Source organism: Oryctolagus cuniculus, chromosome 4 (genome assembly GCF_051225735.1).
Source record: "Oryctolagus cuniculus isolate XC-2025 breed Fujian yellow rabbit chromosome 4, ASM5122573v1, whole genome shotgun sequence".
Lineage (NCBI taxonomy): Eukaryota > Metazoa > Chordata > Mammalia > Lagomorpha > Leporidae > Oryctolagus > Oryctolagus cuniculus.
This window is the reverse complement of record NC_142870.1, coordinates 115,722,421-115,847,595: the sequence shown is the minus strand read 5'-3', so window position 1 is coordinate 115,847,595 and position 125,175 is coordinate 115,722,421. Positions and strand designations below refer to the sequence as shown.

General features: G+C 38.1%; 2 pseudogenes; both read right to left on the bottom strand.

Annotated features, from left to right (window-relative positions):
- Window positions 1-16,475: 16,475 nt before the first annotated feature.
- LOC138849528 (actin, cytoplasmic 2 pseudogene) lies at window positions 16,476-88,405 on the bottom strand (annotated as a pseudogene).
- A 29,703-nt stretch (window positions 88,406-118,108) lies between these two features.
- Window positions 118,109-118,806, bottom strand: LOC138849527 (high mobility group protein B2 pseudogene; annotated as a pseudogene).
- Between the last annotated feature and the right edge of the window lie 6,369 nt (window positions 118,807-125,175).

The following is a 125,175-nucleotide window of genomic DNA, read 5'->3' as shown; positions in this document are numbered from 1 at the left end:
TAGGGTACCCTTTTCTCTCTATCTTCACCAGCATTTGTTGTTTGTTGATTTCTGTGGTTTTGATTTAAATTTCCCTGAGGGAGACCAATCCTGAGCATTTTTCATGTGTCTGTTGGCCATTTGAATATCCTCTCTTGAAAAATGTCTGTCCAGGCCTTTGCCCGTTTCATAGCAGCTTTGTTTGTTGTGTTGCTGTTGTACTTCTTTTTTCTTTTTTTAAGTTGTTTTTTATTTATTTGAAAGAGTTACAGAGAGAGGTAGAAACACCTAAATTGTGCATGGTAGCTATCTTCTGGTTAACATGATGGAGGAGAATGGCCGCTTCTGTTGGTGCGATCAACCCCTCACCTCCTCTCCTCCAAGCTGATCTATGCCTGGGTGTTAGTTCAACACTCATCCTCATGCCATTTGAACCTTACAAATGATCTGTGCAGTTCCCACTGTTAGCATGTATTGGCTGCAATGAGTTGCACTGTGCAACCAATGAGCCCTGAGAGTGTTCAGTAGCATCCAGTGATTGCCCAGAAACCCAGCTACACCCTGCTATCTCTCACACAGTCGCAGTGTTTTCTCAGTCTCAGCACCCAGTGTTCCCATGGTCAAAGACAGCAAGAGTAATCAGGCCACTGTGCTAGCCTGTCCTGTCCACAGAGAGAATGAGGGGTTCCCATAGTTGTTGCCCATGTGATTTCTGCCCTGACAGATCAAGCCCAGTCTTCCCAAACAGACTCAAAATCAGAGGAGAACACGGGTTTTTCCCTCTGGTAAAATCCCTGGATCACACACACACACATTATATCCACTGGCCTCAGCCCCACTCTCTTTACAATTGTGCTGGGTACATACAAGAGTTCCAGCCAGTTGCTCTTGAACAGCTGTGGTTGCCCTTGCCAACCAGGTGGAGAGTGTTCTAGATGGTTGCTGAGTGTATGAACAAGAGCTGGAGCAGATGTTGCCTGCTTATGTCCAAAATGAGGCCAGCCACTCACTGTTGTGAGCCCTGGGTGGGGGGGGAGATGGAAAGAGGGATACACTGCTTTTATTTTTCTTCCATATTTTATTAAAGATTTAATTCTTTTATTTGAGTTACAGAGAGGTAGAGCTACAGAGTTAAAGAGAGGCAGAGGCAGAGAGAGAGAGGTCTTCCATCCACTAGTTCACTTCTTGATGGCCGCAATAGTGGAGGAGCTTTGAAACGAAGCCAGGAGCCAGGAGCTTCTTCTGGGTCTCACACATGGACGCAGGGGCCCAAGGACTTGGGCCATCTTCTACTGCTTTCCCAGGCCATAGCACAGAGCTGGATCAGAAGTGGAAAATCTGGGACTTGAACCGTCATACATATGAATTGGGAAGACCTTTCTCTCTGTCTCTCTCTCACTGTCCACTCTGCCTGTCAAAAAAAAGACAGTTTAGTCCAATAGGTTCTCCCTCCAGAAGCATCAGCTATGGCCTTGGCCCGTGCATTCACCTTGCCTTGCTTTCCAGAGCAGGCACTTTTCGGGATCCAAGCTGCTGGATCCTTTGTTGTATCCTTGCTCATTGTTGCATGTCTGCACCTTCCACACAGGTCCGGGTCATTTCCACTGCTTTGCAGAACCTCCCACTGAAATTTCCCATGCAAATTTATCTGATTTACCCTGAGAGTGAAATTTGTCCATTTTTTTTCCTATTAATTTCGCTTAGCCTGGATTAGACTACCCTGTCTGTATTCTGCCATCTTGGAACAAGCTTGATTCAACAATTTTGAAATCCATGCATAGTTTTTTTCAGAATATATATTTTCCATGAATCTTTTGAAGAGGTATTGCAAGAATCAATTTCAATAATTCCTGCATAAAAATTTTGTCTTTGAATTTAATTTACCACAACTTTATATTTTATCTTTTATCTTCATTTTATTTGAAAAGCAGACAAAAAGCAGCAGGTAGACAAACTGACAGTTTTATCTTCTGGTTGACTCAAAAGAGCCCACAAGACTGGAACAAGCCGAAACCAGGAGCTGGGAACTCAATTCAAATCTCCCACCTGGGTGAGAAGAAACCAAGTACCTGAGACATCACCTACTGCTTGGGGGATGCACGTTAGCAGATCATAAGAATGCTTATAAGCGGCCAGCACCATGGCTCAACAGGCTAATCCTCCGCCTAGCGGCGCCGGCACACCGGGTTCTAGTCCCGGTCGGGGCGCCGGATTCTGTCCCGGTTGCCCCTCTTCCAGGCCAGCTCTCTGCTGTGGCCAGGGAGTGCAGTGGAGGTTGGCCCAAGTGCTTGGGCCTTGCACCCCATGGGAGACCAGGAGAAGCACCTGGCTCCTGCCTTCAGATCAGCTCAGTGCGCCGGCCTCGGTGGCCATTGGAGGTTGAATCAACGGCAAAGGAAGACCTTTCTCTCTGTCTCTCTCTCTCTCACTATCCACTCTGCTGTCAAAAAAAAAAATGCTTATAAGCTAGAGCAGAAGCAGAGGAGCTGGGATTCAAACGAGGCACTCTAATATGGAAAGAAGGCAGCCTAAGCCATGACTTAACTACTAGATCACAAACACCTGCTTCTTTCGTCACCTCTTTGAAGTGCCCTCATATACAATGTTGGTTTATTTAAAGAATCTATTTCTATTCTGGCTTACAAATATTCCATCAGATTGTCAAGTCAATCTGATTTTAAATTTGCCAAAGGACTCATTTAGCTATTATCTTGTAGAATTTACTGCAAAATATTTGATTTTGGAAAATGAAATACTTTTAAAAATTTTTCTTCTGATAGTTATAGTCACTTTCATCCAGCTATTCATTTATTCCTTCAATCAAGAAAGATTTATTAAATGCCTACTGTGTACTAAAATCTCTTTCTAGCATAGAAATGTAGTTGAAAACATGAAAGATACTTTCCCAGTTTCCTGGAACCTAAACCCTAATGGAAAATCTGAGGAATCAGATGAGTAAACAAGAGAATGAATGAATGAATGAACAGTAGAGTGATATGATTAAAAATCATGGTAAATAAAATTTAAGATGCCTGAAAAGAGGTGTGAGATTTTGCCTCCTCCACCACAGATCAAAAGCGCAACAAAGAATAGCTACATCTTGAAGTAAGTTCCCAATGAAGAATACCAGAAATCAAACTGATATGGGCATAATAGGAACTTAGCAAGGATGCCAGAATAGAGTGACAAAGAATGCCAACTGACAACTGAGATCCCAGTGCCCTAGTTGGGATGGCAATCACTGTTACAGTGTAAAGGGGTAAAGGATAATGATGACAGCCTCAGCAGAGCCCATCTACATTGACATTTTATGTGAGAAATCCTTGCTATGAGAAGACTCCTAAGATGATGAATCTAGTAAGAGCTACTTGTATAACTCATAGTCACTTTGCTGCAGGCAAACAGCACACATTTTCTACCCCGACACACACATTGCCAAGTTTGCTGCAATATGACACCATTGTGAGAAAGGGCAGAATCCACACTATCCCACAAAACAGAAGTCCTTACGTTATCTGCATACTACCCCAACCCCGATATTTCACCACATGAACAAGGCAGTTTATAGCCTCAAGAGTTCAACCAGACCCAGCAGAGCGTGTGTGACTCTGCACCCAAGCCCACACAGCAATCTGCACTAAGGGGAGAGGGGCAATGAAGGCAAACTGGGTTCTTTACTCACACAGAGAAGAATTTCCAGCTCCTTACTGATGCAAACTGTGAGAGGCAGCCAGCAAGTGATGGCTCAAGTATCTGGGTCCCTGCCACCCACAAGGAAGACCCAAATTCAGTTCTGGAATTCTGACTTCTACCTGTCTCCGCCCTGCTTGATGGAGTCATTTAAAGAAGTGAACTATCAGCCGGCACCGCCGATTGCTTAGCACCAGTACGCTGGGTTCTAGTCCCTGTCAGGGCGCCGGATTCTGTCCTGGTTGCCCCTCTTCCAGTCCAGCTCTCTCCTGTGGCCTGGGAGTGCAGTGGAGGATGGCCCAAGTGCTTGGGCCATGCACCCGCATGGGAGACCAGGAGGAAGCACCTGGCTCCTGGCTTTGGATCCTCACAGCGCGCCAGCCATAGCGGCCATTTGGGGGGTAAATCAACAGAAAAGGAAGACCTTTCTCTCTGTCTCTCTCTCTCTCTCACTGTCTAACTCTGCCTGTCAAAAAAAAAAAAAAAAAAGTGAACTATCATATGAAAGAGTTTTCTCTCCTCTCTCTCACTCACACACACACTCACACACACACACACATACTCTTCTCTCTCTCTCTCTCTCTCTCTCTCTCTGCATGTTTGCATGTTTATTTGTGTGCATCAGACTACAAAGAAAGGGAGATTGATGAAGTACCTGACAAAGAATTGAAAATAATGATTATAAGGATACTGAAAGAGATACAAGAGAATACTGACAGACATTAAATGAAATTAGGAGATCATGAGCAAAGAGAAAGATCTTGAAAAAGAACAAAACAGAAATATTACAATGAAAAACTCAGTAAGTCAAATTAAAAAAATACAATGTAAAGTCTCAACAACAGAATAGGCCAAACTGAAGAGAAAGTATCTGAATTTTAAGCTATATATATTTTTTAATATTTATTTATTTTATTTGAAAGTCAAAGTTACACAGAGAGAGGAGAGGCAGATAGAGGGAGAGGTTCTTCATCTGATGGTTCACTCCCCAATTGGCCGCAACAGCCGGAGCTGCACCGATCCGAAGCCAGGATTACTATAAACTAATATACTGAGGATGAAAATGCAAATTAGTAATAAAAAACAATAGGAAATTTCCTACAAAAAACAAAAATAGATCTACCATATGACCCAGTTATCTGACTTTGGGCATGGATCCGAAGGACATATAATGAGGATATCAGAGATAAGCACACTCCCATGATCAGTAAAGCATTATTTAGGGACTGGCAATTGGGAAGGGCCACCATCTGCATTGTCAGCATCCCGTATGGGTGCCGGTTGTAGTCCCAGCTGCTCCACTTCTGATACAACTCCCTACAGTGCTTGGGCCCCTGCACCCACATGGGAGACCTAGAAAAAGTTTGACTCCTGGCTTTGACCCAGCCCAGTCCAGGCTATTTTGACCATTTGAGAAGTGAACGAGCAAATGGAAGATTCTCTCTGTCTCCCTCTCTCTCTCTCTGTTACTCTGCCTTTCAAATAAATACTTGAATAAATATTTCAATTAAATATTTATATATATTTAAATATATATTTATATAATAAATTATACACATTATATATAACATATTATATATAAATATATATTTCAAATAAATATACATATCTGAAAAAATAAAAATAAAACAGTATTCACTATAACTGTGGCATGACATAAACTCCATTACTATCAATTGATGAATAAAGAAAATGTGCTACATAGGGAATATTGTTCAGTCTCAAAAAATGAAGTCCAGATATTTGCACCGAAATAGATGGAAATAGCAGTCATTACATAAAATGAAATAGAAAAGACAAAGAAAGACAAATACCGCATATCATCTCTCATATGGGGAAGTCAAAAATATTCATGATATGAACTTAAAATAGTGATTAGGATGTTGTCACAACAGGTAAAGATAGGTTTAGAAAAGTTTGCTTAATGAGTATCAATACACAGTCAAAAAATGTTCAGTATCAATACACAGTCAGAATAAAGTAATGCATTCTGGTGTTTCACAAAAATGTAGAGTAACTTTAGTTCAGGATAAAAGAATTGGAAAGGCTAATTGTATTGTATGATTGGTTTATGCTGTGTATATGTGTTAAAATATTGCATTGCATTAAATACATAGAAAATTTTAATCCAATATTTACAAATAAAATAAGTTAAGGTGAATTCATTCTGGATGGGCAATGAAGATTCTCTGAGAAAATAACATTTACTGAGACCTTAATTATGAATAGATTATATTCATGTTAAGATATGAGAAAAAGATAGAGTACTAGGCCTGAAGCTTCACATGTCCAGTGTCCATAAATTTTAAACAAGAATGGGAGTTCTCAGAAACAAACACACACAAATAGATATAGGGTAGCTATATGAAAGAGGGAGGGCCAGTGTTGTAAAAAATGAGATTTGGAAAGGAGGTAAAGCAATTGATGTGGTTTTTAAAATCAAGGTAAAGAGTTTGACAAACTATTTAAGTGCAAACAAAAGTTAACTGAGGAATTACATTTGGGAGTGGCATTACTTGGTTAGAGGTTTTAAAAGACCATTCTTGCTGCTGGGGAATGGGTAACCTAGGACAAAAGACCAGAATCAAGAAGACTGATGAAAGGAGCCAGGGAAGACAAACAGGACTTCAGCTCAACCGTCTGGGTACATTTTTTGAGACAAACAGTGTTAAATGGCTGCCTTGATTGAGTGTGAATGCTAGCATTACTAAAATTTTGAGTAATTACTTTTAAAAATAGTATAAACCGAAGGCCGAAAAAAGACAGTTCTATACCAATAAAAGCTTAAAATTATAGAATGTCAATTACTTCCTAAATTTTCTAAGCATAAAATCTTTCAGATATGAGAAGAGGTTACACATATGTTTTCCAAATTCTTATGTTTAAAGATTAATGTGTTGCAACTCTCAAAACCAAATTCACAACCTCTTAGTGGAATATCACTTTAACTGCTCCAATGGAGGTTACTTGGGAATAAAGCTCAGCTTCAAATATTCCATAAAGAAGTAATGGTTCCCAATATCTAATGATATATCACATAATTCTCTGAGGATTTCACACTGCTAAAAGTTTTATAGGAAAATTACCAGCTGGGAACTAATGTCCTTCAAAGGACACATTCTTATCATCTGAGGGCACTCAAATTTTGTAGCTATGTTTAACCAGGGCTGTGTAAAATATTATCTTCCCAGTAGATGCCTCAAATAGCTTTGGAAATAAAAAGTGCAATAATTAAGTTACTTAGCAAACAATGAAAACTCTCAACCTCAGACAAATGTGTTTGGTGTTAGTCAAATGTCAGAAAATGATTACTTAATTATTTGTACAGACATTTTTATCAGCTTTGTTCATACTACAAAGAACATACTGGAGAGTGGGGTGAGGACTGAAGGAGATTAGTCAAATACTGAATATAGAAAGTTATATTATTGTCTGTCCAAGAAATTTCTATGAAACATACAGATATTTAGGTGTCCAATTTGCGTGTATCTTTATAATACAATGCTTTCCATTCCCCTTTTATATTAAATGGTCCACAATTCGTAAAAATTAAAAGATCATAATTTTAATATTTGTCTTTTAACACTGTAAATTTTTTCTAGTTTCACCCCAAACTTTTGAAAAATAAACCTAGCAATTCTTAATATATACATTTCAGACTAAAGGATAGCTTTTATTCCACTTCAATTCAAACTAAAAGTAGAGGCTGGCGCCACGGCTCACTAGGCTAATCCTCCACCTACAGCGCTGGCACTCCAGGTTCTAGTCCCGGTTGGGGTGCCGGATTCTATCCCAGTTGCTCCTTTTCCAGTCCAGCTCTCTGCTGTGGACTGGGAGTGCAGGGGAGGATGGCCCAGGTCCTTGGGCCCTGCACCCGCATGGGAGACCAGGAGGAAGCACCTAGCTCCTGGCTTCAGATTGGCTCAGTGCGCTGACTGCAATGCACCGGCTGTAGCAGCCATTGGGGGGTGAACCAACGGAAAAGGAAGACCTTTCTCTCTGTCTCTCTCTCTCTCTCACTGTCTAACTCTGCCTGTCAAAAATATAAAAAAATAAAAAAAAACTAAAAGTAGAAATTACTCTTGTTATAGTTATTGAAGTTTCTGAAGTCCAGTAATATGTTCAAAATCACTCTATTATTGTTATCTTAAAATCATAAATATTTCACTACTGTCATTTATTTAAAGAGACTATCTTTAACCCACACCAAATATCTTAGGGCTGAATCACTGAAAATCAGCCGTAAGTCAAAATCAAAATTTACCTGCAGACTGTGCAGAGTATATTCTTAGTGAGATGCTAAGCTCCATGCCTGGGCTCATCCTTTCCTCTGCTGTGCCCACAGGCTAGCTGGCTAGAGGTATGTAGAAATCATGAATACACGATTGTATGAGGTATAGTAATAACTGTGGGAATCTAAGAAAAAAGTAGCATTATCTCCTGGTGGAAGTAAGATATGAAAAAGAAGGATGTGAAAGGAAGGAAGGAAGGGGGGAAGAGAGGGAGGGAGGGAGGGAGCAGGGAAGTGGGGGAGGAGGGAAGGGATGAAGGGAGGAAGGAAGAAAGGGGGGGGAGGGAGGAAGGGAAGAAGAGAGGAAAGAGAGGGAGGGAGGGATGGAGGGAGGGAAGGAAGAAGGGAGGAAAGAAAGGGAGGGAGGAAGGGAAGAAGGGAGGAAAGAGAGGGAGGAAGGGAGGGAGGGAGGGAGGAAGGACTGAGGAGAGAAGAGGGAAAGAAGGAAGGAAGGAAGGAAGGAAGGAAGGAAGGAAGGAAGGAAGGAAGGAAGGAAGGAAGGAAGGAAAGTCTAAAGAGGGAAGAAGGAATGAAATGAGGGAAGAGGGGAGAGAGAAAGAACATTAATTAAAGTGAACTTCATCAGATGTAAGTGTTCACATCTTGGATTCGTTTGGGATAATACTTGAATGGTACACTTGCTGGCACCTTCTACTGCCCAAATGGATTTTGTATTCTTGTATTCCCAAACCTTTTTTAAACCTAGAAACGTTTTATTTAAGGTATATAAACTTCAAGAATTTCATATGCACAAATTTAGGAACATAGTGATTCTTCCCACCTTACCCTCCCTCCTCCTTCCTGCAGAAACTCCCACTCTTCTTCCTCTTTGCTCTCTTATTCCACTTCTTATTTTCTACAAAGATCTATTTTCAATTAACTTTATACTCTTAATATACTCAAAGATTAAACCTGCACTAAGAGTTCAAAAATAGTATAAAAAAAAAAAAAACTTTTCCTCACGTTGAGACAAGGGCTGTTCAAAATCATTATATCTTAAAGTGTCAATTTCACTTCTATAGATTACCTTTTAGGTACTCTATTAGTTACTACAGATCAGGGAGAATATATGGTATTTGTCATTTTGGGAACTGGCTTATTTCAAATCATTATGCTTTTTTAAAATGAGAAGACCACAGAGAAGGATAATATATTAGACAATGATAATGATTTTTTGTCCAAAGAATTTGTTAAGCTGGTGCTTGAATAAGTAATTATATTTTTTAATAAGAGATAGTGGCATAAAATTTTTTTCTCTGCTTTCCATCTTACTAAACGTACATCCTTTGTAGGCCTTTATTTTTCTGAGAATAAATTTCATGTCATATAATAGAAATACAATTTTCCACTAACAGGATGAATGAGACCACCAAATGAAATCATAAAAAGAACCAGAAGAACTTGTTTAGTGCAGTAGATAGTTGAAATACATTAGGTGACTCTATTAGACAGTTATCAGAGAGTGAACATTATATGTTGATGATGTTCAGAACATGAAGCATGACTCTGGAAAGAATTTGGAAGGGCTTATGGAAGAAGAGTGATGAAATCATATGGTTTGTGGATCATGTAAAGAAAGAATTCTTTTGCATGTTAAATATTATACAAAAGGGGTTGAAAAATTATTGAAAAAGCCCAATTTACAGTTGTCATAGGGTGGTAGAAATCATAGTGACTACAATAGACTAGATTACAAACTCAGACACAGAATAGATTCTATTTCCTTATTTTCTTGGCATTCAAAGTCAGTTTCTACCTGGTATCTAGAAAATTAAATTGCAGAACTTACTGGGGCCTCTCCTAATTATTGGCTTTGCACAAGAATTTTGTAGGCTTAAGTCACTCTCTCCAATATGGTAGCCTCCAGTTCCCAGTCTACTGCAATAACTAATGATATTTTATTTTGTCCAAGGACCCTCAGTGTCTGGAGCAATGGACAATGTCCTTTGCAGCACAGAGTATTAGTTTTTTGTTGTCCTATAATGAACTGCTAAAGACTTAAAACATCACATATGAATTATATAGTATTTCTGAAGTTCAGAAGTCCAGGTTGGTTTGACTGGTTTCTCTGCTCCAGGTTTCAAGACTAAAATGATGAAGTCAGCTACCAGGATTCTTGACAGGGTGCTCAATAACAATACACTTGTAAACACCTTCAGATTACTGGCAGAATCCAAAACTTGTGCTTGTAAGACTCAGGTCAAGTTTCCTAGCAGAATTTGATCTTATGGCTGCCCTTGGTTGCTGGGAGCATCTGTCTTCCAAGATCTTGTGCATATGCAGCTCATCTTAGAGCCAGCAAGGATATGCCAAATCTTTCAAATACTTGGATTTTTTCTTCCACCTTTTACCTCTTGAATGCCAGAATTCTTTATTCTGCTTTCACGGTCTGAACTAAATGGAATCCACTCAGATAAATCAGAGTAATCTCCATATTTTAAGATGGTAACTTAAATAGCATCAGCAGTTATTTCACAGCAGTACCTATATTTGTGTTTGATTAAGTATCTAAGGAATAGGAAACTTTTGGTATATCGTTACACATCCACCAGTCACAATAAATGCTTTGAGTGTGGTCAATAAATTATGTCTAAAATTTACTTCAGTCATATATCTGCTCAATTATTCTATCATGAGGTTTTATACACCTGATGGATTTTTCAAAGAGATGAGAATTCCTACTAATCTGCAAAACATAGGCATCTTCAATATCCTTAGTTTTCAGGAAACCAACTCCATCTACTTTTTCATCCTTCTTCAAACATAATATCTTCAATGAGATGAAGCAGCCCAAATGGCAGTTGGAGAAGCGTCTTTAGTAGATGATGCTACATAAGATCTAAAATCCTAAGTCATCCATTCCCTTGAGACAAAGAAATACATTAAAATAACTATATTTGCATAATGCCAAATTATAAGGAAATAAACCAAATTTTTTCCAAAAATTCTCTTCTCAAATTGAAAAACTAGCTTTGTTGCAATTTTAATTTTTACTGAAATTGATCTGAAATTAATATTCTATAGACAAGTATTACAACTAAAATAATTGAATAGCTAGAATCAACAAATATATAAAAATTTTTAAAAATTCTCAATAAGATTAAGAAATTATTAGATGACTCAGTTAGTTTGCATAGTTGTCATAACAAAATTTCATACCACCACTGACTTAAACCACAGAAATTTATCATCACACAATTCATGAACTTAGAAGTCTATAATCAAGATGTTTACTATGCAATGGTTTCCCTCAAGGCATTAGGAGAAAAATTGTGCTAATCCTCTCTCCTAGGTTGTGAAGATTCTTGAATTATGCCAACATAATCCCAATCTTCATATGGTGTTCTACCTGAAGGAGTTTCAATTTCTGTGACTAAATTTTCCTTGTCATAAAGACATAAATTGAACTGAATTAAAGTCCACTTTAGCAATCTCATTTAACTTGATTACTTCTAGAATTACATTATCTCCAAATAAAGTCACATTCTAAAGTTTGCAGGGCTAATGATTCCAACATCACTTGTTTTAAGGTGGGCACAATTTACCCCGTAACATTGTCTTTTTCCTCACTTAACAAAACATGCTACACTTGCATATTTACTCTTGTGTCACCCTATGTATATATAAGCGAATGTAAGAATTGCATTTGGAGTTGAATAGAGGGGGTTTGATTTTAAATTCTAATACTTATCTCATTTTTGGGAGTAATGTGTGAATGAAGAGACAGCCTAAAGAACACTGAGCATAGAGTAGCCCGTTTGCAAGCTCTTAGCTTGCTCTTGCCTCAAACATGTTTCTTGGGTGATAACATAACTAAATAACATTGTCCCATTATTGGGGTCTAGAGTGGGGATTAAATAGGTCTGGGAATCAAAATGAAACTTCAAGCACAAGTTTCCTAGAAGAAGGTATAGTAATGATTTCTCGTGTGTGTGTGTGTGTGTGTGTTTGTATACATGCGTGTGGGAAGTGGTGAGGGTGGGATTAGATAAAGTAAAATCTTCATCGATTAGGATATTAATTCCCTTAGGAAAATGAATTTAACTCATAAAAAAACTAAGCTGTGGGTTTTTTTGAGGAATGATGAGCTTAGTGAAATAACTGGAACAAACCCACTAGCACTGGAAAAGTGACTCCTCAAGCTATAGAACACTCTCAAAACTGGTTGGAGAAATTGCTACATAACCCCCAAAACTGGGTTCACTTGCCTGACATACAGAAAGTCAATCACTGTTATGGGGAAAGTAGAAAAAAGGCAATGTTTATTGCAAAGCTCAGAGCAAGGACTTGGGTACCCTGAGACGTTAGAGGTAAATGTTCTTACAGATAAGGTTGGGGCTGAGAGGTGAATGTTAAGCTCATGTCCAAGTTCCTGGCTGATCTATCTTCAATGCTACTGGCCATTCTTTAACTGGTCAGTGATATCATATAATCTAAGAAATTTTCATGATGACAAAGTGGCCTCCAGTCAGTTTGGGGGCCATGAGCAAGCCACATTTACTTTTTGTTCAGAGACCTGGGTTAATAAAAAGGAAACCAATCAACATCAGACTCAATATCAAGTTGCTGTCTAGATAGGAAATAAATGACCCCATGTGTTGAGTGTTTAAAACCATTTAAGTCCATTGTACTACTCTCTCAATTCAGTGAGTTAATTTTAGTATGTTTTTGGTTTGCAATCATAGAAACAGAGTGAGGAAGTTTTAAGCTAATGGAGGGAGGCTAGAAGACTCAGACCAGATGGTATCCTGCACCTGAATTCAAGGCACTGTGTAAGGGTGCTGTTTCAATCCCCCCTATTTCTTGTTACTCCTCACTCCTTTAGGAGTAGGCATGATGCCCATCCTGGCTACTTCCTGCTATTAACTTTAAAGTGTATTTTTTCAGATTGGAGGAAAGGAAGCTGTAGTTGTACTCTATAGGAAAATTCCTTGACCTCAAATTATAGGGAGAGATTTTCTGCATCGTGATAGAGTTTGACCCAGTTATTCTCCACCTAGCTTTGTCTTGCAGGTGCATCACCATTGTACACCAATAATAAAAGCAATTACACCCTAGTATTTCTATATGTAATCTAAGGCATAAGGCATGAATGGAGGCTATGAATTCATCCCTGTGTACCAAGTTATCTGGCAGCAGTGCTTCTACTTCCAAAGTCTCCTGGAGTCTTACTGCAGAACACCCAACCTTCTTATTATTTTCTGTTCCACTAAGCTGTTTCCATCCATGCAAATTTCCTGATCTGCAATACCTAAGGGGCTAGGTATAGCTTTCTAAGACATAATCATTCATTAACCTGTAAGCATGTAGGTATAGATTCACAGGAGGTGTTTCAGCAAGCCAGTAACTTTTCTTTTATTACAGAAATGGTAGTACATAGTGAACACTACACAATCAAATAGGCTAACCAAAAGTTAAAAACTCAGTCTCCTGCAGTACATCACAACAGGGTGTTATTACTCTCAGACACATCAGGTAGTCTTGGGTGACAATGTCCAGATTTTTGAAACATATGCGTTTGGTCACTTTAATTTTTCAATGTTGAGTCAATACTCCCAGTCCTAATCCTTGCTTCTCAGATATTGAGAGACTGAAGAGATTCCTCAGTATCTCAGTGTGGCTGCTGTCTATATGTTCTGGCTTTAAGTGTGAGAATACCAAATATCATATCTAGTTAGCATTTGTCTTTTGAAATAATGATTCTCTATGGAAGTTGTAGCTCTGACAGAGTTTTGTGTGTGTGTGTGTGTGTGTGTGACAGTTACTCTAAGACAATCATTCATAAAAACCTCTTGGCTTTATCTAATTTTATTTGAGGTTGACATCACTGACTTCACCTTGATATTTATTCCCTTCTTGTGATCAAGATCTTTTTCTGAAAACACTACTGATCAATCATCCTGAGCTAGGCTCTGTTTGTGCCTTATTGCCAGGCTGCATTTGTCCCGGTTGTTGATCTGATCTAGTCCCACATCGAGAGGGAAATGATTGATCACCAGGAGTCAGTATCAAAAATACTTTTACCACATACAAGAAACAAAGAAGTTTTAGAAGTACTCCTTAGGATAAATTTACCTGTAGTTCATTGTCAAACAATTTTATCTGCTCTTAGGTACAAGTTATCATCTCAAAGGGCCAGACCAGCATTATTTTGCTAGGAGGTATATTTCTGTAGAATTCAGGCAGGCTATAGGTACAAAAACTGAAAAAGGAAAATGTAACAAAAACAAAAAGAACAAGACAAATTCAATTTGTATCTTAAAAACAATAAACAATTACAATTTAAAAACAAGGTGTATTCTAGTTTGGTCATTGACTACTTGCAATAACTACTGTAAGAAAAGCTTAATTACCATATAGTAATCTCAGATATTGAAAACTCTCTAAGAAGTCAATTCAGGGCTGACTTAGGTTGTTTCTTTTCTTTTCTTTTTAAAGATTTATTTATTATTTGAAAGTCAGAGTTACACAGAGAGAGGAGAAGCCGAGAGAGAGAAAGAGGCAGAGGTCTTCTATCCGCTGTTTCACTCCCCAATTGGCCGCAACGGCTGGAGCTGCGCCGATCCGAAGCCAGGAGCCAGGTGCTTCTTCTTGGTCACCCAAGTGGGTTCAGGGACCCAAGGACTTGGACAATTTTCTGCTTTCCCAGGCCATAGCAGAGAGCGGAATCGGAAGAGGGGCAGCTGGGACTAGAACCAGTGCCCATTTGGGATGCCAATGCCACAGGCACCTACTGCACCACGGCGCCAGCCCCTCTTTTCTTTTTTTTAACTATAGTGTTTAATCTTTTCAAGTAGTGATAACTTCATTTACTCACTGTAATCTTGGAAATATGTGAAGCCAAGTGTTGTGTGCATATTTTAAGAATATGCCAATGTTTCCCGATATGTACTATTAAGAAGAGAACAGATCCTTACTGAATTCATGGGATCACATTGCCATGAAAACAAACAAACAAAAAAAAAGATTCTTAATTTTGAAGGAATTAAGTAGGAGGAAAAGGGTAAGTATTTTCATCTTTGCTTGCATAATTGTTCTTTAACAAAGAATTGTAAACCACTGAAATCTCAAAGAGTACTTCTGAGCCATAAGACGCAGTATTTAAATACAGAAACAATGATATTTTAAATAAAAGACATAGAAATATGAAAATTTCATTAATTCACTCTCATGGGGCTAATTCTGTTTAATCTCTGCTAGCAGTTTATTTTTTCTTTTCAGGGATTATTGTAAGTTCTGGAAATTCATATCTAGCATATTGATCTTAAAGCTATCACAAATCATTATTCAGGCGTGTTTCTTAGAGTCTTCTCCAAGACTGATTGCAAATACTTCTTAGGAAAAATTCAGAACTGTGGATGACAAAAGACTTGAAACAACCATGGTTAAAATTATAAATCTCAGCATTTGACAAGGAAAGCCAAGTATTAGATACAGAATTTTGGAAAGCATCTGTCAAGTTTTGTAAAACTTCTGTCCCTTTTGACCTCTAGGCCTGTGATCAGAAGGGCAGACTCAAAGGTCTTCTGGGGCTGACGCTGCGGCTCAACAGGATAATCCTCCACCTATCGGCGCCGACACACCGGGTTCTAGACCCGGTCGGGGCGCCAGATTCTTTCCCGGTTGCACCTCTTCCAGGCCAGCTCTCTGCTGTGGCCTGAGAGTGCAGTGGAGGATGGCCCAAGTGCTTGGGCCCTGCACCCCATGGGAGACCAGGAGAAGCACCTTGCTCCTGCCATCGGATCAGTGTGGTGGGCCGGCCACAGCGCGTGCCAGCTGTGGCGGCCATTGGGGGGTGAACCAATGGCAAAAAGGAAGACCTTTCTCTCTGTCTCTCTCTCAAACTATCCACTCTGCGTGTCAAAAAAAAAAAAAAAAAAAAGTCTTCTGGGTCCTCTTTCTTTTAATTAAGATGCTATGATTGATTATATAACACCTAGACCACCAACCTTTGATAAATTTTATATAATCTCTAGAACATTTTGATGAATAATATGCCTATGAAATTAAGATAAAGCTTAGCATCATTTTACAACTCTAGACTACATTCCATACAACCCAAATAAGCTGAATTAGTGATTATCGCTACAAAATGAGAAACTCATCCTTTAATTATCTCCAGGAGACTAACTGAAACACTCAAGATCAAAAGAATTTAAAACCTCCATCTTGACAAAGATGTCCAATGGGCTTAAGACATTTGATCAAAATGCAATCAGATCGCTGATAACTGTGACGTGCTAGTCATTCATTTAATCAGTTAATCAGTGTTATTTAACTATAGATAAGATTTAATCATAGCTATAAAGTGATGACTTCAATATTTCCAAATAAAAATCTCTTTTAAAGTTTCAGTGTCCCCAATCAAAACCTAACAAATACTGATGAAAATACAAGTGATTACCTAGGCAAAATAAAAAATTTTAATTTACTTTACAAGTTTCCAAAATGTAAAGTCACTGGTATAGAATGAAGTTACTCTACGAGCCAGGCTATTAAGATACACAGTATCAGATCATACTAGACTCAGGAATGCAGTGATCTCTTTCTGCATCCTGTCAGTGATGGCCAGGTGCATGGGGGCGCCCCCAGACAGCACAGTACTGGTGTAGAGGTCCTTGTGTATGTTGATATCACATTTTATGACAGAGTTGAAGATGGTCAAATGGATGCCATAGGACTCCATGTCCAGGAAGAAGGTTTGGAAGAGTGACTTGGAACACTGGAACACCTCTTTCACGATCATGATCACCTGGCTGTCGGGCAGCCAGTGGCTCTTCCCTGGGGAGGAGGAGGACATGGTGATGGCTGGATCATGCTGGAAGTCCAAGGCGACATAGCACATATCACACACAACTTTCCTCTCGACCACGGTGGTGAAGCTGTAGCTGTGATTCCTGAGGATCTTCATGAGGTAGTTAGGTGCAGACCAGTCAGGTCCAGATGCAGGATGGTGTGGGTGAGAGCGTGCCTCTTGTAAACAGGCACCATGTTGGTGACTCCATTGCCAGAGTCCATCACGCTGCTGGTGGCATGGGCAGTTTACAGGGTCAGCAATGCCTGGATGACCGGGTACATGGCTGGGGTGTTGAAAGTGTTGAACAGGACATGGATCGTCTTCTCTCTGTTGCCATTGGGGTTCAGGTTAGCAGCCTAGGGCACTCCTATGCAGCTTGCTATAAAAGGCGTCAGATCTCCATGTCATCCTGGTTGGTAACAATGTTCTGCTCAATGGGGTACTCAGAGTCAGGATGCTGCACTTGCTCTGGGCCTCCTTGCCCACATGCAGTTCTTCTGGACCATGCCCACCATTATGTCTAATGCCTGGCATGTGTCACATAGAAGGGAACTTGGCCTGGAGGTAGCATCCTCAGCAAAGCCAGCTTTACACACAGCAGAAACGTTGTGAGCCGAGCGATTTCCTGTCCATTGTAATTGGTGGCAGAGTGAGCCAGGACCCAGCACTTTAGGGGATTTTGGTGATGGCAAAGAGGATTGAGTCAGCCTGGGGATAAGTGCAGGTGGTAGCTGCTTCTCTGTTCAAGGCCTGTGGTGGGGAGGTGGGGGTAAAGGAACGACCTTCCAGGGAAGACCAAACTTCAAAATGAGTCCAGTTGATTAGGCACCTTGTAGGAACAGCTCAATTGACCAATTCAATGAGTTACTGTTTGGTAAATTATTGATTACATCCAATAACTCCACAATCTGTGCTGATGCTACCATCCATCATCATTCATCTTTTCCTACACACAGAACTAAGAACATTTCTTTATTTTCCCTCTTAGTTCCAGTCTTACTCTTCCTGAAATGATTACACAGTGAGGACCGAAAGAGATGACCAAAGTATAGGACTGAGCACTTCTCAACTAGTAAGAATTTTCTCTAAGTAGTCATTGACCTACCCATTTTGGGACCTCATTCAGCTCATCTCTTGTAGTTCATCTCTTTTCATCACTTCTATAACAATATTAAGCTTCAACTTAAACTAAGCTCTTTTCTTTAAAGCTTTTTTTGAATTCTCTAGGGAATTTGAAGAGTTCATTTCTTCAACGTTGCCACAAAATACCTAATTGTAATAATTTGGTAAAGGTAGACAGGAACCTGGATTAGAGAGATTTAAGGACTTGACCAGAGACTAGGAACCATTTGAATACTGAATTAGACCTAACCCATAGTTATATTTAGAAAAGAGCAGATCTGCGTAATTTACTTGATGAAACCAACACATGACGGTGACTACGTTTTATTTTTTCTGTCCATATTGTGTAGAGCATACTGCTGTAAGCAGAAGCTTTGCTCTGTAAGGTAGCACAGAACCTCATTAAGCAGTTATACTGCTTTAATTTATGCACTGGTGTTTATGATTGCCTGTATTTGATTGTCTGGCAAAGCTTTGTCTCCAGAATACTTGTTAAATTACATACAAATTATTTGAGAAATTCTACATTTCTAATTTTTTTATTCTTGCCACACTTTCCATCCTTCTTGCAAGTATCCATGATCAGCCTTTAATCATAACCTACTGATGGTCTCTAGTCTCTTTACCATGTTGACTAAATGTGGAGGATAGCACAAGGATTATTTTTTATGAGCATTTTTCCTATAAGTAAGACAGCACATATTTCCCAGTTGACTAGTGGGTAAAACCTATGACCATTTTGATTTCATAGTCCCATGGTCTACATATAAGTTTGTTATTTATTTTTAAGTTGGCCTCTTCAAAGATATTTCAGAATCTTCTGGTAGACATGTTAAACACAGATTGCTAGTACCCACTCCCAGAGTTTCTCATTCAGTGTGTCTGGACTGAGTCCAAAAATTTGCATTGCCAACAAGGTCTTTTGTAATGTTAATGCCATGGATTCTGAGCACACAACTTGAGACAGTTTTTTCTGACATTTAAATTTTGATTCCTTTTTCCATGCTGTTTTCTTTGCCTAGCATTGCTTTTCCATCTTTTCACTTTAAAAATAACTAACAACATGGCACCTTCCAAAAAGATATTACTGTTTGCAAGGAATACATTTTATCTCCTTCATTTGTTCTTATAACAGATATACCTTTTCTAAAATTATTTGATGCATTTGCTTATCATAATAACCATTATGTCATGTTCTTTTTTTGTTTTTTGTTTGTTTGTTTGTTTTTCATGTAACAGTCACATCTTGCTACATCTCTTCTAGAAAACTGAATTCTTGCACACCCTCTCTGGCATCTAGAAAAGCAGATACACTATGTAAGTTAATAAAATACATGAATAAATGCTTGCATGGGAAAATAAGTTTAGAAATAGTGTCATTTAGGATGGGTTAATTCATCACGTTTGCTAGTAGACAAAAATATTGAAAGAAAAATTCTTCCAATTTTGGCATAATATGAAGGAGTAATTTTGAAGAGAGAAGGATTGGTTGAGCAGACATGCTTGACTGTAACCCTTAGGACATGGAAGTCAGAATGATAGTGGTAGTGTCAGAGGCAGTTGCCAGCTTGCCTTGGTTCCTTTTCATTAAAGGAGTAATGGAGTGTAGTTTAGAGAGATGAAAGTAAGGATAGTAAAACAAAATTTATTGAAATATGTTCCAAGGGACAAATAGACCTGTGAAAAGAGCGTGTGATCCCATTCCGATGTGGGGATGGGCCTATGGAGCACATACAGCAATGTTTTTTCTGGTTTGGGGTTTTCATACCTAAAGTAAGATGAGCATTGACTGGTGATTGGTGATGCTCATGATTGGCGTTTGTGATTGACATATGGGAAATTAAATTACAAAGTCAGTGGTCTTGGATGGATCCTGACAGAGGGCGGAGTCCTTGGTCCCTCCCCTGGATGAGAGTTTTTATGACCCCTCCCCAGTCACTGATGCCTGTCTGCCCGACAGTAAAATCTGACTGTCCTGGAAACTGGCAATTTAAAAAGAGGGAAAGAAGGGCCGGGCTAGCTCAGTCGGTAGAGCATGAGACTCTTAAAAAGACAGAAAGAATATGCAAAGATGTACCTTGCATGCTTTTCAATCATGTGCAGTATAATATTTCAGGCAACCAGTTACAATATGTAAATATTTAAAAATCTGCTAAATAGGGGCTGCAAGGTGTCTGGCGCATAACAAATCTTCCCAGGCAGACAAATCAATTAATTCACAAGCTTTTATTGGGATTCCACGCCCGGGCGTGGTTCCCCCTTCCCAGCAGAGCAGGACCCAGGGAAGTCACCCATCAGAGATTGGGAGGGTTCCTTTTAAAGATTCAGGGCATGGAGGTCAAAGGTTGATGTGGGTCTGATCCTCATTGGTTGACCTTTAGGCACCCACGGGGAACCTTGACAGGGACTCTCCATTCCCGGAAGTATAGGCCTTCCCTCCTTGTGCATCCCAAAGCTACCAGGGGCCTTCTCAGATCTGCTCTCATCTGAGTTGGGATACCTCTCCTATATTTGAACATTAAGCATCCATCTTTCAACATCTTACACATTGTCCCTGATTCAACTTGAGTCTTCAAATAGACTATAACTTGAATGACTCATACCTGAAAATAGAAAACATCCCTACTCAAAATATATTCTAGGCTCATTATTTATAGTGCATAAGCAAAATGTTCATTTAGGGGAAATTTCTCTAGTGGATCAAAATAAGATTTTATTTACTTTGAAATTAGAAAAGTGATTGCATATGTTTTATATTCAAAATAGCTATCAATAAATCATAGAGAAATGTTGTCATTGCAATGTATCTTTCTGCTGCATTCAAATGATTTGGTACATAACCATCATAACATTTTCTTTAGTCATTGTGCCGATTATTCTGATCTTTTTCTTCATTCTCATGTTTTTGTGAGGTTAATGAAACAATATCATCAAGAATAATTTATTCCACATCCAACATCATCTGCTGCTCTCATTGCTGGACTTTGAGTATCTTTTTAAAAATTATGGATTTCTTTTTTTTTTATTTTGTTTAGTAAATATAAATTTCCAAAGTACAGTATGGATTACATTGGCTCTCCCCCCCCATAATTTCCCTCCCACTCCCACCCCTCCCATCTCCTGCTCCCTCTCCCATTCCATTCACATCAAGATTCATTTTCAATTATCTTTATATACAGAAGATTGATTCATTATGTATTAAGTAAAGATTTCATCAGTTTGCACCCACACAGAAACACAAAGTCTAAAATTACTGTTTCAGTACTAGTTATAGCATTACTTCACATTGGACAACATATTAAGGACAGATCCCACATGAGAGTTAAGTACACAGTGACTCCTGTTGTTGACTTAACAATTTGACACTCTTGTTTATGGCGTCAGCAATCTCCCTAGGCTCTAGTCATGAGTTTCCAAGGCTATGGAAGCCTTTTGGGTTTGTCTACTTCAATCTTATTCTGACAAGGTCATAGTCAAAGTGGAAGTTCTCTCCTGCCTTCAGAGAAAGGTACCTCCTTCGTTGATGGCCCCGTTCTTTCCACTGGGATCTCACTCGCTGAGATCTTTCACTTAGCTCTTCGTTGTTGTTTTTTTTTTTTTTTTTTTTTTTTTTTAGGGTGTCTTGGCTTTCCATGCCTAAAATACTCTCATGGGCTCTTCAGCCAGATCCAAATGCCTTAAGGGCTGATTCTGAGGCCAGAGTGCTATTTAGGACATCTGCCATTCTATAAGTCTACTGTGTATCCTGGTTCCCAAGTTGGATCGTTCTCTCCCTTTTTTATTCTATCAGTCAGTATTAGCAGACACTAGTCTTGTTTGTATTATCCCGTTGACTCTTAGACCTATCATTGTGATCAATTGTGAACTGACGTTGATCACTTGGACTAGTGAGATGGCATTGGTACATGCCACCTTGATGGGATTGTATTGGAATCCCCTGGCACGTTTCTAACTCCACCATTTGGGGCAAGTCCGATTGAGCATGTCCCAAATTGTACATCTCCTCCCTCTCTTATTCTCACTCTTATATTTAACAGGGATCACTTTTCAGTTAAAATTTAAACACCTAAGAATAATTGTGTGTTAATTACAGAGTTAAACCAATAGTACTAGAATAAAAAAATACTAAAATGGATAAAGTATTACATTGTACATCAACCGTCAGGACAAGAGCTGATCAAGTCACTATTTCTCATAGTGTCCATTTCACTTCAACAGGTTTCCCCTTTGGTGCTCAGTTAGTTGTCGCCAATCAGGGAGAACATATGATATTTGTCCCTTCAGGACTGGCTTAATTCACTCAGCATGATGTTTTCCAGATTCCTCCATCTTGTTGCAAATGGCCGGATTTCATTGTTTTTGACTGCTGTATAGTGTTCTATAGAGTACATGTCCCATCATTTCTTTATCCAGTCTACTGCTGATGGGCATTTGGGTTGGTTCCAGGTCTTAGCTATTATGAATTGAGCTGCAATAAACATTAATGTGCTTGCTTGTTTGCGAATTTAAATTCCTTTGGGTAAATTCCAAGGAGTGGGATGGCTGGGTTGAATGGTAGGGTTATATTCAGGTTTCTGAGGAATGTCCAGACTGACTTCCATAGTGGCTTGACCAGTTTGCATTCCCACCAACAGTGGGTTAGTGTCCCTTTTTCCCCACATCCTCGCCAGCATCTATTGTAGGCAGATTTCTGAATGTGAGCCATTCTAACCGGGGTGAGGTGAAACCTCATTGTGGTTTTGATTTGTATTTCCCTGATGGCTAGTGATCTTGAACATTTTTTCATGTGCCTGTTGGCCATTTGGATTTCCTCTTTTGAAAAATGTCTATTGAAGTCCTTGGCCCATCTCTTAAGTGGGTTGTTTGTTTTGATGTTGTGGAGTTTCTTGATCTCTTTGTAGATTCTGGTTATCAACCCTTTATCTGTTGCATAGTTTGTAAATATTTCTTCCCATTCTGTCGGTTGTCTCTTCACTTTCCTGACTGCTTCTTTTGAAGTACAGAAACTTCCCAATTTGATGCAATCCCAAATGTTAATTTTGGTTTTGACTGCCTGTTCTTCTGGGGTCTTTTCCAAGAAGTCTTTGCCAGTACCTTTATCTTGCAGGGTTTTTCCAATGCTCTCTAATAATTTGATGGTGTAGGGTCATAGGTTTAAGTCTTTAATCCATGTTGAGTGGATTTTTGTGTAAGGTGTAAGGTAGGGGTCTTTCTTCATGCTTCTGCATGTAGAAATCCAATTTTCCCAGCACTGTTTATTGAATAAACTGTCCTTACTCCAGGGATTGGTTTTGGATCCTTGCTCAAATATAAGTTGGCTGTAGATGTTTGAATTGATTTCTGGTGTTTCAATTCTGTTCCATTGGTCTATCCATCTGTTTCTGTACCAGTACCATGCTCTTTTGATAACAACTGCCCTATAGTATGTCCTGAAATCTGGTATTGTAATGCCTCCGGCTTTGTTTTTGTTGTACAAGATTGCTTTAGCTATTCGAGTTCTCCTGTGTCTCCATATGAATTTCAGTACCATTTTTTCCAGATCTGAGAAGAAGGTCTTCGGTATCTTGATTGGTATCACATTGAATCTATGAATTGCTTTTGGGAGAATGGACATTTTGATGATATTGATTCTTCCAATCCAAAGCATGGAAGATTTTTCCATTTTTTGGTATCCTCTTCTATTACTTTCTTTAAGGTTTTGTAATTTTCACTGTAGAGATCTTGAACGTCCTTGGTTAAGTTTATTCCAAGGTATTTGATTGTTTTTGTAGCTATTGTTAATGGGATTGATCTTAGAAGTTCTTCCTCAGCTGTGGCATTGCCTGTGTATACAAAGGCTGTTGATTTTTGTGCATTGATTTTATATCCTGCTACTTTGCCAAACTCTTTTTTTAACTTTTATTTAATGAATATAAATTTCCAAAGTACAGATTATGGATTACAATGGCTTCCCCCCCATAACGTCCCTCCTACCCGCAACCCTCCCCTTTCCCACTCCATCTCCACTTCCATTCACATCATGATTCATTTTCGATTCTCTTTATCTACAGAAGATCAGTTTAGCATACATTAAGTAAAGATTTCAACAGTTTGCTCCCACACAGAAACATAAAGTGAAAAATACTGTTTGAGTACTAGTTATAGCATTAAATCTCAATGTACAGCACACTAAGGACAAAGATCCTACATGAGGAGTAAGTGCACAGTGACTCCTGTTGTTGACTTAACAAATTGACACTCTTGTTTATGGCATCAGTAATCACCCTAGGCTCTAGTCATGAGCTGCCAAAGTTATGGAAGCCCCCTGAGTTCACCGACTCTGATCATATTTAGACAAGGCCATGGTCAAAGTGGAAGTTCTCTCCTCCCTTCAGAGAAAGGTACCTCCTTCTTTGATGACCTGTTCTTTCCACTGGGATCTCACTCACAGAGATCTTTCATTTAGGTTTTTTTTTCCCCCAGAGTGTCTTGGCTTTCCATGCCTGGAATACTCTCATGGGCTCTTCAGCCATATCCGAGTGCCTTAAGTGCTGATTCTGAGGCCAGAGTGCTGTTTAGGACATCTGCCATTCTATGGGTCTGCTGTGTATCTCACTTCACATGTTGGATCGTTCTCTCCCTTTTTTATTCTGTCTGCTACTATTTGCAGACACTATTCTTGTTTATGAGAGTTCCAATAGTCTCTTAGTAGAGTTCTTTGGGTCCCCTAAATAAAGATGCATATCATCTGCAAAGAGGGATAATTTGAATATTCCTTCCCAATTTGTATCCATTTAATTTCTTTTTCTTGCCTAATAGCTCTGGCTAAAACTTCCAGAACTATATTGAAGGGCCAGCACCTTGGCTCACTAGGCTAATCCTCCACCTTGCAGCGCTGGCACACCAGACTCTAGTCCAGGTCGGGGCACCGTTTTCTGTCCCGGTTGTCCCTCTTCCAGGCCAGCTCTCTGCTGTGGCCAGGGAGTGCAGTGGAGGATTGCCCAATTGCTTGGGCCCTGCACCCCATGGGAGACAAGGATAATTACCTGGCTCCTGCCATCGGATCAGCGTGGTGCACCCGCCGCAGTGCACTGGCCGCGGTGGCCATTGGAGGGTGAACCAACAGCAAAGGAAGACCTTTCTCTTTGTCTCTCTCTCTCACTGTCCACTCTCCCTGTCAAAAAAAAAAAAAAAAAAAAAAAAAGAACTGTATTGAGCAGCAGTGGTGAGAGTGGGCAACCCTGTCAGGTACCAGATCTCAGTGGAAATGCTTCCAACTTTTCCCCATTCAATAGGATGTTGGCCATGGATTTTTCAGAAATTGCTTTGATTGTATTGAGGAATGTTTCTTCTATACCCAGTTTGCTTAGAGTTTTCTTCATGAAAGGGTGTTGTATTTTATCAAATGCTTTCTCTGCATCTATTGAGATAATCATATGATTCTTCTTCTGCAGTCTGTTAATGTGGTGTATCACATTGATTTTTTTGCGAACATTGAACCATCCCTGCATACCAGGGGGATAAATCCCACTTGGTCTGGGTGGATGATCTTTCTGATGTGTTGTTGCATTCTATTGGCCAGAATTTTATTGAGGATTTTTGCATCTATGTTCATCAGGGATATTGGTCTGTAATTTTCTTTCAGTGCTGCATCTTTCTCTGGCTTAGGAATTAAGGTGATGCTGGCTTCATAGAAAGAATTTGGGAGGACTCCCTCTTTTCGATTGTTCTGAATAGTTTGATAAGAATTGGAGATAGTTCTTCTTTAAATGTCTGGTAGAATTCAGCAGTGAATCCATCTGGTCCTGGGCTTTTCTTTGTTGGGAGGGCCTTTTTTACTGTTTCATTTTCTGTCTCAGTTATGGGTTTGTTTAGGTTTTCTATGTCTTCTTGGTTCAATTTAGGTAGGTTGCATGTGTCCAGGAATCTATCCATTTCTGATAAATTTCCCTGTTTGCTGGCATACAAGTCCTTGTAGTAATTTCTGATGATTCTTTTTATTTTTGTGGTGTCTGTTGTTACGTTTCCTTTTTCATCTCTGAGTTTATTGATTTGGGTCTTTTCTTTTTTTAGTTAGTTGGGCCAATGGGGTGTCAATTTTGTTAATTTTTTCAAAAAACCAGCTCCTCATTTGGCTGATATTTGTAATTTTTTTTTGGATTCAATCCTGTTGATTTCTTCTCTGATTTTATTTATTTCTCTTCTCCTACTAGATTTGGGTCTGGTTTGCTGTAGGTTTTCTAGATCCTTGAGATGCATTGCAAGCTCATCTATTTGGTGCCTTTCCATTTTCTTGATGTAGGCACCTATTGATATAAATTTTCCTCTTAACACTGCTTTTGCTGATTTCTTTCATGTATAATGATTCCACACTAGGTCAGCTAAGAACTGGCTAGTCACTTTATATATCCTGAGAAATCACACTGAACATCTAGGTCACTTTCTGAGAATGGATTTTTGAAATAAAGAAGGGTAAAAAAATACCAGAATTAGAACAAAATTCTGGCCTAAAATATCCGTTTACACATGCACACACATACATACACATATGAATTTCTTTAATTTAAACCCAAATGCTTTGTTAATTTATTACTCTTTTTCTTAATACATTACATTTACATAGGCACATACATAAAATTATTGCGTTTTCTTCTTTTGATTAATATTTTGGTGTTAATGTTCAAATATAGTTTGCTTAGTATTATTTTACTGAAAAAATAACTAAAAGATTATATTGTAGAGAGTTTGGGCATGTCTGTGTATGTGTGTTAACACAAAACAACAATAATTTAAGAACTCCTACACATGAGATCAGTTAAGCAGTTTTTTTCTCTTAAAACAGTTTCTTGTATTCCCTCTCAGAGTAAGTACTAAAAAGCAACAAAAACTAATCTGTCTTTATAAAATATGTTTTAAAAAAAACTTAGCTACCTTTGGTAGAATTCTCCTTCTGTTTATATAGACCATGGTGTATGCTTTCTTGGGACTTTGTATGTTTTTTGATAAGAGTTATTTTTGGGGTATTTAGTGAATAGAGGGACATCTGTGTGATTATTGAAATAATGGCTATTTTTGAGAACTATTGTTACAGAAATTCAGAAACAACTATTTTAGCCATCTCAAAGTACATAGAATGTTTATTTCTGAGATATTAAAAGCTCCAGCAATATTGAAAAAAAAAATAACACCTGTAGAAGTTTCAAGACAACGGTTGTAGCAAAACAGTGAGCTTGAAATGTATCTTCTGTACGCACTCCTTATGACAACTTTCTGTATATCTATTTCTTCATCTGTGAGACAGGGATTATAAAACCTACTATGCATGTTTCCTTAGAGGAAGCAAGATAAGTAATATGCCTTGTAGCAGTTACTGAGCAGAAACTTTTTATTAGTCATTATCTTTTTAATATTATCATTACACATCTTACTTTTGCAAACCTTCCTATAATTCCCCTAAGCCTGATGCTGATAAGGTTAATCAAGTTAATTAAGTTCATATTCAAACTTTCCTATGAGCATTAGGGATTTGAGAGAAAGAATTACAATAAAGAAAATGAGAAGTCTTAAATATCAGCTACTTTAAAAGTAGCTGAATCTCCTTGGATGGTAATGTGTTGAGAGTTGGCTGGAAAATAATAAAATAATCTGAGATCAGAGCTTTCCCTAGATGGGTCTGTTTAGGACATGTTCATAGAGATACCAGTTTAAGGAGTTCTATTTTATTAGATCAACAAGTGAACAAATTAAGAATGAGATTCACAAATCTACAAACTCATCACATATTTTACTATATTCACAGAAATTACATTATCTTGGCTTAGGTTTTTTCTTTTCCTTTTGAATACAGACTTCATATTTATTCAAATCCAAATATTACTTTCATAAAATTAGGAAGAAAGCACATCTTAACTTACCGTGAGGCACAAATCCACAGAAATTTTTCTTGTTTTATATTTTCTAGTTCCATTCTCAGAAATACCTGCTACAGTAGCTTCAAAGATAAAATGGCCTACAATGAATAACTCTGTATGTCTTCATATTTTTCAACAGACATCAATACCTTTACCTCCACAGTAATGTTAGTAGACACAGTGAATCAAAGATTAGCTTCTTTATTCCCCAGAGAACTCCAAGAAAGAAATAAAGAAATGATTACAGTATTGTAAGTACAAAGTTAATATTAGTTCCTGGCAACAGCAAATTAAACCAGGAATTGGCTACCATCCCATTAGGAAATTGGAGGATGATAAACTATTGAATGAAAATGACTCAAGGTTCTCTTATTGAACATGCAATTGTTCTTTTCTTTATTAAGCATTCACGTGATTTATATTCTAGAGATTCAAACAAGTTGCTTCTATTAGTACTTGCCTTCTTATGGTTCTTTTTGTGGAGAGTGATTCTTTGAAAGAAGGGTGTATTGGGGGGGGGGGAGACAGAGAAAGAGAGATCAATATTCCATCCACTGGTTCATTCTCTAAATATTGGCAACAGCAAAGGCAGGACCAGAATGAATACAAGAGCCTGAAACTTAATCCAGGTAACTCATGTAGGTGGCAGGAATCCAAGTACTTGAGCCATTCCTTGATACCTTCCTGTATGTAGGTAAGCAGGAAGCTGGAACTTGAATCAGAGCTAAAACTTTGGCATGCTGATGTGGGATACATGTGTCCTAGGCAATATCTTAGCAGCTATGTCAAACTCCCACCCCAATGTTTTAATCTGATGGTTTGGTGAATATATGTCTTAGGTTGACATATTATAACAAAATACCATAAACTAAGTGGTTTATAAATACAGTCCAAATCCGTACTCTGATATGGGTGGATAACCCAAGCCATGGCTTAATCCACTATGCCATAATGCCCAACCCTCTTATCCCATTATTATTTGCATTTGAATTTGCTAATGACTAGTGGTGCTGAAAATTCTCTGATGTGTTTATTTGCAATTTGCTAACTTTCTTTGATGAAATATTCATTGAAATCCTTAGCTGTTAAGAAATCAGGATGTTAATATCTTTGCTATTGAATTATGATGGTTCTTTACGTATTATGATACAAAGTTTTAACAGATATGTTTTAGTGAATATTTTCTGTGAGTCTATGATTTGCATTTTCATTGTCATGCCAGTGTATTATGAAGGAGAAGCTTTTTAAAGTCTTTAAAAGTTTAATTTACTGTTGATCTCTCACATGCGAGACCCAGATGGAGCTCCTAGCTCCTTAGTTTGGCCTAGCCCAGCCTTGGCTGTTGTAGTCATCTGGGAACCAACCAGCAGATGGTAGATCTGAGTGTCTCCTCCCCCACTTCTCCATAACTCTGACTTTGAAATAAATAAATAATTTTTTTTTTGACAGGCAGAGTGGACAGTGAGAGAGAGAGACAGAGAGAAAGGTCTTCCTTTGCCGTTGGTTCACCCTCCAATGGCCACCGTGGCCGGCGCACCATGCTGATCCGATGGCAGGAACCAGGTACTTCTGGTCTCCCATGTGGGTGCAGAGCCCAAGTACTTGGGCCATCCTCCACTGCACTCCTTGGCCACAGCAGAGAGCTGGCCTGGGAGAGGGGCAACCGGGACAGAATCCGGCGCCCCGACTGGGACTAGAACCCGGTGTGCCAGCGCCGCAAAGAGTAGCATTAGTCTAGTGAGCCGCGGCACCGGCCTTAAATAAAGAAATCTTAAAAAAAAAAAAAAAGTAGTAGTATTTGGTGGCCAGAGAATTTGGTCAAATAATTATTTAAATCATTTCACATTTATACATATAACTGTATTTTTAAATTTTCATGTGGCACATTTTCCATGAATTTTTTTTTTTCAAAATCCCCTCAAATGCAAACTTTCAAAAGTTTTTGGTACAAAAATAAACTGATATTTTAATTCCTGTTTTCCATAAAGACTGTAGTCCCCGCGTGTGGGTAGGTATATATGATAGCAATGGTAGCATCTTCTTTCAAATGTCTAATTGAAATAATGAAACAAAATAAAAAATAATCAAATAAATAACTAAAATTCCTGAGAATTAATTGAAGTGAAGGATAAGAGGTCTTATTATCATTGAACACTCTTCGAGTGGTCTAGAAAAAAGAAAATAAATGGTCACTTCCCATAACCAATTTCCTGGGATTCTGTCTATAAAAGTGATCTTTCTCTCTCTTATCCTCCTTCCCTCTCTCTCTCTTTCACTCTCTTTCTCCCCGTCACCTTGTTATTTGCCTTCAGCTCCACATCTCTCAACATTTTATTGAATAGTGTAGGCTCTGTTCATCACCTTTACACCTGTGAGTAAGCAAGCGCCTATTGTTTAAAAACTTAAACACGTGCATGCTGCAGCCTGCAGAACCCTTAGTTTTTGTTGCATCATCGGCAGAGAGTTTCTCCACAGGGACTGCTGTACCCCTGCCAGTCCCAAGCCTCTGGTATTCACTTCAACTGATTTTACTGCCAGGTTCAGCACTCGAGAAGAGAATAACCAGCTCTGAGCAACATGCTCTTTTTCTGCAGACTGACAAAGCTCTGCTTTAACCTCCTCCTGTGTCTCATAACAGAAGCTCTTATAACAGCTTTTGCTGTCAGACGACTCCAAGCCACTCTTCACAATCCAATGAGGGGAAATAAGAATTTAGAATTATTTACATCTAGTTGACATAAGGATGTTTAAAATGAAATGTACATATGGTAAGATGGTAGAGTATGTTTTAGAAGGCATATTTTGAATAGAATTTTCCTTTAAAATTGGACATTATAGAAGGGTTTTTTTCAGTATTTAAAGAACACAAACTTAAGTATGACATACATCATGAAGTGGAATTGTTTTAAATGAATCCTAGATATTTTTAAGCAATTCTTATTTATAAGTTCATTTAAATAAATTATCCATCTATACTAGGTTTAACTCCAGCATTTCACCATCTTCACTCTTCTTACTATAGAATAAACTAAAAAAACATCTTCTTAAGAATGTAGAACTGGGGGCCGATGTTGCAGCATAGTAGGTTAAACAGCCATCTGCAATTCTGGCATCCCATTTGACTGCCAGTTCAACTCATGGCTGCTTCACTTTGATCCAGCTCCCCGCTAATAGCCTGAGAAAGCAGCAAAGCAGCAGCAGATGACCCAAATGCTTGGGCCACCCCGTACCCCTGTGGGAAATCCAGAAGACGCTCCTGGCTCCTGGCTTCAGACTTGCCCAAATCTAGCCAGTGCAGCCATTTGGGGAGTGAACCAGCAGATGGAAAATCAATCTCTCTCTCTCTCTCTCTCTCTCTCTCTCTTTCATCAACTCTGCCTTTCAAATAAATAAATCTTAAAGATAAAAAGAATGTAGAATTTGGGGATTCACTGTGGCATAGCAGAATATACTGCTGCCTGCAATTCTGGTATCCCATGTGGGTGCCATTTCAACTCCTGGCTGCTCCAGGTCTTATCCATCTCCCTGCTGGTGCACTTGCAAAAAAAGCATAAGGTGGTCCAAGTACTTGGACCACTGCACACACATTGGGGACCCAGATGAACTGACTCCTGGCTTTGGCTTGGCCCAGTCCTGGCTCTTGAGAACATTGGAAGAGTGAGCAGTGCATGAGAGATTTCTGTCTCTCCTCTCTCTCTCTCTCTGTAACTTTGCCTTGCAAATAAATAGATAAATATTTGTAAAAAAATAACAAATGCAGAATTTGAAGACTATTGAAGCAAGCTTAGCGTGGTATATACTGTAGTATACAAGGATTGTTTGTTTACTTAATTTCTAACTTCAGCAGTTTCACAAAGGCCCTCTCTGAATGTTCTGAGAATCATGTATATGATATATCTGACATGGTAGTAGTTGCCTGGGACTAGTGATGTGGTCAGGCTCTCCCTCTCACACTAATTTTGAACTCTTACCACTTGGCCTTTTTGACATCAGTTTCCTCAGTAATATGTGGAGTTTAACTAAGTTAGAAGTTACACATTTTATATCCACTCTCAGCTTCAATGTCGTCAAAATAGTTTATTTTTTTTAAACTGAGGTCACATATCTACATCTAAGTAATGCTTTAATTGTCATTTTTACATAATAAGCCACTCCAAAATTTAGTGTACTATAACAGAAATTTATTACTTCTTATGATTCTGTAGTAGAACAGGTTATTATTCTCTGCAGATGGCATAGAACAATAGGCCGGCAGAGCTGGAATAGTATAGAGGTAGAAGTGGGATTTCAAATGGGGATAATGACAGGTTGTCTTAGTGTTTTCTTCATGTGGATATCTCCTTTGAGCTGTTTAGGCTACTTCATATCATAGCAGTGGACAGAGACTTGGATTGACTTCCTGGCTCCTGGCTTTTATCTCAGCTGGGTATCTGGATAGTGAACGAATGGATGGGAGATCCCTCTCTTTCTCTCTCTCAAAATAAATAAATAAATAAGCAAACAAACAAGTAAATAAAAGTCTAGCATTATCCATTGTCTTCATTCAGCACAGATAATATTTCTTTGTTAGATCCTGGGTTTACATTAGATTTTGATAAGGTCTGGAATATATGCTGTTAAAATTACTTTTTAACAAATTTGACATGATATATGTCAAAGTCTCTCAATGCTTTCCTTAATCAAAACATTTGTTAACACTAATATGAGGTAATTATAGTCATACAAAAGCCCAATTGCTTTGAGTGTTTGCCAGTGAGTTACTTGTAAATGTCATAAAAACAACCTTTTTTTTTAGCTTCAGTTTCTAGTGATTTATTTCTCTAAATCTAACATACTTATCTGTGTATACTGATGGGACAAAATCAAAATGTAAAGCTCTATTGAATATGTGTTTTTCTAATGTATAGAATTTCTAAGTATTTTTCTGATATTCATTTCGTCATTGTTTATTCTTTGGATATAGTCAATTATACACACTGGATGGGAAACAGTGAAATGCATTGTTAAAATTCAAATAATAATATTAATTAATTTAAACTTAAAGTAAACTAAACTATAAATAAAGTTGGTTTGAAAATTAAACACTTGACCAGACGTCCAGAGGTATGGCAATGATCCAAAGGATAACTCAGAGATGGCTTTTAAAGGTATACATTCCATTTGCATATGCTGCTCTCTTTATTGTTGGGCTTTGTTCCTTATGCTTTTTTTTTTTTTTTTTTTTTTTGACAGGCAGAGTGGACAGTGAGAGAGAGAGACAGAGAGAAAGGTCTTCCTTTGCCGTTGGTTCACACTCCAATGGCCGCCGCGGCCAGCGCGCTGCAGCCGGCGCACTGTGCTGATCCGATGGCAGGGGCCAGGTACTTATCCTGGTCTCCCATGGGGTGCAGGGCCCAAGCACCTGGGCCATCCTCCACTGCACTCCTTGGTCACAGCAGAGAGCTGGCCTGGAAGAGGAGCAACCGGGACAGAATCCGGCGCCCCGACTGGGACTCAAACCCCGTGTGCCGGTGCCGCAAGGCGGAGGATTAGCCTAGTGACCTGCTTAATCACTTTAAACTTATTGATTAGATGTAGTCATCATATGTAGTATCATTTCCAAGTGGAAAAAGAGCATGGCAAGGATTATTTTTCTTGCATCTCTTTTGGAGCACAGAAAGCTTTCTCAGATGATAAACATTATATTTCATTTCTATTTTGATTGGCAAAATGGTAAACATTGTTATTCCTCAGCAAGGCTTTACCAAAAATATAGAGAAAGAAATTACCATGAAGGTATTATTCATATAAAATGGAATAGGTATTGGAGAATCAGCCATCATGGATATTCTATAGAAAAGTCAGTTTTTCAGTTATCCATGTATGATTTTGATTGGATGCATTTTTGGATAGGAGGTAGCCTTGAGTAATAGAAAGGCTACAAAACCTAAAAGTAGGAAATAGTGGGTTCTAGTCAGCCCTCTCCTCTGTTTCAAAATGTTTACAAACCATTATTGACAATATTTTGGATATATTCTGTTTTTAGCTCACTTTTTAAAAAACATTAGATAAATGCATATACCATGTAACAAGCCTTCAAAATGTTCATGTTAAGAAAAAAAAAACTGAACGAATTGCAAAAGTTTGGGAACCAAAATAAATTTTTTTAAAGACTTATTTTATTTATTTGAAAGACAGAGCTATAAGAGAGAGGTAGAGGCAGAGAGAGAGAGAGAGGTCTTCCATCTGCTGGTTCACTCTCCAGATGGCCACAATGGCTGGAGCTGAGCCGATATGAAGCCAGGAGGCAGGAACTTCTTCTGGGTCTGCTACATGGGTATAGGGCCCAAGAACTTGGGCCATCTTCCACTGTTTTCCCAGGCCATAGCAGAGAGCTGAATTGAAAGAAGAGCAGCCGGGACTAGAACCGGCACCCATATGGGATGCCGACACTGCAGGCCAGAGCTTTTACCCGCTGCGCCACAGCACCGGCCCTAAACTTATCTTTTAATTTCATTTTCCACAAATGTTTTGTAGTACCCCCAATATTACTTTTTTTTTTTTTTGACAGGCAGAGTTAGTGAGAGAGAGAGACAGAGAGAAAGGTCTTCCTTTTTCCATTGGTTCACTCCCCAAATGGCGGCCACGACCTGCGTGCTGTGTGGATCCGAAGCCAGGAGCCAGGTGTTTCCTCTTGGTCTCCCATGCGGGTGCAGCACCCAAGGACCTGGGCCATCCTCTACTGCACTTCTTGGGCCACAGCAGGGAGCTGGACTGGAAGAAGAGCAACCGGGACAAAATCCGGAGCCCCGACTGGGACTGGAACCCAGGGTGCTGGCACCACAGGCAGAGGATTAGCCTAGTGAGCTGCGGTGCCGGCCCCCCCAATATTACTTAACATTACCATTATATATGGAGAAGCTCTCCATAATCAAATATGTTAATATTTTAGCAGCAAAATATATTAGGAGTTATATTAACTGGAATTAAATGAAAGTTAAAAATTGCCTGTGGCATTTTAGTATAAATTATCACCTTATAGATTTTTAAAGATATTTTAAAAATTTAAAATAAATAATAATAAAAATAAAATTTATTTTAAAATAAATTTTAAAATTTATTTAATTTTTGAAAGGCAGAGCTGCAGAGAGGCTGATGCAGAGTTGAGAGAGAGAGAGAGAGGTCTTCCATCCACTTGTTCACTCCCCAAATGGCCGACAAGGGCAGGAGCTGAGCTAATGCAAAGCCAGGAGCACGGAGCCTCTCCTTGGTCTTCCACATAGCAGCAGGAACCCAAGGATCCTGGCCATCTTCCACTGGTTTCCCAGGCCATAGCAGAGAGCTGGATCAGAAGTGGAGCAGCTGGGACTCAAACTGGTGTTCATATGGGATGACAGCGCTGCAGAGTGCCATCTCTGTGATAGGTTGTTAAAAACTCATTTCACAGCATATTTTATTTTAGCTTTGGAATAACAGATAATACACCTTGGTGTCACCCAGGTTTCTTCCAGAAAAAAAAAAATTGTTTGTATGAATTTATATGCTTTTTGAAACTTTTTCTAACATGGATGGATTCTCTGAATCCATAGCTACCTTTTCTTTTCAACTTGCTTTACAATAGATATAAAACACAGTAGTGGAATTTCCAGAAATAGATTACACAAGAGTCTTACCTGGAAGACAATTCCGGAGGCCTAACTCACTTCTTCCTCTTCATGTCACCCTGGTAGTCTATGCATAACTCAGCATAAGAGGTTGCACAATGAATAACTTAGCTTTCCCTTTCAGAAAGGATCAACACTATATAGTTAGAATTAACACAAAAGATCAGAAAATATATTTAGATGCTTTTGAAAATTACTGAGTGTGGTACCCAAAAGCTTGCATAGTGGTTCTGAGTTGCTGAAACAAGGAGAATTTGTGACCCCGTCCCTTCTCTTTTATGAATGTTTAGACTCTTTTCTTTCTTTCTTTCTTTTTAGATACATTTATTTATTTGAAAGACAGAGTTACAGAGAGAAGGGGGGGTAGGGTGGGAGAGAGAGAGAGAGAGAGAGAGAGAGAGAGATCTTCCTTTCATTGAATTACTCCCCAAATGACCACAATGGCTGGAGTTGCACTGATCTGCAGCCAGGAGCCAGGAGCTTCTCAAAATTTCCCATGTAGGTGCAGGGGCCTGGGCATATTTTCATTCTGCGTCCATTATGAACTTTGGAAGTGAAACACAAAATCCAGATTACAGATTGTCCTTTATTCTCAATGAAGGAACATAAGAAGAACAGAAGATATGAGTGGGTAGAGGAAAATTGTCATTATCAAATGTGAATGTCCTTCTCAATTTCACAAAGCCTTCAATATCAAAGCTTTGAAAATCTGAAGCAGTAGAGGAAGCTTAGATCTTTTTCATTTGTATTTTGCTGAATTAAGGGGGCAACTGGTTTCAGAAATAGGGCACCACGGTTTATTTTATCAGGACTCAACAATTCTAGTGAGTAGTCCACCCTCAGTCCTGCAAGCTTAGAAATATGATGCTTTAGAACAAAGGAAATGCCTCGCTATAGTTACCTCAACCTAACCACCCACAATATCAAAAAAGTATTGGTATTTGTAAGCACATATAATTTATAAGCCAGAATGACAATTAGTTAATTTAATTTTTCAGCAGAAAGTAAAATTATAACCAAAATATGAAATCCACAACCTAGTGAAGGTAATTATCAACAAAGAAGTTTATGTGTCATTTTGTCAAGAGCATTCTCTTTCCGTGAAGACAAATTGTGCAAGAACTTAAATTCTCAAAAAGATGTATTATTTTTAAGTGAGAAAGGAATCAGAACATAAGGATCAAGATGGCATTCAGATTTGTGTCCCCAGTGTGATGGTTTAAATCACTTTCAATCACCAAGGAAATTGTGATATTCAGCCAAGACTTCTTCTATCCTAATCAGGACTCAAAGTTAGCATCAACATTGACCTCAGAAAATCACTTGTTTTATGCTTGCATGACTGAACAATCATCCTTTTATCTTTATATAAGTCCATTGAATGAACTTAAATTAAATTATTTCTGTACTGAGAAGAAGCCTGTCTCTGAGGAGACTGCTTTTTCTCTGCTCTAATTCACACATTAATTTTCATGTTATGCAATGAGGATAACATTTATTAACTGAGAGTTCTCAGATTCTCACCTCCTACTATCTGTGAGACATTATACAAAAACACAAATCTTCCCCCTTAGTTGGAAGGTTAAGTGAAGTTAAATTCTATCCATTTTCATTTTTACATATAGATAAGAACTACTGGTTACTACATTAACCCAGATATCTCCTGTTCTTTCCCTTCTTAAAAGCACGTGAAGCATTTTAAATCCAGAGAGATGTCAGAAAGCCTTCCCAAGATCACTTTGTTCTCCATACTATATTGTCTAACCATCATTTTTATGACAGCCCTAACAATAAACTAAACAGGAATCCCAACTTCATGTCACATTGTCTTCCAAAAATGAAGAAAATTAAAATTAAAGATGATAAAGGTAGGAAGGGCCAAGCTTAATGTGACCACAATATAGAATGAATTCATTTCGGTATCAAAATTTGTAAACATCTGGCTGGCGGCGCGTCTCACTAGGCTAATCCTCCGCCTTGTGGCGCCAGCACCCTGGGTTCTAGTCCCAGTCAGGGCGCCAGATTTTGTCCCGGTTGCCCCTCTTCCAGGCCAGCTCTCTGCTGTGGCCTGGGAGTGCAGTGGAGGATGGCCGAAGTACTTGGGCCCTGCACCCCATGGGAGACCAGGATAAGTACCTGGCTCCTGCCATCGGATCATCGCGGTGTGCCAGCCACAGCGCGCTGGCCGCAGTGGCGATTGGAGGGTGAACCAATGGCAAAGGAAGACCTTTCTCTCTGTCTCTCTCTCTTACTGTCCACTCTGCCTGTCAAAAAAAAATTTGTAAACATCTTTTCAATCATCCTCATTATTTTGTTATGTGCATGGCATTTTTATTAAAGTAATATGTGCTCCTCATTTTGTTTATTGATAGAATTGATGTGCAAAGAAAAATAATAATCCCCCATACCGATTCTCCCCAATACTGACAACTATTCTCCGAAGAAAAATACTTTTTAAAAAATATTTATTCATTTATTTTAAAGTCAGAGTTACACAGAGAGAGAAGGAGAGGCAGAGAGATAGAGAGGTTCTCCATCCTCTGGTTCACTCCCCAATTAGCCACAATGGCCGGAGCTGCACCGATCCATAGGAGCCAGGCACTTCCTCCTGGTCTTCCCATGCAGTTTGAGGGACCCAAGGAGCTGGGCCATCTTCTACTGCTTTCCCGGGCCATAACAGAGAGCTGCATTGGCAGTGGAGCAGCTGGGACTAAAACCAGTGTTCGTACGGGATGTCAGTCTTACCCGCTGTACCACAGCTCCGGCGAAAAAAAAACACTTTTAATTCTTAGCTATTTTCTGCAGCATTTGTCTCCACATTTTAAGTAATTTGTTTTTGTGTCTCTTCCATAATCTTTTCAGTTTTAAAACTACTCTTTAGATACGAAAGTTACTATGAAGGTAAGGTTTTATACTTATTCCAATTATTCTAAAACACACACACACACACACAGAGAGAGAGAGAGAGAGAGAGAGAGAGAGAGAAAACTCCTGAGGCTCATCCCAACCTTCTAGATTGTTCATGTATTCCTTTCCTGAAGTAGCCATGACTTTGTGAGAATACTGAATCTTATTCTTAAATATTGGCCCTACTGCCATGTTATTTGAACAGCCTCTTCTACCTTCTATTCTCACGACTTATCATAAAATTATTGCTTCATTTCATGAAAATGAGTTTAGTGATATCATATATTGTCTTTTTTTCTCTTTGACTTATACTTTTAGAAATAGACTTTATATAGTCTGTTTAATCTAAATTGCCTGTGATGTACAATGCTTCATTATATGGTTTACCACTAAAGAAAAACGATGACAATTATAACTTTCAGACTTTAAACTGTGAAACACATCTTAATTTTAACATAGGAAAATCATTGGCATCAATGAAATATTTTAGATGGTTTATCCCATATAGTTTTAAAAAATCTGCAGAACTATTCTGCTACTGGTTATAAGATTTGCATGGCAAAAGTCTAAAGAGTAATAAATTATCTGACACTAACTTTAGTTTATTCTTAGAATTTACTGATGTCTTTCAGCTAGAATACAAAGCAAAGTATTAAAATTCTTTATCCGGGGGCTGCTGAAGTGTTGTAATGAATAAAGTTGCCACCATCCCTTATGGGGCCCTGGTGCATGCCCTGGATGCTCCACTTCAGATCCAATTCCTTCCTAAAGTGACTGGGAAAGCAGTGGAGGATGGCCCAAATGCTCTACACCCATGTGGGAGATCCGGAAGAAGCTACTGGATTCTGACTTGGGACCAGGCCAGCACTGGTTGGTGGGGCCATCTGGATAGTGAACCATTGGATGGAAAATGTCTCTTTCCATCTCTCAATCTGTTTCTATGTAACTCTGCTTCCCAAGTAAACAAATAAATCTTAAAAACAAACAAACAAGAATCCCTACCCCACAGAAACAGATAATTTGAATTAAGCTTCATTTTTAGATGATTAAGAATGTGGTATTTAGTTGCACTTTCAAATTTTCATACTTAAAAAGCCTGTTAATTTATCTCTGCTATTATCTATTGAATTTAGTGGGTTAATAATTTAACTCTAAAGCATAAAAGGAGCAATATTTTCCTTCCATATTAATCATATATATTCATTCATATTTTTACATCTTCATATATAATGATATATCATTGTTTACAGAAAACTATTTGAATAATGAAAAATTCTATCTGTCATTATTAGAAGTGTATGGGACATTTAATATACTAATAGATATTTAATTGAATTTAAGCTTTATATAAATGCTAACATTATTGCTGAATTTAAAAAATATTTCTCAGCAGAATTACTTATCATCATATTTTTAACCTAGAAAATGGAAGAAAGGTAAAATTTGGGGGTTTCTTGACATGCTTAAGTGCCACTGCTCTAGGCAAGTTATAAATGAGAAAGAAATGCAATAATAAAATCACCTTGTCTTGTCATTTAGAATTACATAATTTGAATTTTCTGTTCTTGTCATGTTCTCATCTACTCATAGACATTTTTATGGTGGAAATACAGTCTTATGCATAAATGCAATGTATTTATGAGTATGTAAATGATATATTTAATATAAATGGATAAATTCTTTAGCAATTGAATTCTCATACCAAGCTTAAATCAATAGATGATATAACCAATGGACAATCAGCATGTTAAATCTAGAGCAGTTAACATCTAGTTTGTGGTCAAGGAAAAAAGTAATTTTTATTTCCTTATTTGAGATGCAGTGACAGAGTAAGTGAGAATTTCCATTTGCTGAGTCATCCCCCAAGTGCCCACAATGGCTGAGGATTGGCTGGGGTTGAAACTAAGAGACAGGAAGTCAATCAAGTTCTTTCATGTGGGTGACAAGAATCCAATCCCTTGAGCCATAATTGCTGCCTGCAGGGTTTGCATTAGCAGGAATTAGGAAGCTGGAACCAGGAGTCAAAGCCAGGAATCAAACACAGGTACTCTGTCTTTTACTTGCTCAGGAAACAGTAATATCTACCTATATATTGCGTAAACCATACTTGTAACTAAGTCATATTGTATAGCATTTATTTTTATGTTGTTTATAAAACTTTCATTAATAAATAGCTTTCAGTATCTTGCACAACATATTCTGGAGATGAAATATTTATAAAATAATCCTTTTAATCCCTAATAAGAGTCATCTGGAAAGGCATTGATCCTGTTAACACACTGGTTTCTGTTGAAGTACAGAAGAAAGGCTTCCGTTAAGATAATGGGAGGAAGCTGGTGAACCTTTCCATATACACAGAGTATAAAAGGGGATAAAATTGTAAAAAGCAAAAAACAACAACAACAAAAAAACAAAAACAAAAAAACAAAACAAAAAAAAAACCATTCTTTTTGGCTTTGCAAGTTGCCAAAGGCAGATGGAAATTGGAAATAGTTTGTTCTTGGGAAACTCTTGAGAATTTTGGGTAAGAACAGCTCTCTGTTGCTAACTTGCCTTGGGCTACCGCCACCAACAGCCCTTGTTTGAGAGACAAAATAATATCAGCTTTACAATGGAAAAGGATGAAGGGATAAGGGATCATTAGTACCTTTGCTTCCAAAGGGCTGGAATTAATTCACGTTGAGGCACAAAATCCTGCAGTGTTGTCACTTGAAAGTGAACACTTGATAGACTGTAAGAAAGGGAAGAAAGGAAAGCTTTGCAAATGTGTAGCTTTCCTGGTTAGAGTAAGAAGCAGACTCTAGAAAATTAGGAAAAAGATAATAGAAATGAGAGCCACAGAAGAGAATAATTTGTTGAATACAAGTTCCGTCCAAAATACTGAATAACCATTGAGGTAGACGACCAATAAGCTAAGTAATCAGTGTTAAGCCAAGGACATGTAGGAGAAGGAAAGGAGGGCAGGAAGGAGGAGGGAATGAGAATAGGAGAGAGAATTGAGCAGAGATGTCAAGAACTATAATAAAAAGGGAAAGTTTCTAAAATTGGAGACCATAAAACATTTAAAATTAAAGCAAATAAAATTCAGATATGTTTTCTGGAATAGATATTATCTAAAATGTCTAGTTGTAATAAAATAGGCAAGAAAGAAGGAAAATGTGGGGGCCTGCACTACGGCGTAACAGATTCAAGTCCTGGCTGCTCCACTTCCTATCCAGGTCTCTGCTGTGGACTGGGAAAGCAGTGGAAGATGGCCCAAGTCCTTGTGCCCCTGCCCCTATAAGGGAGACCTGGAGGAGTCTCCTGGGTCTTGGCCTTGTATTGGCGCAGCTCCAGCAGTTGTGGCTACTTGGGGAGTGAACCTGCAGATGGAGGATCTCTCTCTTTATCTCTTCCTCTCTCTCTCTCTCTCTCTCTCTGTGTGTGTGTGTGTGCCTCTGCCTCTCTGTAGCTCTGCCTTTCAAATAAATAAATGTCTTTAAAAGAAAAGTAGGCAAATGTGACCTATTCTCAAGAATAAATGCAATTGGCCGGCGCCAAGGCTCAATAGGCTAATCCTCCACCTGCAGTGCTGGCACACCAGGTTCTAGTCCAAGTCAGGGCGCCGGATTCTGTCCCAGTTGTTCCTTTTCCAGTCCAGCTCTCTGCTGTGGCCTAGGAGTGCAGTGGAGGATGGCCCAGGTCCTTGGGCCCTGCACCTGCATGGGAGACCAGGAGAACCCGGCTCCTGCCTTCGGATCAGCACGGTGCGCTGGCTACAGTGCGCTGGCGGCAGCAGCCATTGGGGGGTGAACCAACGGAAAAGGCAGACCTTTCTCTCTGTCTCTCTCTCTCTCACTGTCCACTCTGCCTGTTAAAAAAAAAGAATAAATACAATCATTAGAATCTCATTGAGTAGGCACAGATATTAGTCTTCATATCCCCAAACTTCAGACAGTGTTACAAATGTGTTCAAAGATTTAAAGCAAACTATAATGATAAATCAATCAACACATAGTGATTTCTAAAGAGAAACAAAAACTATAAAAAAATCAAGTGGAAATTGTAGAGCTGAAAGGAACTAAAGCAGAAATGAAAAATTCATTAGATGACTCATCGGTAGATATGTTATAGAGGAAGAAAAATAAATGTACCTTAAGATAATTGATAGAAATTACTCAGTAAATAGCAAGAAGTTTAAAAAATCTGAAATAGAATAAAAATATCTTCAATGACTTGTATAATAGTTTTCAACCTTACAACATATATGTAAAGGGCACTTAGATGGATAAGAGAGACAGAAAGGCAGAAATTTTATTCAAATGATTAATGACTAAAACATTCAACATTGTATTTTAAAAATATATTATTTTCAATAATTTATGTAATTCTCCAGCTCTTGAGGAGTAGAACACAACTTCTTATACCTTAAGTGTAAGTTACATTAATGACTTTCTTCTGGAGAGTACAGATGCTGAGGGAGGGGGAAAGTAACTTTGAAGTAGAGAAACTTCATGAATAGTTCCTAAAGCCACATCCATCTAGATTAACATTGACAACGATAAGTCATATTGGTAGTCTATGCCCTTAATGTGATAAAAATTATAATTAATATGATTTTTCTCTCAGAGACATGTTATTTCAGTGTAATCATGAGAAAAAAACTAATCAAAATTGAGAGACATTTTACAAAATAATAATCAAACCTGTTGAGGTCATCAGAAACAAAAAGTCTATGAAAATATATTTTTTTAAAAATTTATTTATCATTTTATTTGAAAAGCAGAGACAGGGAGAGAGAGAAGTCTTCCATCCATCTGTTTACTTCCCAGATGGCCACAATGGCTGGAGCTGTGCCTATCCGAAGCCAGGAGCCAGGAGCTTCTTCTGGGTCTCTCACATGAGTGCAGGGGCCCAAGGACTTCAGCTGTCCTCTACTGCTTTCCGAGGCCCTAGCAGGCAGATAGATTGGAAATGAAGCAGTTGAGACTCATCCACATGGGATGCCAGCACCACAGGCAGCTCTGGCCATTGTGGCCATCTGGGAAGTGAACCAGCGGATGGAAGACCTCTCTCTCTCTCTCTGCCTTTGCCTCTCTGTAACTCTGTCTTTTAAATAAATAAATAAATAAATATTTAAAAAATAGTGAATGATAAGATAAAAATGTAGTAGAGTAACATTAATTTCATGGTCCCCATGCATGAGATAAATTGTTTATGGGAGCAATAATCACGTAATAGACAACTATTGAGAAGTGATTTGCAACAACACCAGCATGAGCTGAATAAGCAGGAAGAATTTGAAGGAATAAGTGTCTGAGTGGATGCAAAAAATGGGGTGCAGGATGCTTAGAACAAATAAATGAGAAAATGGGTCATAGGAAAATTGAGAAACTGCATAGAAATCACTATGCAAAATTCTCTATTATCTCATACCAAGTAACCTGTCTTGCTTGTCCTTTTCTGCCTTTACTCTAGTTCAGAAGTTCTACCAAAGAGAGCAATATGCTGTTTTCTAGTTATGTCATGAATTTTTCATCTCTAAGGACATTGACTTTAGATGCTTTTATACTTTGAATTGCACAGATTCTAATTCCAACGGGTTATTCATTCTTTGAGTAGCATCCACCAGGTATTCTGAAGTCACTTGCTGAGATTTCCTAGGTTCAATGGAGACCATTAAGTGAAGGAAGCAAACTATTAAAAATTATTCTAGTAGAGTGAGATAAGTGATCTCATAAAAGCATATAAAAGCTTCTTGGAAGAGCACTTTCTATGCTTAAGTGCATGACAATCCATAAGGCAGGACTCAAAGAAAAAGACAGCAAGATCTTTTTGCTCAGAAATCTGGTTAGATTTTATCCTCAAGATCTATTATTTACAAATTGGATAACAAACAGTTGTTAAGGCTACTTAAGTTTCCATGACAGAAAATGATTTTGGCAGACAGAGAGAAGAACATTGAGGGCATTAACTTTATCAGCAAATTAAATAGTTGGGAACAATGATTCAGGCATCCACGGTTGTTTGAAGACAAAGGAGGAAAATTTAGAAAATTTGGGTAGTTCTACAAATAACACCCCCTCATTGAGATTTTCATTGATAATTTTAGGAAGACGGTATCTCACTGCATCTTGCTCAAGTAACTCAAAGCATGTAACTATGAATAAAAAGTATTTATATTTGGTATCACCACCTTCCAGATACAAAAACTTCTGTGTGCATATGTGTGTGTTGCTTGTAAGTTCTTTGACGAGGAAAGATAAGTTTATCTTGGAATGAAATGTTGTATGGAGTTGTTGCTCAACTACCACTTACTAAATAGCTAATTAAGCAAGACCTACATTAGTATTATAAAGGTAACTAATAAAATAAAACTTTAATTGAGGAGAGATCTGTGTAACTGGATAGAATTGAGGCTCAGAGTTCCGGGTGAGTCACTAACTGTTCTTTTTCATCATTTTACTATTTTTTCCCCACTTGTAAAATGGGAATAATAGTGCTTACCTGCCTCAAAGAGGTGTTGTGAGAACTGGCTAGTTGACAGCTTAAACTATTTTGAAAATGGAATGAATGCACTATAAATGTTCCAAGGAAACTTTTAAAATCACAATGGGATAAAACTCTTTTAGGTTAGCAAATTCTACCAATAAAGAATTCAAAGGAGAACTAATTTCACAACATACTTTTCTTTCATCTTTTCTACTTTCTTCTAACTAATATCTACCAGGTGACTTAATTCAACAGAAAAGTTGTAATTCCTTTATATGCTGAAATAGATGTTTCTCATAAGGAAAGATTCAGTGAAAATTATAAACAGTCATTGATCATCTGCATAATTTGGTCTGTTCAAAGACAGAACTATATTAAGAAATTATTAGAATGATTTTAAATTCACCTTATCGTTGGAAATTCAACAGCATATAGCTATAGTTACCAGAATTAAATGTTCACTTTGTGTAGAAATATCAAATAATTTTCCTAGAATAAATATTAGAACTTCATCAGAACTTTATTATTTCAAAATAATTGTTTATTGCTTACTTCCAAAATTACTTAAAATTAAATTATATTGTACAACTAATCTTCCTGGGAATTTTTACACATTTTATGCATTACATACTCCATTTTGAAAACCAAAATAAGTATATATATATATATATATATATATGTTAAAACATAACAATTGCATAGCAGAAAATATTTGTGAGAAGTAGATTCCCATAGATGGAAAGTAATAACCAATTTTGCAGGTACATGAATAAAGATGGGATACAGCTTCACCAGTTTATGTTCTTAATTTAGAACATTGACCTATGAATCTGACTTTCTGATCATTATAACAAATAAACAAAAACAAAAGTTGGTGAAAAAAATCAAAATTCTAGGTAGGTAGAAATATACACTGCATGTGATTAGTTCATTAGTGTCTCCACAAAGAAAATGTCAGACATTAACTTTGGGTTTTCAACTTGAATGCTAAATTCAAAAATTAAAAATATATATTCTTTATTTATTTATTTATTTATTTGAGAAGTGGAATTACATACAGAGAGAGGGAAAGACAGAGAGATCTTCCATCTGCTGGTTCACTCCCCAAATGGCTGCAATGGCAGGAGCAGAGTTGATCCAAAGCCAGGAGCCAGGAGCTTCCTCTGGGCCTCCCACATGGATGCAGGGACCTAAGCATTTGGGCCATCTTCCACTGCCTTCCCAGGCCATAGCAGAGAACTAGATCAGAAGAGGATCAGCCAAGATTTGAACTGGCTCCTTTATGGTATACCGGCGCCACAGGCAGCACCTTTACCCACTACACAACAGTGCCAACCCCTTTTATAAAAAGTATTTTTATTTCTTAATTATATATTCCACTTTATTAAAATATCAGAACAAATATATTAACTCATTTTTAACATTCAATATTATGGTTTGGGGACCACTATTGTGGCATACTAGGTTAAACCGCTGCCCGCAATGCCAGAATCCCTTATGGGAATTGTTCCAGTCCCAGCCGCACCTCTTCTAATCCAGATCTCTGCTAGTCTGCCTAGGAAGGCTGCAGAGAATGGCCCAAATGCTTGGAGTCTCTCTCTCTCTCTCTCTCTCTCTCTCTCTCTCTAACTCTGCCTTTCAAATAAATTAATCTTTAAAAAAATTATAATATTTTTTTACTCTCATATCTATTAATATCATTCATCAAAAGCATCTTCTGTTTTTAAAGGTCAATGAGATGTTCATTAGATACTGAATAAACATCTAGAAATTAGGTAGACATTTAAATGAATTCATTACAACAATGTGAATGTATTCCTGGAAGTCAGTGACTGGTTAGGAAAATAACAGATATGGATACATTAAATAATTGAGTTAAACTGAATACTGGTAATTGTAACATAACTGTATAATGCAGTAAAGCTAGAAATCAGATTTTTAAATGAAATAGAATTTAGAACAATTGCAATAATTTAGATGGGCTAAGGAAAGAGGAATGGCCATTCAGGTAATGATTAAGAATTAGACGAAGGGTGAAGGATTTTAAAATCAGTGATTTATAAGTAGAGGACTGTTAGGATATACAAGAAAGCAAATGTAATTTCCATATTAGATGGGTTGTGTATTCCAAATATAAATTCTGGAGAATTTGATAAATCAAATGTAGAGGTATAAAGCACTTATCTATATTCATTACCACTGTATTTCCATTCCCTAGAAGGGTTTCTTTCCTAGGGTAGGAGTTCAATAAATATTTGTTGATTCAATAAATAAGTGAAAGATGAATTTGTAACTTGAAGTAGTAGGCAGCATGGATCAATTTTAGCTCCTTGAGCAGCAGAGTGGCAGCATGAAATGTTTTTAGAAAGCTTATTTTGGCAGTGGATATGTGAGATGACACCAGAGAATAATGACACGACACTGTTGATGGAACTATTTTTATTGGAGATTGTTTCTTTACTCAGCCATGTTTTGAACATCTCATCATCTGTGCTTTCAAATGCAAAAAATCCAACATTACAAATACTATCAATTGAATCAATCTGACATTTATGCTTTATGATATCTTGCTGAGCTATCACAGCATTTGCATTATACATAAGCAATGAACCAAGTAGGAAAGGCTTAGTATCCACTACGTTTGGCAGATAAGTTATATAAAGCAAATCTGTTCTACACTGATATTAAAGATGACATCAGTGTGTCTGTGCCTCCAGAAAACAGAAGCCCAAAGAGAAAAAGTTTTCCTGAGTTTTAGTCTTAAAATAAAACAATCAGAAATAAAACTAAGATAGGCCAAAATAAATTCTTTTAAAAAGCCACAAGTATCCTGATCTTGTTAATATAGAATTTAATTTTTAAAGAATCAAAAAATAAGGGACTTTCCACTTTTTTTGTCTTATGATGATTGAAAAGTAAGATAATAAATAATTTCTTTTTCAATTTCATATCTCTTTCTTGGCACCAATAGGTTCAGAGTTGTTATAATCTACAGGTGCTGATTTTATTATCATTGGTATTAGTGAATATTATGAATACAATTATAAGTACATTAGCAATGTTTTTACTACTAATAAAACTCTTAATTAACCATTGTATAAGGCTCTGTTTTTACATGCATTATTCCTGTTTGCTTCAATAAACAAGTTGTTAAAATGAGGCATGTGATGTTTTTAATTTTCTAGATAAGGAATCTCTTAATCAGAGATACTGGACAATTCCATGTCACCCAATCACTATACATCTGGTCTTTTAACTACTAATTTATTTTACTTCACCACCTTGCTATTCATCCCATTGTGTTGCTTTCTCTAGGGACTTCATTTCTCCCTCAGTCACAAGCTGGAATTAAAATTTAAGAAAGAATACCTCACTTCTCCAAATTCATTATTGATCTAATTGAGAATGAAAATTTTTTTCTAAGTGTAAATGACAAAATTATTCTTGATGTACAAACTCTATTAGATAATTTAATTGTTACCCTTCAAAAACATAAACATTACTCCACAATCTGATCTTTTTCCTACTGTTGTGAGGGAAAGGAATTTAGAAGCTTGGAGGATACACTGGAAAATTTTAAAAGTCTTTCAGTGAACCATATTTTAATTTACCTTTATCTCTAAACCTTGGAATAAACAGTTCTGTATTAACTTTAATAAAAGCAAATTCAGATAAGTAACATTGAGTAGCTAACTACTGTGTGTAGAAAAGTTCTTTCTTCCCTCTATTTGATTAACCAATCTTAAGTTATCCTGCCCACCAATACAGGGTGAAATCTAAAATATACTCTACTGTATATCATATTATGCTGTACAAAAGTTGTGTTTGGAAAAGTATAAATTACTACACAGGCAGTAAAGATGTCAATTAGCTCCTACAGCCTAGAAATGTCTCCTTCCATCATATTAAAAACTTGAGCTAAATTATTATTATCATATATTAAATCATGTCAAAGATAAAACACTTTAAAAACAATTATTATTTTTGAAATGACCAAAATGTCATTAAATATTTAACATAATTAAGAAAAAAACATACTTTTTTGAAGATGAGTCCTTAACTTTGAAACCATTGAGAATCCAAATTTTTCACATATTCATTCACATACCAGGATATTTGTCTGGTCTCTTTTATGCAGAAAAATCTGTGTCTTAGGTATAAATTAATCTGGTTGTCTTGGAGTGATACTTTCTCATGCATTCAAATCACACGCTACTTTCGGTTTTTTGATTCTATGCTTACCAAACACATTTCTGATTGTAATTTGACTGTTAGTCTAGCATATATACAGATAGCATCTTAGTCATATTTGAGGCTTTAGTGTGGCTTGTCAAAGAAGAGAAAATGTGCTGATCTACCTTTGAGTTCAGGCATTAAACATCTGTTCTCTGGGGGCTTGGTTAATGTGAGCCTGCTCCCATGAGACAAATCTATTCTTAGTATGTTGATACATCCAGTCTTGTGCTTGCCAAGGCTAAAGAACTGACTGCAGGCAGCTGTACTGAACAGTCAAAAATAATGAGGACAGATGAGGCATCCTAGAGAAAGCCAACATCTTTCTTGAAATTCATGAGTCCAAACTTTTATTTCAAATTCAGTATTGAATATTTACTATGTAATCAGAGCCACACTCTTCATTCCTGAGAATTCAGAGTCACAGTTTGAAAATCAGGTATTTTTCCAAAGAACTTAAAACTCTTTCATGAAATAATTACATTCTTATACTATGAAAGGCAGTGATTGAGAAGTTGAAAAATGGAAGGCAGCATAGTGTTAAGACTAAAATATCATCATAAAAAGAAATGTATGACTTTATTTTACATTAACATGTAGAATGTTTCCTTTCTATTTCTAAACAGTGATCAGAATGATTATCTTAAATTATCGTTGATAAACCCTCTGTCAAAAACTCTTGATTTTTTAAAGTTATTTATTTATTTATTTGAAAGAGAGAGGGTGAAAGAAAGACCTTCCGGGGCTGATGCTTTGGTGTAGCAGGTTAATCCTCCACCTGAGGCACCGGCATCCAATATGGGCACCGGTTCTAGTCCTGGCTGCTCCTCTTCCAGTCCAGCTCTCTACTGTGGCCAGGAAAAGCAGTACAAGATAGCCCAAGTCCTTGGGCCCTTGCAGCCATGTGGGAGATCTGGAAGAGGCTCCTGGCTCCTGGCTTCGGATGGGTGCAGCTCTGGCCATTGCAGCCATCTGAGGAGTGAACCAGTGGATGGAAGACCTCTCTCTCTCTCTCTCTCTCCTCTCTGTGTGTAACTCTGACTTTCAAAAAAAAATCTTTGAGAGAGAAAGAGAGAGACCTTCCATCTGCTGGTTCACTCCCCAAAGGCTGCAATGGCTGGGGCTGGGCCAGGGCAAAGGCAGAAGCCTGGAGATTATTCCAGGTCTCCCACATGAGTGCAGGGGCCCAAGCACTTGGCCATTTCCTCTGCTTTCCCAGACACATTAACAGGGAGCTGGATTGGAAGTAGAGCAGCTGGGTCTTGAACTCATGCCCATATGAGATGCTGGTGTTGCAAGCAGAGATGTAACCTGTTATGCCATAACATCAACCCCCAAAAATCCTTTAATGACTTCTGTTGTGCTTAGAATATAGTGTATCATCTTTAACCTGAGATGTTCTTACGTCCGTATGCGTACAATAATTTCATACTGCTTTACCTTTTCCAACTATGTGCTGGTTCAATGGCCTTTTTTCTGTCTGATTCCTTGTAAATGAAATCTAAGACAGGGACCTGGAGTTCTGCTGTGTGGGGAGCAACTGGGAGCAACTCATACTAGACTAAGTTACTGGAATTAAGACTTATTCTATGCATCTGCTCTCCCACAATATGGTGCTGAGAAGGGAGAAGCAGCTTCTACGCAGCTGCCTCCAGTTCAACCAATAAACTGTAGGACCTGCTCCTGATTGGAGGAGAGCAGCGTACTCGGCGTGTGGGCAGCAGAGTTGGGATTGGTGGAAGAGGACTATAAAGGAGGAGAGAGACAACACGCACCAGGAACATCTATCTGAAGGAACACCTGTGCAGCCCCCAAGAGAGCCGGCCGGCGGTGTGCAGCTCCCCCGCGGAAGTGGGGAAAGTGGCCAGGGGGAACCGCCCTTCCACGGAGGTGGAAGGGACGGTAGCCAACCCGGGAAGAACCAGCAGCAAACCCGGGGAGGGCCAAGCAGACAAAAGAACAATGCAGGGTCCTGTGTCGTTCCTCCACGAAGACGGGGAGCGACATAATGGTGCCGTGACTCGGATAGGAAGCCTAGGCAGGGTCTAGTGTCGTTCCTCCATGAAGAGGGGGAGCGACATGCTGGAGCTGCAAGGAAGGAAAGGAGGAAGGAAAATTAGGCACAAAGAAGCTGAATGGAGATGCATTTCATTAAAGCCTCAGCTGACCCCACAGGGTCCTCTAGGGCTTGGATTATCCATCGGAGTTGTCTGTGAGACAAGGGACATAGGCATAGACCTGCATCCCGAAAGTGGAATCTAGACAGTTCTTCATAGCACCCACTATATTTGATTTACCTGAACAGCTCCACTCCCAACACACAGCTTTTGCACATCATTTTCTGTTCTTTTTGCCTCCTCTCCCACTGCCTACACATTTTGGTTCATTTTTTTTTTTTTTAAGGCCAACTGGAAAGTATAGATTTTTCAGAAAGCTTTTCTCTAAATCCCCAGTCTAAATTACGTCTTCTTAAACTGTTTCATATAACCTTGCATTTACTTTTATACAAAATTGCTGAAATATGTAACAGTATTCCTTTATCGTATTTATGCTTAGTACTGCTCTTCTCCATGTGTATTATACTGCAGTGTCCAAGAGTGCAGCTTTGTCATGTCTATAGTGAGCCCATAGTCTCACCGATGCCTAATAAATGTCTTTAAATGAATGAATGTACCATTCTTCTTCTCTCTCTTAGTCCCTAGTAGTAGCAAACATTTTTCATATACTGGAAAGAGTACAACATAATTCTTTGTCTAGTTTTATTATGAATTTATAATATTTATATTTATTGTATTCTATTTATTTTAGGGTTGTTTCTTATATTATAATGCAAAAATTCTTACTTTGGTTTGCAATAGAATCACCTGAGGGATTTATAATACCCCAAATACAGACTCCCAATCCTAACATTTCTGGTTCCACGGTTCCGTTAGGGCCATGCATTTACATTAATGCTGAGTTCCAGGGATGGCACTTTGATATCTGAGAAAACAGACCCAGAGGCATTCATTTCCAGTATTCGGTTCATTATAAAATGGAAAATCAAGGTAATTTAGGATACCCTTTCTCTGTCTATAGACACTCAGGTAAACTTTATTGAAATAGTCTATAATAATTTATAATAAATATGTAGATAACAATAAAGGTTTTATGAATATATGCCATACAGCGATAAACATTATTTACTGAATACAGCAAAATCATCTGTATCTGCTATGTATGCCTTTGCTTGAATATTTAGAAAGAGAAAATATGTAGATGCCTTATAATGTAATAGCTCTGTATTTACTCTTTAACTGGTTGTTCTGGGAAATTGCTATTTTATATGCAATGAAATACTTTTAATTAACTTTAAAAATAATATTTACAAAATTTAAGAAATGAATAAAATTATCTTTAAAATGCCATATCATTCACAAAACATTTGAAAACATAATATCTTTCCCAGATATTAAAATATTTTAAAAAATAACTGGGGCCAGTGCGGAGGCACAGCAGGTTAATCTTCCACCTGTGGCGTCAGCATCCCTTAAGGGCGCTGGTTTTAGTTCCGGCTGCTCCTCTTTAGATCCAGCTCTCTGCTATGGCCTGGGAAAGCAGTGGGACATGGCCCAAGTCCTTGAGCCCCTTGCACCCATGTGGGAGACACAGAAGAAGCTCCTGGTTCCTGGCTTCAGATCAGCGCAACTCTGGCTGTTATGGCCATCTGGGGAGTGAATCAGCAGATGGAAGACCTTTCTCTCTGTCTCTCTCTCTCTCTCTCTCTCTCTGTAACTCTAACTCTCAAGGAAATAAATAAAATCTTAAAAAAAAGATCACTGAAATGGACTCAATCTATATTAAGTAGAGGAAATAGTGTATGTGTTTTATTTATTCATGTTTTGTTTGTATGCACAGGGTATAATTTACAGGATTTTACCTGCAAAAGTACCAACTAACATTTGCAAAATCTGATTTTAACTTATTAACTCAATATTATTATTAACATCTGTATTTCAAGAGTTTCGATATATGTTGGATGCTGAGTCTTGCATCCAAAATATCGATTCCATTTCTCACACAATACATTTATTGAAAACAGAAATCAACATTAGAGACAAAAGCAGAGACTGAAAACTCATTAGAAGTTTATGTCACCTCCTTATCAGGTATCCTGTGTGTTTACCTTTTGAAATGTCTGATTGTGAACCCATCAGATCACAGTTCTGTATAACTAGCCTAAAATATATTGTGTAAAATTAGCCTAGTATTATCTGAAATACATGTTGTTATGGAATTACTTGAAACTATGTGTGAATCTAATTTTATCAGATAAATTTTATCTCTGATAAAGATACTTATAAAGTATCTTTGTGTAATGATAGTTTTAGAATTTGCTTGGAATTGTACATCAACAGTCAGGACAAGGGCTGATCAAGTCACTGTTTCTCATAGTGTCCATTTCACTTCAACAGGTTTTCTTTTTGATTATGTACAATTTAATACTTTATCCCTTTAATTTTTTTTTGTTCTAGTTAGTAGTATTGGTTGAACTCTGTAATTAACAAACAATTATTCTTAGGTGTTGAAATTTAACTGAAAAGTGATCCCTGTTAAATATAAGAGTGGGAATAAGAGGGAGGAGATGTACAATTTGGGACATGCTCAAGCTGACTTGCCCCAAATGGTGGAGTTAGAAACGTGCCAGGGAATTCCAATACAATCCCATCAAGGTGGCATGTACCAATGCCATCTCACTATTCCAAGTGATGAATTTCAGTTCACAACTGATCACACTGATAGGTCTAAGAGTCAAAGGGATCACACAAACAAGACTAGTGTCTGCTAATACTAACTGACAGAATAAAAAGGAGAGAACGATCCAACATGGGAAGCGGGATACACAGCAGACTCCTAGAATGGCAGATGTTCTAAACAGCACTCTGGCCTCAGAATCAACCCTTGAGGCATTCGGATCTGGCTAAAGAGCCCATGAGAGTATTTTAGGCATGGAAAGCCAAGATGCCCTGGCAAAAAAAAAAAAAAAAAAAAAAACAAACCTAAATGAAAGATCTCTACCAGTGAGATCGCAGTAGAAAGAACGGGCCATCAAAGAAGGAGGTACCTTCTCTGAAGGGAGCAGAGAACTTCCACTTTGACTATGACCTTGTATGAATATGATCAGAGTCGGCAAACTCAAAGGCTTCATAGCCTTGGAAACTCATGACTAGAGCCTAGGGAGATTACTGATGCCATAAACAAGAGTGTCAAATTGTTAAGTCAACAACAGGAGTCACTGTGTACTTTCTCCTCATGTGGGATCTCTGTCCTTAATGTGTTGTCCAATGTGAATTAATGCTATAACTAGCGCTCAAACAGTATTTTACACTTTGTGCTTCTGTGTGGGTGCAAACTGATGAAATCTTTACTTAATACATAATGAATCAATCTTCTGTATATAAAGATAATTGAAAATGAAAAAAAAAGAATTTGCTTGGAATTGATGTCATGATCATTAGTACATACTTCAAAAGGTCAACCTACTTCCCATCTTAAAAAATTTACTAATGCAATTTTCTATTTCTTCTCATTAAAATATTTTCAGTGATAAACAATAAACTCCTACCATGTAAGAAATTTTTCTCAATCCTCTGAATTCATTTACAAATGGAAGCAGAAATGTCCAATATTTTTCACTCATTAGGAGTCTCTTAAAATATCTTCACATATGCAATACTTCCATAGCATCTTATTCTTATTTGTTCCATAATTTCAAGAATGAAAAGCAGTTGTGGGCATTGGCAACCAGTTAACCTGCCGGTTGAGGTGCCTGCATCTCATATCCCAGTACATTGTGTCGTCTTGCCTCTACTTCCTTCTAATGATCCAGGGACACAGCAGTTGATGCTCAAGTACTTAAGTACCTGCCACCCATGTAGGAGACCTGGACAGAGTTCCTGGCTCCTGACTTCAGCTGGGCCTGGCTTTGGGTGTTTGAGGCATTTGGAGAGTTATCTAGTAGATGAAAAACTCTCTCTCTCTCTCTCTCTCTCTCTCTCTCTCTGTGTGTGTGTGTGTGTGTGTGTGTCACTCTGCATTTTATTTTATCTTGTTTACAGAGAGAAGGAGATACACACATACACAGAGAGCGCACGTGCAAGAGAGAGAGAGAGAGACAGAGAGAGATGGAGAGAGAAAGAGAGAGAGATTGCATCTTTTGTTTCATTCTCCAAATAATCAGAAGGGCCATGTCTGGCCCAGGTGGAAGCCAAGAGCCAGGAGGTTTTTTAAGGTATCTCACATGGGTGCAGGGGCCTAAGGACTTGGGACATCTGCTGCTGCTTTCCCAGGTGCATTAGCATGGAGGTAGATAGGAAGTGGAACCACCTGTAATTGAACCCATAAGGGATTCTGGCACACCAGGCAGCAGCCTAACCCTCTGTGACACAATGCTGGAGCCTCTGTCTGCCTTTTAAATAAATTAAAGCAGGTATGCATTTGTTTAAAAAAGGAATGAAAAGAATTTCTCCTAACAGTACATTTTAAAATATTGTGTAGTCATTCTGCTTTCCTTAATTTAATAATTACCATTTTTAAATTCAACAATATCCCATTCATTTAATCCTTAACCTTGGGTTCCCTCTTTCATACTTATGTCCTTGAAAGTTTATCCAAGACTCAGTTAATTATGAGCTTTAGCTTCTCTAACACAGATTATTTTTAAAGGCAGGATGACAGAGTGATGGGTGTGGGGAGAATCTTCCATTCTCTGATTCACTCCTCAAATGCCTGTAAAAGTTGGAGATGGACCAGGTTCAAGCCGAGAGGGAAGAACTCCATCCAGCACTTCTTCATGTCAGATAGGAACCCAAATACTTAGGCAATCATCTGTTCCCTCCCTGGAGCATTGGCAAGAAGCCAGCCCTCCCCTTACACTATTATAGGAGTTACCAGTCCTATTTAGATAGGCATTGGTTATGTGCCCTGTTCCACAGTTTCACTTTTTTTAAAGATTCATTTTATTTATTGGAAAGAGTTACAGAGAGAGGCGGGGGGGGGGGGGTCTTCTATCTGATGGTTCACTCCCCAGATGGCTGCAACAGCCGGAGCTATACTGATCTGAAGCCAGGAGCTAGGAGCTTCTTCTGCGTCTCCAATATGGGTGCATGGGCCCAAGGACTTGGGCCATCTTCCTCTGCTGTCCCAGGCCACAGCAGAGAGTTGGATCTGAAGAGAAGCAGCTAGGACTAGAACCGGCACCCACATGGGATGCCGGCGCTTCAGGCCAGGGCTTTAACCCACTGTGCCACGGCAGCCGCCCCTCCACAGTTTCTTTTCAAAATCTGAGTTCATATGGACATGCCCTGCCTAACAACCTAGACCAACATATTTCTTTAAATCTTCCTTGTTTTATCTTATGTGATTAAACAGTCAAAAGCTAAGTCACTCCAAATCTTTTACCATTTTTTCATTTTAAAAGAGGGATATTTTCCTTTAGAATTTTGAAGTTTCTTTTTTTCATGAACATATTAATTACTGTCAACTCATCTGTTTTCTTGACCCTACATTTCTTTTATTTTTTAACTTTTATTTAATGAATATAAATTTCCAAAGTGCGGCTTATGGATTACAATGGCTTCCCCCCCGCCCATAACGTCCCTCCCACCAGCAACCCTCCCCTCTCCCACTCCCTCTCTCCTTCCATTCACATGAGGATTCATTTTCGATTCTCTTTATATACAGAAGATCAGTATAGCATACATTAAGTAAAGATTTCAACAGTTTGCTCCCACACAGAAACATAAAGTGAAAAATAATAGATGATTTTTTAAATGATGATGAAATCAGATCAGACCTATTGTCATGTTTAATGCCAGTGAGAGTCAAGTTGGGAATTGATAATTTCTTCTTCTTCTTTTATTTTGTTTTACAGAAGATCAGTTTAGTATACATTAAGTAAAGATTTCAACAGTTTGCACCCCCATAGAAACACAAAGTGAAATATACTGTTTGAGTACTCGTTATAGCATTAAGTCTCAATGTACAGCACATTAAGGACAGAGATCCTACATGAGGAGTAAGTGCACAGTGACTCCTGTTGTTGACTTTACCAATTGACACTCCTGTTTAAGGCATCAGTAATCTCCCTATGCTCCAGTCATGAGTTTCCAAGACTATGGAAGCCCCTTAAGTTCTCCCACTCTTATCTTGTTTAGACAAGGTCATAGTCAAAGTGGAGGTTCTCTCCTCCCTTCAGAGAAAGGTACCTCCTTCCTTGAAGACCTGTTCTTTCCACTGGGATCTCACTCACAGAGATCTTTAATTTAGGTGGTTTTTTTTTTTTTTTTTTTTTTTTTTTTTGTTCCACCCCCCCCCCCAGAGTGTCTTGGCTTTCCATGCCTGAAATACTCTCATGGGCTTTTCAGCCAGATCCGAATGCCTTTAGGGCTGATTCTGAGGCCAGAGTGCTATTTAGGACATCCGCCATTCTATGAGTCTGCTGAGCATCTCACTTCCCATGTTGGATCACTCTCCCCTTTATTTATTCTATTGGTTAGTATCAGCAGGTACTAGACTTGTTTATGTGCTCCCTTTGACTCTCAGTCCTTTCATTATGATCAATTGTGAACTGAAATTGATCACTTGGACTGGTGAGATGGCATTGGTACATGCCACCTTGATGGGATTGAATTGGAGTCCCCTGGAATGTTTCTAACTCTACCATTTGGGGCAAGTCAGCCTTAGCATGTCCCAAATTGTACATCTCTTCCCTCTCTTATTCCCACTCTTATGTTTAACAGGGATCACATTTCAGTTAAATTTCAACACTTAAGAATAACTGTGTGATAATTACAGAATTTAACCAGTCATATTAAGTAGAGCAGACAAAAAAAAAAACTACTAAGAGGGATAATGCATTAAGTTGTTCATTAACAGTCAGGGCTATGCTGATCAAGTCACCGTTTCTCATAGTGTCCATTTCACTTCAACAGGTTTCCTTTTTGGTGTTCAGTCAGTTGTCACCGATTAGGGAGAACATATGGTATTTGTCCCTTTGGGCCTGGCTTATTTCACTCAGCATGATGTGTTCCAGATTCCTCCAATTTGTTGCAAATGACTGGATTTCGTTGTTTCTTACTGCGGTATAGTATTCTAAAGAGTACATATCCCATAGTTTCTTTATCCAGTCTACCGTTGATGGGCATTTAGGTTGGTTCCAGGTCTTGGCTATTGTGAATTGAGCTGCAATAAACATTAGGGTGCAGACTGCTTTTTTGTTTGCCAATTTAAATTCCTTTGGGTAAGTTCCATGGAGCGGGATGGCTGGGTCGAACGGTAGGGTTATCTTCAGGTTTCTGAGGAATCTCCAGACTGACTTCCATAGTGGCTTGACCAGTTTGCATTCCCACCAACAGTGGGTTACTGTCCATTTTTCCCCACATCCTCGCCAGCATCTGTTGTTGGTAGATTTCTGTATGTGAGCCATTCTAACTGGGGTGAGGTGAAACCTCATTGTGGTTTTGATTTGCATTTCCCTGACTGCTAGTGACCTTGAACATTTTTTCATGTGCATGTTGGCCATTTGGATTTCCTCTTTTGAAAAATGTCTATTGAAGTCCTTGGCCCATCTCTCAAGTGGGTTGTTGGTTTTGTTTTTGTGGAGTTTCTTGATCTCTTTGTAGAGTCTGGTTATTAACCCTTTATCTGTTGCATAGTTTGCAAATATTTTTTCCCATTCTGTCGGTTGTCTCTTCACTCTCCTGACTGTTTCTTTTGCAGTACAGAAACTTCTCAATTTGATGCAATCCCAATAGTTGATTTTAACTTTGACTGCCTGTGCCTCCCGGGTCTTTTCCAGAAATTCTTTGCCCGTGCCAATATCTTGAAGGGTTTCTCCAATGTTCTCTAATAACTTGATGGTGTCAGAACATAGATTTAGGTCTTTAATGCACGTTGAGTGGATTTTTGTGTAAAGTGTAAGCTAGGGGTCTTGCTTCATGATTCTGCACGTGGAAATCCAGTTTTCCCAGCACCATTTATTGAATAGACTGTCCTTGCTCCAGGAATAGGTTTTAGATCCTTGATCAAATATAAGTTGGCTGTAGATGTTTGGGTTGATTTCTGGTGCTTCAATTCTGTTCCATTGGTCTATCCATCTGTTTCTGAACCAGTACCATGCTGTTTTGATTACAACTGCCTTGTAGTATTTTCTGAAATCTGGTATTGTGGTGCCTCCGGCTTTGTTTTTGTTGTACAAGATTGCTTTAGCTATTCGAGGTCTCTTGTGCCTACATATGAATTGCAGCATCATTTTTTCTAGATCTGAGAAGAATGTCTTTGGTATCTTGATTGGGATTGCATTGAATCTATAAATTGCTTTTGGGAGAATGGACATTTTGATGATGTTGATTCTTCCAATCCATGAGCATGGAAGATTTTTCCATTTTTTGGTATCCTCTTCTATTTATTTCTTTAAGATTTTGTAATTCTCATCGTAGAGATCTTTAACGTCCTTGGTTAAGTTTATTCCAAGGTATTTGATTGTTTTTGTAGCTATTGTGAATGGGATTGATCTTAGCAGTTCTTTCTCAGCCATGGCATTGCTTGTGTATACAAAGGCTGTTGATTTTTGTGCATTGATTTTATATTCTGCCACTTTGCGAAACTCCTCTATGAGTTCCAATAGTCTCTTAGTAGAGTTCTTTGGATCCCCTAAGTAAAGAATCATATCGTCTGCAAAGAGGGATAGTTTGACTTCTTCCTTCTCAATTTGTATCCCTTTAATTTCTTTTTCTTGTCTGATGGCTCTGGCTAAAACTTCCAGAACTATGTTAAATAGCAGTGGTGAGAGTGGGCATCCCTGTCTGGTGCCAGATCTCAGTGGAAATGCTTCCAACTTTTCCCCATTCAATAGGATGCTGGCTGTGGGCTTTTCATAAATTGCTTTGATTATATTGAGGAATGTTCCTTCTATACCCAATTTGCTTAGGGTTTTCATCATGAAAGGGTGTTGAATCTTATCGAATGCTTTCTCTGCATCTATTGAGATAATCATACGGTTTTTCTTCTGCAGTCTGTTAATGTGGTGAATCACATTGATTGATTTGTGAATGTTGAACCATCCCTGCATACCAGGGATAAATCCCACTTGGTCTGGGTGGATGATTTTCCTGATGTGTTGTTGCATTCTATTGGCCAGAATTTTATTGAGGATTTTTGCATCTATGTTCATCAGGGATATTGGTCTATAATTTTCTTTCAGTGCTGCATCTTTCTCTGACTTAGGGATTAAGGTGATGCTGGCTTCATAGAAAGAATTTGGGAGGATTCCATCTTTTTCAATTGTTCTGAATAGTTTGAGAAGAATTGGAGTTAGTTCTTTAAATGTCTGGTAGAATTCAGCAGTGAATCCATCTGGTCCTGGGCTTTTCTTTGTTGGGAGGGCCTTTATTACTGTTTTAATTTCTGTTTCAGTAATGGGTCTATTTATGTTTTCTATGTCTTCATGGTTCAATTTTGGTAGATTGCATGTGTCCAGGAATCTATCCATTTCTGATATATCTCCCTGTTTGCTGGCATACAAGTCCTTGTAGTAATTTCTGATGATTCTTTTTATTTCTGTGGTGTCTGTTTTTATGTTTTTTTTTTCATCTCTGATTTTATTGATTTGGGTCTTTTCTCTTCTTTTTTTAGTTAGTTGGGCCAATGGGGTGTCAATTTTGTTTATTTTTTCAAAAAACCAGCTCTTCACTTGGCTGATTTTTTGTAATGTTTTTTTTTTTTGGATTCAATCCTATTAATTTCTTCTCTGATTTTAATTATTTCTCTTCTCCTACTAGATTTGTGTCTGGTTTGCTGCAGTTTTTCTAGGTCCTTGAGATGTGCTGAAAGCTCATTTATTTGGTGTCTTTCCAATTTCTTGGTATAGGCCCCTATTGCTATAAACTTTTCTCTCAATACTGCTTTTCCTGTATCCCATAAGTTTTGATATGTTGTGTTGTTATCCTCATTTACTTCCAGAAAGTTTCTGATTTCTCTTTTGATTTCTTGAATGACCCAGTGTTCATTCAGGAGCATGTTGTTCAGTCTCCATGTGTTTGCATACTTTCTGGGGTTTCCTGAGTTGCTAATTTCCAGCTTCATTCCACTGTGGTCTGAGAAGCTGCATGGTATGATTCTAATTCTTTTAAATTTGCTGAGACTTGCTTTATGACATAGTATGTAATCAATCCTAGAGAAGGTTCCATGCACTGCTGAGAAGAATGTAAAGTCTTTAGATGTAGGATTGAAAGTTCTTTAGATATCTGTTAGATCCATTTGGGCAATAGTGTCGATTAAATCTGCTGTTTCCTTGTTGATCTTCTGTCCGGATGATCTATCTATTTCTGAGAGTGGAGTATTGAAGTCCCCCAGTACTATTGTATTGGGGTCTAAGTCTCCCTTTAAGTCCCTTAACATATCTTTTAAATAGACCAGTGCCCTGTAATTAGGTGCATATGCATTGATAATTGTTATATCTTCCTGTTGAATTGAACCCTTAATCATTATATAGTGTCCCTCTTTGTCTCTCTTAACAGTTTTTGTGTTTAAGTTTATTTTGTCTGATATTAATATGGCTACACCTGCTTTTTTTTGGTTTCTGTTGCCATGGAATATCTTTTTCCAACCTTTCACTCACAGACTGCATGCATCTTTGTTAGAGAGATGTGTTTCTTGTAGGCAACAAATAGTTGGGTGTTGTTCCTTAAGCCAGTCAGCCAGTCTGTGTCTTTTAACTGGACAGTTCAGGCCATTCACGTTTAATGTGACTATTGATACGTAGTGACTTTGCCCTGCCATTTTCTCGGAGATATTTTCTAGTATATGCTTTGAGCTTCCCATGCTCTTTTACTGGTAGGTGTTCTTTCTTTCCCTTCTTTCATATTGATGGCCGTGTTTCTGTGTTTCTGAGTGTAGCATATCTTTAAGTATCTTTTGCAGGGCTGGATGAGTGGCCACAAAGTCTTTCAATTTCTGTTTGCTATGAAAGGTCTTTATTTCACCTTCATTCACAAATGAGAGCTTAGCAGGATATAATATTCTGGGCTGGTAGTTTTTCTCTCTTAGCACCTGTGCTATGTCTCGCCATTCCCTCCTAGCCTGTAGTGTTTCTGATGAGAAGTCTGCTGTGAGTCTGATTGGAGATCCTCTGAGAGTAATCTGACATTTCTCTCTTGCACATTTTAGGATCTTTTCTTTATGTTTCACTGTGGTGAGTTTAATTACCACGTGTCGTGGTGAGGATCTCTTTTGTTCATGTTTACTGGGGGTTCTATGGGCTTCCTGTATTAGGATGTCTCTGTCCTTCTCCAAACCTGGAAAGTTCTCTGCTAGTATCTCACTAAAAAGGCCTTCTAATCCTTTCTCTCTCTCCATGCCTTCAGGAACTCCTAGAACCCGAATGTTGGTTTTTTTAATAGTATCCTGTAGATTCCCAACAATATTTTTAGATTTCTAATTTCCTCTTCTTTTCTTTGGTTTCCTGATCTCTGTCTTCTAAGTCCGATATTCTCTCTTCTGCTTCACCCATTCTGTTTTTAAGGCTCTCTAACGTGTTTGTCATTTGATCTATTGAGCTCTTCATTTCATTTTGATTTCTCTTCACTATCACACTTTCCTGTTCTACTAGCTTCTGCGTTTCATTTTGATTCTTCCTTAAAATTTCATTTTCACGAGAGAGATTTTCAATCCTGTCCAATAAGGATTTCTGTAGTTCAAGGATTTGCTTTTGAAAACTTCTAAATGTTCTTATCATAAATTTTTTGAAATCCGTATCTTGCATTTCTTCTATCTCATCATCTTCATAATCTTGGGTTGGGGTGTTTTGTTTATTTGGAGGCGTCATAGTGTCATCGTTGATCTTGTTCCCTCGATTTCTGTGTTTATTGCTTGGCATGGTTAATTCTTTTACCCTTACTGTGAGGTGTTTTTTTTTTTTTTTTTTTTTTTTTTATATACTATGTCTGTGTTAAGTGGACTGCCTGCTGTTGGAGGAGCCTTGGAAGCTTGAGATGGGTGTGGCCTGAGAGCTTTTCTTGGTTCTTCAGGGTTACAGGTGTGCAAAGGTTATGCGTGGTAAATCTCTATTTATTTATTTATTTATTTTATTTTTTATTCAGGAGGTAAGTAATACTGCAAGGATGAGCAGAATGGGTGGTATTTAGCTTCAGATCTCTGGCTTCTACCCAAAGAGTCTGTGCAGGCTCCGTTTCTCCTGCGGACTCCCACTGGGTTGCCTAGGCTACTGAATTGTAGCCTTAACTCTCCCCTTTTATTATGTATATCCCAGCTCTTTGTCTCTTGCTCGCCTTTGCAAGGTTGGATGAGAGAGGAACTTGTGTGTACCAGTATGCCTCCACCTTTTTTTTTTTTTTTTTCCCCTTCTCTCCTGTAGTCTGTTGAACTTTCCTGCTTCAAAGCCTGCTTCCCTCTGAAATTCTGTCTGCCGTTTCCTCGCCAATGTCTCTGGTTACTGAGCTCACCTCCGCTTCCAGCGCCCATGTGTGGACTCGGAGCCCTGGGCGTCCCTCCTCTCCCGCTGGTGTCTGTGTCACATCGACTCCCCTTCCCGCACTGGCGCTGAGACTCTGCGGCTCCCGCGGTTCGGCTTCCGCGTGGTGGGCGACCCTGCTCTCCCAGTAGGTTCTCTATGTCACTGCCACTAGCTCCAGAAGAGTTTCCTCTGCAATTTTTTTTCCTGATCCTTTTTCTGAGGCTACCGTAACTCCACTTTTATTAAACTAAATTTTCCCAGACTATCGGTGAGCGCCCTCACTATTCCGCCATCTTGGCTCCACCTCGACTCTACATTTCTCATAAAATATCCTTAAATTCTACTTCATTAACAAGTCTTCCCTAATAAGGAGAGATCTACCCCTTCATCTTAATATTTGTTCTCTGACAGAGCAATAAATATTTTTATATGCACAATGAGATTATATATTTTAATTATGGTGTAGATATGTGATAGGGACAAAGATGAAATCAAGTAACAATAGAGTGGGGAGAAGTACATTGTGAATTGATTATTTTAAAATATCAATAGGAGGGAGCATTTTGCATAGCAGTTAAGACATTGTTTGGACCATCTGCATCCATATTACATTGCCTCGTTTGAGTCCCAGCTGCTCTACTTCAGATTCCAGCTTCCTGATAATGTATCCTGGGAGGTAGCAGGTATTAGTCTATGATGTAGCATGTAATGCTGCTGCCTGCAGCGCCAGCATCCCATATAGGATCTGGTTCATATTCTAGCTGCTCCACTTCCCATCCAGCTGTTTGATAAGAACCTGAGAAAAACAGCTGAAGATGGCCCAAATGTTTGGGACACTGCTCCACATATGGGACACCCTGACAAAGCTCCTGACTTTGGGTTTCTGCCTGGCCTAGCCCTGGACACTGTGGCCATCATGGCCATCTGGGGATGAACCAGCAGATAGAAGATCTCTCTCTCTTTCTCTCTCTCTCTGTTCCCTTCCCTCTCTCTCTCTTTTCCCTTCTCTCTCTCTCCCTGTTTCTCTGCCTCTCCCTCTCTCTCTGTAACTCTTTCAAAATAAATAAGTAAAATATTTTTAAAAGTTGAAAAATCTATAATCAAATTAATAACATATTAATAAACATATCAATACATTAAATATTAATATGATTGGCTTGACCGCAAAAATTAATCTTTGTTATGTTCTATGTCCAGAATTTGAATTTGTTTTAAATTTTCATTTAATTTAAATTTCTAATGTCACAGTTTCCACAGTTTCCACAATCCACAATTTCCACAATGTTGACTTTTTATTTCAGTTATATAAAATTTTTCTTTACACATTTTTAATGGCATGGTATTTTGAGGAAAGAGGATGTTATGTTTGCAAAATAAATAGATGTTTAAGGAGAAACAATATTCTAATGGAAAAGTTACCTAATTTGCCTTACGTGACTTGCATGTTTTAACTTTGGAACATTTTTTTTATTATTATTTATTTATTTGACAGGTAGACTTATAGACAGTTGTTAGGTAGGAAGTCAGTTATGAGCCTATTTGTGTGTGACATAAAGGCCTAAAGAGAAGACATCTATGTCCAGCATATGCATCTGCTGACAATGTTTCAGGGGCAGCCCGGTATTCACATTCTGCCCTGCCCCCTTCCACCTGATAACCTACCAGGTGGGGGTCCCCGCCCCTTCTGCCTGACAAATCTTCCACAATCTACCAGATGCAGCCCAGTATCTGCATTTCAAACACCTTGCTCCCAGATCCCCATTCTCTAGGGCGTCCTGCTCACCCTTCCTCTGAACCCAGGATGGTACCAGCCAGCTAGGCTTCCTCCTGTCTGATACCTTCAAGGGAAAACTCAGATAGGAGCTTCTTAATATTTACAGCCATAAAAATCCTTTGTTCAAGAGGAGATGTGTGCAGACAAAGACCCATCTCCTTAAAAACTTCCAGCCTCAACCGGACTGTGCGCTCAGCCCTCTGCCTCTGCTGAGCTGCCTGCCTGCCTGGCCAGGTGTAATCTCTCCACTCAACCATGTAACCTCACTCCTCCCCCACCCCCAGTCCAAGCAACTGCACTCTCTCCCAGGTCCTGTCTGGAGAGGTGCCCATCCGTTCTTATGGATGTTCCTTCCCTAATAAACTTTGCACTTTTACTTTCCACTACTCTGTCTCACGCCTGAATTCTTTCTTGCACGAAGACAAGAACCCTGCATTTCTCTGGTAACACAGTGAGAGAGAGAGACAGAGAGAAAGGTCTTCCTTCCATTGGTTCACTCCCCAAATGGCTGTTATGGCTGGTGCTGTTCCAATCCGAAGCCAGGAGCCAGGTGCTTCTTCCTGGTCTCCCATGTGGGTGCAGGGGCCCAAGTACTTGGGCCAAACTCCACTGCCCTCCTGGGCCACAGCAAAGAGCTGGACTGGAAGAGGAGCAACCGGGACTAGAACCTGGCACCTGGAATATTGATTTATAATTATAACAATCAGCAGCATATTTTAACTACTATAGTAGTAGAAGTATAAGGCATACATTTAATTGTAGTCTGTTAATTTAAAATCACAAAAACTACAAAAACAGTATGGTAGTCTTATTTTGGTATATGATGAACAGGGTTAAAAGTTATAATGAAATTTCTGAATTACAACAATATTTTAAAACTCCACACCCAGAGAACACATGTATTACTTGGCAACATATGGAATGTTCATTGCAAGTAAATATTTCATCTTTCAATTGTTCTACTCAAATACCACGCAATTATTTTATTTTATTTTTTAAATTCACCTTATTTGAAAGGCAGAGAGATACAAGGAGGGAGTGGAAGGGGAAGAGAGGAAAGACAGAGATGATAGAGTTAGAGATGATAGAGATGGAGATAGAGACAGAGACAGAGACAGAGATAGAGATGATAGAGAGATAGAGATAGAGATAGAGATAGAGATAGAGATAGAGATAGATAGAGCTATAGAGATAGAGATCTTCCTGTAGCTGATTCAATCCTTTCCCAAATGCCTGTAACAGCCAGGGCTAGGTCAAGAGGAGACAGCAACTCAGAATTCCATTCATGTCTCCCTTGTGGGTGGCAAGGGACCATCACGAGCCATCACGTGCTGCCTCTCAGGGTGTGTATTAGCAGGAAGCTGGAATTGGAGGTGGAGGTGGCATACTGATATGGGATTTGGGCATCTTATGCAGTCACTTAATAGCTGTGTCAAATATCTACCTCTATTGTCATGCTTTCTATCACACAATTAAAGAATTATACTAAAGATCAAAAATATGTTGATAACTCATAAGTACTAACAAAAGAACATAAATACCATGCCATACTGAAGCATACATTTTGTCAAACTGAAATACACAATAAATAAAATTTTAAATCTGAATTACTATGCATTTGCAAATTAATGTACTGAAGTGGAAAACAAAGGACTGAGCCAACTCAGATTGTGTTTTACAGAAGATTTCTCTGCTTAGTGAATATTTAAGCTTAGAAATGAAGGGTGGAAAAGATAATGTGTTAGAGTGAAAGTAGCATGCGGTGAAATTACAATATGGGATATGGTGGAAACAACAGCCTAAAGGCCCACAAATCATAGGCATGGTGAGCAAAGAGGTGGCTATTACAGCTGCAGGGTCCTTAGGAAGAGGTGACACGGGTTAAGAGGCAGTGGTGAGTGGCACCGGTTAAGTGGCATTGAGTATCCTAAGAGTATCAGGAAACCAGCGAAGTGTGAAAAGTCGAAATATGATGAGGTTCGAGACACATTTTGTGTGTTTCAGGTGAGAGTATTCACTTTAAGGAAGCTATAGTTGAATGTTTCTATCTCAGAGGTGTTAGGCTCCAAAGCATATGCCCAGATTACTCTACACATACTGCCATGTATATCCTGTCCATAGGTCCTATTGGAAAATGCCCCTGCAAAATGTGCTTTGCATTTGCTCAAGAAGTAAAGCAGAGATACGCTAAGCTGTGACACAAGATAGCAGCCTGCCTCTACAAAGCCTGTGACACAAGATAGCAGCCTGTCCTTGCACCTGCCCCAGCACACAGCCAGTTTCCTATTACCCCAACTGCTGGCTGTTCCATCCCACAAGCTCCCTCCCTTAGCTAAAAGCACACATAAAAAAACACCTCCTTGCAAGGACAGTTGCTGTTCTCCCTTCTTGACACAGCCAGGTAGTTTTACCCTTAATAAACTCTTTTATTCTCTCTGTTGGGGTGGTCTTGTTTGGTGGTCTCAGTCACTTTAACTTCACAAGAGGAAGTTCAATATTAAACTCAAAACACTTCAAGGCATTAAAAAATTAGCACTTAGAAATTTAAAATGTAATGAATGCACAGAACATTAAAATCAGATGATTATTGTACAAATTAAACAGAATTTTTCCATTTGCTTCATCCCTTTCTTACCTGCATCAAAGCCATGGTTATTATATATAGCCTGAAAATAGGGAAAAGAGAGAAAATGGGCAAGTTTAGGAAACAGGCCATAATGGAGGACAAAAACTTTGAATTAGATGATAATTTTTTTCTTTAAATTACAATGGAAATTTTTACCACCAATGAGTCACAATAAATCTGTAGAGCCTACAATCGGATTTATCCCAGGCAAAGATAAACTAGATATTAGAGTATGATGAAAGGAGATTGCTGACAATAAATAAATCATTCTTTACTTGTTGAACCTATCTCTGTAAGCAAATACTCCGCTTATGTACTGAAAGTACAGGAAGCAACTGATTTTTTTTTTTTGTAAATAGCAATGCAAATTATTTTAAACTAGTTTTCTAGTTTTGATACATCTAGTTTTGATACATTTTCTAGGTTTGATACATCCATAAAATGTGATTGCCACGTGAACTACATTAGGATAGAAACTTCCTGAAGAGGGAATTTACTGTTATGCTTGATTGCTACACCTCCTAGTGTTTTCAACAGTGCCTTGGGCATGGTACATTATTTGAATGCTTGAATGCAACATGCAAAGTTGGCTTACTCTACAAGATTTTGGAATTCTCAAAATAAAACTCCATTATTATGTAATTAAATCTGGTGATCAAAACTATAGCCAAAATCCATTTACGAGAAAATTGGAAAGCAGACATTTGGTCTAGTGTTTAATACATCAGTTATGATGCCTGTGTTTTGCTTTGGAGTGCTCGAGTTTGATTCCTGGCTCTGGTCCCTGACTCCAGTTTCCTACTAATGTGGAGCCTGAGAGGCAGCAGTGATGGCTCAAATACTGAATCCTAAGAAGCCCCATTCTAAAATACTTGAAGACAACAGAATCATTGTACAAAATTAAGCAAAATTCATTTACAAGGAATATATTAGATGTCTGTTGGGAAAAGTATTATTTTGTAATGTTATAGAAGATGAAAATCTACCAAAGCCATAGTTCTGTCTTTGATTATCTAATAATTTTGTTATTTTATTTTTTTTATTTTTAACTTTTATTTAATGAATATAAATTTCCAAAGTACAGCTTATGGATTACAATGGCTTACCCCCATAAAGTCCCTCCCACCCGCAACCCTCCCCTTTCGCACTCCCTCTACCCTTCCATTCACATCAAGATTCATTTTCCATTCTCTTTATATACAGAAGATCAGTATAGCATACATTAAGTAAAGATTTCAACAGTGAAAAATACTGTTTGAGTACTAGTTATAGCATTAAATCTCAATGTACAGCACATTAAGGACAGAGATCCTACATGAGAAGTAAGTGCACAGTGACTCCTGTTGTTGATTTAACAAATTGACACTCTTGTTTATGGCATCAGTAATCACCCTAGGCTCTTGTCATGAGCTGCCAAGGCTATGGAAGCCCCCTGAGTTCACCAACTCTGATCATATTTAGACAAGGCCGTGGTCAAAGTGGAAGTTCTCTCCTCCCTTCAGAGAAAGGTACCTCCTTCTTTGATGACCTGTTCTTTCCACTGGGATCTCACTCACAGAGATCTTTCATTTAGGTTCCCCCCCCCCCCCAGAGTGTCTTGGCTTTCCATGCCTGAAATACTCTCATGGGCTTTTCAGCCAGATCCGCATGCCTTAAGGGCTGATTCTGAGGCCAGAGTGCTATTTAGGACATCGGCCATTCTATGGGTCTGCTGTGTATCCTGGTTCCCATGTTGGATCGTCCTCTCCCTTTTTTATTCCATCAGCTAGTATTTGCAGACACTATTCTTGTTTATGTGCTCCCTTTGACTCTCAGTCCTATCATTATGATCAATTGTGAACAGAAATTGATCACTGGGACTAGTGAGATGGCATTGGTACATGCCACCTTGATGGGATTGAACTGGAATCCCCTGGTATGTTTCTAACTCTACCGTTTGAGGTAAGTCAGCTTGAGCATGTCCCGGATTGCACATCTCTTCCCTCTCTTATTCCCACTCTTATATTTAACAGTGATCACTTTTCAGTTAAGTTTCAGCACTTAAGAAGAATTGTGTATTGATTACAATATTCAACCAAACGTGCCGCAGCTCACTAACTAATCCTCTGCCTTGCGGCGCCAGCACACCGGGTTCTAGTCCCGGTCAGATTCTGTCCCAGTTGCCCCTCTTCCTGGCCAGCTCTCTGCTGTGGCCAGGGAGTGCAGTGGAGGATGGCCCAAGTACTTGGGCCCTGCACCCCATGGGAGAACTGTATAAGTACCTGGCTCCTGCCATCAGATCAGCGCAGTGCGCTGGCTGCAGGCTACCAGCCGGGGTGGCCATAGGAGGGTGAACCAATGACAAAAAGGAAGACCTTTCTCTCTCTCTCTCTCTCTCTCTCTCTCACTGTCCACTCTGCCTGTCAAAAAATTAAAAAAATAAAAAAATAAAAAATAAATGATTATCTAATAATTTAATTGTCTAATGAGAGTAGGAAGAGCATATGTAACTCATGTTTCAGGTTTCACTCTGATCGATTGAGGAATAGTAGTTTGCATGATTCTGTGGAACATGTAAACATGTGCAAGTCATTCAGATTCTAAGAGGTCTAAGGATTTAAGTCAAATTGCTGAACTGTGAAAAACTCTGACAAATTAGCAAGGGAAGTACATTTGATTGAGAGTCCCATGTGACATTAGTCCTTAAGGCAGAGAAATCCAAGCAGTTAAGCTGATTAATATAATAACACTTAATGTTACAAGTGGGCAACTTAGTGAGTGTCGTTAAAAAAAATTGTCATAGCCCAAAATATGGTTTGAGGAGAGCAGGACTAGGTAGGTAAAATGGAAAAAAGTCTTTTCACTAAAACTCTATGAGATATTGGTGCTGTGAGCAAATATTCCCTTTGGTAATCACCTGGAAAAAATAAAATCCTCAATGAAGAAAACACTATCTTCTGTACCAAATATATATGAATTTGAACAAAAACACTGCTTCAATTGGCAGAATATTGGCAGTAACAGCAGCGTTCTGTGCAGGTAGGCAATTGCTGTAAAAACTCACCAAAGGGGAGGCAAAATTGGTCGCTGGAGAAAACATTTTATACAACAGGAAAGCACAATACCTGTAACTGATAAAATGTCACATTCCTAGATGGAAGCATACTTGATGTTTATGAACTATTCAATGGAAAATACCAAAGGTGGGGATTGGAAGAGAAAGTAGCAGAAATACAGTTTGTAGATAAATATTTGACAAATGTCAAAGATACTGCAATGGAACTTCAAAGATATTGCTCTAATGGATGATAAAGAATCATCAAAACACAAGCTTAAGTTATGCCAATATATGTATCACTTGAAATAGATACTTTCTTCATTCTTTATATTTCCTGCTTTCCTTTGTACCCTTTTCTCATTGAACAGCACCATCATCCCTTTTATGGACTAAGCCAGAAACTGGTCGTGTGAACTCATCTTGTCACTTGACACACAGTATTGATATGAAATAATACAGATTCTACCTGATATAATGTCTTGGCAAGAGCTTTAATTTAAGTCTATGTTACTTTTCATGTGAACTGCAGTAGTTTTTTTGAATACACCTACCATATTTTCCTGTCACATTATTGTGACATTACCATAAAAATATAATTTTATAAATCCTTAGATATTCCCAACAATATCAATATAAATTCCAATCCTTAATATTGTTCAAATCTATCTGAACAAAATCTAACCTACTATTCTTTTCTAGAATGCTTCAGTATACATAATTTTTAAAATAAGATTTATTTATTTATTTATTTGAAAGGCAGAGTTACAGAGAGGCAGAGGCAGAGAGAGAGAGATAGAGAGGTCTTCCATGCCCTGGTTTACTCCCCAAATGGCTGCAGTGGCCAGAGCTGTGCCGATCTGAAGCCTGGAGCCAGCACCTTCTTCTGGATCTCCCACACGAGTGCAGGGCCCAAGGACTTGGGCCATCCTCCACTACTTTCCCAGGCCATAGCAGAGAGCTGGATGGGAAGCGGAGCAGTCGAGACTTGAAGCAGCACTCATGTGGGATGCTAGCACAGCAGGCGGCAGCTTTTACCCACTATGTTACAGTAATGACCTCGATACTGTTTTGAATGTGTAATTTGGTAAATTACATGAGCTGTTCAGTTTTGGTCAGTTATGGGTTTACACTCACCCACTCAAACATCAACTACTGCATTCAAAAACAGCCTTAAATTTTTAAATTACATATATACAGCTTTAGGAAGTTTTCTTCACTATCTTTATCTCCATTTGTAATAGAAGGACAACATCATTAACAAATAACATAAACTATCCTTTAAAAAATTATGGGGGAAAGGGAGTTGGCCTAGCAGCTAGGTTGTCCATGTCTCATACAAGTGCCTGAATTTGATATCCACCTCCCATTCCTAACTCTAGATTCCTGCTAGTATGGAACCTATGAGGCAGTGGAGATAGATCAAGTGATTGGATTCCTGCCACCTACATTGGAGACCTGGATTGAGTTCTGGCTCCTGGCTTTTCCCTCTCTGACTTTTTTGGGCATCTGAAGAGTGAAACAACAGATGAAAGAACTAACTCACACCTCTCTCTCTCTCTCTCTCTCTCTCTCTCTGTCTTCCTCCTTCCCTCCCTCCTTCTTCTCTTCCTGTTTCTTAAAAAAATACATTTAAAAAACCCAATTGTGGTGGAATCAGAGGCTAAATTTTTAAGAAATTTTCTACTTTTTGACACAGTTCGTTTGTTTTTTTGTTTCATTTGTGAGTAAATTATGACTTTAATACTAGCATTGTGGCACAGCAGGTTAAACTAACACATGCCATGCCAGCATCCCACATGGGGATCAGTTCCTGTCCCTGCTGCTCCATTTCCAATCCTGATCATGGCCTTCAAATGCAGTGGAGGATGGCCCCAGTTTTTGGGTCCATGCCACCCAAGTAGGAGACCAAGAAGCAGCCCCGCTCTCCTGGCTTCAGCCTTAATCAGTTAAAACACACAGCCATTGTAGCCGTTTGGGCAGTGTACAAGCAGATGGAAGTTCTCTCTCTGTTTCCCACTCTCTCTTTGTAACTCTTTCTTTTTTAAATATTTTTAATTAATTAATTTTGTTTTATTTATTTGACAGATCCGAAGCCAGGGGCCAGGTAATTCCTCCTGGTCTCCCATGTGGGTGCAGGGCCCAAGCAATTGGGCTATCCTCCACTGCCTTCCTGGGCCACAGCAGAGAGCTGGACTGGAAGAGGAGCAACCGGGACTAGAACCTGGAGACCATATGGGATGTGGGCGCTGCAGGCGGAGGATTAACCAAGTGAGCCCTAGTGCTGGCCACGGGGCTTGTTTTCATTTCTGGCTTCATTCTCCTCCAGTGTGGACAATATAAATGCTGGAAATTCAGAATAATCTCACCCCACTTTAGTTCTTTTGCAATGTGCATGCCTCAGTCTCAACTGCGGAGAAGACACGTTTAGGACTGATGATCCCAAACCATTCACAGTGGTTTGTCTTGGAGTTGAAGACCTGATTCTTGATATTCTTGGAACACAGCCTCTTTCGTTAAGTGGTAGAGCAGATTAGAAATGGATAATGTTTGTTGATATTCTCAAAGGAACCACGTGGTGTAGAGATAGAGATATCTAAGTAAACCAAAAAGAGATTTGGTCAATTAAAACACACACACACACACACACACAAAGTGCACAGGTATGGCAGTCCAATAACTCCTTTTATTCCTGAAGATGGAATGGTTGTATCTGCCCTATGCTTTTATCGAATTTTCCACACAACCTTGCCATGGTCTTTTTTTTTTTTTTCTTTAGCTTTTCATATTCTGGTAGCTATTAAATTTCTCTCTTATTGAACATTTTTTAGAATTTTTGTATCACCAATACTCTGTGTGGGCTGGCAAAAAATAAGTTTTACAAAAGTTTGATAAACAAGTAAGTGTCAAAATTATAGCATGTATATCATGTTTTTCTCCTAAATTATAATTAATTGGAAACTAACTGTTCATTTGCCTTTTTGTTATTTAGTGAACAATGGAAAGGTCTAATTCTGAACTTGGTAAGAACTTTCACTGTGTGAACTACATGTAAGATTTAACATTCCCGATTTCAAAAAATGTGACAGTGGCTTTCCCAAGACATTTTACAGACCCTAATATTAAAACTATTACTTTTATCAACTTTAGAACATCAGCATTAGAAAATTAGATTATTGCCATTTAATCCTATGCTGCATTATATATTATGAGAAAGAATTTTTCTTCTTTCCTTCTTCCTTTCTTATCCTTTCTTTCCTCTTTTAAGCTTTCATTTATTTATCTGAGGGAGGGGTAGAGTTGCAGACAGAAAGAATGAGAGACAGAGAGAAAGGTCTTCCATCCACTTGGTTCACTCCCCAAATGGCCACAACACTCTGAGCTGCACTGATCCAAAGCCAGGAGCCAGGAGCTTCTTTCTAGGTTGGAGGGGCCCAAACACTTGGGACATCTTGCACTGCTTTTCCAGGTCATAAGCAGAGAGCTGGATTGGAAGAGGAGCAGCCAGCACAGGAACAAGCATGCACATGGGATCTCGGGCAGAGGCTTAGCCTAATACACCAGCCTCCCTTTCTTTCTCCTTCCTTCCTTCTTTCCTTCTTCTTTCCTTCCTTTCTTTGTTGACATTATCTGTGTTGAATAACACTGAAAAAAATACAAGTCTAGTCATAGTCATATCAATTTTTGTGAATATAGGACATGAAAAATACTTCTGCATTAATGATTATTAAGAGTACATTTAAATCATTATTCATTTATGTAATTGCATTACTTTTTCAGTAATGTGGCATCCTAGACAGATTCAAGACAAGGCAGTATCTCTTGAAGTCATTTAACTCCTCATTATATCAGTATATCATGCTCTGTTGCCACCCACTGACATTTCTCAATTTGAAGTCAGTGTCAGTCAAATGACTAGAAAAGATTTCCTAAACAACAACATTATGCTTTTAAAGTAGTAAATTTCCAGAAACCCAAAAATCTGCTTTGTGTTTATTCTGAGGCTACTTGCTAGGGATGTACTAAAATACCATTAAATTGATTTCCTTTTACTAATAGGGAATTTTCAATTATTTTTCCCAGTAAATAAAAATTCTGTTTTCATTTTATAAGTATCTCATTTACTATAATGCAAACAATCTTAATGGCAACAAAAAGACTTTTTCTTATCAAAATATCAGGAGATTTATTCTTTCATTTTTTTTTTTTTTTTTGACAGGCAGAGTTAGACAGTGAGAGAGAAAGAGAGAAAGGTCTTCCTTTTGCCGTTGGTTCACCCCCCTGAATGGCCACTACAGCCAGCGCACTGCACCAATCCGAAGCCAGGAGCCAGGTGCTTCTCCTGGTCTCCCATGCGGGTGCAGGGCCCACGCACTTGGGCCATCCTCCACTGCTTTCCTGGGCCACAGCAGAGAGCTGGACTGGAAGAGGAGCAAACTGGACAGAATCTGGCACCCCATCCAGGACTAGAACCCGGGGTGCTGGCACCGCAGGCAGAGCATTAGCCAAGTGAGCCTCAGCGCCTGCAGGAGATTTATTCTTGGAAATGACAATAGCTAAAATTTTAATGTATCTGCTGACTTAGGTTGTAATTATTATTTTGTGTATTGGTATCATGTGTATTTATTGGTAAAAACAGAAAATAGACTATTGTGTGTGTGTGTTAATATTGGAAAACTTAGTTTATATGGAATTAAATATCTATAGACATTTGAGGTAATAGTCACTATCATTATTGTAATCAATATTCTAATGATTATGAAAAATACTATGCATATTCATTAATATATGCTAGTGGTAAATCAGCTTAATGGATTGGTTAAGAGCACAACTCTGAATTCATAGACTCTGCTGTCAAAATACAAAATTCCCTTCTGTCTGTGTGAAAGGCATTGTATCCTTTTGTGCCTCAATTTATTCATTTGTCAGACTAGAATGGTAATCACAATGCCTAAGTCACAAGGTTATTGTGAAGATTGTTGTAATTAATATTGATTTTTTTCTATCAGAGAGCATGATAAACATTTATCAGTTGAAGCATACTTTCATTACTGATATGAAAAGATGAAAATGTGATGGGTAGGCTTTTGGTCTGTTCTGTTAAGATGCTGGTTAGGATACCCTCACCTCATGTTGGAAGACCTCTATTTGTACCTTGGCTCTAGCTCAGGATTTTAGTTTCCTAATAATACACCTTGGTATACTCAAGCTTTTGGTTCCTGCTACCCAAATAGGGAAGATGGGCTGAATTTCTTGCTTGCAGCTTTAAATCACATCCCAACTCAATCCCCACCTCCACTGGCCATTTCATTAATGGAGTGAACTATGGGATGAGAGCTCTCTCTGTTTCTCAAATAAATCAATTAATTAATTAAATTAAAGACCGGCATGCATTACTACATTTTTAATGTATAAAAATAAATCAATTAACAGATTTTATGTGAAATTATTTTACAAAATAATTTCATAAATATTTTACAAAAATAGATGTTTACCATGGTGTAATTTTCATAAGTGTTTAGGAAATAGGTTAAGAAAACTTGAAACTAAAAATCTGTCATTTTTAAATCATCCAGTCAAAATACAAACTTTAATTTTAAAATATGATTTTAAGCAATATTATCAAGCTTAAAGTTTCAAGTTCAAGATGCAAGACTTTTTTTACAACTGCATTTTTTTTCCTTTGTCTTAAAAGTAGATTTAAATCTTCTCTGAACTATCATTGACATAGAATCCATTTGTACATGAATCTCCTTGGAAAAACTGGTTTGAGATATAGATGACATCAATCCATGTCATCGGATCAGTATGTGTTTGTGAATTTTGTGGGAAAATATACACAGAAAAAGGTAGCCAAGCAGTCTACAGACTTAGAGATTTTTGTTGGACTATGTAGAAAATTGCTTTTTTTCAAAAAACTTTTTTGAAGTATAATTGATATATAAAAAGCTATATGTATTTAATGTAAAGATCTTGATGATTTGGGTGGATATGAATGAACCCATGAAGCCATCAGGGCAACAAATATATCCATCACCTACAAAAGTTTCTTTCTACCTTTGGAGAAATGATCTACCTTAATTTATTATCATTGTTATTACTGGGTAGCTTTAAATTTTTTTTTTGTTTCTAAAAGCATTAAATATCTACTTAATAATATTAAGCAAGAAAAGAATATTATTTTCCATTGCAGCAGTAGATCATTTGAACTGATTTTCGTTAATCAAAGTTCATTTAGGTCTTCTGTAGGTAGTATATGGTTGATCTTATACATTTTCAAATTGAAGAATTTAAGTCATTTACATTTAAAACAATTGTTCATAGGGCATGCTACTCCATTAATTGTTCTCTGTTTTATGGTATTTTTTATTTTGATTTTTTAAAATACTATTTAAGTTATACAAGTTACAGGTATTTCCTATATATATGCTCTGATCCTTCTCCTACTCTCTCTCACATTCCCACTTTTAATGTTTACAAATATCTATTTCCAGTTTGCTGAATTATCATATAGTTAAACCTACACTAAATAAAAGAGTTCAAAAATAGTATGAGTAAAAAAATAAATGGAAGAAACCAGGGCTATAAACAGTCATTAAATCTCAAAATGTCTATTTCACTCCAATACATTACATTTCAGATAATCTATTAGTTGCTTCACTCAGAGAAAACATACAGTATCTGTATTTGAGGAACTACCTTCTTTCTTTCTTTCTTTTTTAACATATAGACTTAGACAATGATAGAGAGAGACAGAGAGAAAGGTCTTCCTTCCATTGGTTCACCCCCTAAATGGCCACTACAGCCGGCTCGCTGTGCCAATCTGAAGCCAGAAGCCAGGTGCTTCTCCTGGTCTCCCATGCAGGTGCAGGGCCCAAGGACTTGGGCCATCCTCCACTGCACTCCTGGGCCACAGCAGAGAGCTGGACTGGAAGAGGAGCAACTGGGACAGAACCGGCGCCCTAACTGGGACTAGAACTCAGAGTGCCGGCACAGCAGGTGGAGGATTAGCCTAGTGAGCCATAGCACCAGCCAGAACTACCTTATTTCAATAAATATAATGGTTTCCAGTTGCAACCAGCTTATTGCAAAACAGGATTTCATTTTTTTTAAAGTTGAGTAGTACTCTATAGTGTACATATATAATAATTTCTTTATCAGTCAACAATTGATGGATATCTGGGTTGATTCCATATCTTAGCTATTGTGAATCATGCTGCAATGAACATGGGCATATAAATATCTCTTTCATATACTGATTTCTTTTGATTTGGGTAAATTCCCAGGAGAAGGATGGCTGGACTATGATTGCTCTATATTTGGATTACTAAGGTATCTCCATACTTCACTTTCACAGTAGTTGTACCAGTTTATTTTTCTACCAACATGGGCCAGGATACCTTTTTTTTCCCTCACATTCCTACCAGCACTAGCCATTTGTTGATTTCTGTATGAGAGCCATTCTAAATGGAGTTAAGTGAAACCTCACTGTAGGTTTGTTTTGCATTTCCTTGATGGCTAGTGATCCTGAGCATTTTCTCAAGTGTCTGTTGGCCACTTTAATTTCCTTTCTTGAAAAGTGCCTGCTCAAGTCCTTTGCCCATTTCTTCACTAGATTGTTTGTTTTGTTGTTGTTGAATTTCTTGAGCTCCTTATAGATTCTGGATGTTAACCCTTTATCAGTTGTGTAGTTTGCAATTATTTTCTCCCATTCTGTTGTCTCTTCACTTTGCTGAGTGTCTCTTTTGCAGTGCAGAAGCTTCTCAAATTGACGTAATCCCATTTGTCAATTTTTCCCTTAATTCCCTGTGCTTCTGGGGTCTTTTCCAAGAAGTCTTTGCCTATGCCAAAGTCTTAGAACGTTTCTCCAATGTTCTCTTATGCTTTGATGACATCAGCTCCTAGATTTAGGTCTTTGATCCATTTTGAGTGAATTTTTGTGTAAGGTGTAAGATATAGGACTACTTTTATACTTTTGCACATGGAGATCCAATTTTCCCAGTACCACTTGTTAAAGAACTGTCCTTGCTCCATAGATTTATTTTAACTAATTTGTCAAAAATAAGTTGGTTGTAGATAAATGGATTGATTTCTGGAGTTTCTATTCTCTTCCATTGTTCTACATGTCTATTCTTGTGCCACTGCCAGGTTTTTTTTTGAATATCAGTGCTTGTGGTATGTCTTGACATCAGGTATTTTATTTAAAGATATAGTTACAGAGAGAAAGAGAGAGATAGAGAGATATGTAGAGAAAGAGATCTTATATTTGTTGGTTCACTGCCCAAATGGCTGCCAATGTAAGGGCTCTACCTGGCTGAAGCCAAGAAACTGAAACTCCATCCAAGTCTCCTACATGGTGTCAGGGGCCAAAGCAATCTGGCAGTTTTCTATTGCTTTCTCAGATATATTAGCAATGAATGGATTGGAAGTGGAGCAACTGTGACTGAAACTGGCACTCATATGGGATGGCAGTGTCATAGACGGAAGTTTAATCTAATGAGCCACAACACCGGCCTTGAAAGTTGTTTTTATTGCTATCTTTTATTTGCAATTCAGAATTGGGGGAGGAAGAGAGAGAGAGAGAGAGAAGAAAAGAGAGAGAGAGAGAACCTTTGATCTGCTAGTTTAAATGACTGCATCAACCAGGGCTGAGATGGGCCAAAACCAAGAGACTGTAATTCAATCTGGGTCTGCCATGAGGGTGGCAGGGATGCAATTTCTTGAGTCATCACTTTCTTCTTTCCAAATTGTGCATTAGTAGGAAACTGGATTGGAAGCAGAGCTGGGACTTGAATCCAGGGAGTTCAATATGGGATGCATGAATCCCAAGCAGTGATTTAACTATACCCAGGAAAGGTTTTTTTAAGTTATGAATTACAGTGGGCAAACATTGTTTTGTCTGCCTAACATCTCTCTCTCATTTCCTTGGTAACAAAACACAAGTTTTCCTTTCATGGTATGTGCTTCCCACTGTCTTTGATCCTCTGCTAATCACCAGACACTTCAGCTTTACACGTGGAATGAATCACAGTTACTCATTCAGCACTGATATGATCTCATGTGATCATCATACACATAGCCTGGGAATTCTGCTTAAATTCCTATGGAAAGTGGTTTTTTCTTAGCATTAATAAGGCAGTGGCAAGGATTTGCATTAGAATATTGTCAAGGGCCACACAAGAGATATTTTGAAAGGTTTGCTTTCTAAGAACTCTGAAGAAGTGAAAGTGTAAGAAAATAAGGGTAGTGAGACAAATTAAACATCCTAGTTACTATATCTGTGTCCAAAGTGGTATGAAGTGTCAAGATCACCCTAAATCTGTGTGGAGAGTTAGTCCAGGAATGCAGTCCACTGAAGGTGACATCACAGGAAATGAGTCATGAAAATCTCCACAATTTTTCTTCTTCTGCTCCACAACACCCATTATTATGATCCACACATGTCGGCCTTTATGAGAAAAACTGAGAAGGGTGGAAAGCAGCTTTGGACTAGGGTCATAACACCTAAAAACATGGATTAAAAATCAACATAGACATCAGAATAGACACAATTCTCCTAATATTGCCAGCCTTGAAAAAAAAGCCACATGTATTAAGAAGATTCTCTTAGAAAAATTATTTCTTTAAAGGTAGTTATCCAAGGGTGGTTCCAAGATGGCAGAATAGGGAGGGAGCTCACTGATAGTCCAGGAAAAGATAGTTTAATAAAAGTGGAGATGGTGTAGTCTCAGGGAAGTTAGGGGAAAAAACTGCAGAGAGAACTCTTCTGGAATTAGAGGGACACGGTGGATCTACATGGAGGAAATAGGCACCCACAGCTCTGGAGCCCAGCAGCCAAGAATCTTTTCTTCCACACCAGTGCTGGAAACAGAGGTGAGGTGAAACCACAGTAGCCCCAGACACTTGCGGAAAAATGGCAGGAACAGCCTAGAGGGAATGAGGCTTGAAGCCCCATGGAGGAAAGTACACCAGCCTAACTAGAGGATAGGAAAAAAAAGGAAGGTATGGACACAATTCTCTCTCTCCACACACCTTACAAAGGCATGTGAGACAATAGAGCAGACACAATTTCGGACATACATAACAGCTGTGTCAGCTCAGGGCTGCAACTGCCCTCAACCAAAGAGAAAAACTTGACTCTGGTTGGGAATAATAACAGGAGACTAAGACCTAGTGAGCTTATGAACTGGAACTGTGAAAAAAGAAAATTAAGGGTGTGTGGGAGAAGTCAGTGTGGATGAGACGTGAGTAGTCTCAGTGAGAGATGCCACAAACTCGGTAACCTTGGCTACCTGTAAGAGACATTGCAGGGGTATCTGAGCTGACATTGAGGACTGCACAGATCCTTTGTGTGGTCCTTGGGAAAGAGCAGACAAATATTATATCCACTGGGGCTAGCGCTCATGCACTGATTGCCATTAAGAAAAAGAGCTCAGCTGAGGAGAATTACTTCCCTTCTGAATAAAAAAAAAGAGGGAGAGAATCTTTATCACGCCAAACCTGGGTATGTCACCTTTGGCACATCGTTAACACTGAAGAACTGAATAGAGGCCACACACACAACAAACCTAGATTCATAATAATCTAGAGTCATAGTATAATGAGAAAAGCCCCTACAACGAGAAGAAAAAGAAGAAACCAAAGAATATTTCCACAATGCCAAACAACATACACAGAAACAGATGAAACAAGAACAAGGAAGAGATCATGATGCTCCCAAATGAACATGACACTTCAATTCAAGATTATGAAGATGATGAGATAGAAGAAATGAGAGATACAGATTTCAAAAAATTTATAAGAGCATTTAGAAGATATCAAAAACAAATGTGGCTGGCACCACGGATCAATAGGCTAATCCTCCGACTCCGACGCCAGCACCCCGGGTTCTAGTCCTGGTCAGAGCACCAGATTCTGTCCCGGTTGCCCCTCTTCCAGTCCAGCTCTCTGCTGTGGCCCGGGAGTGCAGTGGAGGATGGCCCAAGTGCTTGGGCCCTCCACCCGCATGGGAGACCAGGAGAAGCACCTGGCTCCTGCCTTCAGATCAGTGCAATGTGCTGGCTGTTGCACATCGGCCGTGGCAGCCATTGGAGGGTGAACCAACGGCAAAAGGAAGACATTTCTCTCTGTCTCTCTCTCTCTCTCTCTAACTGTCCACTCTGCCTTTCAATAAAAAAAATGCATGAACTACAGAAATTCATACAGGGTAGGACAGAAAATCTCCCTCATGACAATGAAATCTTAAGGAGGAATCAAAATGAAATGAAAAACTTAGTAGAACATCAAATTGAGATATTGAAGAGAAACCAAAATGAAATGAAGAATTCAATAGAACAAATGAAAAACACATTTGAGAGTCTTAAAAACAGAATCAGTGAGGTAGAAGAGAGAATATTGGATTTAGAAGACAGAGCACAGGACACAGAGTAGAGTTCTCATCAGAAACCCTACAGGCTAGGAGGAAATGGCGAGATACAGCCCAAGTACTAAGAGAAAAAACTGCAAGCCCAGAATATTATATCCTGCTAAACTCTCATTTTCGAATGAAGGTGAAATAAAAACCTTTCATAGCAAACAGAAATTGAAACAATTTGTCACTACTCATCTTGCCCTTCAAAAGATGCTTAAAAATGTGAGACACACAGGGCCGGCACCGCGGCTCACTAGGCTAATCCTCTGCCTAGCGGCGCCGGCACACCGGGTTCTAGTCCCAGTCGGGGCGCCGGATTCTGTCCCGGTTGCCTCGCTTCCAGACCAGCTCTCTGCTGTGGCCCGGGAGTGCAGTGGAGGATGGCCCAGGTGCTTGGGCCCTGCACCCCATGGGAGACCAGGAAAAGCACCTGGATCCTGGCTCCTGCCATCGGATCAGCGCGGTGCACCGGCCGCAGGGTGCTGGCCGCGGCGGCCATTGGAGGGTGAACCAACGGCAAAGGAAGACCTTTCTCTCTGTCTCTCTCTCTCACTGTCCACTCTGCCTGTCCAAAAAAAAAAAAAATGTGTTACACACAGAAATACAGCCATCAATAAGAAAGAAGGTAAAGGAAGAAAATTTCCCAGTAAAAGATAACAGGAAGTTAGAAGCATATTTTAGAAATATCTTTGGAAAAATGTCAGGGCAAAGTCACTACTTATCAATAGTCACATTGAATGTAAATGGCCTCAACTCTCAAGTTAAAAGACACCGACTGGATGAATGGATTAACAAATTTGCTGCTTACAAGAAACTCATCTTTCCAACAAAGATGCAAGCAGACTGAAAGTGGAAGGTGGGAAAAATATATTCCAGGCCAACAAAACAAAAAAAGAGCCATCTTAATATCAGACAAAATAAACTTTAACACAAAAACTATTAAGAGAGACAAAGAGGGGGACTATATAATGATTAAGGGATAAATTCAACAGGAAGATATAACAATTATCAATGCATATGCACCTAATTACAGGACAATGGTTTATTTAAAAGATATGTTAAGGGACTTAAAGGGAGACTGAGACTCCAATACAATAGTACTGGGGGAATTCAATACTCCACTCTCAGAAATAGAAAGATCAACCGGACAGAAGATCAACAAAGAAACAGATTTAAATGATACTATAGCCTAAATGGATCTAACAGATATCTACAGAACTTTTTATCCATAAAGCAAGTCTCAGCAAATTCAAAAGAATTAGAATCATGCCATGCAGCTTCTCAGACCACCATGGAATGAAGCTGGAAATTAGCAACTCAGGAAACCCCAGAAAGTATGCAAAGACATGGAGACTGAACAACATGATCCTGAATGAACATTGGGTCATAGAAGAAATCAAAAGAGATCTCAAAACCTTTCTGGAAATAAATGAGGATAACAATACAACATATCAAAACTATGGGATGCAGCAAAATCATTGTTAAGAGGAAAGTTTATCGCAATAGGTGCCTACATCAAGAAATTAGAAAGGCACCAAATAAATGAGCTATCAATGCATCTCAAGGAACTAGAAAAACCGCAGCAAAGCAGACTCAAAACCAGTAGGAGAAGAGAAATAATTAAAATTACAGAAGAAATCAACAGAATTAAATCAAAAAAAAACATTATAAAAAATCAGCCAAATGAAGACCTGATATTTTGAAAAAATAAACATAATTGACACATCATTGGCCCACTAACTTCAAAAAAGAAGAGAGAAGACCCAAATCAATAAAATCAGAGGTGAAAAAGGGAATGTAACAACAGACACCACAGAAATAAAAAGAATCATTAGAAATTACTACAAGGACTTGTATGCCAGCAAACAGGGAGATATATCAGAAATGGATAGATTACTGGACACATGCAATCTACCAAAATTGAACCAGGAAGACATCAAAAACCTAAACAGACCCATAACTGAGACAGAAATGAATCAGTAATAAAGGCCCTCCCAAAAAGAAAAGCCCAGGACCAGATGGATTTACTGCTGAATTCTACCAGACATTTAAAGAACTAACTCCAATTCTTCTCAAACTGTTCAGAACAATGGAAAAAGAGGTAATCCTCCCAAATTCTTTCTATGAAGCCAGCATCACCTTAATTCCTAAGCCAGAAAACGATGCAAAATTGAAAGAGAATTACAGACCAATATCCTGATGAACATAGATGCAAAAATCCTCAATAAAATTCTGGCTAATAGAATGCAACAACACATCAGAAAGATCATCCACCCAGACCAAGTGGGATTTATCCCTGGTATGCAGGGATGATTCAATGTTCATAAAACAATCAGTGTGATACACCACATTAACAGACTGCAGAAGAAAAACCACATGATTATCTCAGTAGATGCAGATAAATCATTTGATAAAATACAACACCTGTTCATGATGAGCAAATTGGGTATAGAAGGAACATTCCTCAATACAATCAAAGCAATTTATGAAAAATCCACGGCCAATATCCTATTGAATGGGGAAAAGTTGGAAGCCTTTCCACTGGGATCTGGTACCAGACAGGGATGCCCAATCTCACCACTGCTATTAAATATATTTCTGGAAGTTTTAGCCAGAGCTATTAGGCAAGAAAAAGAAATTAAAGGGATACAAATTTAAGAAGAAGAAGTCAAACTATCCCTCTTTGCATATGATATGATTCTGTACTTAGAGGATCCAAAGAACTCTACTAAGAGACTATTGGAACTCATAGAGGAGTTGGCAAAGTAGCAGGATATAAAATTAATGTACAACAATCAGACTTTGTATACACAGGCAATGCCACAAGGGAGAAATAACTGCTAAGATCAATGCCATTCACAATAGCTACAAAAACAATCAAATACCTTGGAATAAACTTAACCAAGGACGTCAAATGTCTCTATGGTGAGAATTACAAATTCTTACAGAAAGTAAAAGAAGAGAATACCAAAAAATGGAAAAACTTTCCATGCTCATTGATTGGAAGAATCAATATCATCAAAATGTCCATTCTCCCAAAAGCAATTTATAGATTCAATATGATACCAATCAAAATACCAAAGACATTCTTCTCAGATCTGGAAAAAACTTGATGCTGAAATTCATATGGAGGCACAGGAGATCTCGAATAGCTAAAGCATTCTTGTACAACAAAAACAAAGCCGGGTGTATCACAATACAATATTTCAAGAAATATGTCAGGGTAGTTACAATCAAAACAGCATGGTACTGGTACAGAAACAGAAGGATAAACAACAGAATAGAATAGAAACACCAGAAATCAATACAAACATCTACAGACAATTTATAGTTGATCAAGGATCTAAAATCAATTCCTGGAACAAGGACAGTCTATTCAACAAATGATGCTGAGAAAACAAGATTTCCACGTGCAGAAGCATGAAGCAAGACCCCTGCCTTACACCTTACACAAAAATCCACTCAGCATTTATTAAAAATCTAAATCTATGACCCAACACCATCAAATTATCAGAGAACATTGGAGAAACCCTGCAAGATATAGGCATAGGCAAAGACTTCTTGGAAAAGACCCCAGAGGCACAGGCAGTCAAAGGCAAAATTAACAATTGGGTTACATCAAATTGAGAAGTTTCTGTACTGCAAAATAAACAGTCAGGAAAGTGAAGAGACAACCAACAGCATAGGAGAAAATATTGCAATCTTTACAACCGATAAAGGCTCAATAACCAGAATCTACAAAAAGATCAAGAAACTCCACAACAACAAAACAGACAGCTCACTTAAGAGATGGGGCAAGGACCTCAATAAACATTTTTCAAAAGAGGAAATCCAAATGTTAGAAACATGCCAGGGGATTCCAATTCAATCCCATCAAGGTGGCATGTACCAATGCCATCTAACTAGTCCAAGTGATCAGTTTCAGTTCACAATTGATCATAATGATAGGATTAAGAGTCAAAGGGATCACATAAATAAGAATAGTGTCTGCTAATACTAACTGATAGAATCAAAAAGGGAGAGAACATTCCAACATGGGAAACAGTGTACACAGCAGACTCATAGAATGACAGATGTCCTAAACAGCACTCTGGCCTCAGAATCAGCCCTTAAGGCATTCAGGTCTAGCTAAAAATCCCAGAGAATATTCCATGCATGGAAAACCAAGACACTGGGGCAAAAAAAAGAAAATATGACCTAAATGAAAGATCTCTGTGAGTGCGATCCCATTGGAAAGAACGGGCCATCTAAGAAGGAGGTACTTTTCTCTGAAGGGAGGAGAGAACTTCCACATTGACTATGGTCTTGTCTAAATAAGATCTGATTTGGCGAACTGAAGAGGCTTCCATTGCCTTGTCATCTCATGACAAGAGCCTCAGATGATTACTGACGTCATAAATAAGATTGTCAATTGTTAAATCAAAACAGGAGTCACTGTGCACCTGCTCCTCATGAATTATCTCTGTCCTCAATGTGTTGTACTATGTGAATTAATGGTATAACTAGTACTCAAACAGTAGTTTATGCTTGTGTTTCTGTGTGGGTGCAGTCTGTTGAAATCTTTACTTAGTATATACTAAATTGATCTTCTGTATATAAAGATAATTGGAAATGAATCTTGATGAAGAATGGGCTGGGAGAGGGAAAGGGAGATGGGATGGTTGTGGGTGGGATGGTGGTTATGGCAGGAAAAGCCTCTATAATTCACAAGTTGTACTTTCATAATTTATATTTATTAAATAAAAGTCTTCAAAAAAAGAAGTAGATCCATAAAAATAAGGTAGTTAACCGAGAGTCCTTATAACACAAGTATGATTTCTGTAAAATTTTAATTAGCTTAAACCCAAATATGTTAAATCCAGACCAACCAGATACTAATAAACTGATCTTTTCTCTTTAGCATGCCCAACCTGCACTTTCCTATGATTTACCACAACAGTAACATTAAAAAGAATCAGATTTTGAGTTACTAGTATGTATAAATTTAATAAGCCATGAAACTGTTTTAGGACTGGTAAAGGCAAAAGACCAGCAATGCTCAAAATAATACAATAGAAAAGTAACTACTTGGTCTGGTAAAGAAAGACAACTTAGGCAGATGGACAGAAAAGTAGAGCTTCATGGAAAGTATCAACTAAATGTTGGACATCCTGGGCTTACCTAAAATATAATTCATTTTCTCATATTTGTGATCTATAGAGATTGCTCTATTTACTGTGACTACTTTTCTTCCTCTTTCTCAGTTACCTGGGATTCCTTATCTAGTTACTTCTTACTCATGGTAAAGTTTTTCTGTGTCCTAGGGGAATATACAGGGTGAGGTCCCTGTGACCCCCTGGTTACAACATCTTTCTTAACCTATAAATACATAATCTCATTTTATGTGTGTTACTACTTGAAGATACCTTATTTAACAATACTCTCAGCCAAAAGGAATATAATTCATACCTGAAGAAAGCCTATGTAAAACACATGTTTTCTCCCAAATGTGAAATCGATTAGTTCTTGAGCTTGGAAACAACAGAAAACATTTCAATACTATTCATGGGGAAGGTGCATTTTAAATAATGAAATCACCAACAAAAAATCACGAAACTGCAGCTCTGAGTATGTCATCGAAAGAGCCTTCACTCCTAGTATGAAATCTGAAACAAGAAGGCAGAGTATCCCTTGCTGGTTTCTAAGAGGGCCAGGCAAGTCATTGTTCATCACTACACACACAGACCTGTCCTCAAATGACCATAGTATCACCAAAAGCATGATTTGGGGATCACAAATAAATTTGAATTCACTAATACAGGATCAGTGAATAATGAGAAATCACCTTATTTTGATTCGTGACTTCCATTCCATTAATCCTCTGCCCTTTTGCCTTCTACTACACTGTTGTAAAATTAATCTTTGCTACATGCTTCACAGAGTGCCATATTCATATATGTTAGTGTAACACTTACTCCATCACAGTCAAGATATGTAGTTAATCTCCTTTCCAAAACCGCAGTGATCATCTTGAAAGTGTAGATCATAGCTGACCCTTTTAATATGAACACAACCTAAATATCTGACACATAGTAGGCATTAATTTAACATCTGAGGACAAAAGAGAGGAAAGAACAGGAAAAGGAAGGAGTTAGAATGAAAAGTGAATGATTCATTCTTAGGAAGCTATGACTCTGTTAATATATATCTATATTTTATTCCTCTATCACGCAGTGTCCTCCAGGAATTCATTTTAACTATTTTTCATCTTTGAAACAAAAATAATATAATCACTTATTTGGCAGGAATCTGTAGATACTTGAGGGAAAATGAAATTAGTTTGAACTTTTTAGAAAATCTTATCAAAAGTCAAGCCTAGTGATATTATTTGTGGAATACAATTATTTCCATAAGGAACACTAAAGGAATACATAAATAAAACCTCATACTTTGGTAATTTTACTTGAGATAGAATAAAAAGAAATGAGAATTTTTTTTTGTAGCCACGATGTCTTAAAAAATGAGCCTTCATGGCTGGTGCCGTGGCTCAATAGGCTAATCCTCCACCTGCGGCGCTGGCATCCCATATGGGCACCGGATTCTAGTCCCAGCTGCCCCTCTTCCAGTCCAGCTCTTTGCTGTGGCCCAGGAGTGCAGTGGAGGATGGCCCAAGTCCTTGGGCCCTGCACCTGTATGGGAGACCAGGAGAAGCACCTGGCTCCTGGACTCAGATCAGTGCAGTGCGTCGGCCACAGCACGCTGGCCACAGCGACCACTGCGGGGTGAACCAATGGAAAAAGGAAGACATTTCTCTCTCTCTCTCTCTCACTGCCCACTCTGCCTGTCAAAAAAAATGAGCTTTCTTGGTTAGGAAAGAAAAAATAAAATGATCTCGCCTATGATATAGCAGTTTCATCCATACACAAGCTGCAACCCTCATTTGTAGAACGTTCTACATCTCCTGTCTGAGTGGAGAAGGCATGCTTCTCATTAGTTCTCTGGCCTTTGGAGGTTCTCTGTGCATAAAATATAACTATAGACCATATTTAATATATATCTTCAGGACACAAGTCTGATTCCTTTTCTTCTTTTAAAATAAGTTTAATAAAAGTCCTTGCTATTCAGCTGCCTAATATTAAGGTCTCAAAAAGAGGAAAAAAGAGACTGGCATTGTGGCAGGAGAGGTCGCTGCCATATGCCAGCATCCCATATGGTTGGTGTTTTAAGTCCCAGCTGCTCCACTTCTGATCCAGCTCCCTGCTCATATGCCTGGGAAGGCAGCAGAGGATGGCCCAAGTATTTGGATCCCTGCCACTCCCATGGAAGACCTGAATGGATTCCAGGCTCCTGGTTTAGTCCTGGTTCAACCCCAGTTGTTGTGGCCATTTGGGGAGTGAAGTAGTGAATGAAAGATCTCTTCTCTCTATTTGAGTCTCCCTCCCTTTCTCTCTGTAACCCTGCCTTTCAAATAGATTAATAAAAAAAAAATTTAAAGGAGGAAATGAGCCCAATATACTTATGGCTTGTGATTAAATGGATAAAAGGAAAACACTTATCTCCATACACTTAGGATATACTTCCTGTATTATCTATAGATACTTCTTTCAATTTGCAACAAGGGATTTACATCATGATTATATGAAGGCACAGATGAGGTTATCTTCTTTAATGAAATAGGTGATTATTTTTCTCTGATTATAGCATCAAAAGAAACACTAAAGATAAATTAGCATGGTTTCTTCCATATATTGCACCATTAGCATTCAGGCAATTTATATAAAATGGATAATATATCTAAATATTTGAAATTAGATGTACACAATATATCTGGTCTGATCCTTAGAAATAAATGTTGTTTATGAAAAAAATGAAAAACAATTTCTTCCAAATTTTAAAGAAAATCAAATAAAGCAATTAGTAAGCTATATATTTCAAAACAGGTTGTTGAAGCAAGTTAGTAGATGGAACAACAGTAAAAAGTTTAATTAATATAGCATTTTAGGATTTCTTAGATATTGAAATTATACTGTTCTTGGCTGAATTTATTTTTAATATTGTTTACCTAATAATTATAAAATTTGAAATGATTTTATTCAGTTAGTGGTGAGCAAATTATTTGTTCATAATGGGTTGTGTATTTTTTAAAATTTTTATTTTATTTAAAAGACAGGAAGACACACACATACATATATACACACACTGAGAGGGAGGGAAGGGAAGAGGTAGAGAGAGAGAGAGAGAGAGAAATTTTTATTTTATTTAAAAAACAGAGAGGCAGGTACACACACACACACATACAAATACATACACACTGAGAGGAAGGGAGGGGAAGAGGGAGAGAGGGAGAGAGGGAGAGAGAGAAAGAGAGATACAGAGAGATCTTGCATCAGCTCTTTCACATCACAAGTTTCCACAATAGTTCGGGCTGGGCCAGACTGAGCCAGGAGGCCACAACGCAACCTTAATCACTTTCGAAGGTGGCAGGGAACCCAGCACCGGAGTCTGCATTTGGTTCCTTCTGGTGTGCACGTTAGAGGAAGCTGGATTGGAAGTAGAGGCAGTGCTTGACATATAACATTCTGACATGGATGCAGGTCTCCCAAGCAGCCACACAACTGCTTCACCAAAGGATTGCGCAAAAGTGGCTTCATAGACTTAATATTGGTTATGCTCAAATATGCACAAGTACCAAGACCATGAATGAGCAGAGGCAACTATAATTTGAAACATTTTCACATTGACTATATCATCTCCACTATTTGAATATCAAACTAAACAAATTTTGTCTCAGACTTTGTTTTAAATTCAATGTAATGGCTTAAAACTATGACAACATCTATTTTGCTCAAATATCTATAATTAGTCAGGCCTTCAAGAGGACAGCCCATCTTTGTTGCACTTGACATTAGAGGCTGAGGGCTACAAGCTTCACAGACACACTTAATCATTGCTCTGCTGCTTCTTTATCAGCTGAAACTGCCACCAGGAAATCTTCACGTGTCCTTTACATGGAAGAGTATGGCTTTTTCACAGGACAGTGGCTGATATCCTATGAGTAGCACAAGCCTGGGTAAGGTAACCATGTGCAAGACGTATTGTTTATTATAAGACCTGCTCATATGTTGTAAAGTATCACTGTGCTGCATTCTATTTCTTAGACAGTTACTAAGGTTATCCCAAATTAATACATTAGGCTTCATACTGTAAAAGCAGATGGGACGGCATACACTGGATATAGCCCTCTTCAGAAAATAATATTCAGCATGATCTCTTTAGCATAATTCCAGCAACTTATCTTAATGCTTTACTTCTGTATTTTTCACCCTGTTTTTATTCATTCAACAAGCAGAAGAAAAATGCATCATGTCCAAATGACTCTGAGAGAGAAGAAAGCATTTCCTGGAAAAATGTCACTATAACTGCATGTTATCTGCTTATGGTTACCACCAACAAGAAATTATACAGTTTTAAAATCTTGATACTTTTTTCCATCTTCTCTGATATATGAATTCTATAATATTTATTGCAAAAATGCATAGTTATATGATAATCATTGCATAAAAGCAGATTCTAAGAATTAAATTCAATAATAATAAAATAACTGTTCCAGGATTGTAGGTAAATCTGTAAATCAATCTTTACTTTGCATTTTCAAAAAAGGCTTATATAAGTAACATCTGAAACGGATGATGAAATTACGTGGTTGCTGAAGTTATTTTCTCAAGAATATTTCAAACTCGTAACCTCTGTTGTTTCCTGTCACCTGTAGCTGAGGTAAAAGGCTGCTTCAATATAAATGAATGAGAGAAGGCATCATAAAAGATTTATTTCTGCTGCCCCAGTTTTCTTATTTATTTCTAACACTCTGCCCATTTACCACAAGCTTCCTCACATTTCAAAAACAGCTAGTCATCTTTGGGAAACAAATTGTGCTATTTACTTCGGTCCTCAGAGAAAACCAGTGCTTTAGTGGGTGAGGTGTCCAGAACAATAAGGGGAGTGTGCGCTGTGTATTCCCAACAGAAGAGATACAGCTTCCGCAAGTAACTCCCAGCACAATCATGGAAGGTCTCAGAACTGCAGTGCTATGTTTATTATTTCTTTATATAACTCGAAAGCTTTTCAAAAGAAAAAAACACAAAATGTTGTTATGATGCAGATACATAGACTCAACACAAAGTCGTGGAAACAGAACATAACAACCAATGTGTTTTACTTATATTTCTATGTTCTTCAATATATCCACACACAAAAGTACTGGTTTTCAACTTCAGTGACAGTAAAGTAGCGAACACAATTCCTCAGTAGTAGAAGAAATTTTCTGGAATCAAATAGTGAGTCAAGAAATAAACACACGTCTATAGTCAACTGAATTTTGCAAAGATGGTAATATATTCACCAGAGAACGACAATCCGCTCAATCAGAGGTGGCAGTCAGATTAAACATTCACACACAGAAAATGGAAACTAGACATATACATCTTAGCACTAAAAAAAAAAACTTAAAATTGATTAGACTTAAATGTAAGACATGAAAGCATGAAATTACTAAAAGAAAATAGGATAAATGTTTCATGACATTAGAATGGGAAAGAACATTTAGGTAAAAATCTAAAAGTACTGGAAACAAAAGCAAAAATAGACGGGATTTTATCAAGTTAAAACAATTTTGGTACAGCAAGGTGAACAATCAACAAAATGAAGAGACACTACGTATCTGATAAGGGGTTAATATCCACAATATATTAGGAACTCAAACAGATGAACAGAAAAAAAAATAATGAGATTTAAAATGGACAATGTGGCTGGCTTTTGGCATGCTGATTAAGTCATTGCTTGGGATGCTCACTTCATCTTGGAGTGCCTTGTTCAAGTCCCGGCGACTCTGCTTTCAGTTCAGCTTCCTGATAATATGCATCCTGAGAGGCAGCAAATGATTGCTTAAGAACTTGGGGCTCTTGAGAATTCAGTCCCTAACTCTTGGCTTCAGACTGGCACAGTTCTGGCTTGGTGAACATTCTGGGGGGATTGAAACAGTGGATGGAAAATTCTCTCTCCCACTCGCTCTCAGTCTCACTCTCACTCTCTCTAACTTCCAAAGAAAATGAAAATTATTAAAGTTAAAACTAAGTAGATAAATGGAAATGACAATACAGCAAACAGATATTTCACAAAAGAAAACATACAAATGGCCAAAAAGTACATTAAAAAGTGATCCACGTAGCTAATTATCAGGGAAATGGAAATCGCAATATTATTACCAAAACATAAAAAATAAGAACTTTTGGCAAGAAAAGAGAAGGGATACACACTGTTGGTGAGAATAAGAAATGGTGCAGTCATTGTGGAAAACTCTATGAATATTCTCCTAGAAACTATACAAACTAAACAATCTCATGATCAGGCAACTTCAATATTGTGTGTACAAATATATCCAAGGTACAAAAATCAGTATGCCAAAGAGAAAGCTACACTTCCATGTTTATAAAATCATCATTTGCAATAGACAAGAAGTGGGGTCAATCTAAGTGTCCATTACTGATGAATCAATAAAGAAAATTTATATATATGTGCGTGTGGATATTATTCAGTAACAAAAGAGGATGAAATCCAGGGACTGGCATTGTGATGCAGCAGGTAAATCTGATACCTGCTACAGCAGCATCCCATATGGGCACCAGTTCATAAACCAGCTGCTCAACTACTGATCCAGCTTCCTGCGGGTGTGCCTGGGAAAGCAGCTGAGAATGGCCCAAGTATTGGGCCCCTGCACCCATGTGGGAGACCTGGAAGAAGCTCCTGGCTTTGGCCTGGCCCAGCCCTGGCTAATGTGGCTACCTGGGCAGTGAACAGCACATGGAAGAAATTTCTCTCCCTTTCTCTCTCTCTCTCAACTCTGCCTTTAAAAAAAAAAAAAAGAAAGATAAAATTAAATAAATATAAAATGATGAAATCATGTCATTTTGGGCAATCTGTACAGAGCTGAAGGCTATTATTATTTGAAATAATACAGGCACAGGAAGGCAGGCACCACGTACTTCATACAAATGCAGAACATAAGATAGCAGATCTCAAGAAAAAGTTAAGAGCACAATATTGGTTACTAGGGACTGAGGAAACTATGAGGTAGGAAACTATGGCAAATGTTTTTCTGTAAGTACAAAATTATAGTTATGTAAGACTAAGAGGAATGAGTTCTGATTTCTATTTTTCAGTAGGGTGACTATAGGTAATAATTGAGTGTGTATTTCAAAAATAGTAGAAAGAATCATGAATGTTCTTGCAGAACAGAAGTGATAAATATTTGAAGAGATGGGTATGATTACTCTTATTTGAAAATTATATAATATATACATACAGAGAAACAATTTTTAGGTGTCTTTAAAAAAAGAATAATTTCCTTTTTATTACACACCAAAATGGAATTGATTATACACAGTGTGTCATTATAGTATATGGTATATGGTCCAGATAAGGGATAGTACCTCTGGTATGGAAACATTTGCGAATTCAAAATGTTCTTACTTTAAAGTTATTACATAATTTATGAAAATTTAAATTACATTATTATAACTCATAGTTTGCACATTATAAAATGTAGTATATAACCTCATCCTAATCATATTTTATATAAAATAATTTCATATAAAATGATAAATAACTTAAAGATAAACATTTTTTAAATATTTATTTTATTTATTAGAAAGTTACAGAGAGAGGTAGAGCCAGAAAGAGAGAGAGAGAGGTCTTCCATCCTCTGGTTCACTCCACAAATGACTGCAACAGCCAGAGCTGAGCTGATTCGAAGCCAGGAGCCAGGAGCTTCTTCCGGGTCTCCCACGTGGATTCAAGGGCCCAAATACTTGGGTCATTTTCTACTGCTTTCACAGGCCACAGCTGAGAGTTGGATTGGAAGAGAAGCAGGGACACAAAATGGTGCCCATATGGGATGCAGGTGCTGCAGGCTGGGGCTTTAACCCACTGTGCCACAATGCCTGCCCTGAAAAATGGGCATTTTAACAAAATACATTACTTCTGAATTTGTTTATATCTCTTATACCATTTACATAATATAAGGGAGATTTAATAGGGCAAAGCTTATACCTCCATATAAAACTCAGTGTCAATTAAAATTTCTTTTCCTTTTATACCTTATTATTGCCATCTTACAAACAGTCTTACAAGTATCCCTAAAGAACTCGGTATTATAATTCATTGAGTCTATTCCACATGTCAGACTTTTTTTTTGACAGGAAATATGCATGTTTTCCAAAATGTAATTTTCACAGATAATTTGTGATAGACATTTTTATTCTTATTATTCCGATGAAGGTATTTATAGCTTAAGCATTTCCTCACACAAAAAAGAGTTAAAGAAATAATTATTCCCAGCATGTGAATTTGACTCATAATTTAGTGTTTTTAAGGAATAACACAGTTGGGCCGGCACCGCGGCTCACTAGGCTAATCCTCCGCCTAGTGGCGCCGGCACACCGGGTTCTAGTCCCAGTCGGGGCACCGGATTCTGTCCCGGTTGCCCCTCTTCCTGGCCAGCTCTCTGCTGTGGCCAGGGAGTGCAGTGGAGGATGGCCCAGGTGCTTGGGCCCTGCACCCCATGGGAGACCAGGAAAAGCTCCTGGCTCCTGGCTCCTGGCTCCTGCCACCGGATCAGCGCGGTGTGCCGGCCGCAGCGCGCTGGCCGCGACGGCCATTGGAGGGTGAACCAACGGCAAAGGAAGACCTTTCTCTCTGTCTCTCTCTCTCACTGTCCACTCTGCCTGTCAAAAAAAAAAAAAAAAAAAAAAAAGGAATAACACAGCTGATGTTGAAACATTTGCAGAATTCAAGATCACTCTCACATCTGATGCCAAGAGTGACTTGTGGGATCCTAAACCCATGAGAATGTTCAATAATTTTCTAAAAGAAATAACAGAACTCAGAAAAACTATTCTACTTTCAGTTGGGGTTTATTATATTGGAAGGATACAAGTTAAAATTGGAAAAGGAAGAGGGACATGGGGCACAAGCCATCAGATACCTAGGCATGAAGCTTCTAGTTTTGCTCTCCCAGAAAAGTTGTGCCAACAGCATTTGTTTCTCCCAGTGATGATGCATTTCACGTGCCTGTACTATTACCAGAAAGAGAAGGTCATCTGAATATTTGTGCCCAGAATTTGTATAGGGCCTTGGTCATATATAGGCATGATTGACATACTGTGTGATGGACTTTAGTCTCCAACCCCTGCAGAAGACGTTGAGCTGAGTGGTCCAAGACCCTCCATAATAAACAGCACTACTATTTTAGATTACTGGGCAAGGCAAAAAACCACTGGGAAAACAAAATCTCTTAGCATGCAGGGCATCTCAAAGGCTTTGAGATTATGTCTGAGAACAAGGACACAGGTCAGAACTCTATTTGGTCAAGGCAAGGTTAATCTTTTGTTGCATAGTTGTCCAGACACAATAGGAAATGAGTAGAAGTGTAGCCCAATGATTAATCAGCAACAAAGTAATACATGATTTCTAAATAGTATACTTCATTTATGTTTCCATTTTGAATTATAAAATGATTGATTGGCTCAAAGTTTCTTCCAAATTAATTTTTTTAAACTTTTATTTAATGAATATAAATTTCCAAAGTACAGCTTATGGATTACAATGGCTCCCCCCCCATAACTTCCCTCCCACCCGCAACCCTCCCCTTTCCAACTCCCTCTCCCCTTCCATTCACATCAAGATTCATTTTCGTTTCTCTTTATTAAATTTTAAAGGCTACTTATTAAACTCTAGTTTGTCTTCAATTTTATGTCAGAGGAAAGAATTTTTAAAAGCTCTACTATAAAACTATTTGACAGACTAATATAGTTTCTAACTTTATATTTAAAAAATACTCAAAAATCCTATATTCTCTGAGTTCAAAATGACTTATTGGTTATCACTGAGCCTCTTGTTTTCTACATACACTGACAAACCCTTTGCCATTGTAGTTTTCAAATCATGATTATCTTGTACAGACAACTCCAGAGAGTGTACAAAGAGCCATAAAACAGGTTAGGTGACTTCCCAGCAAGAAGCAGATTTAAAGGATCTCTTTATATTCTTCCATAGTTATAAGCCTATATTTTCCAAAAGTGTGCATTAATTTTATCTGAAAATGAGTTAATATATTAGTTGGACTTGTTTTAATAGGTGAACAAGTTCTAGTGAAGCTGATAGCTATAGAAGATTTTCTGTGACATACTCACATGAGGATTTTCAGATGCATTTTTAGTTACAAGATCAAATTTAGAATGTACAGTACAGTCCTGAGTGACTGACTCACTTGTTTTTTCTTACAAAGATATCTTGTAAGCAAAATATTTTAGATTCGTAATTATATGTAGATCTGTTACGCTGAATGCCTATGTATGTTTCACATAAAGTATATAATAGGGTGTAATATATCTGAATATGTAGAGCATATTTTGATTAAATGATAATGCTATGCCATGGAGATACAGATTTCAGACAGAACACAAATGATTTTCTAGATGAAATTTTGCATAACAAATTCCACTTTCAAGTAGAATCAAATTTCAAGGTAATCAGTGCACAATAGCATTAAAGTTATGTTATTTATTTTTTAATGCTACTTAATACTGTCCCTTGAACTCTATAACACACAATTATTCTTAGGCATTTAAATTTAACTGAAAAGGGAGGAGATGTACAGTTCAGCACATGATCACTTGGACTTACCCCTAATGGTATAGCTAGAAACATACCAGGGGATTCCAATTCAATCCCATCAAGGTGGCATGTACCAATGCCATCTTACCTGTTAAAGTGATCAGTTTAAGGTCATAATTGATCAAAAAGATAGGATTAAGTGTCAAAGGGATTAAAAAATAAGACCATTGTCTGCAAATAATTGATAGATTTAAAAAGGAGAGAACGATCCTACATGGGAAACAGGGTACACAGCAGACTCATAGAATGGCAGATGTCCTAAACAGCACTCTGGCCTCAGAATCAGCCCTTAAGGCATCTGGATCTGGCTAAAAAGCCCATGAGAGTTTCGCAGACATGGAAAGCCAAGACACTGTGGCAAAAAGAAAAATTACCTAAATGAAAGATCTCTGTGAGTGAGATCCCAGCAAAAGAACGGGCCATCAAAGAAGGCATTAGCTTTCTCTGAAGGAAGGAGAGAACTTCCACTTTGACTATTGCCTTGTCTAAATAAGATTGGAGTTGGTGAACTCAAGAGGCTTCCATTGCCTTGGCAGCTCATGACAAGAGCCTCAGGTGATTACTGATGCCATAAATAAGAGTGTCAATTGTTAAATCAACAACGGGAGTCACTGTGCACCTGCTCACATGTAGGACCTCTGTTCTTAATGTGTTTTACTATGAGGATTAATGGTAAAACCACTGCTCAAACAGTATTTTATGCTTTGTGTTTCTTTGTGGGTGCAGTTTGTTGAGATCTTTACTTAAGTATATACTAATTTGATCTTCTGTATATAAAGATAATTGAAAATGAATCATGATGAAGAATGGGATGGGAGAGAGAGTGGGAGATGAGATGGTTGCATGTGCAAGTTAGGTTATTGGGGGGAAGTCACTATAATTCAGCAGTTGTTCTTTGGAAATTTTTATTTATTAAATAAAAATTGAAAAGAAAAAATATAAAAATAAAATAAAGTTGATATCTCTTCTTGTTTAATGATTATTACTGAAACTAAAGTTCAATAAAATATTGAATGACATTGTAAAAATAGTTGATTTGATATGCTCTCTCTATGCTCATATTATTATTTCTGATGTAGAGTTTTTTGTTTGAGGATGCAGTCATTAGTTTTAAAATCCAAGACAAATTTCTTTCATGCCTATCTCCTTTCTGATTACTTGGTAATAGAAAATGTTATATTTCTTTTCATTTGAATTGTGGAGAGAGCAGTTATTTTGGGGATGGAAGTGCTAGTGAGATTTCTGGACTGAATGGAGATAAAAATTGCTGTTACAAATGTCAGATTACATCAAGTTATTCAGCTTCATACAGTTTAAAGGGATAATGGATCTTGATTCATTTTGACATATATGCCTGGCTTGAATATAATCTGCAATGTGTGTCATGTTGCTGAGGAGAATTTAATGGAAAACCTTGCTTCCTTGGGAGTGGTAAAGTATGCTTCATGAGCTTTCCCAGATATGTTATACTGTTCTTGCTAAAATTAAAATAAGAGACATTAAGTTTACCATCATAGCTGAGAATATTACATGAGAAAATTCTGTTATTTTATGGAGAAGTAGATGAAGTGTTAGAAACAGTTGTAAATACTTTAAGCTTTATATTAATTATAGGCTTCAAAGCATAATATAGTTAGGAAATCACATTTTAATTTTCTGAAAATAAAGTCATGCAACCAGAATGAATAGATGTTGTAGACCACTGTACAGCCAATATTGTATGTAAGAAAAGAATAAGAGCTTCCTTTTGACTTCAAAACTGCAGAATATCCATGCCTTTGCTAACGGTGTGGAGAATTTCTATATTGCCTTTGAAAGATAGACAATAAGAGTGTTGCGTACACAATTCAGGCTTAAGTTATATCCTTATTAGATTATCCAAAATTGCTGGAAATCAGCTATTTTGTCTTTTTATTTGGAATAATTTTGAACTATATAAATTTGCCAGAGTATACCAAAAAACTCATATTCCTTTTACTAAGATGTACTAACTTTTAATTATCTTGTTATAATTGCTTTGGGCACTTTTCTTTTTGGGAGATATATATGTATATGTTTATATGTAATTTTTTTCCTAATGCACTGAAGAGTTGGTTGTAACTATTCCCATTTGTCACTTAATACTGCTGTGTATTTCCTTTTTTAAAAAAAAAGATTTATTTATTAATTTGAAAGGCAGAGTTACAGAGAGTCAGAGAGAAAGGGGGGGGGGGAGAGAGAGAGAGATCTTTCATCCGCTGTTCACTCCCCAGATGGCTGCAACAGCCGGAGCTGCACGGATCCAAAGCCAGTAACCAGGAGCTTCTTTCAGGTCTCCCACATGGGTGCAGGGAACCAAGCACTTGAGCCATCTTCTACTGCTTTCCCATGCCATAGCAGAGAGCTGGATTAGACGTGGAGCAGTCGGGACTTGAACCAGCAGCCATGTGGGATGCTGGCACTTCAGGTGGCAGCTTTACCTGCTATGCTACAGTGCCAGCCCCTGTGTATTTCCTAATGATAAGGTTATTTTGCTGTCTAACCACAGGTTCAGATCCTTGTATAATGAGATTCAGGGAATTTAACATTGATACAATTCTTAAATTCTGTGAATTGTCCCAATCGTCCTCCAGGTTAATGAAGACTCATTTTAGGAACATGTATTATGTTTAATTCAGTGGCTCTTCAGTATCTTTTAATATGGAACAGTTTCTCTTTTTTGTCACTCACAACTTTTTTAAATATTGTAGGCCAGATATTTTATAGAATGAATCTCAACTTGAGTTTGTCTAATGTTCATGATTTAAATGGAAGCATTTTGAACTCCAATGCTACATCAGTGATCACCTGCCCTACTGAGAGTAGCACATCATGCCCAGTTACATGCTGCTGCTTATCACACAGGTCAATTCACAAAAATATTGTCTGGTTTCTCCATTGTACAGTTAGTGTTTTTCACTTTATAAGCATTAGTTTGTACATGACTTTAACTGTTACTGACCTATAAAATAGTAAATTCATGTAGTTTCACCTAATACCTCACAGACTTATTTATGAGGTTTTCTTGTTTCAGAAGTGTCTTTACACAAAACTTTATCCAATTAGATTGTCAATAAACTCTTTTTTATGATGATGTTAACATCTTGAGCATTTTTTAGGAGAAATTGCAACAAATTGTTTGATGTGCAACAGCATTCAAAATAACATTCCCCCCTTTTATTTCCATCAGTCATATGACAGAAAAAAAATGTGTCTGGGGAAATACTTAAATTAAGGTCAATATTATGTTTAAGTCAGTAAGAATTTTATTATTTCTTATAATTAAGAACATTCTTTTTTGGCCGGCGCTGCAGCTCAATAAGCTAATCCTCCGCCTGTCGCGCTGGCACACTGGGTTCTAGTCCTGGTCGGGGCACCGGATTCTGTCCTGGTTGCTCCTCTTCCAGTCCAGCTCTCTGCTGTGGTCCGGGAGTGCAGTGGAGGATGGCCCAAGTCCTTGGACCCTGCACCCACATGGGAGAACAGGATAAGCACCTGGCTCCTGGCTTTGGATCAGCGTGGTGCACCAGCTGCAGCGCACCGGCCACAGCGGCCATTGTGTGGATGAACCAATGGGAAAAGGAAGACCTTTCTCTCTCTCTCACTCTGTTCACTCTGCCTGTCAAAAAAAAAAAAAAAAGAAGAAGAAGAACATTCATTTTTATAGGATCTGTAAATATCAGGGCAGCAGTGATTACAATCAAAGCATTGCAATCTTCTTTACAATCTTCAATACTATAAACATCACTTTCAACATATAAATATTTCATTTTGAAAATACAAAATGCTAAGAATCGCAAGTGATATATATGAAAGGGAAACAACCTTTGATTTCAAGTTGCAATTCTTAGCTTCTCATTATCTCCAAAGAGTGATATTCAAAAAGTACATTAAAAATACACATTATCATTTATTTACCATTTTTTCATTGAATTCTCCTCACATATATATATATATATAAGTAAATGATTAAATGCCAGAATATTTTATTGAATATCAACTAAAAACTATAACAATATATATTGAATTATAAATGCAGACACCATTGAATTATGACCCTTTATCTACATTAAATTACATAAAAATGTTTTAAAAGTTGCCAGAAAATATTCTTATTTTAATACTGAAAATAAAGTCTATGAGGAAAAGCAGAAGTAACACTCAGGTGCTATCTAGGTTGACAGGTTTTTCAAGTACAGAGTCAGTGACAACACAGAAGAGATACCCACGTCTACAATTTCCAAACTTCAATGATGAACTCCCCTTTAGTCTAAACATTTTGTCTAATATGTAATTACCTCATTTCCTAGATGCTTACTTAAATATTATCAATACTATTATCAAGGACTTAAATAAATTTATATATATATATATGTACATATATATATATATATAAAGGCAGAGTTACAGAGAGAAAGAGGGAGACAGAGACAGAGAGAGGGAGATAGTGAGAGAGAGAGTGAGAGAGAGATCTTTCATACTCTGGTTCACTCCCCAGATGGCTGCAAAGGCCAGGACTGGGCACAGCTAAAGCCAGGAGCTTCAAATAAATGAGCTATCAATGAACCTCAAGGACTAGAAAATCAACAGCAAGCCAAACCCAAAATTAGTAGGAGGAAAGAACTAATTAAAATTATAAAATAAATTAACAAAATTGAAACCCCCACCAAAAATTAGTGAAATGAGGAGTTTTTTTTTTAAATTAACAACATCAATATACCACTGATGCAACTAACCAAAAAAAAAGAAGCCCTGATAAACATAGATGCAAAAATTCTCAACAAAATCTTAACTAAATGAATTCAACAACACATCAGAAAGATCGTTCACCTGGACCAAATGGGATTTATCCCCGGTATGCAGGAATGGTTCAACATTCACAAATCAATTAAAGTGATACATAACACTAACAAACTGGAGAACAAAAACCATTTGATAAAATACAGAATCCTTCCATGATGAAAACTCTAAGAAAAAAATTGGGTATAGAAGAAATATTACTTAACGCAACCAAGGCACTTTATGACAAACCGACAGCCAGCATCCCATTGAATGGGAAAAAGCTGGAAGCATTCCCCCTAAAATCCAGAACCAGACAAGGATGCCCACTCTCACCTCTGCTAGTTGATATAGTCCTGGAAGTTTTACCAGAGTCATTAGACAAGAAAAAGAAATTAAAGGGACACAAATTGCAAAGGAGGAAATCAAACTGTCCCTGTTTGCAGATGTCATGATCCTCTATATAGGGGATCCAAAAGACTCCACTGAGAGACTATTGAAACTCATAAAAGATTTTAGTAAAGTGATGGGATATAAAATCAACACAGAAAAAAATCAATAGCCTTTCTATACACAGATAATGTCACGGCTGAGAGAGAACTTTTAAGATTAGTCCCGTTCACAATAGCTCCAAAAAGAATCAAATATCTTGGAACAAATTTAACCAAAGATGTCAAAGATCTCTACAATGAAAATTTAAAAACACTATAAAAAGAAATAGAAGAAGACATTAAACAATGAAAAAAATCTTCCATGTTCATGGATTGGAAGAATCAACATCATCAAAATGTCCATATTACCAAAAACAATGTACAGATTCAATGAGATCCCAACCAAAATACCAGTAATATTCTTCACAGTTCTACAGTAACTATGCTGAAATTCATATAGAAACACAAGAGATCCCGAATAGCTAAAGCAATCTTTTACAACAAAAACAAAGCCTGAGATATCACAATACCTGATTTCAAGACATACTACTTGGTAGTTACAATAAAAACAGTCTGGTACTGGTGCAAAAACAAACTTGCAGATAAATGGAATGAAATAGAAAGTCCAGAAATCAAACTTTGCAGGTCTAACTAGTTTATCTTTAAAAAAGGAGCCAAAATCAATCCATGGAGCAAGGACAGTCTCATTAACAAATAGTGCTGGGGAAACTGGATCTCCACCAGGGGAAATATGAAACTAAACCCACACCTTTCACCTTACACAAAAGTCCACTCAAAATGAATCAAAGACCTAAATCTGCAACTCAATACCACCACATCATTAGAAAACATGGAGAAACTCTCCAAGATATTGGCATAGGCAAAGACTTCTTGGTAAAGACCTCAGGAGCATAGGCAATCCAAGACAATATTGGCAAATGTGGTTGCATCAAGCTTAGAATCTCTGCACTGCAAAAAAAAGCACTCAGTGAAGTAAAGAGACAACTGACAGAATGGGAAGAAATATTTGCAAACTATGCAACTGATAAAGGGTTAACATTCAGAATATACAGAGAGTTCAAGAAAGACAACAAAAACAAACCAAACAATCCAGTGAAGAAATGGCCGAAGGACTTAAAACAGGCATTTTTTAAGAGAGGAAATTCCAATGATCAACAGACACTTGAGAATAAGCTTAGGATCACTAGCCTTCAGGGAAATGCAAATCAAGACTACAAGGAGGTTTCATCTCACTCCAGTTAGGATGGCTCCCATACAGAAATTAACACACAAAGGCTAGCAAGGATATGGGGAAAAGGTACCCTGATCCACTACTGATAGGAATGTAAATAGGTACAACCACTGTGGAAAACAGTATGGAGATATCTCAGAAATCTGAATATAGTCCTCCATTATGATCCAGCCATCCCAAATGGGAATTTTCCCAATGCAAAAGAAATCGGTATATGAAACTGTTATCTGTCCCCCATGTTCATTTCAGCATGATTCATAATGGCTAAGACATGGAATCAACCCAGATGTACATCAACTGGATATAGAAGTTATGGGATATATATACACTGTGGAGTACTACTCAGCTATAAAAAAAATTGAAATATTCTCTTTTGCAACAAGATGGTCAAAACTGGAAATCATTATACTTAATGAAATAAGGCAGTCCCAAAAACATATATCATGTGTTTTCCCTGATCCCATGTAACTAACAGAATATTTGAAATGTAATGTATTGGAGTGAAATAAACTTTTTGAGGATAGATGATTGTTTATAGCCCCTTTCTCTTCCATTGTGGAAAAATGTTTTGTTTTGTTGAGCTCCTTTACTTAGAGTAGTTTCGATGTAGGCAGGCAGCTCCGATAAAATTGATTAGATTTGTGAGCTGGAAGACCATGGCTTCACCATGCCCCCTGTAAGATCTCATGCCCCTACCTGACCATTCCTGTATGCCCACCTGCCAATCAGACTAACTAACCACTCCCCTGTGGAAGTGGATAAAATACCTGGAGCTATGTGGGCTCTGCACTTACATTCCCTCACTGCCCCTGATCCCCTTGTTGCCCCATGCCTTCAGGGCGCATGGCCTTTGGGCCACCCACCCTCTCTGCCTTTGTTTCTCTACCCATGCTAAGCTGCTTATAGCTGCTGATAACGAAACGCCTACTGCACTTGGCTTCTGGCCTGCTCTCTGCTCAGTATGGCCTCAACTTAATTTCCAGACTTTCCTTTTTCCCTTAGATAAAGCCCTCATTCCCCTATGTATTGCTCTCACTAAATAAAAAGCTTAAAAAAAACGTATCATGCTGCTTGGTCTATTTGAGACAGTATTCAGAATTCTTCTCCGAATTTATGTAAAGAAACCACACAGCTTATTAATTTTAGAAATATTGATAAGCATATGGGTTTAAGTTTTAACTATATGATCATTAAGTATACTGAAAATAGATGATTGTAAAAACTAAAAATGGTATTCTAGGGGCCAGCACTGTGGCGTAGTGGGTAGGGCACCGCCTGCAATGTTGGCATCCCATATGGGTGCAGGTTTGAGTTCCCACAGCTCCTCTTCCAAACAAAATCTCTGCTGTAGCCTGGGAAGGCAGTGGAGCATGGCCCTAGTCCTTGGGCCCCTGCACCCACATGGGAGACTGTCAGGGAACGGGACAGCCTGGCCAGCTGTGCCCCTCCCGACATGTACAAGCACAAGAAGTTTAGTGCTGGGCTTTTTCCACCCTGCCCGTTGCTAATTGCAAGATCCTGTTTTGACTTTAAGCATCCTGTTATTGCATGTTTCCCACACTTAGTTGGTAACATGTTTTCCGTGAATGATATATATATAAATAGGTGGACGGTGGGCGGGGGGAGTGAATGAACGCTGGTAAAAGACGGAGGAATGAATGAACGCTGGTAAAAGACGGAGTTATGAATGAACGCGAGTAGTAAGCGGGAGTGGTGAATGAAGGAGTTGTGAATGAATGCCGGTAACAGGGCGGGCGTTCGCGACATGTAACGTGAGTCTGCTGAAAAATAAAGTGGAAGCTGAAAAGCCGATAAACGCGTCTGGTGTCTCCGAGGTCTCGCCGGCGTTAACCTATCCGGAAGGTGTACGCCTGCAGGAGACCCTGAGGGGGCTCCTGGCTTCTGGCTTCGGATTGACACAGCTTGGCTCTTGCGGCCAGTTGGGGAGTCAACTAGTGGATGGAAGACCTCTCTCTCTTCTGCCTCTCCTTCTCTCTCTGTGTAACTTTGACTTTCAAAAAAGAAAAAATAGATCTTGAAAAAAAAATAAAAATGGGATTCTGAGAGGGAGGAGGAAGAAGGGTTGGAACATGGGCGAGGGGATGGTAGGGAGTGAAGTCCCATTATGTTCCTAAATCTGTATATATGAAACATATGAAACTTGTATATCTTAAATAAAATTAATAAAAAAAATGGAATCAATCAGGCTAATTGCCTGTGAAAACAAGAAATATTTATAAAGTTCAGGATACAATAAAAAATTTCTCAACATATAAAAGGCCAGTAAAATACAAGTGAAAAGACATTCATATGAGGTTAATCCTAAAACAAGAGACTTAGCAGACAAAGATTTTAAGACATCTAATTGTGCTTTAAAATGAAAGGGAAACCTGACTCCTATACCTCTCTGTGATCATCCACACATGCTCCACTATGGCCAGCCTCCAGCCTCATTAGACACCAGCAATGAGACTACCTGATATTGGAACATGAACCTACAAATCTGTGAGCCAAAATAAGCCTTTGTTGATAAGTGGCTATTCTCAGGCATTTGTGCTGGGGACAAAAAGCTCACTGATATAGCTATCCAACATCTAGCTTCCGGGCTATAAGTTTCTCAGGGTCTTGCTCTGCCTTCCTAATATTGCAGGGGAAGCCTCACCATGAATGTTTTCTCTGATGAGCCCTGCTTACTCTTCTAGTTTACAGCAGGGCTGCATAGTATGCAACTCTGCTTCAAGACAAGCTGGATGTTTCAGTGTTAACAAGCTACCTGTCCACTGTGAGTCAGCTGTGGGGAGGAATTGGCATTGCTGTGACCCAGCCTAGAGATCCTGAGGAGGTGCTCCCATGACTGCTGATGCCACAACAGGGATGTGGTGAGTTACACCTGCTCTCTGGGAACTTTCACCTGGAAGTAACATTGCTCAAGGCCACACCCAATTCACTGACCACAGGAAGGCAGTGTTCCAGGAAGAAAGTTGGCATCCGGTAGAACAGCACTGATGGACCTCCAGGTATATGTACTCCAGATGCCATATGTCAAGCAGGTGATGTGAAGAAAGCAGGACCTGCACTTGAAAAGGATGAAGGGGATGTCCGGAATGGCCAGCTTCATTTGGAGAAAGAAGGCAGAAGGCCCCTGAGGTCTGTTCACCCTGAAATTCATGGAAGAACATTCTACAGCCTCCCCTCTGTCATCAGCCCCTCCCTTTCAGCACCCTTCATTCCTGCAGAACTTCAGTCCAATTGGCCCAGTCTGTGCATGCAGCACACAGCCTGGCTGCAGCTGCCAAGAATGAGTTTAGGAAGAAAAAAGTCAGACAGCACCCTATTTGCAATACCACCACACTGGTAGAAAAAAAAAAGGAGCTTGCTTACAGAGATTGTCTCCAATTGCTTTTGTGGAAGAGGAGTGTTACTTGCTTCTCTATTAATTAAAATTGATATATTCTCAACTGCATTTCAGCCAGAGAGGGATACCACAGAGGCTTGCTTTTTTTTGGCTTATAATGCTCGCTTGCTTGAATTTCAAAAACAGAAAGAGGGACCATTTTTTAAATAACATATTTACTTATGAAATCCTCATAAGAGCCCAGTGAGGTAGTGCTATCATTATTTCCTTGTTTAAGATTTGCTTATTCACTTGAAAGTCAGAGTTACAGAGAGAGGGAGAGACAGAAAGAAAGAGATTTTTTATGTACTGGTCTCCTCCTTAGATGGTCTCTATGGCCAGGGCTGGTCAAAGCTGAAGCCAGGAGCCAGACACTTCATCCAGCTCTCCCATGTGGGTGCCAGGCACCCAAATGCTTGGACCATCTTCTGCTGCTTTATCCCAGGCCTTTAGCAGGGAGGTGGATTAGAAGTGGAGAAGCCAGGACAATGTCGGCTTTACCCACTACATCATAATGCCTCCCTAGAAGAGGAATCTTTCTAACTCCTAGATATGCTTGAAACATCTGGTTAGAGAAGGTATTAATCTGGGTAGTTGCATGGAACCATAATCTTGTGTCTCAGTTCAGTGAGTTTCCATTCCAATGCCAGCCCTCCTTGGGCTGACTATCAGGTCCTAGTAACTGAATTCAGTACAGGTGTGGAATGAAGTAATAGTTGCTCTCTAGCCTGGAGCAGATACAACAGTAGCCATCCAGCAGCACATGCAGGTCAAAGCTGCAGGGGACATTGGGCATCTCCAGAAACAGCAGACAAGCGCAAGTTGCAGGCAGTTGCACAAAGTGCAGTAGCATTTGTGCAGCCCTTTCATTCCCACTCTGGGCTGAACCCGATGTTCTGGGGAAAGTGAAAGGAGGTTGTAACTGAGGTTTCTTTCCTAACTGAATGGAAAGTACACCTCAAATTAAAAAAAAAAAAAAGAGAGGAAAATATGGCCACAATGAATACAGAGATGAATATCTCACAGAATCATAAGTACAAAAATGTGTATATTTTACAACCAAGAGTGACAATATATGATATTTTAAAAGTATGCTGCATTGACTAAATATCAGAATAGAGATGCCAAGGAAAAGAGTAAGCATCAAGAGTATTTACAGTAATTATCCAACCTAAGGTAGAGTGAACAAACAATATCAAGATTATAAGCAGATTTAGGCATAATGTTCAAGAAGTTTGCTGATTGGCACTAAATTTGAAATTATCAGTTTTCTTGTTCATAAATTAATTAAGAATATAAGAAATATTTCTGTTCTGTGGTTTATTTCTTTAATCATTCTCAGCAAAATCAGAGCTATTTTATCAATCCTCATATATTCGAATATTACAAATAATTTGTCGAAAAGCAAATGCATTATCTGGTAAACCAAATGACTATGCTCTTTTGTAAATTAAATTGAAATTGAAATCATTTTGGATGAAGCACAAGAATATATTTAGCAAGTATTTAAAGGGACCAAGAACTTTTATTCAGATGTATAGAAAAGTATAATGAATACTGAATTTAAAGCGTAATTTGTGATTAAATTAAATATTTGCTTGGTCCTGCATTGCCTTTATTTACTCAGAGTAATTATTTTCAGTTTCTTATTTTTAACTTTTTTTAAGGGTGTAATATTGCTATATTATTATCTAATACAATACTAAATTTTAATATATAGTATATATGTAAATTGGAATTATTTTTATTTGAGTGGCAGAGATAAAGAAAAGAAGAAAATGAGGTGGGGGAGGAGAGAGAGGGAGAAAGTGAGAGAGAGCTCTGCCATGCAGTAGCTCACTCTGTAAATACCTGTGATGGGACTGAGCTAAACTTGGAAGTGTGAAACTCAATCCAGGTGTCCCACATGTCTGGCAGGAATCAAATTACTTGAGCCACCACCACTGCCTTCCAGGGTATGTTAGTAGGAACTGGGAGTCAGGACCTGGAGCCAGATATTGAACCCTTCACAGTTACTCTGAAATGTGGTGTAGCTATCTCAGCTGGCATTTAATTGCTTAGCTAAATGTCCATCCAGTATGTTAAAAAATTAACAGAGATCTGATATTTTATGAACTTCCTTCCTTCCTTCCTCTCATTCTTTATAGAATAATGAAAAGATATGTTTTGATTTTTCAATTCAAGTCTTGGAAAAATACTCTAATGTGACACAATGTATTTGTCAATTTTTTGTCACTGAAATAAAATGTTTGAAGCAGATAACTTTATAAAAAGGAAAGTATTGGAGATTCAAAGTTCAAAACATACGGCCCGATCTTATTGACTTCAAATGAGAGAGCCAATTTTCCTTCTGCTGCCAAGTTAGCTTATCATAGTGGGAACATGTGCATGCTTAAGAGTGCACATCACCAAATGGTAAATCAGAGAGACCTTGTACTCAAAGTCCCATCTGAGGCCACACCCCAGTGACACACAGACCTCCTACCTGGCCACCTCACATCCCACCCCCTCCCAGATGAGCCAGCCTGGGATCTAAGCTCTTAATATTGTACCTTTGTGGGGAAAATAATCCAATATCCAAACTTGGGATTCCACCCTAACCACTAAAGGTATATGTCTATCTGGCAAAGCAAAACAAATGCATTCTGTCCCAAGAATCCAAGTCTTAACTATTCTCAAATTGCTCATAAGCTCAAGTCTCATCTGAGGCTCAAGACAAATTATTTCAGCTATGAATCTCTGTAAAGATTAAAGCAAGGAGTTACACACATCCCAGACACAAGGGTGACACTTGCACAGGGTATGCTTTCCGATCCCCAAAGGTATGACTAAGAGAATAAAAGGGAAATTGGCTCAGAGGAAGACCGTAGTCCAATACAAAAGACATTGAATCCTAAAGTTAAAATTCGGGCATCCTGATCACTTTGCAACCGATGATGGGCTCCCAAGGATTTGGACATTCTTACCCTATCTGTTTGATTCACTGCAACCTACATAGCTGTATTCTGAGGCCATTTTTGCAGCCTATCTGCAGCTTTCCCCAGTGACCTTTGCATGTTTTTGGCTTCTAAATTTACTTTCTTGGGTATTTACTGTGGCTTCAGCCTTATTCTCACAGCTCTACTAGCCCTTGCTCCAACAGGGCTCCATGTTGAGATTCCAACTCTGTGGCATAGCTCTGCCTAGCCTTGAAGGCTTGTCTTTGAAATTTGGTAGAGGCTGCTATGGTGCCATAACTCTTGCACTATTGACATTTGTAAAACCAGCATCATGTAGATGCTGCCAAGGTCTGCTGCCAGTAAAACTTACACATTGGCTTCCTTTGAATGGTAGCAGTAGCAGTGACAGAGTACTTTAGTGGAAAGCAGGAATCCTGACTTAGCATTGGCCATGCAGGACGCCTTGGGGCTCTTTCCTAAAACAATTATTTCCTGGAAGGTCTCTAAAACACAGTTATACTTTAAGATTTCCCATAGGCCTGAGATGGAAGTGCAGGTTTGGAAATTCCTGAAGTGCCATCAAGACATCTTTCCTCTTGTTCTGAGAATTGTCATTCTTGCATATATCTCTTTTTTATTTGTTTGTTTGTTTACATTTTATTTGAAAAGCAAAGACAAAGAGACAAAGATATAGATAGAGGGAGATCTTCCATCAGCAGGTTCACTCCCCCACATGCCAGCAAAATCCAGAGCTGGGCAAGACAAAAGCCAGGAGCCCAGATCTCAATTTGGATCTCCTACATGGATATCAGAGACCCAAGGACCTAAGACATCCTATGCTGCCTCGAAGAGTATACACACTTGTAGGAAGCTGGGTCAGAAACAGAGGAGGCAGGGTTCAAACCAGGAACTCAAGAAGGAGATGCTGCAGTCCCAAGTGACATTTTTAAATTTTTTTAAAAGATTTTATTTATTTATTTGAGAGATAGAATTAGACAATGAGAGGGAAAGACAGAGAGAGAAAGGTCTTCCATCCGCTGGTTCACTCCCCAAATGGCCACAATGGCTGGAGCTGTGCCAATCTGAAGTCAGGAGTCTCCCACATGGGTGCAGGGGCCCAAGCACTTGGGCCATTCTCTACCACTTTCCCTGGCCACAGCAGAGAGCTGTATTGGAAGAGGAGCAGCCGGGACTAGAACTTGCACCCAAATGGGATGCTGGCACTGTAGACGAAAGATTAACCTACTGCACTACAGCACCGGCCTCGCAAGTGACATTTTAACTCTACACTAAATGCCTGGCTCTAGCAAGAGGCCATTCACCTTCCTTGGCTATAATGAATCACATTTTTCTTTATCCTTCTCTGTGAATTTTCCAAATATTTCCTCCTACTTCTCATTGTAGAATGACTAAAATTGGCCAATAATATTTATACTGTAGTTTGAACGTTGTGCTGTTTTGAAATCTCCCCGGCCAAATAAACTACTCCAGCATCATTAAGTTCAGTCTTTCAAAAAGTATCAGACATGGACACAGCCCATCCAATTATTCATCACAGTGTAACAATGGTGGCCTTAGTCCAATTCCAAATAAAGTCTTCATTTACATCTGGAGCCTCATTAGTGTGGCCTTTATTGTCCACATTTCGGTCAGCTTTCTGGTCCTCTGGGCCTTCACCAGAATTGCCTGTAAAGTTTAACTGCCAAAGTTTCCGTCACCCTGAGGACGAAGCCTCAGGCAATGTGGGGTGACACCAAAACCAAATTTCAAACCATAGCACAGAGAATTTAATCTATATCTTAGAGCTTCTTGCCCATGTTTGAAAACTCTAAATGGATGTAACTGTGGCTGGACAATGACCTAATGGCAAAGAGTAGTTGTTGACTTGGATATCATTGAAATTTTCAATTTTCTTGTGAAGGTTACAGGGAAAAAAGGATGTGTGTGTGTGAGTGTGTGTGTGTGAGTGTGTGTGTGTGTGTGTTTAAGTGTTTGTGGATCTCATATGGACTACTCAAGACAGAGCAGCCAGAGAGTTTGAGTTGCACCCACGTGGGAGACCTGAAAGAAACTCCTGGCTCCTGTCTTTGGATAGATGCAGTTCTGGACATTGCAGCCATTTGGGGAGTGAATCAACGGAAGGAAGACCTTTCTCTCTGTCTCTCCCTCTGTCTGTAACTCTCTCAAATAGAATTAAAAAAATACATATTGTTTTGTGTTGGAAAATAAGACTGAAAATGAGAAATAAACAACGAGGATACATCTTTCATGAGAGAACATGCTTTACTTTAAATACTAGCCAAGCCCACATAGCAAAAAAACCAGCTTGTGATAATATTAACAAATATATTTTTTACTCTTCTTGCCTTCTACTCCAAAATTAGTTCACTGAGTGGGAAGTGGAACTTACACTCTTAATTTTATTATTCACATTTTCAAAAATGTTATTGATTCAGACTTCTAATTGCATGATAAAGAATTTCCATAAATTCTCCAGACGCACACCCTGTAAATATTTTTAAATGATCTGAATACAATAATATGTTGGCTAATTCTCTCTCTGAGATAGTGAAGCAAATTAATTCTTCTGAGCAAGTGTTGCCTGCATCACAGGTCTTGAGTTTGTATGTACTGAAAAATCTGTTTTTCCAGATCTTAATTTTTGCTGTAGATTATTATAAGTCTGATTAATCTTCAGTGGCTTTCTACTTAGCTTATGATCCCATTTTATGAGCACCTTCAAATGTCCCTCCAATTTAGCAATGTTGCTGTTCTACAATGCCTTCTTACACAGATCTTTGTGCTTTAGAAAGTCAATTTTCTTCTCATTTCACCTTTCTCTTGATACTACATTTATGTGGCATTCAGCCAAAACTGAAATTTTCTGAGGTGTGTTTCTTTTCATTAGAAAAGTTGTATGTCTTTCATATCTTTCTTCAAAAGTTGACTTGAATGATCTTGGCCTTACCTTATTAAATTGCTACATCAAACTGTCATCTGTACACTTCAAATCACAAGACTTTAAGCACTGCTCTGTTGAGGACTTATGATATGTTAAAGGTTGAGCAGAAATATGATATCATCTTTGTAACCTAATATTTAGTATTCAGGACTACAAATTTATTCAAACACAGTGTAAGTCACCTGAGAGAATCCAGTTGACTATATTGACGTTGAGACTGATTATGATCAAATTTCATTTACAAATAAATGAATAAATAGATTGCAAGTGGGAGTCAAAACATCAACACTCGATTTTTTTAAAGATTTATTTATTTATTTGAAAGAGTCACACAGAGAGAGGAGAAACAGAGAGAGAGAGAGAGTCTTCCATCCTATGGTTCACTCCCCAATTGGCTGCAATGGCCGAAACTGTGCTAATCCGAAACCAGGAGCCAGGAGCTTCTTCTGGGTTTCCCACACGGGTGTAGGGGCTCAAGCACTTGGGCCATCTTCTACTGCTCTCTCAGGCCACAGAAGAGAGCTGGGTCAGAAAAGGAGCATCCTGGGCTAGAACTGGCACCCACATGGGATGCCAGGGCTTCAGGCCAGGGTGTCAACTCGCTGAGTCACAGAGCTGGCCCTATCACTGGATGTTTTGAAGTAAAATTACATTTCCCAAATCCTAATATAAACTTCAGTAAGACCTACATTGATTTCTAATGTATTACTTTTATTTTCTACAATTTATTTAATTGATTTTCTACTTTCTAAATATCTTACCATTTGATCTATACAGATGACAATTCCCTAATTATGTTGAGGTGATCAGAGAATTCATGTGACTTCACTTTAATTTTTTCTTGTCCACTTCAAAATTTCATTACATTTTTCTTCTGAAAATAGATCTTTCCTCACATTGTCAGAAACTACATTTTATTTCTTCTGAGTTTATTAAAAAATTCCAATTGTATCTTTTTATATTCATGCACCACATAATTGTTAACTTACATGTGTTTTAAAGTTTTCTATGATAAATGATTAATTTAGGCCTATTGACAACAATTACTATCAATTCTACAACTTTGCTACTTGGATTCTGTCTTAATCACTTTATAAAATGTTTCTCTTTGAGGTGACAAATGATTCCCCTTCTCATTCTACCTCTCCTTTGACTTCCAGGAACTACTGGTTATCTCCTTACAGTTTAGTTCAATACAACAAGTAACAATACATCAATTATGTTCCTGGAACTAATTTATCTGTATGCCCTCTTTTTTTTTCCTCTTTACATAGATCTCCAGGTTGCTTTGGTGATTTTATATTTTCAGGAAAATTGAGTATCAAATTAAACATTAGCTCTCCAACTATAATTTCTCCGAAGGAAAGCTTCATCTTGTGCCTTAAAGGCTAACATCTATAAGAATACACTGATAACTTTCATGTTGTGGAAATTGGCTATTTCTGGTTGAAAACTCTAATTCACACATGAGCATTTCAATTAAGAGATATTAAGAGAGGAAAGATTTCTGTTGCACTTGAATCTTCTATGAATAAATAAAATGTGTTATGCTGTTTTCCAATAGGCTGATTTATATACTTTTGATTTGACTATTACCTCAAGCTTAATCCTCTCTTTGAAGTCATACTTTTCTCCTGAAAATGTCTCAAAAAAACCTTTAAACCAATTCAAATGTTTGCCTCTTGAAGAGGCATATTAAAAATTTGATTATACTTAAATTTGCATAAAATATCATGCATTTAACAAAAACATAACAAGGATTCTAAAGGTTATTTAACATAGTCTCCACATAGGTGAATCAGGTGACATATTAGCACATATTAATATTATTTAAAAGTTTAACTTGTATTTAAAGAGCCAAGCACTAAAAGACATCCAAGGTGGCTGAATAGGGTATGGCCACACAAACTTAAGCTGTTCTGGGACACGAAAAGAACAAAGGAAAGACTAAGTGTCCAGGTATTGGACTGACAGAAATTTTCAGTGAAGAATTGTAAAAAAAAAAAAAAAAAAGATTCTCTGGAACAAGAGGCAAGAAGATAGAGATAGAGATACCTCTGCAGCCAGCCATGTGGCTCAGCCAGCTTCTGTGTGGAGAAAAAGTACTTGGATAAAGAGCAACTGGGACAGAATCAGAACTCCAATACAGGATGCTACCATTGTAGACTATGGCTTGCTGTACCACCACACAATCCCCATAATGTATTATTTATGTGTATTCTTTCCTGTTTCTAACTCTATTTCCATTGCAGAGTTAAATAAATGAGCTTCTGAGATACACAGAACACCACAGTATTTATCTAAACCTGAGCTGACTGTGCAGGTGTCGTACAGAATTTTAACAATGCTTATATTAAAACAAAAAGCCTACTTAGCAGCTTCTTAAATCACCACTCATTATTTATAGTTTAAAATAAGACTATAATGCCTAAAGGAAATTTAGACTAAAATCCTACTTCTTGGTCAAACTGTTTCCACAGGGAATCTGTATTATAACAATTTCTGGAGGGCATCGTTGACTTCACTTAAATTTAAAGAAATAGGAGATTAATTCTGAAAATCGCATTTTATGTTTTCAGAATTGGACATTTATTATTTTTATCTCATGGAACATAAGTAAAAATTCCACAAATACTTATCTGATTATGTTTTTACTTTGATATTTATCTCACACTTAAGGATTCTCAAATTCTATACAGTTAATAATGCATAACATCCATGCTACACATTGGTAAATATTCATTTTACCTGAATGATCTCTTCAATAACCTTGTTATTAGGCAAATGCCATTTTTGTAACATGAGATGACAAGCAGTCATAAAATCAGGCTACTGCGAAATATCAGATCTAGAACTTCACATTTCCCATTAGCAGCGTAAGTTCTTGGAAACCTGAATCAACTTGTAGTGACTGAATGTCAGACATAAAATGATATCTAAGAAGGCTGTTGCCAGAAAACAGTTGGAGGTCAAGACAAGCAACATGCCTAAAGATAGCCAAATGTGACAAAACACTTAAAGAAAGTCTAATGGAGTCCAGTAATAGGAAGTCAATGAACAGGCAAGAACTAAAGACTCCATAGTCAGGAAACAACAGAGAAGGTTTGTGAAAGGGTCTGAAGTCAGACATTTTGGCTCTCAACCTTAAGGGCAAAAGTAAAATAAAATTATCTTCAGTTATAGGAGTACAGACAAGAATATTAAAATAATGGCCCAAGGTCAGGAAAACAAAGAAAACTTGAGATTAGTAAAGCTGGAATAGAAAGTAAGTTATGGCCGGTGCCGCAGCTCACTAGGCTAATCCTCCGCCTTGCGGTGCTGGCACACCGGCTTCTAGTCCCGGTCGGGGCGCCGGATTCTGTCCAGTTGCCCCTCTTCCAGGCCAGCTCTCTGCTGTGGCCCGGGAAGGCAGTGGAGGATGGTCCAAGAACTTGGGTCCTGCACCCCATGGGAGACCAGGAGAAGCACCTGGCTCCTGCCATCGGATCAGCGCGGTGCACAGGCCTCAGCGTGCCGGCCACGGCGGCCATTGGAGGGTGAACCAATGGCAAAAAAGGAAGACCTTTCTCTCTGTCTCTCTCTCTCACTGTCCACTCTGCCTGTCAAAATAAATAAATAAATAAATAAAAATATAAAAAAGAAAGTAAGTTACGTTCAACTTTGCCAAAACTTCTTGACAGGACCTTTGCTCTCCAGTGGTCCACATCTGCTTTTGCTACAGTGGTTCTATCTCTTAGTAGCTATTGTTTTGATTATGCTTTGTCTTCGGGATGAAGCTGGTGAAATCTGTTCAATAACCTATTATAATTCTTCAAAGAAATTTTCAGAATCTTGATCCAAGTTGTTTAAAAATTTCATGGATTGCAATTTTTAACATAATTTTATTACAAATTTTAAAAAATAGAATGCAACATCCTTAAAAAAAAAAAAACACAAAATTTACTATTGAAACTAATTCCTACAAGTTTTCTGTGCTACCATATATAAGCCAAGAAATTAAAGAAACTATTAAATATTTAGGAAAATTTAACATCAGAAGCTTTAAAAATTTAACCATATGTGGTAGCCCCTCAAAAAAGCTACCAACTGTGTTTTTTAAAAAAGTATTTTCTCTATGAAGATTTTATCAGCTATAAAAATCTGTAGTTTTTTTATACTAAAGCTTATATTGAGCTGCAATTACATTCTTAGCAAGCAATTTTCTGAGCCAACATGCATACTATATGCATCATTACAAGATAGCCATTTAGTTTTCATCTTCATCCTCTTCCTCATCATCTTCATCTTCTTTCTCATCTTCAGATTCATTCTTCTTTGAGCCTGGATGCCTCTGGGGCCCTTCTTTCCTGCTTCACTTTTGCCCTTGGCATGGTATGCAACAATATCCTTTTCATATCTCTCCTTTAACTTAGCTGCTTTCTGTTCATTTGGTTCTTTATCCTTGGCTGACTGTTCAGACACATGTAACCTAATTTTTTGTAGTATCCTCAAAGGAAGGGCATAGGACTTGTGAAACTGGACAATGTTCAGAGCAAAAGAGGAAAAGGCAGATGGTGGTCTTTCGGTAGCATTGGGGTCTTCCTTCTTTCCCTTTTTTTCACTTTTGGGAGGACCGTGATTTTTCATCTCCCTGTCATAGTGAGCTTTATCACTTCTATCCATAGCTTCAAATTTGGACTTCTCATTTGCAGATGTGGTCTTCTCTCTCTCCAGTCATTTTTTTGGAGAATTCAGCAAAATTGACAGAAGAGTCTCTAGATGTTTCTTCTTGTGGTCTTACTGGCATATCTTAAGGAAGAAGCCACAGGAGGACATTTGCTCCTTGCTTATCGGGGTCTCTTTTATCCATGATGACAGAATGGCAGCCACCTGGTGACAGTGTTTCCTCAGTCCCACTGAGCAGCTAGATCGAACAGCCCCATTGAACACTGTTCTTTTGTGCATATTTGATCCAATTTTGTCAATTATTGAGTGGGAGATTTGTTCTTTAACTTTTCAGTCATAATTGTGTAAGCTCATCCAATGTAGATATCCATGTTGGCTAATCTTTGGTCCTTTTAATTATAACACAAACAAAATTAAATGTTTTCTCCAAAATTTATGTAAATGATCTTCCGCTGTGGATCTATTATTAAAAATTGCCTTATCAGTAATCTCCCTACTGATGCCATAGACAGGAGTGTCAATTGGTAAAGTCAACAACAGGAGTCACTGTGCACTTACTCCTCATGTAGGATCTCTGTCCTTAATGTGCTGTGCATTGAGATTTAATGCTATAACGAGTACTCAAATAATATATTTCACTTTGTGTTTCTATGGGGGTGCAAACTGTTGAAATCTTTACTTAATGCATACTAAACTGATCCTCTGTAAAAAAAAAAAAAAAAGAAAGAAAAGAAAAGAAACTATCAACTCCCAACTTGACTCTCACTGGGATTAAACATGACAATAGGTCTGATCTGATTTCATCATCATTAAAAAAAATCATCTATTAAAAAAAAATTGCCTTATCCTTTTTTGAGGAAAAAAATCCCCTTGTAAAGTGCTGAATTGAAGGGTTGAGGTGAGGGGAGCTTTGAAATCAAAAACTTTTATTGAAGCAACAATGATTTAATTCTTGCATCCAAGATTCACCTTAAACTTGGTATTTATTCTTGCTTCAATTTTAGTGGAATTCAAGTTGATCTCACAGAGGCCTTTTTCTAACTGATGTCTTATTTTTCTTAGTTCCTCAAACTAAATCCTATTCAAATATGTTATAATAAGTTAATAGGAGTTGATTTTGATGCAAAAATATTTGAAGATATGCATAATGCCCACTTTCCATGAGCACTTTGAACACTCCCTGGATATCAGAACAAGCCGAAGCCCACTGGTGGAAGTGGGATAAACAAATAATGATATCTTATTGTGTTGAAAAGAAATTTTGATATTAAATATATTTTTCAAAGATACTATTGTAATCAGAAACTATGTGGCTGAGAGATTATCTAACAATTAAGTATTTGTTGATAGTGATAGCCATAGGGATACTGATAGTGATAGGATAGAGATCTATATCTACTATTTTCTGAGAATGTTAATATTTTAAAATATGTAAGTTACATGAAATATTTAAGCCTATGATAAAAAAGTAAATTATTTATCTCTTAAAACAGTTTTATTTTTTCATATATAGCTCCGCTGAGGTAAAACAGACATAAAATAAATTGTTGATATTAAATGTGAAATCTAATACATTTCGATATATTTATTCCCACATGAAATGATTAGCACGATGAAGTTCAATACATATATCTGTCGTTGGCAAATTTGCTAAATCTTATTCCCTGCTTTCTGATCTAGTCTTCAGTCAACACTAATTTACTTTCTGCTACTCTAGGTTTGTTTTCATTTTCTGGAGTTATTATGAATATATATATATATATATATATGCAGAATGCATTCTTGTCAAATTTTCAAACTCAGCATAATTGTTTTGAGATTGATCCATGGGAATTGATCCATGTTGATCTGTTAGTAGTCCATCAATTCCCTGGATGTATGTGGATTTATTTTTAAATTCTCTATTCACAATTCATTCCCCAACTTCAAAACTATATAAAGCTACAATAATCAAGACATAGTGGTAAGATGTGTAAGAATAGACATATACAGAGATGTATATGGTAAGATGGTAAGATGTGTAAGAATAGACATATACAGAGATGTAAGAATATTAAAGAAAATCCAGAAACAGATTTCGTATTTATTGTTGGTTTATTTTTGTGAGTGGCACTAAGAACATTCAATGTAGAAAGCAAAAAAATTTTGAGAAATAATCTGGAAGAGATTGGATTTAAATAACATTGGACTTAAGGGCTAGGAATGTGGTTTGTGATGTTGTCATCCCATACTAGAGAGCCAGAGACCTGGTTTCTCAGCTTCTGAACCAGCTTTCTGCAAACGCACCTGGGAGGATAATGGAAGAAGACTCAAGTACTCTAGTTCCTGATACCTATGTTGGAGACTGCAATGGAGTTCCTGCCTCCTGCTGTGGCTTGACACAGACCAGACTCTTGTGGCTATTTGGGGGCAGGGATCATCAAATAGAAAACTTCTCTCTCTCTCCCCTTGTCACTGTGCATTTGAAATCAAGTAATAAATACATCTTAAAAAATACTGTACTTAGATTATGACATTATATCATTTTCAAAAATTAATTCAAAATAGAGCTTACCCTTGAATGTAAGCTCTAAAACCATAAATATTCTGGAAGAAAATGTAGGAGAAACACTTTGTGACTCTAGTCATTATGAGGTAAAATAGGTTGAGGATTGTGGATTATCAAGGCCATCATTGTGGTACAGAGGGCTAAGCCACCACCTAAAATGGCAACATCCAATATGGGCACCCATTTGAGTCCCAGCTATTATGCTTCTGATCTAGCTCTCTTCTACTGCAACTGGGAAAGCAGTCAACAATGGCTCAAGTGATTGGGACATTGCCACCTATGTGGGAGACCATGATGAAGCTCAAGTCCCCTGGCTTCACCTTGGGCTATCCCCAGGTGTTGTAGATATTTGGGGAATGGACCAAATGTAACCCTCTACAACTTTCTTTCCCATATGGATGCCGGTTCGCGTCCGGCTGCTCCTCTTCTGATCCAGCTCTTTGCTATGGCCTGGGAAGGCAGCGGAGGATGGCCCAAATCCTGGGGCTCTTGCACCCATGTGGGAGACCTGGAAGAAGCTCCTGGCTCCTGGCTTCGGATCAGCTCAGCACTGGCCATTGTGGTCATTTGGGGAGTGAGCCAGTGGAATGGAAGACCTCTCTCTCTCTCTGGCTCTACCTCTATCTGTAACTCTGTCTTTCAAACAAATAAAATAATTTTTTTAAAAAAAGAGAGAGACAGAGAATTGCTTGTTATCAAAACAACAATCAAAGCTGACCATTTAGACATATTGTACATTCCTTGCTTATTTATTTATTATCCTCTTTACAAATGTATAAATTCTATGAAAACAAGGGCTTGCTATGCTTTTTTTCTATCTTAATCTTAGAATTTATAATAGTATTGGATACATGGTTGATACTTGGTAAGTGTTTCGTAATGAATGATTGAATAAACAAATGATATATTTGATAGACTAGTACACACTGCTAAATATTATCAAATAATAAATTTTAAGTACTAAATTACTTACTATCATTGCTATATCTTTTTAACTTTGATAGTCTCAATGGTATGGAGCTGAAAGCTTTGCATGTAGTATGTGCTTAGTATAAATTTTCTGAACATAATTAAATTGATATTTACCATCAGTTGGTGTCAGAGGATAAGGAATTTCAAACATGTTTTTAAATTATTAATGGCTTTCCAAAGAAGTGTTGATTCTAATCTCTTTACAGATTGTGAAAGATATATTTAATTGACTCAAGCTGTCTGCTGATGATTTGAATACTAATAAGTCCCTTGTAGGCTTATCTTGGAAAAATCATGATACCTCATTCTTATTAAATATTAATATCAGATTGGATTTAATATGTCAACAAAGAAGTATTGAGGATTTATTACATGCAAGCCCCATACAATCAGTTGTGAAAATAATTTAAAATTTGATTATAGATGCATACATATTCTCACTAAATCACATATGCTAGTTAAAAGGTATATGAAAAAGTGGAATATATTATATTTGAGCCAATATATGCCACAGAACTTTTTTTAAGTTCTTAATGAAAAGGAGAAAACAAACTTGTAAGAACTTTACTTTTATTTTGCATGATATTTTCATTATTCTGAGTAACATTTCTATTTACAAGATTTTTACAAAATGTTAAACATTACTTAATTCACACGCAGCATCTATTTAGTTCAAGGCTATATGTCGGAATTTGTGCACTAAGACACTGCAGAGACAGTTCCTCCCCTCAAGAAGTTTCAAAAGAACAACTTCTTATAAAACAATGAAATAATTCTGTGAAACTGTAAATCAGCTAACTCTAGACTATGGAAAGTGGGTATTATCTTCTAATGAAGAGGAAAAAACAGTTTTTAAGAGGATGGGTCTGAGAGATCATGAGATGGTAAAATTCTCAAGCACACTTACTACAGTTCAGATTAACTTTATTTGTTTTCAGTAGTGTGTCACATAAATATTAGCTTTTTCTACATGCATGGTAATGTGGTAAAATTTGGGAACTAATAATTTTGAGAGTTTCACTATGCTATAAGAATGGTTAAAAGTTTTGAACAGACTGTTACTATTAAATAAAGATATAGATATTGATAGATGTATGGATGTTTCTACCCCCTGGGTCCAACTTCAGAAGTGTTCTAGGCTAAGTAAAAACAGATTTATAATCTATTACTGTGTCTACAATACTTTATGCTTGACATTCAGTGTTTTTCAAATTTATTTATTTATTTTTGAGGATTTATTTATTTATTTGAAGGTCAGAGTTACACAGAGAGAGGAGAGGTAGAGAGAGAGAGAGAGACAGAGAGAGGTCTGCCATCTGATGGTTCACTCCCCAAATGGCCACAACAGCCGGAGCTGCATTGATCCAAAGCCAAGAGCCAGGAGCCTCTTTCGGGTCTCTCACATAGGTGTGGGGGCCCAAGGACTTAGGCCATCTTCTACTACTATCCCAGGCCATAGCAGAGAGTTGGATCAGAAGTGGAGCAGCTGAGTCTCAAACTGCCGGGCTTCCCATATGGGTGCTACGCGACAGCACCGGCCCCTCAAATTCACTTTATCATACACAGCTTTTTGTTTCTTCTATTAGCAGTTGAGTATTTCATAGGAATAGCATTCAACAAAAAATAGGGAAACATGGATACTAACAACTCAAAATTGTGAAATTTTCAACTATTCCAATACTGATGTCAACATCCAATGCAATCTCAAGCAAAATTTTATTTGTTTACTGCTAATTGATAAGCAGAATCTAAAATGTATCTAGAAATACAAGGAATTTAAATCAACTGTAGTATTTCAGGTATCAATTGCTATATGTATTCTTTAAAAGTTCCAAAAGGTAGAGGGTTAATACAATAATTATTAAATAATTTATTAGGTCACATTTGTTGAAATTTGGGCAGAGGTTAGCAAGTTCTTCAACTGGTCTCACCTGAATTCATTCATGCTGTGAGAATGAACTGACAGCTTACAGGCTGGATTGTCTAAGATGGCATTAGCCACTTGTTGGCTGCTGGTGCTGATGGTCATTTGGTGCCTCTCTCTCCAGGACATGTCTAATCATGTTGGAGCCTATAACAGACTTTCTACCCTTCAGTGTAAGGACAAAAAGAAAGCGAGAGCAAAAGCTGAAAGACCTCATGAGACCTAGGTGTAGAAGTTACATAGCGCTATGGTATAGTGGGTAAATCCACCATCTTCAGCCCCTACATCACATATGGGCGCTTCTTTGAGTCCCAGCTGCTCCATTTCGAATCCAGCTCATTGCTGATATACCTGAGAAAGTAGCAGAGGATGGCCCAAGTTCTTGGGCTCCTGCATCCATCTGGGAGTCCTGGAGGAAACTCTTAGCTCCTGGCTTCAGATCTGCCCAGCTCAGGCCATTGTATTCATTTGGGGAATAAATCTGCAGATAGAAGATTCTCTCTCTCTCTCTCTCTGGCTCTGCCTTTCAAATAAATAAATCTTAAAAAAGAGAAATTAAGTAGTAATAACTTCTACATTTGTTTTGTAAAAGCAGCCTTCAAAGGCAGATTCAGATTCTAATAGAATTTGTGACAATTTTTAATCTACCACAAAGCAACATCTTGAAAAAGAGTCAAAAAATTGGAGGACTACATTACTAGATACCAAAATTATTCTAAAGCTGAAATAATTAATAATTTGTATTAGTGCAAGGACAGACAACTCAGCTAGTGGGACATAGAAAGTACAAAAGAAATTCATTCTTGATTTATCACAAAGATGAGACTTGAGGGAAGAAAAAGAGGAAAGGGAAGAGTCACTGGATTTGTCTTTATTATGGTTTCTCTTTTGCAGGATATTTTTATTAGATATAACATACTGTTTGTGGCATGCATTGTGGTGTAGTGGGTAAAGCCACTGCCTGTTGTGCCAGCATCCCATGTGGGCACTGGTTCAAGTCCCAGCTGTTCCACTTCTCTGTTATAGCCCAGGGAAGCAGTGGAAGATGACCCAAGTGCTTGGGCCCCTGTGTTGCATGGAATACCAGAAAGAAGCTCTTGTCTCTTGGCTTCGGATGGACCCAGCTCTGGCTGTTGTGGCCATTTGGGGAGTGAACCAGCAGATGGAAGACTTCTCTCTCACTGCCTGTGCCTCTCTGTGACTC